General features: G+C 39.1%; 1 protein-coding gene across 1 annotated transcript; it reads right to left on the minus strand.

Annotated features, from left to right (window-relative positions):
• Nucleotides 1-5,766: 5,766 nt before the first annotated feature.
• PPP3CA (protein phosphatase 3 catalytic subunit alpha) lies at nt 5,767-112,858 on the minus strand. The gene is made up of 12 exons (XM_034064638.1): nt 112,658-112,858; nt 62,237-62,361; nt 53,195-53,306; nt 51,744-51,889; nt 49,384-49,523; nt 39,905-39,982; nt 37,990-38,084; nt 29,090-29,215; nt 26,218-26,292; nt 17,580-17,664; nt 13,512-13,609; nt 5,767-7,530 (listed from the first exon to the last, which is right to left on the minus strand). Exons 1-12 carry the CDS (start codon nt 112,764-112,766, stop codon nt 7,337-7,339), a joined length of 1,383 nt encoding a protein of 460 aa, XP_033920529.1. The 5' UTR covers nt 112,767-112,858; the 3' UTR covers nt 5,767-7,336.
• Between the last annotated feature and the right edge of the window lie 31,321 nt (nt 112,859-144,179).

Genomic DNA, 144,179 nt, shown 5'->3' on the forward strand with positions numbered 1-144,179 from the left:
CAGTGGGAAAACAGTGGCTGTGATAAAGCAAAAGGCAAATAGAAGGGACAAGAGGGGAAGAGAGTGGGGAAGAAAGGAACAGGAAGAGAAAAGTGTGTGGAAGGGAGCTTCCTTCAGCAGCAATTCCCCCTATTAATCCTGATCCCTCTCAATAAACCTCATCTCCCATCTCACCAGGGTAGACAGAGAGACAGATTCAGAAGGGAAGGGGTGAACAATTCATGCCACTGCAAGCATTTCTTCCTTAGCACAACTTCTACCTGCTACCTCTGAGGAACCTTTTCACCACCCAGAACTTTCTCTTCCAACACTGACAGTTGTGATCTTCCCTTCTGCTGGCTCCTTTCCACCTTAACTGACATCCATAACTTATTTCTATTTGCCACACGGCACTGTAGCCAAGAGCCCCTCTCTCACACGTTTTGGTCAGTGTTTCCCCCAACGTGTTGTTTATATCTTAGCATCTGATTACGCACAGACTAATGGCCCTGTGGTTGCTTCTTTATTGATATATATAATTATGTACTTCCATATTCTCCAAGTGTACTTTCAAAATACACCAGCCATTCAGAAAGCTGCTAAAGAGCATTGCTGTTTGACAAGTAAGCAAATGTGGTATTTTGTGACTGTAGGAAAGAAACTACTGCATTTTCCTGGAATAAGTGCATTAAACTCTGAATTTGCTTCTGTCTTGATCCCTCTAGTTCTCGTTTCCATGCCCTAAATCTCACTTTTGGCTTTTCTTCCATAGTCCTTTAGCCAATACATCTACTTTAAACCTCTGCCTTACCCTCACTGCATCATTTCCCACTTATTTATACCTTCCTCTGCCTATTTGAGTGTCTGGAAAAGTTTTCTGCTGCTTTTCAACCATGATCAGCAAATACAACTTAGCTGGACTCTTACTGATTTTCACTGTATTCCTAAACTATACTGACCAGGCATCCTCGCATTTAAGCTGAACTGATCCAGTTCTCCCGCATGTGATACAGCATTCAGTCCTGCAATCTGTGCTTCTTCCTCTGCCAGGGCTGTGAGCCTCAGCCCACTCCTTACCATGGGTCTGCTCTCCAAAACTATTATTTCCTATGCTGTTCCCTACTCTCTTTTCATGCATGACTGCCTTCGGATCACAGCCTGAACTCCACTATCATCTTTAAGTGTGCATCTAGTCTAAGGTATTTTTTAGCCTAAATAGCTTCTGTCATTGCCTACCCAAAGCCAAGGTACATCATCCAATTTCTCTGTCTTACCATCTCAGACCTGCAGAGTAAGTGCTCAGGTCTCCCCCAGCACTGCCACTACCACTCCCTCTCTTATAACCCTTAAGAAAGGAATGAAATTAATAAATACGCCAAGGTCTCCCACAGCTCCACTCCTCATTCCTTTTCTTTCTCTGGCATCCTGGTCCATGACTGCAGGACTTCCTCAGTTTTGACCTTTGCCTGAACATCAGCCCTGCAGCCTTGTTTAAGCCCAGCTACGTCAGCCTCACATTCCCATTGGAGTGCACTTGAAAACTGCAGCCCAAGTGCAAAGGCCATTACTGAAACCAATAAACCACCAAGTGACAGACAAACAAATTACCTTCTCCTCAGGCAACCTCCTTGGAAGGTAACTTCTCCCTCTGCAAGGAGACACAAGCTCTCTCATCGATGTGACAGCCTGATGACACGTGCAGATCTTCACTACCATATTGTCTCTATACAAATCACAGACTTCAGGGATTCAGCCACTTGCCTGCCGAGTCCAGGGAGGGATTAATTCCGTCAGTGCAGGACTGGCCAGATTTTGATGACTTCTTTGCCACCTTCTGAAGCACCAAGGACCAGCAGTAGGTGGGTCACACACAGTACGGGACAGGCAGTGAATGGGGTCCTCCCTCTTGCAATTGATACCTACCTGGATAATTTTCTGATTAAAATAATGACCAAATTTGGCAGCAAATATCATCCCAGTTTCCACTGTCCTCTCAGACTGGTGAGGCATTCACTGTCTCTTACCTTCTTGGATCTGTACCTCAGTGCAGCTCAGCTCTGTGACTGCAACATACCTCTGCTGCTTCTGTTTTCTGAGGTACAGCTCCCACCCCTTTGATTTACGAGGCCGGAAGTGTCATTTGTCCTAAATCACTGTCATCAATATATGCTGTAGAAATTTAATGGTACATATATGAAACCAGGGCAGATGATTTAACTCCCCTCCCCCCAGCTACGGACTGCGGAGACCATGTCCAGCTCTGGTCTTCCCAGCACATGGACTTACTGGAGTGAGCTCAGCAAAGGCCCATGAAGGTGATTAAGGGACTGAAGCAGCTGACCTATGAGGAGAGATGGAGAGAGCTGAGACTGCTCAGCCTGGAGAAAAGGTGCATAAATACTTGATTGAGGGAGCAAAAAAGGTGAAGTCAGGCTCTTCTCAGTGAGGCTGAGCGACAGGACAAAAGGCAGCGGCACAGAATGAAATACAGGAGATTTTTAAATGCAAGAAAAATCCTCTTTTACCATAAGAGCTGCCAAGCACTGGCACAGTTTGCCTGGAGAGGTTGTGGAGTCCTCATCCTTCTCCATACTCTCAACTCTTGACTGGACATAGCCTCGAGCAACCGGCTCCAGCTGACCCTGCCTGAGCAGCTGGGCTGTAGGAGCTGATCCAGTGGTGTGTGCTGGCCTCAGTGGGTCTTGATTCTGTAAACCAACAAGCTTCTCTGGCCTAAAGCACTGCAAAGTTAGTCCAAGTCACAGTGTTCAACTGCTCATTTAAAATAAGAGACTATTAAATACCAAGACATTGAAAGAAATGGGCTTGCTTGATTACACCATGGCGGTCTACATCAACTGCCTCAGGGGTGTAACAGCTGAGGTATGAAACAACCACCTCTTTCTTGAGTCTTGCTGCTGTAAGAATAACCTAACTGGATGCCCAGACCCAACCCTCCCACAAACAACTGTGCAAGGCTCCATCCAAAATTGAGGGGCCTCAGTGAACCCCACAGCAACCCCAAGATAGGCACTAGTGGACTCCACAAAGGAGTGGACAGTGATGTGTCTGCCACTGTGCCTGCAGACTGCCCACTGGCTGCAAAATCAGTCCTTTAGCACAGTCTTTGACAAGTTACTTTACCCCAACAAGCATTTGACAGAGATAACAGAGTCAAGGCAGTCCTTCACTTTGCAGTTGTATACCACAGCAGAATACTGCCCAGAGCACAGCGATGTCAGCTTGGTGAAACATGGTGTTGTGTGTAAAACTAAAACTGCCCTCAAGGTATTTAAAAAAGACAAGAAAATACAAAGGCCCATATATAATGCTGACCAGCTCAGCAAGACAAGAAAATAAGATCCCCTACATCTAGCTCCATCAACTCCTCCTTTCTGTGATCCCCATGTAGGTGGCTGCAAGCCCTCGGTGTTTTCACATACAGATGAACACATGTGAACTTGGATATATTTCTCCCTAAAATCACTGAAGAACCAGAAAGTTCATCCTTTTGCATGCCAAAATTGGACATTTTTAGCAGAATCAAATATTCTCCCAAAGGCAACTAGGAATGGGATCTGCAAACTGCCTTCCAAATGGTTGCTTTGGTGCTTGTAGTTTTTTTAACATTTGAAATAGCTGATTCTCACATCCCTCTCTTTGTGAAAATAGTGGGAAGATTCATGGATCTGACTAATCTGAGCCACAGTACTTGAAAAAAGAGAAGGGAAACTGATTTCCAAGGACTAAAATTATAAATCCAGTTTGAACCTAGAAAAAGTCCCCAAATTTTTAGTTTTTGCACTCTGAACTCCACTGTTCCACTAAAAAACAAGGCCGAAGTTAGAGAAGACATAGATCAGGTCTGTGCTAACGAGAAGCAGCTTTTGGTGCCGGTTTTTAGTCCTACTTTCTGACCTCAATTTTGCTGAACACATTCTCAAGAGAAAGCCAAATTCTACCCAAACTCCTCTAGAGGTTCCAGACAATCCTCCCTGGCAATAAAAAAGGGTATTAGGGAAAATGCTGACAATTTTTATCTGTGCCTGTCAGTTGGCAACTGTGGCACAAGCTTGAGCAGGGCTGAACCTACAGCAAATTTGGGGGAAACCTTGGGCAAAATCTGGATGTTTTGTTTTCCAGAAAATACACACTAAGAGCTGATTCGCTTCCTGTGTAATAGCTGCTGGAAAGGAGCATTATGAAACTGTAGAAAATATAATACATGTATCCAATACATTATCTCAGACAGTGGGTATAAAGTGTTTAAAAAATACAGCAAATCCTGATGTAGCCACCAATGATAATTTTGGCATTAAAGTAGCATATTTGGTAAAAAGGAGGAAACCCATAATGGGAAACATATTCCAGTACACGACATGTCACTGAGTGAGGCTACAAAATCCAAAACGCAGCCTTCAGTGGCACCATGGTTTTTCTTTAAATTCATCTACAGCTCCTTCTGCAGCACAAAAAAGGAAGGACAACTGGAAAAGGTGGGATGCCTGGAAACAGAAAACCTTTGGAAAAGTTTTTGGTCCTCCTAGGGACATTTGGGCATAGCCTAAACTATCTCTCAGAGTCAGTCCAGAATCTGAGAATCTCCAGAATCTTTGCTACCAAACAGAGCAGGCCATCTTAGCTGGGACACATGGGACACTGTCATTTTGCATACTCAGGATAGTTTTATTCTTTCAAGATATAAAAAGCCAAAAAATCTCCTTACTGACCAGGCAGACTTTTGTACATTTCCTAATGCATCACTCAGCTTGGCCTACCTCACTTACCCATAAGCTTTTTGGCAATTACAGCAGGCATTTTCAAACCCACCACTGATCTTTACCACAGATCTTTTGGGTTAAGTCTAGCAATTGAGAGGTCTAGGCCACACTGTTGCTACTGAGAGGAAAAGCCTCTTTCTTGCAGATAAATCAGTTTAGGCAACTGCCAGGATGCAATGTAAATGAAACCAGACAGCACACATTGCACTACACAACAGTATTGCTCTATGTTGCACAAAGTGCCTGCTGAGCACTACCTCAGATGTCTCTATAGAAAAACTTACCTGAGACAACCCAGTTGTTCAGCTAGCATGTACATAGGACAGAAATGGCAAGTAAAGTGGTCACTCAAACCTTCACCATCACTTTTTGCAGAGACCATGGTCATTAATCAGATGAACAGCTTCACTGAGCAGCTGAATAGTTAGACTCTGTGTGCCATAGACTCTCCTGTGCTATATTTCTATATAATCAGAAATAAAAATCAAAATCTAATACTGATCTGCCTTCCTAGCCCTGTGTATTACAAATTCTCTTTGTTCTTGCCACTTGCCATATTTTGCCAAAATTAACAAGTGCTAAAGTGGGAAAAAGAAAGCAGGCACTAAGGTTGCTACCTGAAAGAAAGACTAAAGCAGTACCCACAACATTGCACCACTGGCATTGTCCATCAGTTCTGTGCGGGATGACAGACTGCAGAAGGATGCTGAGTACAGTTAGGGAGAAAATGAGCACAAGGCAGAGCTTTGACCTCTGACTATAAGTGAAAACTCAACTTTCTAACCAGAACCTGGGTAAATCTGCAGATGTTCTGTAGCCTAAACCAGTGGGGTAACAAATGAATTTTTTTCTTAGTAAAGAACTGACCTTGGGTTGTGAAATAAGTCATCCTTCTCTTAAACCGGTGGCCTTCTCCTGTCCAAAGCAAAAGAGAGCAACAGGCACACACAAGCGTATGTGCCTGCATACGCTTCTGTGACAGAGCCAGCAAGAAAGGGAAGAGTGCTTAAGTTCATGCACATTTTTATTGAGTAGTAATATAAAATGCTTCTTTCATTGTTACAAGTGCATGCTTTGATTGCCAACATTTCGAAGTCAAATTACAAAGGCAAGGCTGTAGGCTGTAGTGAATTACTTGGGCACTTATACAATTGTTAAAAAATATCAATGGACTGTTTAATTTTGTTTCTTTTTCTTTCTCAGAATGAACCAGTTGAAACCCGTAACTGATATACAAAGGGAAAAAAGTGAAAAAATTACACATTGTGGCACATGACAGAACAGAACAAAATGACTAAACCATTATGACATTAACAGTTATCATGCATTTAGAATCTCACATGTAACTACAAACTTATTTAAAGTTCACAAGGTTTGCTAAACATGCTACCCATCTATATGTGCACTGACAAGCTTATGTTAAAAACTTTAAGAATACTCTCCCCTTAAATTTTTCAAAGCTTTTTTTTTGATTACAAAATTTCAAAGGCATTAAGCATTTTTCTTTTAGAGAATATAAAGTACGCCAGTATACATACATTTCCAGTATAAGTCAGACCACTAAGCGCATTACAGTCCCATACAGGCCTATACAGCCATTTTTTTTTCTTAAAAAACATGCATAGGCAGATTTTTACAGAATATAGATGCTTTTCACTGCACTTAATATGGTGTCTTGTTCACTATACTTAAAAATGCACCACTCATAAATAGTTAAATTCAGCAAGCCACAACCAAGACTTGATTTACCAAAAAAACCCAGAAAACCTCCCAAACCAAACCCCCTAAATATAAACAGCAAAAAAAAGATAAATGTTATCATTATTCCAGTTTTTTTTGTTTGTTTTTAAACAAAGAAAAGGATAATTGCTGCCAAATTAGTAAGATAAGTGTTATATTTAAAGAAGGGCATCGAAGCACACTAAAGAAACCTGAGGTAAGCATAATCTGTACAAAATTAAACTGTCTCTCTCGCTCGCTCTCACTCTCTCTTTCTCGTTTTTTTTGGCATTTTAAACAAATTTCCAACATTCCATTTTTTTTCTTTTTTTCCTCTATATTTTTAAAGACTGCCTAATTTATTTCATAGCCATTGTCTGACAAGAGTAGCAAAACATTATCAATAAATAGTCCTTATTTAGTTTGTACATTTTGTTAAAAATGTTTCGATGTTGTCCATGTTTAGTGCTGCAACTGTAAACGTACAATAGTTAGTAAGAAATTAAACAAAGTTTTCATGTCCAGTAACATAATAAAAGGCCTTTCAGTAACATACCTAGATGCTCCCAATGCAGTAGGAAAACATGTTCATTCCCCTAACTTTGCAATATATACCAGCATGAGCTTTCATTTTTCTACAAGCATTTTAAAGGCATATCCAAAGGAGGTGTTTCTCCCCGACCCCCACCCCCCACCAAATTAAAGTTGACGATCTCTTCATAGATGATTTTTGTAAACTGAATCCAACACCTGGCCCCCAGAGCAAGTAAGCTATTATCAGAGGCAAGAACATCCCACTGCTGATGTGCAGCAACCCCATCGCGCCCTGCAGCTCAACCCCCCCTCCCAGACAGTGGTCACTGGATATTGCTGCTATTACTGCCGTTGCTGTCCGTGCCATTAGTCTCTGTGGAGATTGCCTTGTTGATGGAGTTAAGGTTGGCATCGGATGGCACGTCTCTGCGTGGAGGCATTCGCTCATTAATTCGATCTAAGCCTTTGGCCTCTTCGAAGCTAGTGATCTTATGCTGGGGTGAAAATCCTTTGATAGCTAAATAAAGGATTATTAAAAAGTAAAATTAGCAAAATAAAACTCTCGGTAGCTTTTCCCCCAACTCAGCAATGAGTGCAAAAGTCCTTCTTTGTGAAGGCGGCAGCAAGAAGATCTGACATGACCGACTCTTATCATACTCGGAAAGAGCTGGGGGTTAACCACCACCGTCTCTTGCAACACAACTATTGTTTTTCAACAAGATCAACTTCCAGTATTTGATTGTCCACTGGGGTTCAGCTTAAAATGCTAAGAAGCTGACATGAAACTACAGTTTGCAGTTAGGAACCATGCTTAGGGCACAGCCATGAGCCAGTGAGTTAGCCTTTGTCATCATTACAGCATTAAAGACATTGTGGCTCGCTGTAACTTCCATAATCAGGCATAACTCCCATTTGACTTTCAAAGACCAGGGGGAAAAGCGTTGGTCAGTTACAGATGGTGATGACATGGTGAGACCAGTTTTTGGGGATACACATTAAAGCTATGGGAAATGTTGGGCAACCCTACAACAGGTTGCCTTATATTCTCAACGCAAGGCGAGCTGCTTGTTGATTGCTCGGGTAATTATCCTCCCCAACTTGTCCCTGGACAACTTGAGTTAAACAGCAGTAACGTCATGCAACATGGACCAGGGATATCATCATTTTGGCATATTTGTACAATTTTACTTTGGAAATGCACTGACAAAGGACCAAAGTTCCAACTGAACCTGAGGACTTTTGATCTGCCCTTCAGCAGCAACATCGATGAGGCCACACCAACCTCAGAAAGAGGAATTTATTTGTAGAGAGTGATTTGCATTTCCTTTTTTTTTCCCCTGTCTTTAATTGTAGAGTTGAAGATCTTTAGATTTAAAGCAAAAGAGAAAAAAGCACTGTAGGCAAACAGCGGGTCACAGCTCCATAGATAATTTGTCATCGCCTTCTGTGTGTTTTTCTCTTATATGCACCAAATCAATGCACTGCACTTCCAGAACTGGCACTTTTGCTATGCCTCTATTTTAACATGCCATAGAGCAGAAATGGTGTGTTAGTACCAGGAAACTGCAGACTCCCTCGGGAGAAAATGGTAGGGGAGTTTCAAAGATCAAATTCAATATTCCTTCCCTCCCTTTATCTCCTCTTTACCCCAAAGTACTCCTGCTCTCCTTTCAACATGCAGTCCTGAGTCTGGATAAGCTGATAGCTTCTGTTGAAAAAAAAAAACCCAAAAAAGGAAACAAAGCCCAAACCCTGGGACATCCCTGGTACCAATCTACCACTCCTTACATTTTGAGGGGAGCGAGAAAAGCATTTTCATGCTGATACTTTTGCCAACCATTCCTGCGAAAACTGATAGATCCTGTTTGCCTCAGGATTTAGTTCCTTAGCCAGTTTCACAAACGTTATATTGGAACTTTGTGAAGTGCATGGGTTTTAAAACATGTATTATACTTCAACTCAGAAAACAACATCATCATAATGGTGATTAGTCAAGTGAGCAGTGATGGAACAGTGAAAACAGAACAGGCCCTACAGTGGGTTTTTTCAAGTTTCTTTTTGGGTTTTGTTTTACTTTATCTTCTACCACAAAAATGAAGACATTTAAGAAACACCCAGGCCAATCCCTTAAAGCAATAGTTTAATGGATGGCTGTGTTGAAGCTGAAACACTTGCTGTGCCCTGGAGCTTGTCAATAGCACAGCCCAGTTGGTGTTATTGGGCCCTGAATCAAACTGCAGGACAGCTGGTAAAGGGCAAAAACGTTTTCTCTCCATCTTTAGCTTTTGTCTACATAAACTAGTTATTAAAACTATGGTTACAGTGTCTAACTAGCAAGGATGGCAAAGCAAGAATTAATTGAAGGGCGCATATTGTTGGAATGGGGGCACATTCAATCGACCATATTTCATTCAAGCAGACATGTTATCTTCTGTAATACTGAGGAAGGTGCTCTGCGGTAGTTGCTGGTCAGACAATGAGTATTAGCAGTTTACATTAAGAGTGTACTAAAACACAACACATAGTCACAGAAAATCACAGAAAACAGCCAAACTGTCAACAAGAATGCACACTGCAGATTAGATATTGCCAATAGGAATAGATAATTCCAACATAAATAGCAGCTTACTCACTGCTATTTAGAAAGCAGTTGTATTTTCTCTTACTTGTTTGCTCTGTAATTTTATCCACTGCTTTACAAAACTCAAAAACAAATTCAACTGGCCAAAAGGGCACATCTTACCAACAGACAGCAATCATCAGATTTTTATTTTTATTCACTAAAAAAAATACCCACAGAAAATTTGAGAGGGGCAAGAACAAAATACAACTGAAGAATTTTGTTTTAAAGGGGAATTCTGAAAATTCTTCTTCCAAAATTTCACAGTGCTGGATGAATACTGTGCATCTACATTGCAATACGTGATTACTGAGGTTTTAACCATAGTGATAAAACTGCTTCAGAGTTAGAGGTCTGTCAATTAAACACCATGGTTTTCCATTCTAAACATTCACAAATCTTCTGAGGCAGTTGGTCACTTTGTATTTGTAGCTAAGATGGTGCTGGTGTTAATGGTTGCTCTAATGTTAATAACCAGTGTGTAAACTGCCACTACCAGAGGAAGCAGACATCTTGCAGACAAATGTCTCATGTTGTTTTACTTTTAAAAAGAAACAGAAACATGCTGAACTGTAACAAAAGACCAAATAAAAGTTTTTACTAGTGACCTAAAAGAAAGGAAACAAACAGAACCAAAAAAAGGAAAAAAAAACCCAAGAAAAAAAACATAACAAAAAGAGAGAATATTTATAAAAAGCTGTGTGTTTTCCTAGACCAGAGATTGCTGAGAGTACTTTGAGGCAGAGGCAAAACCTAGCCTCCAGTGTACAGCTTTTGAGCTATGTGTCACAGAGTATTTATGAGCTGCTGCCGAGTTATGTCCCATGAAATCCAAGTCCCCTGATCTCCTGTGGCATTACTCAGTGCTTAGTTCAACGTACAGCAATTCCAACGTGATTGTAACTTTCAGAAAGAAATAAAACCACAACAGCAGCAATGGAAAAAAGAAACCAAAAACCAAAGAACCAAAAAACATTTTCCCCTTTAAAGCAATTACATTTTGGTTAATACCGAGCCACAATTGTTAGCCCAACACCCACACAATCTGTACAAGCTACAGCAAAATGAATACACCCAGCAGAGCCCTTATCTGTTGTGGCACCAACAGAAAGGGGACTGGCCAATTTACCTTCATCAGCCTCAATAGCCTCAACAGTAGCTGAAGAGAAGAAAGGGGTAGCAAAACGAATGAGAAAAATGAGCAGAGGATTTTAACTCTAAGAACAAGTCAGTGAATAGCAAAGGAGCTACAACACTAATGTTACTGTAAGTGCTGGATTTTGGCAAAACAGACAGACAGAGAAATGCTTACATAGAAACAATAATTTGCAGATTGAATTAAGCTATAGTTTGTTTTGAAGCAGAAGTTTCACAAACTAGAGAATTTTAAAGACACATTTGAGAAGTTTTGTTTTGACGCAAAAGAACTACAAAATGAAAATGTTCTCCATATTGCACATCTGACCTGAAAAGGTCATTGTATAATTCTCCCCATTTTAAATAAGAGCAGCTTGATTTGCCCTGTCAAAAGAGAACAAAAAAATGGCACAAAGCTATCACGCAAAATTCGTACCACAATGTCACCTTGAAAAGCATTAGCTGCCAGTACAAAGCACAAGAGCCACATGTACAACTTCTCAGAACCATGTTTTGTCTCTCTCCTGACTAAAAGAAACCTCCCCACAGCATAGGACAGAGTCTGCTCAGACAGCTTTGCCTTTGCTTGCAATCTCACCCAGTCTGCTCCATCTATAAGCATCCTTCTTGTCAACCCCATCTCTGAAAACAGCATTCTCCTAGCATTTTGTTTAGAGCAGTGAACATGGATACAAGATTGAAAGCTGTTGGACCTCTAATATTGCAAAGCCTGGTCAGAGAGAGAAAAGTTTGTAACTGGGGGGTTGCTGCAGTATTATGAATACCATGTCACAACTGTTTTGAAACCATTCATTGTTCTTTAAGACATAATTTCACTTGAATTCCACCCATCAGCTTTAGCATGAATTTGTTTTTACGGTCAGAGATTTAGAAGCTGATACAAAAATCAGCAAATGCAATCCAATATAGCAATGGTACAGCTCAAATATTTAAAAAGAAACTTTGACTTTCAAGAGCTTCTCTGGTTTAGGTAATAGCTCAAGAAGCCAAGTTTTTTGGAATTCCTCTCTTCCTTTTTGTCTTTCTTTCCCCTATGTAAAAGATTTTCCATCCTCCATTAAATCCAAACTTTTTTTTTTGTAGTTATGATGTTAAATACGGATTGAGTTCAATACTAAAAAATGTCTACTATTACCTTGTTGCATGGGGAAATGAGAGGAGCTAACCCGCATGCACCAAGGTAAGCCTATGCCTCTCAAGCTACTTAGCAAGAGAGATGGCAAAAATCAAGAAACGAAACCAAAGCAAACTTAAAAGGAAACATGACAACTAGGATGGGAAATTAAAACGAATAACCAGATCCAAACCAGCACTGACACATTAGAAAAAAAAGTGACGACTGAAATGTATACTCCACAACAGAACATACTACTCATATTTTCTGTTAACACATATGACAACGTGAATGTATGCTTAACAGAAACTATGTAAACTACAGAGTATTTGGTGAATGGGGCACTACATGTTAAGTAATGCAGAAACTTGTGTATAGTAATGTTTTACTGAGCCAGAATACTGCAGTATGAGATTTTCCTTTTAGCCATGGTAACAACTTTAGGCAATTTGCTCAAATCCATTTCTATTCCTAACATTTTGCTAGTGCAGCAATAGTAGCTTACTTGAACCAAATTTTCTGACAAATGTAAAGAAACTATATGGAGAAAAGCCTAGGTAAACACCAGAACCCCATTAAAAAAAGGCATCCTGTGGAATCATATTGCAGCATTTTCAAAGCAGAACGTTACTATGCCCATAACACACAAGTCATCAAAAAGAAAAAAGGGAAAAAAATAGGAAAAGAAGGTTTACCACCATATACCTGAATCTTCTAGGTAAAAGAGACAGTAAAGGGAAAAATACAGAGAAAGAATGCTCCAGGAAAGAAACAGGAAAACAAGAGGCTGAGACTGTGTTAAAGTTATAAAGCATTTCTATTTCTTACATCCACTGCCAAAAGAACCTCAATAAGAAAGAGACATTCTTATGTGCCTGCAATATACTCTACAGCAATACACACAGGAAAAAAAAAAAGAGAGCTTACAGTAGTAAATTAAATACTTTGCAGCTCCTTATTCCAAAAGGAATATTTTATCAAAGGCAGCCTGTCTATAGACTTAGAGCATTCCTGTAACAAGAAGCACTTAGTATAAAACTGAACTGACAATCTGTATTGTGTTTGTGTACAAGGCAAACGTGGTGTTTTGTAAGAGCTTCCCTTTACTTGGCCTTAAATCAGAGTGAAATTGTTCTCATGCTGTCACCTAGAATTGCTAGGAGAGAAAATCTAATTCTAGAGCTATTTTCCATTGGTGATTCTCTATGAGGAGGAACAAATCAGATAAAATATGAGCTTGTCATTATCTAAGCTGAACCTCCAGTACTCTGTGTATCAAAGGCTGCTCTTAAAAAAACCCAAAACCATGCTGTAAAGTGTGGAAACAGCACACTTCACATGCAATACTGATCTACCATTCTGAATAGTTGATTTTAAGGGATTTTCCCCCCCCTCTCTTTGAAAATTAGTGGTATACAGCAAGTGTTGAGAAGTTGCCCTACATGAGCTACCCACAAATGCTCCAGTACAACAAACCACCTGGTTTATTCTGTCCTTTTTTTTCCTGAGAAAACTGCGATTTCTTTTCTTAGGTTCTGCAGCTGAAAACCAACTGCGCTTTGTTTATTTTTTACACATAATGACACACAGAGGCAAACGTGCTTACCGCTTTGCAGTGTTTGCTTTCCTCCAGAGAGCACACCACTGGGCAGCATTCCTGTTGGAGTCAAACCTTTCAGCGTCAGCACACTTTCACTCTCTTCTCTGCAGAAGGAAAAAAAAAAACAACCCAGGAGTAAATAATTGTCTTTCCTTTTTTTAAACACCAGCCATGCTTCACCTGACTTGCAATGATGTGGTTATTTCCAATCTCCTTATCAGGACAGACTGAATCTGGTGATACCACTAGCACTAGTGCAGTTCCCATCACTGCTATGTAAGTGGTTCCCCTTTGCACTGCGCCATACACAGAGTCCCACTACAGTTAACACTATAACCTGCATCTATGAAACAACCTATGACATACATTTGAGTACTTATATATACACACATAAAGCCACAAACTCGATAGGAGGACCAAAGAAGCAGTTATTGCCAACAATGTATTTAAGCATTTTACACTATGTGGTCCAAAATCAACTTCAATTGTTGTTTTGCTTTTGCCTACACCAGCAGGCAGGTGCATTATTTATTAATGAACATCAGCCACTTTAAAGAAAAAAAAAAGGCAGCTAAAAGCTCATTAAAATTAATAAGCACTTACTAGCACTGTTCTTCATAGTTTTGTATGCTAAAAATAATACTGAATTCAGGAAAAATGTTTTAGAAAACCTAAATACATTTTGCCAGTCTTCAAATACATACAGTTTTTAATACAACAGCTCTATCAGACATGGCATTAAATACAGCTTTATGTGAGTACTGTAATGCTGTCTGTGATGACATACTTTCTCAGTAACAAAAGTGACCTCAATTCTTTAAGCGAAACCTATTTTGAAGTGCTTTACTTTGAAATACATAAGGACATTAAGCTGAAGGAAGCAAACACAAAGAAAGAATTTAGTTCCACATTCACTTGGGGATAATGCGGCTTTGTCTATCAAAATTGTCTCAGCAATTCTACTATTTATAATTTTCTTCAGACCTATATGCCCTAAATTACTTGTGTATTTCAAACAACTCTTGTTTACCTACTACATATACTCAAGTTCTATTTTTACTTTAAAAATGATTCTCCTTGTATGCACTTTCCTTTGTGTAATAGTCAAAACCAAACTGTGATGGTTTTCCTTGCAAGTTTCACAAGCAATTAATGCAACCACCACATTTTCAGAATTAATACAGTATTTGCACCACCAAGAATTACACACCGAAGTTTTTGCCTTCTCTTGATTATTTGCCACTGCAAGCAAATGCTTAATCTGCATTTTCAATTCAATCTATTTCTTTGTTAGCTTTTTTCTTAAACTGCAATGGCACTTTTAGCTTCACCTTCATAGGGTAAATTTGTTCACTGTGTTTCTATTACACTGCATATTCCCAAGAAACATCTGTATCACAAATTTTGACACTTTTTTAGCCTTCAGTGCTCCTTATTTTCTACCTTATGTCCTGCCTGTCTAAACATATCCAAAGAAAATTCAGACTTGTGAAACTAAGTTAGAGAAAGGCAATGACAGGGTACCATGAGGTCTTCCACTGAGCTTAAGCCAGTCTTAATATGATGGCTATTCTCAGCAAAACCCATTTAGAACATTTGAAAATTAATACAACACAATTTTTATACCTAATTTTGAGGCTAAAGTGGCTGAAAATATCTGTTTTACATTCAGGTTATATCCTCGAGGAAAGTGACTACTCCACATCAGAAAAGAGATATTCGACTGAGCCCTTTGAAGGTGTTCAGATCAGGTGCTGGTCATTCAGAAACACTTTTCAAGAATTAGTGAAATAAATGTCAGAAACCAACCATGACTGAAATAGCAACTTCAAAGATTTCTGAAATAGGCTGGATTAGATGGCAGTGCCACTGCAGTCTGTGGGGTTACACACAATTATCAAAGTCTCACGTGTTACATGTGGGTTGTATTGGCAAGACACAAAAGATAACCCAGGCTTTTCTATAGGAACCGTATCTGCAAGATTAACCTCATGTCATTTTTGCTCTCTAGAGCCTGGCATCTAGCTGAGGAACATCAACTTTTCCCATCAAAAGAGAAGAGGTGGCTGGGGTGAAATGGCACTCTTCTTCCTGGGAGACTGGTCAGCAAAACTGTGCACTGGAGGTACTTGTTTATTTGCTGGCCAGTCTTCTGACCACAGTAAGGATGCGATGTATTTGCTGGTTAAAGCTAAGGGAAAACAAATATATGTTCATCTTCAGTCCTTGCAGTAGTTTTGAGGTCCACCAGTAACCAAGAACTGTGTAAGTCTTAGCAGTTTCAGTGAGTGAGCCACTGGTTTCTCCTCTACTGGATACAGTCCATTTGGGTCTTCTGGAGATGCTGAGATGCATGTGGTAAGGGTAAAAAATTGTCTCATGAATATCCCTCTCTGAGATGAATTTCACTGCTTTTCAGGAAAGGTCAAGACTGATTTCCATCAGTGCCTTAAAATGTTAATTTTTGTGAAATAATTTAAGAGGGCTCGAAGTTTCAAATGATGCTAAAACCCTAAGTTATGAGGCTTATGCAGATCACTTTCAACAGGGCACATGCAAAAATTACCATGTACTCTTCTTCCACCCCAAAACCATTGAAAAGCTTCTGCCCCATAGCTCCCTTCGAAAAAGTCTTTGATGCATAGGTGATGTCAATCATCTGCCAAACTCAAATATACCAGCTGTGCACTTAACTTCAGGCCCTTCAGTATATTAAAGTCCATGTTACTGCTGAATTAATCCTGTATTTCAAAAGGTGATCCACAATAAAATACAGCAACTCCCGAAGCTGCAGTTCAAGGTTATGGGAAAAAGCCAGCTTTCCAGAAACTTTAGTTTGCTCAACTATGATCAGAGAAAAATAACGGTGCTGTCTTACAAAGGTGGTAGCAGTGTCAGCTCCAGGCTCTTTGCCAGGCTTGGTACAGAGAAGCAGGTGGAAACATTTGATTGCTCCCCCGTCTTGTTTAGAGAAAAGGCAAGATGCCAATTTTCCTTTTTTTTTTTTTATGGGTACCACTTTAAAGGAGCTTGTGCATCACTAGTAATTCACATATAACACTTTGGGAAGCCCAGGAGCAAAGTCCTCCATCTCACTATGCTATTTAAAGCTATGCTGCTGCAATCTGCAGCATGTGGGCGAAATGCTGTGGCCATGCAAAGCCCCACCGACAACCTGCCCACTGCCTGCATGCTAAGGAAGAGTCTCAAATCAAGCAAGTTTGAGAGTTTCAGCTGAAATTAAGAGTGTATTCTTCAAGTAACTATTTTTGTTTCCTTTTTTTTTTAAATACCAATCATATAAGCATACTAATACATATTTTAAAAAATCCCCTGATTTTGCACTAACCATAATAGCCATAAACTGACTACAGCAAAGAACATACAATTTCCTGAGGAAAAAAAAAAACCACCTCTGCTCAAAGGGAGGGAGAACTCTATTTTCTATATTTAGACTTCAGCATAGCACAGTACAGCATGTTTTCTCTTCTGCTTAGAGACATCAAATGGAGAGCTCTAAACATTGGGTAGCAATTAGTTACTCATGCTCATGTGTTTGGGGGAGTGCAGCCTAAGGTAATGATTGCTGTTGTCTGCACAAGGACTTCCTGGGTTTTTAAATGACCCTAATGCTTTTATCTAATCTTCTTTACTCATGGCTGTAGCAGCAACTGTGGGTGACAAAGTGGGACAGTTGGCTTCCTTTTTAATACGACATGATATGAAACATACCCTTTTTCTACATTTAACTCTTGCCTCACAAGAGGTTAAGAGCTAATTAGTAGACCTGGTGAGCAAAAAGTCTTTAAAAAAGAAAGGGTAATTGCAATTTTCTTTGCTGATGTCTTTTGTTTGTCTGTTTTGCATTCAGCAAAAGCCCTGAGGAAGATTATTCAGAGCCATAATAAATAGCAGTACTGTATAAATAAAACAATCTTTAAAAGGTTCCAGTAAAAAGCAGTTGGCTGGTATTTAAAATATCAAGTTTGCTGTTTGATTAACAGTAGAGTGCTTTATATAATCAGTGAAAGATGTTCTTTAACATTAAAAAGCTGAAACAGCACAAACCCTTACCTTAACACTGAGAAAACTCTAGCCATTTTTCCTATTGCTCGTATCTTGTTCCTTATAACCTCCTTTCGAGCAGCAGCTGTTGCTCCTATGGAAAACACATTAAAAACAGCTATAGGCATTTGTAAACAATATAGCAGTGCTTTGAACTCTAAATACAAGAAACATCATATTAAGCCACATTTATATGCGAACCCCAAACCTCCATTTGTTTATCACTTAAGACTGATTGGTTTTGAACAATCTAGCTATTAGTGCCTTTAGAAATGTGATCCTTTTCCTGCTACACATTAAAGTTGCATTTTTTTCAGTCTAATCTAATTTTCCATTTCAAGAACTTTTTCTGGGATCATACTCTTTTGAAAACAATTTTCTTCAAAAACTGAAAATGCCAGAAAGATAACATGAGCAGTGCCAAACCCATGAAAAAGGAGTTAAAAGTTAACAATGGAGATAAAATCTAGTTTGTAATCTTATAATTTTAAGTGAAAACAATCACATTTAATTTTCTTGAAAACCTTTACTGGGTTAAGCTTAAGGGAAATAGGGTCCAGTTAGGGTTTATCCATCCCTAGTTAAAAAGTATTTAAATGGTTATAAAACCTAAAGGCAGAGTCCTGAAGACCAGCATGAAATGGTAGGGATTGTGTTGGTTGGCTGTGCTTAAGAGTTCCATACAGCAAATTCCTGCTTGTCACTGCTATAGCCTGCTCAAAATTAGTTACCTTGAAATTTGTGAATTCACACTGTAATCTGCCTTAAATAAGCAAATAAATAAAAAGGCATGCTGGAATAGAGGCTACAGTTCAGCTAAATTTGCATGTACACTTGTTAGCTGGATATCATCAAAACCTAGAATATTATTTGTGCATCCAAGAGAACCACCTGAATGGGAAAACCAAAGTAATCAGGATGAGGCATTTCTTTTAATAAGGACCTCTCACGTCTCCAAGAAAATGCTATGCTATACTAAGTAAACCATTTAATTACCACAATCATAACTACATATACTATAAAGTTTCCTCCCAAAGGTTTCTGAATAGCAGGTATCCTTGGCTTGTATCAGAGGTTCAAGAGTGCCATCTGAAAACCACTACACATCACAGAAACACTTCCTTCTTCGCTGCTCCAGAATCCAAGGACAAAAATAAAAATGTCTATTTTCAGTTCATAGCAAATTGATCCATAGTCCATCATGGAAGCTAAATTAGGAGAAAGGGACAAAAAATGAGGGAGGTGGTTATGGCAGCAGAGGGGACAGCCCCAGGGAGCCAAGGCAGTGGCAGCGAGAGCCACTTGCAGGTACTGAGCAGAACAAGGCACTGGTAAACATGGGTGATGGGTGCAAGAGGTGAAAAGCTGCAGAAGACACAGCCATGGGACCTTGCTGTGCAGACCTTTCTTTGCTGTATTACGAGCACAAAGCAACTTCAGCCTGGAGGGTTCATAATGAAATATAGGTTCCACTGAACACAATGGCAAAATTGCCATCTGCTTCAGCAGCACCAGTGATTCACTCTTCTGTGCAGTCCCAGCTGCTCTGGGCAGCACTGGTGAGGTTCAACACTGCCATGCAGAAGACTTGCTGAGTTGCTTCTGGAGTTGACTGCAATAATTCTCACAGGTTTAGTTTTATTCACCCATCTCTGCTGATGGCAGTCCATGGCTCTCCTCTCCGCACTATCATATTTCCTATGGCAGACTTCCCAACTACAATTAAGCTTGAGACCATCGCTGGAAATGCAAGCATTGCTTTCATGGTAAATACCAGATGCCTAGGTGGCCTGGCTGATACCTTGGCACTTTGGAAGAGATGAAAAGAAGGCACATTTATCTTTTCTGTGCTTAAATTTAAAAAACTAATAGCTATCCTTTGCAAACAAACCTTTCAAAATCTAAAATAAACTCAATAGACAAATCCTAGAGCTATTAAAAAAAAAAGCTAAGAAACTGTAGGAACAAATATCATAGATAACAACATAAAAGCTCAGGATGAATTTCACTGTAACTTTTCACATTACGGTCAAGATCAAGTTTAACCCCAAACAGTGCAAGGTATTAATGCATTATTTCCAGGCATTTCTAATTGTCCTCCTAGACTGTCTTGAAATTCTGAGCTTGTATCTTGAAATTCAAACTGAAAAAAACTATGCTTAGAATGATGGCTTTCAAATCTCCCACACATAAAGATAAAAATATAACGAAAAGATATAAAAACTATAAACATTAAAAAAAAAGACATTAAGTATTAGGCATAAATGTCTAATTCTAGACAATAAAGAGTAGGAGAAACAGCTGTAATTCAGCTGCAACTGAATTAAATATATTCATAACAGCTTAATGAAAAATTTAAATTAAATAGCAATGATTCAGCTCCGTTCTTCAAGGAACAGAGAGGGTACATTCCTGCCTCAGTTACTACAATCTCAGTGAAGTCCACTCTCAACATACACACAACACACTTTTCAGCCTTTTTTACCCTGAAAACACTTAAAACACGTCTTCTTCTTTTTCCCCCAAGTGTCACTATCTCTAGTTGCTTATTACAAAACCCACACTGTTCCAGATAAGTATATTCAACCTTTTTCAATCACTGCTTAACTTCCAGAAGAGTTGAGAACTGAAAACAGCAAATACAATTTATGACTGAAGTGAAATACAATGCCTTACACTTAAATGTAAAATAAGAATGGAAAAAAAATACTTAATCATACACTACAACAGGCCTAAAGGGAGTATTTTGTTTCTCATCAATACACAAAAAAGATTACTAAAAATACACTTAAATTTTGGTCTCCATTGAATTTCCTAATTTGTAACAGAGCTGTGAAAATCACTTAAAATGTTCTATGTTTACTAGATTAGTAAATTAATGATTTTATTTCTATTTTTTTTAAACATTATTTTCTAAATTGTGCACCTGATATTTACAAGGTTTTATTACCCTGTTAGTACTGACTGAATGACACTAATCCATACAGTATGTGGCTTCCCTAACTATTTATATATAAATCTTAGACTCACATTTCAAGTCTGAATACTCTGAAATTCACTATTACTACAAATTCTTATGAATTACTTCAGCTACTCTTAAGTATATTACTTCACTTAGGTGAAAGAAAATGGGTCATAACCTGAGAACTGGCTATGGGCAAATGGGTCAATTTTAGCCTTTGCAAACATTGCCTGAATATCCTCTTACTCTTCTTTCATAGAATAATAGGATTGTTTAATTTGAAAAGATCTTGAAAAGATCTTTCAATATCTAAACAAACCCTATTTGAATGAAGGAACTTAAAAACTAGTATGAACAGAATGAACACAAACAAGCGTAAGACTGGAGTAGAAAAATTATTTGGGAGGTAGAATAAAAGCTTTGAAACTTCAGTAATATAACAAGTTCTATTGGATATCAGATTTGTAGCATCCAAACATAGATCTTGCAAGATAGATATGTAGGACTTATGTGAAATATAATTTAGACCTTCAGATTAAGAAACAGAGCAATGGGGGGGGGGAAGAGACTATAAAGTCGGAAAATATTCTGAGATATAGGATTGAACAGACAGAAAATAATACTGAGGAATAAAGCCAAATCAAAATCTCTCACTGATATCCTAATACATTATGTATTATCTAATTAAGCATAAGGAAAATTAAAGAAACTTAAGCCTTCCAACTTATTGAATACCTTTCTTCTGTGCACAAATGGGATCTTCTTATGAATTCCAAAGGGGGGGGAAAGAAAAAAATCAGTGATGTTTGTAGAATGAAAACAAAAGATAATACAGAACATTTGACAACATCAATGGAAACGTAATGTTTAAATAAAGTCTGAAAAACAGAAAAGAAACAAATTAGGCAGGGAATATCCAAAAGAAAAGAAACAGATTAAGAATGACGGGGATGGGGGAGAAAGAAAACTTTTCAGCTTAAAGCCTTGTTAGTAGGTTTTGCAGGAAACCAACATGCAGGCAGAAGATCACCAGCAAAGCTTAGCCTTGGTGTTACCACCCCTTGAACACACACTTCCTCCTACATTACTGCAGCTGCTTCGATAAGGCTTAATCACATCTCAAAAACAGTTCCCCAGTTCACATGGGGTGTGCCTGCCTGATGATACCTCTTTTCTTAGAGGAAACAAGCCAATTATTCCAGCTTATTTACATCCGATATCTGAAAGAATAGCTTAGTATGATAAACATGTCTGCTGTTTCTTCCAAACCCTGTGCTAACTACTGCATACATATTTAAATGGTCCAGCAGCATACAATTAACAAATCCAAAGAGCACCACGGGACTGCATTTTAAAATGAGCTGTGTTTGAAAGCAACAAGTGTAGCACTCAGTGCCCAGGGGCAACTACACCAGGACATGTTTTTTGGGGGTCCTGGTTATTTAGTGCATGCTGCTAGGCTAGTGAAGAGGCAGAGCATACCAAAGTGCCATAGTACAGCTCATGAATAATGCTTTGGCATAGAAACAAACATACTTGGCCAAATCAATGAATGTATAAATAAAGTTATTAAAATGCCCCTCTGCAACCAACTCACAGAGATGAGGTATACTTTGCAGCCCAACTTTTCTGGTTTAGAGGGAGAACAAACATAAACCAGTAGCAAAACACTCAATTTCTCTCCTAGTAATAACTCATTGAAAAGATAGAACTCTCTCACCAGGTAGTATCATGAACACCCTTATCAAGGCATTGGTAAGTAACTGAGACCTAAGGAGGACAAGGCCTTTGCTTTTGCTCAATAAGTCCCTGTGTTAGTTAGTGCTCAGCTTGCCTGGTAGTTTATTGCATTGAAGATCTGTGGCAAATTTTGCCTGCCACTTTTAACAGCAGGACCAGGTTTTGATTGGCAAAAGAAGTTTGACTTGGTAATTCTCTTTAGGCTCGTAGTACAGCACTGTACTGGGGAAGCTGTATTCCAATTGCAGAACAATCGCTGCACTATGACAGTATCTTTTCCATGAGAAGGCTGTGAGCTACACCTCTGAAGGCAATACAAAAATTAATGCAGGTAATTTAGGAACATCTTTATGCCAAATCATGATAGTGATGTATACAAAGCAAGCAGTGCATTTGTGTCAAGTTGCCTATTACATTACTGCACCCTTTTAATTAGGTTTGTTTTTTCAATCACATGCATGAGGCTAGAAATGTTGCTAATTAAAATAAAACAGGACTTCAACTATATGCTGGCTAGGTAAAGTATTTGCAGCTCCTGTTGCTAAGTGATACACTTGAAGCACAAACCATTACAGCACATGAGCTAATGTTCACACAAGACATTTTTTGCTGGATCAGATTACATTGCAATCACCATAGCAAACAGGAAAGAGAAAGTACAACAAGAGGAAACTATCAGAGATAAGAAAACTTGACCTATCATAGTCTCTTGTTTTTAAAATCAGTGAATCCAAAAGGCCAATGCAGGCCAGCAGGGATGTAAGGGACAAAGGGCACTACAATTGCTATTTAGGCTTTCTCCCACTAAGCATACACAGTAACTGCCTACCACAAATCCAGCAGATCCCCATGATGTGTCTCCTTAAGCAAAATAACAGATAAAAATAAAAGAAATAAATTAAAAAATAAAAGGGGGAACACATGCTGTTGAGCATCCTGCTTCATGGCTGGATGTAACATGCATGACTCAGAACCAAAAATAACAATGATAATTTAAAAAAAGGGCTCAGAAGAACACCATGCAGTGAGGTCAGACAATACTGATGGGGCTTTGTTTTGAAAGGGGAAGTGAGAGGGGAAGACAGAGGGCAAGAAAGTGTAAGAGAAGATAGCAAATGAATGATCAGTGCAAACCATAGTGATGGATCATTCTCATTACATGTGGGAACCCAGGTCAGGGCATGTTCAAACTGCAAGGAGAGAAAGGAAATCAGCAGCGAGCCCTGGAAACTACTGGCGATATAAAAAACAAGTGACGATTTTAAAGGATCATTCCATCAAATAAAACGCACCCACTGTGCAGATATCAGCCATTTCCTTCTATGGGAATTACTGCAAAAGAAAAATGTCAGGGGGCGAATAGGACTGTACTGCTGCAGTCCTCCAAGGAAGCTGGACGAAAATTACTGAACAACAGTGGAAATGCTGAACCACTGCAAGACTGTCAATATATAGCCCTTACAGAAGTAGTTCTAAGCTGATAATCATTTCAGTCTGTTTCATCAAGAACACAAATGAAATACATTTTGCAGTTCCTCCCTCAAAAGGCAAGGCCCCAAAGGAAAAAAATAATAAGGTAAGATACAGAATTCAAATCTCTCTAAGAGAAAGAGGGTTTTTCCTTTGTTGTACAGATAGTAAACCATAACCCATCAGGAAAACATTAAAGATATCAGCTTCTATTTAAATTTGAATCAACCCTCATATTTACTTTTATGCCCAAATCCAGACTCTTCAATGTGCACAATACCCATGAGCCTACCGCGTCCAGTGGGCTGGAGGTACAAGTGTGTGCCCGTAGCAAGCTGCAGCACCAGCACCACAGATACCATTTTACAGCTCTAAGGGGATTAGCTGGGAAAGCAGACATGAACATATGCCAGCTCTGACTTTAGCTACACATGCTACAGAAGACAACATTCCTAGTATCTTCCCTAACATAATGTTTTACACAGAGAAATCATTCATACAGAAAAAATCCTGAAAGCAGATTTAAGACAATATTAACATTACAGTACCAGGAACAGTTTAATTATTCCTCATCTGGAAACTTTAACGCTGTTAGATATCATTATGCGGCACACACACATGCAAGCCCAGAGGATTTCAGCCGGTCTGCCTGCACTGCTGCAAACTCCATGTCTGGAGGAGTGCCGTGGTAAAACTCCAGGGGAGGCGGGATGTGGAGTCATTCTCCTCGCATTAAAACCACCATAGATGCAGAAACCTCCTGCAGCTGAAGAGGGCTGCTGTCCCCAAAGACCCCTAACGCCTCATCGGTTCTCATTGCATTTTGAATACGTGCCCTGAGTTGCAGCTTAGGCATGAGAACGCTGACACACTAGAGTTTTAGAAAAGGACTACAGGCGTTGGCCTGCCTATGCTCATGCTATGGAAGTTTATAGTACAGCTTTAATAGAAAGTATTAGGCCAATGCTGAATTAATTTAAAATCCTTCCCATAAAGCCTTTGCCTTGGCATTGCATTCAGTGGGATTTCAGCCTGCACTTAAGTGCTTTCTTGAGCCAAGGATTTTAAGCACATGGTTTTGTTGCTACTGTATTTAATTTGACACAGTTTTACTCATTGTATGCCTCCGTACTGTTTCACACGCTGCTTTAATTACACAGTAGCTACTTATTTAAATTTCATGAGGAAAAAAAATGGGCACAATATTCAAACAGGTGTTTTCTTCTCTCCACTGATTACTGGTTTCAATACATTCAGTCTTTGTCCCAAGTCCTGCAAGATAATTGTTCACGTCCACACTCTGTGGCAGATGCAGTACAGGAATTTCCATCTGGCTTTTCAGAGCAAAATCAAAGCGCTACCATCCATACCCTTCCTCCCCATTGCAAAGGAAGCATTTGTCAAAACACGTGATCCACCCTCCATTCCCAAAGATTAAAAATAAAAGACTTGGAGAGAGAAGTTTAATTATTAAACACAACTTTGTTCAATATTTCTTACTAGAAAGCTCTTCATTATCCTCGTTCATTCATTCTACCTGCAAACATCTTGAGAATAGCTGGTAGTGCTAGATTTTCTGGGCTTCCTTTTATTTTTTAATATTTCTTTTATTTTCCCTGATTTTTTTGTTGTTTTGTTTTTGTGTTTTGTTTTAACACTGGAAGCAGCCATAGTAAGAGCATCAGGGATGCATGGAATTTTTTATTTAGTTTTGCTCAGTTGAGAAGGGACATTCTGGAGATCTGCAATTTACTCTTGCACAGCCTAACAGAAACCAGCATCTAGTAAAATAAATTGACTTCAAAGAATCCACAAATTACAAGATATAAAGTATAATTTACAGTCCAACCAACAGGTACAAGGCAACTTATTATCATATAAACTCCAACACAAATGGCAACAGAAAGGGACCATTCTTCTCTCCTTAGCAGAAATCAGGTCAGAATATTCTCTGTGTTTGCATGTTGGGATTTTTTATTATTATTATTATTCTACTGCTTCCTAAAGCCTTTCAGATACACAAGTATTTTAGAAGAGGTGACTAATGAAACATCACAAGTACAAGTCTTCCAAAGCTGTGGTACTGATGTTTTAGAAGGAGCTCTGCAGGAAGCTTATTTCATCCTATGAAGATCATTTCATTGGTATAATTAAACTTTCTATGAGAATCCCTTGGATCTTATGCATGAAATCAACATCTTATCCCTTTGGGGGAACACAATCCAGATTTCACAGCGAGAAAAACAGTTTTTTTAACCCAAAGAGTGAGGCCAAGGAAAGCATTAGAGCAGTTTGGAAGATACATTAATTATTTCCAAAGCATGCAGTGAGCAAATCCATTGGGGTCTAGCATAACAGTTGCTTTCAGCAGCACATAACTTAAATGGGACTCAGAATATTATCCCAGGGTTAGTAAGTAACCTTTTCAAGTAATTTCAGGGCAAACAACCTCAATCAAGGGCAGGAGGCTCTTACCATCAAACCCATCTTCCTCTGTCCCGAGTTCATCATCTGAGCAGATGTTCAGCACATTTACCAGCATCTCTGTCACTAAAATAGAAAATAAATGCAAAATGTTGATATTAAGCTTCCTTGGTGTGTCAGAGAGGAAACTCTACCTGTAGTAGTGTCAATGAAGATTCAGTACAAAACCAGCACCTACTTTTTAAGCAAAATGGCCTTGTTTTATGCATGTAGTAATATAAGCTTGAAGTGTCTTGTGTCATTAAAAAAGGACAGTTTTCCATAACAATTGTTCCAAAGACACCACAACAAACAGACCTTAAAAAAAAGTGTGTTTAAAAACCTCTCTTTCTGCAGTTGTCAATAAACTGGGTAACTTCTGTTTTCTCCTCCTCAATACATCTACACCAAAGGGGCAATGTCCCTTGAAATCAGAGCAAATAGACTAGAGATGACTGTTCAAAGTTCCTTCTAGCTGGAACTATTCTGTATTCAATACAAACATTATTGGTAAATACAGAATATATTCAGCTTGTTTACTTTGTACTTTGCACATGGAAGGGTCAGCCTCAGGCTAACCCCTAACCTGGCCCCAGCTCCTCCTGGAAAGGCAGCAGTGAGATACTAACCAGAGAGCACATAGAGTAAGAGCAGCCAAAAAACCCAGAAAACCCACCGCCCGCAAAAAAATCACAACCAAGGAAATGTAAGAGATCAAAAAAGCCAAAGTTATGAGGTAAAATGTGAAATCATTAGCAGATTGAAAAGAACTCCACTACATCTACATGTAGAAAGCATCATTAAAACGGTTACCAGGCATGTCTAGTCTTGCACTAGCTACACAAGTTGGAACTTTAAATTTTGTAATCAAGTAGTTATTAAGATCCTCTTCTGTGACAACTATGATGGCTTGGAATATTAGAAGGGTGGGGACAAAGCTATATTTTTCCTACATTAGTGCAGGATTTAATACTTTCCTTTGACAGGATTAGTGGATAGACTTTCCACATTAACAACCACCAGTGAAACCAACAGCTTCCTACCTTGGTTGGCTTTTGAAGGAAAAAAAAATCTATAAAAAAAAAAGGAAACAAAAAGCTATGTAGAACATCCTTTACATCCACGAGTTTTGTTTTGTGGAGAATGGGAAAGCACTGATTTCACTTCTTGGGGGCTCTAAAATTCCCAAGCAACTGGTAAGAGCGACCATCGGGAAGACATGAAGGATCAAACATAAACACACACAGACAAAAAGAAAGCCACCCAGGAAAAAAGAAGGAGGAGTGTCCATGGTCTCAGAACCTCAACAAATCTGTCTGTGCACCTTGCAACCTCACCTGAGGAGGCCACTAATGTAAACATCTGAAAAACTGGCTTTACAAAAGGGTCTTACAGGACTTTAGTGTGTATGGAGAACAGGCCCATTCTAAAAATAGCCTGGCTGAGTTTACAGCTGAAGAAAATGCAAGCGTTTTATCTGCTTCACAAGAATCCGCAACACACATCATTATGGATTTTGTAATGTCTCCATTAGTGGAAACAGCTGTCTATTCTTTGTTAAGCCCTATTTCATTGTCTATCAGCTTTGTTCACAGGGACCTCAGGCTTCTCACCAGCGGCTTTCCCCATACATAAGAGTAGCTGAAAACAAAGCCGGTCAATGACTGCAGGTGAGAGTCACAGCTGGCTGTGTTTCCAGTTGCCTATTAAGAGAGAACTGTTATTCCAAGCAGCTTTTAAGAGTTTATTACAGTTTTCTGGCAGTAATAGCTGTTGCAGCAATATACTGTAATGAATGGATCAAAGCAAGCTTCATCTCAGGCCCTGAATAAAATGACTTGGGATTTAAACAGTTTGCATTATGTACTCATTTAATATGTTAGACCAAAGTGTTTTCATGCCTTTTGTGTGCTTGACATTCACAGCATCAAGCTGTCTTCAGGCAACATCAAGAGCATCTTGTTTCAATAAAACACCATTTATGTTCTTTGGAGTCTTCTTGCCAGCAATGAGCCACCATATGCCCTGGGTAGAGAAGGGGCTGAGGAACAGGCTTTCATTCCTCCTGCCATCTCTCCAGAGCAGTTAACCAGACTGGGTCTGGCATATGAAGGCCTACAAGGGTGCTGGGAAGGGCCTCTTCACTAGGGACTGCAGTGATAGGACAAGGTGTAGTGGGTTAAAACTTAAACAAGGGAAGTTTAGATTGGATATAAGGAAGAACTTCTTTACTGTTAGGGTGGTGAGGCACTGGAATGGGTTGCCCAGGAAGTTGTGAATGCTCCATCCCTGGCAGTGTTCAAGGCCAGGGTGGACAGAGCCTTGGGTGACACGGTTTAGTGTGAGGTGTCCCTGCCCATGGCAGGGGGGGTGGAAAAGATGATCTTAAGGTCCTTTCCAACCCTAACTATTCTATGATTCTGTCACCAGCTCTATGTTTGCTGATGAAAAAGCAATCCATCATCACCTTCTCATAAAGGTCTGCTGGGTAAGGATGTAACCCTGAAGTAGTGAAGCCTGTTGTGATGCACCTTGAGCAGGAAGCAATATCCAACAGAATGTCTAAGAGCTTATAAAGGAAGAACTGAAAAGAATTTTATTCAGTGAATGCACCTCTGGCCTGCAATAAAATCTGCTTTTACAGCAGAGACATAGTGGCATCATTGCCTGGAAAGAGTGGAAATTACAAAAACATCTGAGAAATGTGATTAACCATTAGTAATTGCCTGTCCCTCTGAGGCCTGTTTCTTCAAATTTGTCCTTAGAAGCAAGTTATCTGTCTTCAAATTATTCTTGCCATTTCAAATAAAAGAGGCTACATGCACAGTGAGTTAGAAACTTAGAAATTTAGATTCTGCAGTTTCTACAGAGCCAGTTTACGTACCTTTCTCACCCACAAATGGCAAGGACCAAGTAAACACATCCATGAAGTTTGGAAGCCAGTATGGATGAGGGGAGCAGTTGAACTGTCTGATATTCATAACATTGTTCTCGTATTTCAATACTGCAGCTAGGTGGGAGAAAACAGAAACAAGAGAGACATTAGCCACACATGTGTGCCCAGCTACCAGGCCAGTAACACTCACTGTGAGTGCAGCCTGCAGAGCTGCTCACCACCTTTCAACCACTTGACCCAGTGGCAGCAGTTGGCTGCTGGTTATAATAGGATACAGACTTGAAAAGCTGCAAACTATTTTCAGTCTGAAAGTGGTGTCGTCAGCTTTCCTTGGCCCTAAGATGGGCTGGTAAGTGAATTCATAACTCTGAGAAGTGATGAATACAGGCTCTAGCATCTGCCACCAGCAGAGAACAAGGCAGAGCACCCACAACCACTCATTTCACACAGTTATCTGAGCTCCTCACAGCCATACTTTGGAGATAACACAGAAGAGCATTCATCACTCAAAGAGCTTGAATGCTGCTTTTCCAATGAACATTTTCAACATATTTTATCCATAGTATTATACTTGATATGTCCATAGTATTGTACTTGATACATAGTATTATACTAGACGATACTTTCTTCTCCCAGTATTCAAACTCTGGGTACATGACACTGTGCTCCCTACAGTTAAAATGAATACTATTTGTCTTGCACCATTTGAAATGTGTACAATTCTTGTCAACACACATGCACACAAAAGACAGATGACACTGTTAAAGCACTACGCCAAGTTCAGTGTTAACTTGTGATAATGGACTTAAGATTTGTATCAGAAAGGGGATGTATTAACCTATTTTTGCAATATTAACAGAACAAAGTAAATCGAAGTATTACAAAGCATTTCAGTAAGAAACAGAAGAGACCATTGCTGTACCCAAGCCCAGTGCAGTGAAAAGTCGGATGGAAGATGGAAAGGCTGAATGTGGCTTAGGTATAACTGTGAATGCAGTCAGGAGAGAAAGGGACAATACTACTTGGTTTAGGTAAAGTAATGTTGAAAATATGGCAGGTGAAATAAGATGAACTTAAGAATGCCTAGATGTTACCCTTACCCAACCTCATTTTCCAAAGTATAAAATTTGCCCTAACACTATATTCAGCACCAAATCTAGACTTCCATGGACTTTTGAAAATTCTCATAGCAGTAAGTGGTTACTAGGGTGCTGCAGATTACCCAAACCTCAAGCCATTCTTTGAGACCACCTGGAGAACAGACAATGGATACAGGTTCACCAGCTGTTTGTGTCACAGATCTATTAGCTGCCTTTAAAAGAATGTATTGAGGGAGAGCTTTCAATAATATGGTCTTTCAATAAAAATCATCCAGTGCTGGATTTTCATTGTTCACTTTACAGCTAACTGCCTCAGCCTGGGAAACGGTAAAACCAAATCTATCCCTTCCTTCTTTTTTCAGTATTTTCTTTTTTTTTCTTTCTGTCTTCTTGCAAAGACACACAAAATCTTCATACTGCAGTTACTCAATGTGGTAACAGTACCTCTAATCTAATTGGGGCATATTTTAATTTACAGAATCTATTTCTTGAAATGCAATGATTTCTAAGTTTCACAGGCAAAGAATACATGTACTTTTGGTCATGAACAGAGTTATATATGAAACAGAAGAGTTTATATTTCTTTGCTCATAGAGAAAAGAGTAGTTTTGAGATGACCAACAAAAACCAGCAAGACTTATAACACAGTTTCAGTAGCTGGTCATAACTTAACAGCCAGCAATGAAGTTGCATGACAACACGGCATAGCACTGTAGGAAATGCAGCACATTGCAACACTGGCTGAAGGGTGAAGAACAATTTCCCTTGATTATTCATCTCCTTCCATTGACTAAAGTGTGTGTCAGTCAGATGAAAAACTGTTTTGATGCACTAGACTGTTTCTTCCCACAAAAATTTAGTAGGCTGCTAAATGTCTTCCTTTTTGTGGCCGATGACAGAGTCCAGAGTGACCTGGGAGTTTCTGAAGCTTGTTCACTGATAGACACAGAAAACAGCTCACTAACATTTACGTGGACTCTTGCCAGCCAGCCAGCCTCCATTTAAATAAACTGCATTTGACTTTTGCCCATCCTAGTATGACAGTTGGCAGACATTCTTCTGCTCAGTAAAATATAAATGACCTAATATTGCTATTAGCAAAAATGAGAAAACTCGTGTTGATCTTAATATCTCCATCACTTTCTGGCTGAAATTATACATGGCAGATTGAAGTCTATTCTCCTTCTATTAGAGGGACACAATTGCATAATAAAAATAGTTTGTGGCTATGGAGCAAAAACGAGTCAAAACCACACAAAAAGGACTACTTAATGGTTGTGAATATTCATTTAGAAGGACTAAACCTTCAAATTTGCCATCATGGTGAGCTTGAGGTAGTTTCCCTTCCCACTGTTTCTTCAATTTATCCATTAAGCCTATTTCTAAACTCTGTGAAAGTTGAATAAATCATTTTTACAATGAATGTTTAAAGCTGGCCTTAAAAAAGCCTGAATCATAAGCAGAACAGCTGAAAAATGTCAAATTCAAGATAAATGGCTTTAGGTGGGTTTGGGGTTTGTTTGTTTTAAGTAAGAATTTATTTGGAGATTACTATGAAAACCAAAATCTTCATACCATCTTATTAATTTATATACCTGATTATCTTACAAAACCAAGTTCTCATAACAGCATTTTAAAAACTATTGTCCTCTGTAAATGGCCTATACAACTCCCCCACAAATGACTTCAAAAGCTACTTGAAATAACACTATACAATAGAGCAGGGTAATAACAGAGATAGAAGTCTTCTAAAACAAGCCCAGTCTTGAAATAATAAAATAAAATATGGTAGTTATAAGTATCACAAATACTTTTCTGAGTTTTTTATTTAAAAATTTTTCATTTACAAGCAGAATGTACACAATATTTTTATTAGGTGAATGATATTAGCTGAATGAAGATGATATTTAGCTGAATGAAGATGATATTTACATTAAACAAACTGGCTCTTCTTATGATTGTGCAGCTCTCACTACTGCTTAGTAGTTAGAAGAATAAAACTTCACCTAGAAGATATTCTTTGATAACAGCAGAAGCCTCCCTGAGCTTTTCTGGCCCCTTGCTTTCTTTTGGTCATAGCTCTTGTTTTGCTCTGTTGGCTCAGAGAAGGTTTGGAGGTTTCACCTCTGCTTCATTTCTTAATGCACATTAACTTTACACCTAAGTAGCTATAGGAAACCCCAGCCACCCTGAAAGATCAGGAACCTTTTGAAGGTTATATGACTACAGGCCACACAGTCACTAATGGAAGAGACAAAAGAAAGTGGGACAGGTTTCTTTGGTTATGAAACCCAGAAATGAGGAAGCCAATGACTCTCTCCAACATTTGCTTATTATTCCAGGCTGCAACCTCTATATTTTTCTGTCCAAATGTATACTCAGATACTAGCAGACCAAGCCACCAGCCAAATTTTATCATGTATAATCACCAACCAGAACAAGGATCTTATTTTATTATTCTTAACAGCCACACACATTTTAACCTAATTTCGGTTCTTGCTGTTGTAAATGAGTTTTAGAGGACAGTGTTTTGTAAAGTGAAGATGTGCAGATATCCCAAATGACATTATATTTCTTTCCAATGCTAGTAGACTGAGATACTGGACACTGAAATCACATCAGAGTGTAAAAAAAGACTAATGCAGCAAGCAAAGACTGTTTAGCTTTAAGCATTTAACATGGGTACCTGAGGCTGGAAATATGAGTGGTGAAAAATGTGCAGGTAAGGAACCTCCTTCCTCCAGCTAGAAATGAAGATGACTTTTTTAACCTTCAAATACAAACACAAACATGCTGAGACCCCTGGGACACCTCCTTGGTCTCCCTCATTTAAAGATGAGCTGGGATGTCCCCCATCTCCTGTGCCATACCCCTCAGATCCGAGTGGATGTCTCGGACCTCTCTGGCATCTCAAATGGCATCTTAAAAACCTATATGCTGGGAGGTGCATTAAGGCCCTAAGCAATGTGAACATCATTAAGCCACGTGACCAATAGTTCAGAAATGCATATCCTGCTTTGAGATCTGTCTAATCATTTCTCAATATAAATTAATTGATAACTTCCCCACCCCCTGATGGAAAACAGCATGCTAGAAATACTACCCTAGAATGAGCTATATCATTTTAGATAAACAACCTCAAAGTAATTTTAGCAAACAAAATTTTCTTGGGTTTTTTTTTTCCCAGAAAACTTGTCCTGCATTTTGAAAATGAACACAGCAAAAGGTCTCTCAAATTCTTCATACCTAAGAAAGAATTTCAATTTCTGATTTAATGCCAAATTAACGCCAGCATTAACAGCGCAACTGGGAACAGTGCCTTCTCCTCCAGCAGAGTTGCTAAGTAACCACAGCGTTTTCTGCCCAAGACAGGGCAGGGAAAAGGGTTAGTAAAATGCTTTAGGAGTTTAAACATTATCAAAAGAAAAAAATATTTACTAGACAAGGTAATGATCTAAATAATCCCGTACAGGAGCGGGGCCAATTGCAGCTGGGAAAACCTTCCCTTCCAGAATTCCAAAGACTCCTATTTTACAGGTGCAATTGCATCTTCCAAAGAAAGAGAGCAACAGCGTTCAAGATTTTTTCAACAGGCTGCAAAAAAAAAAAAATCACTCCTGGCAAAAACTCCTCTGCGCTGGCAATGATATGGCCTAGATACCCTGACAGCTCCTCTTGAAAATCTTTTGTTTCTGTGACAAGGCCTCGTCACAACAGCAGAGAAAAAGCATTAAAGAAAACTGATAGGGCAAACAGAAGGTTACCCCACTTTTTTTCCTCCCAAAGTACTATTATTTCCTGAAGATCATCCTTGTGTTCCAGGTATATTACTCTGCCTTTTCCAATATAACTTTCCTGTTAGATCCATTTGGATCAGGTACATTTCTTAATATGTACCTACGGTATACCACATGCTGATACTTTATGCACGTTTCACTGATACATTACTTATCTGATACGTTAACAAGCGTACCGATGTACAGCTGGTTTTGATTTTTCTAGTATCCCAAACTCCCCTGCATGCTGCCTTTGATTCTTTCCTTCATCATCTGCTTTTCCTTTCAGCAACACCACATGTACGTGGCAGCATGCTGGAAGAAACACCACATTGTTTTTTTTCCAATAGCTTTGGATTCTCTGGTGGTTATCTCACCCCTATGAAACCTAACCTTTTAAAAGTGTTCAAAAGAGAATAGTCTGTCTTTAGACAGCTAGTTAATATTGTTCACTCAGCCAAAAAGCATGCACTTACTGAACTGACAGCCAGACACTAAAATATGAAGTATAGACAAAGATTTACAAATAAAATTGCCTGCCTATGTAGAACTTCTGTAAAATCTTTCACCTTCATTTTTTAACACCATTACAGCAAGCCCTAAGTAGGGCATCAAGCAACGTTAAATGCTGTAATGAAAGTTTAGACACAGTACAAGGCCAGCAGATCATACAATGCAGTCGTTTTTGGCACACTCTTACTGTGTTGCTCTATGGAATTTCTCCTGGTGATGGGCACCCTTGAACTCAGTAGTAAGCCTGTACTTAACAACCTTCTCAGCTTTTCTTGATCAGTACAGCCTTCCTCTGAGGCCCTGAATTCACAAGTAACTACCACAATCCAAATACCATTTATCTTCTTGCATGAGGAGTTTTGATCCTCTCCGGAAGGGGTAGTCTTAGAAAATGATCAATGCACCAGTATTTCTTGTAATAATCCTGAAGTATCCTTTTCTTTATGCCTCTTAATAATCTAAATGAGAACAGGAAGTTTGGGAAAGCTATGAAGACACTGAACAGAAGCTCAGAAGTTGCCAAAACCCATATGTACAAATTCCTCTGGTTTGCCAATGCTCTCCATTATAATGAATATGAAATGCATTAATAACAATGATGAAGAAAGATAGTCTTGGAAAGGGAAGGGACTCTAGACTCGCCATATCTAGGCAGTTGCCAAGTCTCTGAATCACCCCCTGAAAGTGTATCTCTATCTCCCTGTCTCCATTAACTATACAGAGAACCCCTGACATGAGCCTCCTAATTGAAAAACCTAACTTTGGCACCCGCAGTTGTGCATGTGTGTGGGCTGGCGTTGCAGCACGACCAGCAGCCACATGACAGATAAATTACACATGCAGCCTTCACGAGGCAACGGCCAGTAACCAAAGGATACAGAACACTCCCTTTGGTGCCAAAGTTGGCTAGTGCAAAGCCAAGAGATTCCCATGCTGGGTCGGTACTGTGAGACAGCTCATGCAGAGGATCCACAGCAGCATTATTAACAGTAGATATGCTGAATATGGTCTTGTTTGGGTAGCTTACCTTCAAGCTACTCCTGCCGAACCTCCTTTTGCTCTTTGCATGCTGCCTTCCTACTGCTCTCTGAGGTCATATCTGATACCAGTGGCTGCTCTCCAGCAGGGACTGAATAAGCCCTTGGACAAAGTTGGCAACCAAGCCCACTTCTGAAGTGCTTTGAAGAAGTACAAGAAAGTACTTCTGCTTTAATGGGTATGAGAACTATCAACCTGGGGCAGAAAATGAGTATTGCAGTTTCTTAAAAAAACATATTTCTCTTAAATAACACTTCATACAAAATGATTTAAATTTAAAACTTAAAAATTCATGTCAGTGGTAGCTGGAGCCTCTCAGGAATTTGGTTAGGGTGACGTTATTAGCTAAGTAACAACCGGAAGCATACTAAGAATGCATGCTAGAAAGGAAGGTACTTACTAGGAGGAGGGGAACTCCTTTTCCAAGGACTGACAGTAACCAAACCCCAAAATGATCTGTAAAAATCAGTCAGGTTCTGCACCAGTGCATGATGAGTCAGCTACAGCAACAGTCCTATAACACCTCTGGAGGAAAAAAAACTTCCTTTGCCTCCTGAAAGCAGTCAGTCAGGAGCTCTCTGTTCTTATTTAATTCATCTGCTGCAAATCAAGGAAGCCAAGAAGAAGCCAGGTTTTGGACTGATTGAGGATGACGACATTTATCTTTCATAAAGAAAGAAGCAAGCACCCAACTGCTATCCAGGCGAAGATGCATGAGCAATGCAGCTTGAAAAACTATGCATGATGTACTTTAAATGCAAAGAGCGAGTGCAATCAGTCACATGAAATAATGCATCAAAACTTCCAATGAGAGGAAAAAGAAGCAGTTAACACAATGGAAATCAAAGCTGCTAAACGTCAGCCTCTAAATTTACAACAATCCACGCCTTAAAAAGTGTCACACCAGTACTGATCTTGCACTGCTGCTGACTTGCCTGAGCTCACTCAGAGCAGGTTTCACCACCAATGCACTCAGACTTCAGCTCTGACCACAGATAACCAGCACTTCTCAAGCTGGCTAACAGCCTCTTACCAGAAAAGGCTTTTCCCCTATTGTTCACCCTTTGCTTTCATGTGTACAGAGCTGCCTCTATCCATGAATAAACAAAAGGTGAACGCTTCTGACACCTCACTTGTGCAGACCTGTCATTGGTCTGCTTTCTATCCAAAGCAGCCGGCCCAGAGGCTAAACACACTTTTCCACCAACAGCAACCATAACGCCAAGAAAATTAACATATTTCTTGTTTCATCCTGTGCTTCTTGGGTTGCAAGCAAAGCCCCTGTATTATTCACTTTTACAAACGTAGCTACTGACAGCTCTGCTTGCATGTTTTTTGCAGAATGCTTTTATTAATTTTTACACAAGTTAACATGCATATTGAGAACACCGATGTGTACAGACACCATTATCTAATAGTGAAGTGTTTCCTTCTCTTGCATACAGTTCATGGCGTATCAGCTTTTAGATCATAAGATTTATAATATAAAATGATGCCTGAAGAAGCTTTGTTTTGCAGGTTTAAGAAAAAAATTAAAATGGCTTACTTCCTTTGCAGGTAAGCATCCAAAAATGTCTCTTCTCAAGAACAACTGATTTCTTTGCAATGGAGCTGCTTGCAAGAGCATCATTGAGAAAAAAATTGTTTTGTTTTGCTCACAGAGGAATACAAATAACTTTAGCTTTACTGGGACTACGAGTGAAGCAAACAGTACTGCTCATTGCAAGATACAGCAGGACAGGTTTATTAGAATACTTTATTTTTAGAAACATTATTTTGTTTCCAGTTCGTCAGAGGAGATTTCAGAGAATGCATTCAACTAATAAATTCAGAGAGGCTGCAACCGCTTGTGGTCAGTGGAGACTTCATAGAGTGACCAGTGACCGCTTATTTGTGCTGTAACCTTCTTTTTCTGTTTCGCTAATGATATTTAATTTCCTACATAATAGTTTTCAACTGATTAAAAACCCCAGAACAGAAAGGAACTTGGACAATATATATCCCCTTTCTTTATCCACTGATGATCTGCCAAAGTGTTAGCTGGCTACAGGCTTTGCATATACAAAGTCCACTAATTCTACTGGAAAGGAGCAAAGGGACAAATAATTATAAAGGAACACTGGGCTCTGAACATCTCACCTAGAGCTTTTCTTAATATGCTTCTCTCAGTTAATAGAGCTGTTTGCAGTTTTGCTTCCTGTATAACACTTACTTAATAACTTGCAGTTGAAGTACAGAAATATCCTAAGGCATATTACAATCTATAGTTATATTCAGAGGCATATATCTGCCTGCAATAAATTTAATCAGATTTGCATTATGTAATAAATGGAATGGGCATGAACTACTAAATAGAGAAAGAAAATGAGAATGAACTGATAAAGGAGTGAAAAAGAAAACTGCTGTAATTGAGTAAAGAGAAGTACAGTCTACTGTGTATTAACAGGAATGAAATTCTTACCTTTGTTATTGTATACATCTAGATAGTTTGGTGCTGAAAAAATTGTGATTAGTGAAGGGAAGCCTGTTGTTTGGCTTTTCCTGTACATGCGATACCTGAAAGGAAAGAGAAGATACTAATTATTGCCCAGTGTTTGTATGTACATTTGTCACTGATGAAAATTAGAGCACATTACTGCAGTGGCTTTTAACAAATGCCAAGTCAGAAAACATGCGCATATGATTTTTAAAGTGGAAAAAATATTTCCTGCAAGCTTACTTGTTATATCTATTTGGGATAGGCAAGTATTCACACCATGCTTGAAACCTGTGACTCCGTCTGACACTTAGTAATGGGTTTTGTTACGAGTTCACTCAGTGGTCGTCCCTGGAGCTAGGCAGCCTCTATGTGTGTGCACCCCAGCACATTCCCATACTTTCCCTTTGTGGGCCTGTGGGTGAAGGCAAGCACCCGTACATGCCTTGGAGGTGCACAGTTCTGCCTCAATAAGTGAAGTGCTTGTCCTGCATGACACTCCAGCTCCCTGCCTTCTCTGGGCAGATAAGCGATGGCAAGGCCAGGAGAGATAGAAAGTATGGGAAGGAGAGAAGAAACAGGGAATCCAGTATTTTCAGTGCTGGGTCTAACCTCATCCAGTCTATCAGCCAGTTTACTAACACTTGCATGTCTTCATTACCTAACCTTGCTGCCTTATGAAAAATAAAAGGTTTATTGGACCAACATATAATCAATTCAGCATTGAAGCTGCAGCAACTGGAAGCAAACCAACCAAACTGTATTTGTCTTACTAAGACATAAGTAACACCAAATGCTGCTCTTCAGTCTTGAGCTACAAGAAACAGAGGAATCTGGCAGGCACGTACAACAGTTGCACAGCAACCATTGTATAGTTTCAATGCAATCCTTTCTACAAAATTTTCTTTTTACTCTTTATTGGAAAGCAATACAATAAAAACGAAATTTCATTACCCTTGGGTATTGCATGTCAGTTATTTCTGGCAGAGTAATAGCTTGCTTTTAATTGCATTGACGTTTTTAAGTATGTGACAATTCAAACATTCAGAATAGCTTTTTATATGCATAGCAACTACCAACCTCATTCCTACCATCTTGTTCCTTTATCTTTTATTACTATTCAGGTTGGGTAAGTTTCTACTTCCAAATAAACACGTTAATAATTTCTGCAAGATATGCAAAGCTATTTATTCAGATACCAATCCTTCATTAATATCTCACAAGCACAGTACACGTCAATGAATAGATAATATTTTAATTTTTTACAGCAGCATAAAAAATTCTATCTTTACCCAGGCAATAGTTCCATGAGGGAACCATCAGCACTCCCTGGTGCTCGACCTGGACTGGTTTTGCATACATTAAATTCATCAATGATACTCCTGCATAAAATCTGTTTGGACTAAAGAGTAGCAGAAGTGAATTTTCTTGGTTAAGCATAAAAGCAGTAGGACCATAAGTTTCATGTAGGCATGAAAGACTTCAGAGCTGACACTTCTGGCTTTCATAAGTCAAATCAGTTCCCAGGCGCTGTGGCAATCAGTGTGTTAGAAGTCTCAGGCACATTTGTAAAACTTCTTTTTCTGAGCTGATTTTTTTTCCTTCCCAAGTTTGGCATCAATTTGACAGTCTTGTGGTCATTTCATGTCACTTAAAATCACTGAGGCCAAGTAAATGGGACATATGAGGATTCATTAAGTCCCATAAACCAGTAATAATAACATAAAATATGTTCTAATGCCAGTGTATGTTTTTATAGTATTACTAAAAAGTGAGGGCTGTTGCAACTTAATTTTAAGCTTTCCACTTCATTCTCACTCAGTTGTTCTTTCTTTTCCTGCTCTGTTTGAGAACACTAAACCATTATACATGATTAATGCCCCTCTCCACACATACTTACCCAGCATCCTGGGCTTCATGAGCTCGGAGAATAGATAACAAGTTATTGTGCTGTAGAAATTCACATACAGCAGGGTAACTGTTCAAAGAAAATAATAGCACCTGTTATGGCATTATCAGAAGCACCACATTTAGCTCTAGCTTTCAAAAAACATTTTGTCCAACATGCATCATTCATGAAATCAGTCTCTGCTCTGCAGGCAGATTTCAATAGGGACAATACTAGCAGCAGCACTTTTAATTCCACCCCATACCTGCATGGAGAGGAATACTAGAGAGGTACAATCCATTACATCAAAAAAATCACCCTATGGCCTATCAGAAATAATTTCTTTTATTATACTTTTGATGTACGCAGAAAAACATGATACAATTGTTTCTTGCAACGGAAAACTTCTCACCCACTAATGGCAGTATGCACAGGGTGCTTATGGACACCAGGTAATAAGGTGGTGTGTGGAAAGAGATTGAGAAAGAAAGAAGAAAGGCAACTCAATCTCCAAACCGGAGATTTTTAATCTTCTGAATTTGATTTCCTTGATAAACAAGAGCTATCTTTTCCCTAACCTCAAATGTAAATTTATTACTTTTGAAACCCTGAAAATGTGCTCACTGAATGCATCTTTCCAATATGTGTTCTACTGTATGAAAACAAAATCGCTAGGTGAAAATGATGATAGAGGAATCTCTATCATATTTTTCACTGCACATGGACAGTGTTGCTTTCAAGGCAAATGGAAGAGCCCTTTCTTACAACCTCAGCACTGTGAAAACTATTTTTGCTGTTTAAGACAGTGAACACATATGGAAATCACATACAAGAAAAACAAAACATAACAGTTTTGACAGCAAAAGTGTGAAAAATTAAGTTTTCAAGAAAAGCTATTTAAAATTAAGTGTTACAGAACTTAGAATTACTCCGTTTTGTTGCTTTCAAAAATAAAGTTTTTTTTTCTGTAATGCTGTTTCCTTCTTGCATTTAAACCGCTGATGACTCTCCATGCCTGTATTAAAGGATAAAAACCACAATGACCATCTATCACTTCAGGAAGCAAAACGTCTCTTCTCCTATCATTAGTAATTTAATACAGAACCCAAGAAAGTCAAAACTTCCTGGCTTCCCCTGTCAAAAGCCAACTATAGCAAGAGCAAAAACAGAACAAAGATCATGCATGGAAAAGGATAAAGGTGAAGTGGCACTAGAATGAAAAAAAAACTTCACAGAGTTTGCAAAACATTCCCAGACCCTTAAAAACATCGAAGGGGTAGGAGTCTTTATTCAGACAACATCTAGGGTTACTCCCTTTCTTCCCTCTTTGGGCCAGTACTATACAATTTGCTTTGCCTTATCCTTTGCAGCATAATAGAGGTGCACTTAAAACATTAAACCTGGGGAGAAACAAGTATTACCACTTCCTGTCAGTCTCTGAATTTACTTCCAGTACCAGAGGGTGCCAGCACATCAGCAGCAGGAGAAGCTGGCCAGACACAGGAGTCAGAGCTGCTACTTTTCTGTGCCCCTCTGCCTGCCAGAAGCCTGACGAGCTCCAAGTGCCCGAGCTCTGAGGCCAACATGGTAGAGAGGCAGGCTGGCAAGGGTGGAGAATTGGGCTGCCTTCAGAGCAACATCTGACCTGAGATTGGGACACATTTTCCTGGATTTGAGGCCCAGGATGTGACATGTAGATGTTTAATTCCTTCTTCTCATTGCTGGGCGAGCTGGGGAGCAACAATTAAAAAAAACTGTTGCATAAAAGGAAAAAAAAAATAATCAAAACTGGTGGCAAAGAGTGTCAACCTCACATTGCAGTTCTGAAATGTCACCCAATGGCTGTATAGAAAGCAAAATAGACCCTGCAGTAACATCCCTTCACCATGTTTATTTTCCACTACTGATTCAGCTCTCCCATACTTAAATAACAGAATACCTGGAAAGGCTTAAAAAAGGAAATACAAGGTGTCGGGAAAGACACAAAGGCATCCCTATGATCAGTTCTGTGCTGGTTCTACAGCATGATGGACCTGCAGTGTGCCTGCAAATAACACAAACTTCCAGAGTCTCTGAATCTCCAAGGAGGAAAAAAATAATAATTAAAAAAAAAACAACAAAGAAAAACCCCAAACAAAACCCCCTCAACTAAGTACTGTACAAAAGTCCTGCTGTGCCAGCCATGATTTCATGGACCACCTTCTGAGCCCATTTGCAATCATTTAATAGCCCCATCAGTTTCTAACTTCATGCACTGAAGAGACGAAAATTCATACAAAAAAAAACTTTGCAGAATCTAATGCATCACCTTCCTTCAGTTTATCCAAGAGAAATGCTACTCTTGCTTCCAACTTTCCTGGATATTTTGAAGCTAAAATGTCATTTGCAGCTAGAGGCTACAAACCCAGTAGAACAGTATATTGCTGGTTTTGGACTTGACCCATCTAGCATATATTCTCAGTTGAAGGTTTGATATTTGAAATTGTCTAAAAAGATTGCCATTATAAAGTAATTTCAATTCCCAAATTACGTGGGGTATCGTTTTGGCAACGGCAGTGATCTCAGCTGCTGACAAGCTGCCATTCAAACCACTGGCAAATGAGAACTAATTTGCATACATTTCTTTTCATAATTAATTGTGACTAAATGCAGACTTATGGTACATTTTGTTTAGAAATTTTTACATTAACTTCTGAAAACTGGGGTCTATAATGAAAAATCTGATAGACAGTTGATTGTGTTCATTATCAGCGCAGCTGCTCAAAATGTCTAGCCTATTACATTTCCCCCCATAATATTCTTTTCATCCAGTGTTAAGTACTGCTTTTAAAGAAGATATAATGAAGCAGTAAAAAAAATGCTCCTACATAGACATGATAGGTTCTTCTTTCCACTTCGAAGTACAAAAAGGGGGGGGGGGGGGAGGCTGAGGTTATTCTTTAATTATCTTATTCTTCACAGATCTGTGGAAAATAGACCTCCACTAGCAGAACTGGGCTGATTCTATAGGGCCCACATCTAGAAAGGCAGAGATGTCACATAGTCCTCCATGCAAATACACAAAAAAGAAAAGTCTGGCTGCTATCTTTTCTTCTAAGTGAATAGCATGGTATCTGTAATGAGCAAGCACTCCTATTACCCAGATCACTACTATCCATGAGCAGTTTATCTGGATATTTTGTTTTGAAAAAGGCAAAGCAACTCTCAGACATTCTTCTTCAGCTACTTGTTGAAATGGGGATGGAGAGAAGCAAGGTTTACACTGCATGCAGATGTCACCTATGCTATACAGTTATGACAAGAGAATCATAGAATGGGCAGAGTTGGAAGGGACCTTAAATAACATCTAGTTACAACCTCTGTGACACAGGCGGGAACACCTTCCACTAGACCATATTGCTCAAGGCCCTGTCCAACCTGGCCTTGAACACTGCCAGGGAATGGGCAGCCACAGCTTTTTTGGGCAACCTGTTCCAGTGCCTCATCTCCCTCATAATAAAGAACTTCTTTAATCTACTCCAAATCTACTTTTTTCCAGTTTAAAGCCATTACCCCAATAAATACAGGGCTTTTACTCCCAGTGCTTTCTTCGCAACAGCTTGTTTCTGCCCAACTGAAGTTTCATATTAAATGATATTCCTGAACACAAAAATGCATGCCCCCCAGGTAAACAGCAGGATGTCCTGCAAAATGCCAACAAAACAAAGATTATGGCAAAAGTTATCAGAAACAAGCTTTTACAGAAAAGACTTCTGCTTGGAAATTTGTATTCTAATCTTTCTAATGAAAATTATCGTCTCAAATTCCCTACTGGTTTTTCTGAGCACTACCCTTCCAGAAATGCTTTCCTCCTTGCCCTGCTTTGCAGAGCTCAGACTGTCATTCAGATGCGCCAGAAATAAAGCAGTTGGCCAAGAGAGAAAACAAATAAACAGACACCCTCCCCCCCCCCACGCAACAGGCTTTTCCACAACAACCCAACCTTCTGCCTGTACTTCATGTGTCATGCTGAATCACAGCAGAGCACTGACTCACAGAGAAAACAAAATACCCAACTGCTAAGCTAGAGAGATGTTATTCCCCTTAGAGTATGTGACTGTGATTATTCCCTACTTCAGCATGCTTTTTTTCATTAGAATGCCTCATGCATAGTTTACTTGTGTTGAGGTCTCTTTAGCATGATCACTGATTACTTCTACGCAGTTTTGGAAGAGAAGCAATATTTTTCAAATTTGAACCAAAATGGCAGATATTTTCAAATTGCTCTTCCAATAAAAACTGGAAAAAATGGATGTATTAATCCATTTTTTCCATATCCTTCATCATACTATTAAAACAGAGGCATAAACATTTCTTTTAAAAGTAGACATCTAAATTTAGCCCAGTGGCTTCTCTGAGATTACTACATGCACATATAAAACCAGGCTTTCAGCAAAGCCCACTGGCCTCACTGTTCAGTCTCCAAAGTCAAATGCTTTTGTTGCTGTGCTGTCCTAGGCAGCTCCCAGCACATCTCTTTCCACCTGCTTTTTTTTTCTAGCCCTTAGCTATGCTGTCTGCAGAGATGCACTGAGAAGCAGAGTAGGGAACTGCATGAGATTAGAACAAATAAACACATATCTTCTTTGCAGAGTCATTCTTTTAAAATTGGATCTGTTCCCAGGTCTGATGAAGCACACAAGGAATTCTACCAATAGAACTGGGCATTTAGTGTGAGGGCAGCAAAAGGCTTCTGGCTTGGGAGAAGAAGAATGGAAAAGTGAGCAAAAGAATCTGTTTAAAATGCTGCTACTGAAAACACACAACTCTGCCTCACACCCTGAGGTGAAACATGCTACAGTCTTCGAAAGCTTTTAGCAGACATTTCTCTAATCCCTGCATATTTAGAAACTTGGCGTGCATATAAAGTAAATCACTGAAATGATGTGCTGGCAACCCCAAGTTATCGTTCTACCCCAGAGCACCTGCAAGGCTGAGTCATTTCAATACTGTCAAAGGCTGGGAAATGAAGTTCTTGGAGGAGCCTGCAATGCTGGTCACCCTTGTCACAGCTAACTATTTCTGCCTTTGGTTTTGTGTTACTGTGGAAAAACATAACAATATAGTCAACAGTCAAACAGCTTTAATATGATCACCATTCCTTAAAAACTGATATTAAACTCCCTAATGAAACTCAAGAGGCTGGAGCACCATGCATACAGCAAACTTCTGAGTATCTAATCTATTTCTGAGGTCATTCATTGACTTTGGCCAGGCTCACGCCACTTTTACGCTCTTGTTAAGTTAGCAATTAACCAATGCTCATACACATAAATTATCCCAGAAAGTGAGTATTAAGCTTGCACATGTGCCTACCCCTGATAGGAAACCTTTGATGTACCTTACATAGGATAAGATACTACTAATTAACTCAGTTGTGCAAACAAACTTCCAATGTTCTTTACCAAAGCTTTGACACAAAGGAAGTGAAACAAGCTGGGCATAGATCCAGTCACAATTTTCATGGTAAACACCATGCGTGCTCATAGCAACCTTGTCTGAATGTGATGAAAAAACATTTTAATTCTTCATCTGTCCTGTAAATCTTATGGTAAAGATGACGTTCCCCATCCCAGTATGGATTAGAAAGGATTTTTCCCACATTTCAACATTGCCTAAACCCACTTAGTGGCTGTCTGCCATTAAATTAGTATCATTTCAGAGAGAAAACAAGTCTAGCTGACTTCTTCAAGCTTTCTGATCACTGAAATAAGCCATTCTCAAGGTGATAAGTAGCAGTGTATCCTACCAAGTCAGATACACTTATTACAGAAATGCCCAAGTTACTGTACCAGTAGTTCATGAATTAAGTGTGATGGGTCATTGGCAAGATCAGTACAACCAGCTAAGTGCAAATAAACATTCACTAAAGAAATTTAAGGCAAAAATGGATAATCTGATAAACAAAAAGGAAAACTTCTTTACTGGCTGGATCAGCTGAAAAAATTGGGGGAAAGAGAGCGAGGAATATCACTCAAGAGACAAATTGTTCACACCATTCCCTGACTATAACATTATTTGGGTAAGGATTAAAGAAAAGCTTCACTTGACTCATAACTAAACCCCAATTTACACAACTAGCAATTCATCAATTATTTCTACTTTTTTCATGAAATTGCATCAAACATGCAGTGTTACACTTATGTCCTGTGAATGTTACACGTATGTCCTGTGAAGAAGGTACAACCTAAATTCCAGAAAGGGGAAATGAAATCTCACCGCTATTGCTCTTTGTACATTAAGGTGCAGAGAACTTGACCAAATTTCCAAGAATTATTCAAATTTCACAGTTACTTTTTACTGTGGCATTGTGCTATTGCAAGGATCCATAAATTTTGACAATCCACACTGCAAAATGCTGCTGGGTGCAAAAGGCATGCATTAAGCGTTGACTCTTTAGCACCCTTGAAAATGATGTTCACTATTCTTTACATCTCTTAATGACAGCTCAGACTCGTGGTTTCAAGATGTGACATTTCACAGTGCTAGCCATAACAGCTTCGCAAACTCCTACACAAAAAGAAATTTCTTAAAGAAAAACTTTATCATTTTGAAATTCAACAGGCTGTATGTGAGTGATCACCTGGGAAATGCAGCGAGAAGCTTGTCAGGCTACTGTAAGCCACAGTCTTTATACTTTCGTGTGTGTATTTACACCATACAAATGGCTCAACATTTCACAAAAGAATTTTGGCTGAACTAAGAAGATTTCATGTGCTACTGAGCTAGAAGGTGCTGTTAATGTTGCGTGCACACAGAAAGCCATGTTACTGTTATTTTCCTCATAGCATTTTGTTACAGGAAATAACTTTAAATCAGAGAAAAGTCACTCCAAACTTGCTATTATAATGAACATGCCTGATAAAGTTATTTATTACCGTTATTTCCTGCAATAGATTAAGAGGTCTTTGTCATCTAGAAATAACTTCCCTGGTTCATGTGTGTGCCTGAAATCTTCCTGACCTTCCTTTAAAATCCCCACTGCTATCTTCTATCTTCCCTTTCTGGAAATGACTGAAGAAACTTTAGAAGCTTTACTCACTGAAAAATAAACAAAGTCTGTCCTCTCAACAGACTGCCTTGAAGGACTGTAATTCAGTCCTCATTTACAAGCTGAGCTGGCTGTTTAGGAAAATTTGCTCCTTTTCTCAGGAAATAACTTGGAAGTAAGAAAAGTCAAGCAAAATTAGACATTCCACAGTGATGGATACTTTTTTTTTTTTTGCCAGGGATTATCATAAGGTAAGCAATTAGCCACTTTCCAGAGCAACTAAGCACTTTAAAAGCAACATTTGCCTTTATATAACCTCAGATAAGGTGAACCCAAGCTAGTCATTTGCTCATATCATTTAGCCCTTACATACCCCTCATACATAATCTAACAATTTAGGTATCTTCCAAATACTTCCTCTTTTTCTGAAATATGCAACTTTTCTGAACAAGAGTCAGGGGACAAACTGGATAAATTTTCAAGAGAAAACACACATATTTTAGGGAAATTTTATGGCAATTAAAAAGAAACAGCTTTTTTCCCCACTTTTCTAAGACAGGTTCATGAGGGGAAACTACCACTACTCACTGCCTGCAGTGCCTGGGAGTCCCAGGCATGCTCCAGTGTATGGTGCTGCTGAGAGGAAGAGGAATGATTTTAGCCCTCAGATTCGTAAGTCCATTTCTGCACAGATCAATTGTTTGCAACAGTTTGACACCTTCTTTTGTAATGAGACCAAACACATTTAACGAGCACCCTCCAGACATTATCGATCGGAAGGAGCAGTGCGACTTGCCCACAGAAGGTACATGCCAGCAGCCCATCCCCATGCTGCAGCAATTACAGCTCAAAAAAAGGACAGGAAAACTAATTTCTGAGTCAAACCATCTGTTACCTTCCTGCTAACGGTACCAACAAGGAGGTTGCTTCTAGCAGCTCTGTCTCCGGGTTACTAGTAGAACCCATTGATTTACTTTCTGCATGTTACTGAACAGCTACAGATCAGCTATGTTCAAGGTGAGATTTTATAAGATAACTAAAAGAGTGGATTCCTCACTTCTGCTGAGCTTGTTGGAAAAACCTGGACTTGCACGTCACTAGCACAGGCCAAAACTGAACTGCTACCTTTCAAAGGTTCAACAACCTCTTGACATTCCAATAGCATCTTCATGTTTCTCCTCAACAAAAATTAATTCTTAAATTAAGATTTCCCTGCATACATTGCTTATTTTGCTATTTAATGTCCAGCTTTGTTACTCTGGCATCTTTGTAAGTTGACCTTAAGTACTGTAACAAAACAAGAACAAGCCAAAATCCCCACACTGTCAAGAAGAGGGTACAATATAACCACCACTGCTGGTCATGAGGTAACAGAGGCCTGTCCTATGATGAAGAGACAATAGTAGTGCTTGAGAGGTTCATCCCTAGCTCAAGCACACCCAACAGGGTGTCTTCTGCCTGGTGTACACAGGGCTTGGTCTACAAACCAAGCCACCTAACGCTGGAAATGGAGAAAGGCAGCAGTCAGCACCCAGGCAGAACTGGGAAAAGGTAACCAGTCATTGCTTGGTTTGGTCTACTGGTGCACTGTCAAAGAGAGGACAGAGGGCATCCCCCAGCACAACTTGAAAGCACAGGAGAGAGAGCCTTCCCACTCTTTACACACACTCATGCTTAAAGGACAATCACCACTAAACACAAAAGAAATAGAAGAAAGCTTCCTTTAAATAGTTACAAACTGAGATTTGCTTACATGTCCTTCTATCCTCCCCATTACTATTACTTTTTTTTCAGGAATATTCTCATTTATTTTACTAAAAAAATCAATACAAAGAAACTATTTCAAAGATGAACCACAACTTGATGTCTTTACATTTAAGTCCATATGTGTTTCTGAAAGAACATTACAGGCATTTGTCTGCATTTTGGCTCTTAGCCAGTCCTGTTTAACCAATTATGTTTAAATCCCGAATTTCTTGGGAAGAACCATTCTCAAACATACACAAAAGTTTGCTAAAACAGGGCAAAAAAAAAAGTACCTGCTTGGGCAAAATCACTATTTTTACTTACCATGCAGAACAACTCAGGTAGTGAGTTTTCTATCGTGGGCATTTTTCATTCAAAATTAAGTTAAATTAACTTAAAATTAACTTTCAAACAAAAAGGGGGCAGGTAACTACATTTCTGAAGGGACACATTTCATCCCCTAACTTACAAGAACAGAAATAAGGAAAATGTGCAGGCTTTGGTGAATAAAATCAAGTCATTTTAAGGTTCCCCAGTTACAAGTGAAAGCAAGATACAAAATAAACCAAACACGAACTTACCTGAAAACAAGGCAAGTCCGCAGAAAAAAATGCTCAATTATCTAAGCAGAACTACAAACCTCAAGCAAAACATTTATACTGAAAACCCAGGACAAGTCCATATACAGAAACTCATTCAACGTAGTAATATTCACCTGTAGAAGTACGAGCACCCCCTGACTGTGTTGTGAGTAAAGTGTTCCTGAGTCTTCTCATTTCCAAAGTCCTCCAGCGGGTCTGACCACAGGATGTCACACATAGGTCCATATGCAGGTGGCTCCTTGAATCGATCTAACTAAGAAAAATAGGAGACAAAGAAATACTAACTTCTTTCAACCATGTACCACAGAAACACTGAAGCAAAGTCAGTGTTTTTCATTCTGCGTGTTGGCAAACAAGAACGCAAAGCAATCTAGTTTTCAGCTTCAGGTTGCTCTCAGCTTTAAAGCAGTGGATTTTGAGCAAAAGTGAAATACTCCTTGCTAACACTGACAAAGCGGAACAGATATAACTGAAAATTAAGAAATACAGTGGATTCCCATTCTAAATGATTTTTGAGTGCAGTTGTGTTTTTTTTCTTTTTCTACCCATTTTTGCAAGCATTTCAGTGGACAAGAGAGAAGATGGTATTTCTGTATTTTGTGATTTTTTAAGCATTATGGCACTTGATTTACGCGAGTGAGGCACCTCAAGTTAAAAATACAGTAGTTATTACAAAGCAAGTCCTCATCTTGTTTAAGTTCCCATCTTTATTTAAATACCAAGGCAACATTTCTGCATTACAGCATCTTCCCATGACATTCTTGTTGCTCTTATAACCTTAGCCCTAATTAAGCAGCTAAAAATTCCTCTGTCTGAATATTGTATAAAAAAAACCAAATTATACAGAATCATTCTGCAAATACGACAAAGCAGGGCAAAACAGTGAAATGTTAAAAATCAGTATTCTTCTGCAAAAACTCTTGAATATAAAACCAACCCTTTAACAGAAGGATAAAGTAATAATTTATTAGCATAATGATTTATTAGCACACCTAACATACCTCCCCCTCTCCCCCAAAAAAGATTCAGAGAGAAAGAATTGATTTTAGATGTTTCCAACACTCAGCTAAAAAGTTTTAATAAGAGACCTCCACGATTCTACCTTTGCGCCCTCATAATGAAATATTCATATCATACCTACACTTCTAACTTACTTCAGCCCTCTAACATAATTGGTAACTTTGCTTTTGTAACTATAATTCATTTAAATTAAATAACATTCCATAAATATGCAAACCCAATTCCTGCTGATTGCCAATGATGAATTAACTTGCTAGTGGGGGGGGAAGTGGAGATGTTAATGACCCTAATCTAGAATCTGGGAACTGAACAGCTTTACTCTGTCATTACATTGTTGCAAAGCCAGCTAAATTTTAGGCAGAGAATATTTTTGGTCAATTAGATAGTGAAGCTTTACCTCAGAAATGAAACTTTACATTCGGCAATTTTTAAAAGTGCAGTTAATATCTGAATCTAATTGCCTTTAAACCAGAACATGTAATTACAGGCTCAAACTTACTAAAAAAAAAAAGTATTAATTTCTTAGCAGGCCACAAATTAGCCTCAAAGTATAATTCCTCTTTTAGTAACTTTAAAGCTCAGAAGGATATATCCATGTTTGCAGATTTCAAAATGCAAGCAAGAAGTAAGAAAATCTTTTCTGCTGGAAATACCAAGAGTGAATGGTTTAAATACCTCCTTTTAGAAAGATCAACTGAGATTCTTTTACAAACACCTAAGGAAAACTTAATCCCTGATAAAGTGCAACAACACTGGATTACAGTGAAGAGACCCCTCAACATTGTTCTGTGAACTTTCATGAGATTGGTAAGAAAATCCTCGTAACTCAAGAGTACCACACAAGCATCACCTTATAAAGCCTTGTTTAGACAATGTGTTAGCTACTCAAGTGCAGTACTATTAAAAATGTGGCAGGACCTATTGAGAATGAAGCTCTTGACACTTTTTAAGAGTTATATGTTATTTTTACTGTACTCATTGCAATCATACTATACTTTTTTATTAAATGCTTTAAGTATTGTGAGGTTTTTCTAGAGCTGTATTTTATCTCTTTGCCAAGAAAGTACAGAATGCCTAACAAGGCACAAGGAATAATCAGATGGTGTGCTTACACTGTGCTAGTAGACAGTACTTAAATTCATACTATGTATTCATTAGTTCGTAATTACTTACATACCTAATACTTTTTTTTTTTGTCTTAGAACACAAAGACGGTAAATCCTTTGTTGTACTGGATGCTGGTGATTTCCATACCTCAATAAAATGGGACTAATTGCTGCAATTCCTTTTATGTTTTATTTAAAACGACCTTTAAAAGGCAATAATGTCAACCTGAGTGTCAGAATGACATACCAGCATCTTACACAAATGAACAACATTGAGAAAGGATTCAGGTTTTAGTTGCTGGTAATTAACTGTTCCCCTATTAGACCTGAGCACTATTCAGACTTACTTTTCTGATGTCATCTAAAGTGTTGATCTCCGGAGACAAGCCACCGTGTACACACAGGAACTGTTGGTTCATCAGAGCAGCCAAGGGAAGGCAATCGAAGGCATCCATGCAGGCATCATATACACGCTCTGAATATTTGATTTTACCTTTTAAAGATTAAGATGGTGTCAGAAAGTGCCATCAATATTTAAGAGGAAAAAAGAAATTAGGATGCTGCTTAATAACTCAAAATCTGGTTCTCATTGCTGTCTCTTGCATTGAAGACTGTACCAAAGCTTGCCTCATGCAAAAAATTCTTTAAGATCATTGTTATACACTGCTGGAAAAATTCCTCAGACTCTGAGATGGAACTAATAAAAGTTGTGCCAAGTTTATTGTATTTTTCTAAGAAAAACTAACATAAACAAGCAATAACAAAACACCATTATAGCCTGCCATGAAAACTCTGCAGCAAGCCTTAAAAAGTCTGCTGAATGGTTATCATCATTATCATACAATATACCCTCTATGAAGTAATCAGAACTTTAGCCCAGTTCCTTAGAATTAATTACCTATAGAAATGCCACTATGAAATGAATGAGGTGGTACAATGGAGCTGAAATGTTAATTTACCAATAGGCATATTAAACTCAGTAAACCATGAGGCCTTTGAGCTAATTAACATTTCCTTTACCCTTGATGCTAAAAGGGAATGGAGACTTATTGCAAGAGCTTCAGTTTACAGTGCCTCAGAAAAAAATACAAAGCTTCATTGTGCAGGTGAAGGTCTGCATCTAATGAGCTTTTCATGTGTCACCGAATCCTTTCTTGCAACACAGAAGGGAATTCCTACAAAAAGCACATACCAAAAAGTTAAAGCCTACATACAGGGTAAATGTGAAAACACTACGTTCAGAGGGAAAAAATCAATCAAAAATACAAATTCCTTGCATTCTTCCTCTCCTGCAGATGAGACAGGGTAAGATGTCACCTCTTCCACTAGCAACAGGGAGCTGCTGCAGAGGTGCCAGACCCGGTGTGCTGACAGGTTTTGACTGCCAGGCTGCTGTGTGGAGCAGCAAACTGGCAGCCACTACAAAAAGTAGTGGATTTCACCAAGAGCATCGAGGCCCAGATGGTCCTGCAGTAGCCCCAGGCTGCCTCCTAGGCCAGGCTGGCTGGGAAGCTGAAGTGTCTCCATACCTGCAGTACCAAGTGATGACACACCCCTGGGTCTGTATATGTCATCACCTGCCAGGGGGTGTCTCACCTCTTCCTTTCTCCAGCACTGAGACACCCACCCCAGCCCTGCAGGATGTTCCCTCCCAGGGAACAGCAATTACAACTTCATGACAGTTAACAAGAAAAGTACATTTAAAGTTACTGATGGTAAACAGCATCAAATACACACAAAATAACAAATCAAGCTGTTGAAAAGGGAGTTAAGAGAAGAAATGTTAAGGTAGACTTACATTCTTGCTTAAATGTGAAATACTCTGTTAAATGTCTACATTCATGATTCCCACGAAGTAAAAACAGTGTTTTAGGGTAAAGGATTTTCAAGGCCCACAAGTACAGCACACACTGCAAATTGGAAACAAAGAAAGACATAATTAATAACCTAATTCAACCACTTATGTTCCCCCCCCAACAAGAAAGAAGAGAAAGTCTTTCTCTTTCACTAGAAGAGAAAGTATTCCATGTGAAGCATTTATTTTCAATGGGTTAACTTTATTTTCACCAATTACATGCAAACATTTCTCTGCCCTTCAGCCTGGACTGGCTGAAACCAGGATCAGTACATTCAAATTAAGTTCTTCTGCTTTTGCTAAGTGGTACCTCCCTGTTCAGCTACGCATAGCTTCCAGTGTCCCAGCTATCAAGAAGTTATTGCTGTGCATCTCTAAAATGAAGTGCACACTCTCTACCTGGCAGGTTAAGTAGAAACCCACCATAGAAGCAATTTCACTGTATTTCACATTCACAGCCAGGAAGATCCACATTTCCTGTCTTAAGTTGCCCTAGAACAGTTTAACCCACACTTCAGGAAATATCTTAGCCTCTAGTATTACACAGTTGTAACGTGAATGCGTTCATTTTTCACTTAACATTGTTCTGTGCAAACAGACAAGAAAAAAAACTACAAGACTTTTGTATTAAGTGAAGTTACTACAAAGTTTCTATAAAGCCTTTTATCTTTCAAGAAGATTTCAATTTGAGATGACATTTGTCCTAGACATGTTTTTAAAGATAAAATAGAAGACTCAGAGACGCTAATCTCTGCTCAGACCTTTCAAAACCATCCGATTAAAATAGGTGTTTTGAAAAACATAACTGACATTGAAATGATACCAAAGTATTATGACACTTGCAAATGAGCAAACTTGCAAGCTTCATTTATCCTTTGTGCAACATAACCTGTCTCAGGTACGTGGCTGACAAACTCACAGCTCCAAGGAAGCTCATGGAAATCTTTCATTCCATAAGATGAGTCCACCATCTCCAAAAACGTACTGACCACAATGGCCTCCCAAAACATGAGGCAGAAAACTGAACTATTCTATTCCAACCAGTTCTTTCTTAAATATTCATGAACTGAAGAACTGCTGCACAAGAAACAAAAGATGTCACCCCCCCCCCCTTCATTTGCAACTACTTCCTAACACTTCCCTGTGTTCTTTTGACAAAAATTATTTACTTTAACTTAATAATCAGTAGATTAGAAATGCAGAATGTACTCCTAACCATGGTTTCTGCTTAGAGAAAAATCAGCATTTTTGTCAGTGTAATGCCTCTTACTTTGTACAGTATAAATTCCCTTCTAGAATTCAGAATGTCTTGATAAACAGCATAATTACAATAATCATGTCTCAACATTTTGATTTCTTCTCCCTCTTCTGCTACAACAGTCCTCATCTTTAAAAAAAAAAAGAAAAAAGGATGCAACATCTTTATATTGGTGCTAAACCTTACCCTATCCACATCCACAGATAATTACATAGCAGCAGGGGTTTTATACTACTACTGTTTGTCTTGAATTTATTATATGTAAACATCTGGATGCTCTGCCTGTACACTGCAATTTCTGTTCTGCTACTCATAGATTCCAGAGCCAGGTAAAAAGAGCAGAAAGTACAGGCAGCATCCTTCAGGACTGGCAGAATTAATCCTTCCCCTTGGAAACACATGGAAGACCTCCCAACTCACATGACCTCTTCCACCTCCCAGATGTTACTGCCACTGTAAGAAGTGAGAAGTCAGAACACGAGGCAGATCACACTGACATAATCCAGCATGGAATTATGGTGTTAGGTCACAGGAATTATTTGTTGTGGCTCAAAACTACTGCAAAGGGTTTGCCTGGGGAAAGCTGCTTCTCTGTGCAAGCTCCAGCATACTTGAGTTGAGGATTTAACTTCCATGGGGAAGGAAGCCTGTACTTTTACACATCACCAGCACAATTCTCCAGCTCTTTGATGATGACTTCTTCATTCCTGCAAAAATTCTAAGAACCTTCCACTTCTCTCAAATTCCTGGCTAATGAAAAAAAAAGATGTAAATGTTGTAGGACAAGAAGTTTAAAGTGACATCTCCATCCATGCAAGAAAAATTCCAGCTTTCAAAGTTGTATCTAAGTTATCTTAGAGCTTCTAATCCTGCCAAAGCACCTTATAATTTAGAGAAGCACAGTGATTAGTGCTTAGATGAAATGCTTTATTAAAAAAGAAAAAGCTACATTTCCCTTATAACTAAGTTTTTCATTTTCATAGAGCCTTGGCAAGATTGAAGGGAGCACTAGGCATTACAAATAACATCCAGATTTGGGTAGCAGGGAGAAGAAGGAAAGCCAGAATTTTTATCTTTTTGACATTTGGTACCTGCTTGAGGGTAGATCTCTTCACATTTGCTTATCATAGATTTCTTTTTTCTATGCTTCCTTTGAAGCACTCATTAGAAACAGAGAAGATAACAGAGGATCAATGCAGTCCAGAAAGTTCTGTGGTTTCCTGCCACTATTCAAGTAATGTAAGTCCCCTGTTCACAGTTTGTGTTGTTTTTAGTGGTACCATATCGAAGGCTTATTTTGCTTAGATAATTCCTTTCATTTTCTCCCTTTTCTGTTCAGTTGTCCAGCAATGTGGTATCATAATAGTAAACAAGAACTAATAAGCAGCTGCTTTTTGCAAACTAGATAGCAAATACACGGGTGACAATTTTTTATGGCTTTTGAATTTTTGAGTCATTTACGCACAAAAACCTATGTCCAAACAACATATCATGAGCAAACATTCTGGTTTTATATTTTGTTCCTAGTGCTGCATATCATCATTCTTACTGAAGTAAAAAGATTCATCATCATTTCCCCCTGTTGGAAATCTGAGCTTACAATCTTCAATTATTTGGTAATACTGCTTCCCAATAACAAAATTTTAAAATCTCCTTTTTCCCCTCCAACTTTTTCATCAGGAATACACTACCTATCAGTTCTGCTGTATCTCTCTGTAAAAGGCACAGCAGCAACCTTGCAATCCAGACATCTCTAAAGCATTTCTGGCGTGTCTCATTTCATACTATCAAAAAAGGAAAAAAGGTTACATCTCTTAAATGCCAGCCGTCAAACTGCAGCTCTGCTTACTCACTTGGTGTCTTTCAGCTATTGAAATAACAGATAAGTTTACAACAAAGAGATAATCTGCCTACCTCATAGCCCCTGTAGTCAAGATTTTTTCCTGCTGAGGCTCTGGCAGCCTAAGCATCAGAAAAGAAAAGCTCTGTGCAATTAAGCACTGTGTAAGCCAAAGGCATGTATTTTCAAAATGGACTTTGGATTTAACCCCACTATTACATGCTGAATTTGAGCCTTTGCACAATTTGACATCTCAGCACCTCCTGAAAAGTGAAACGAATAGCCCCAGACCTCTTGTACGCATCTCAACGTACGTGCTCAAAACAAGCAACCTGGAGAAAATCATTACCATTGCCACTAGATTGCACCCAAAGAGACTCACACTAACACAGCACACTCACTTCTGGGTGTTCTTGCAATGATCACGCCAGGAAGCAAGAGGTGTAGCTCGCTCTGTTAGCTGTGTGGCTTTGCATGGGTAACAAAAGACCACCTCTCCCTCCACATGACTGATGGCATTGGGCACTCCCCCAGCAACTGAAATTAAGTGTGAATAAATGCAAGGTAATTCATACTCAAAAGGATAATTTGAGCTAAGGTCTCTACTGATGCTCTGTGAACTGTGGGGCAGCATTTTGGCATAGTTTCTTCACTCTGTAGCTAACACACACCACACCTAAATACAAAAATTGCATTACTTCAACTGCATTAAAATAATTATACCATAGCAATACATAGTAGAGGTACAGCTTTCTAAAATGGAGTAACTATCCCAGTGGAAACCACGTATTTTTATTTTTTACACACATAACTGCATTCACACTGCTGGCACGACTATTTATTAGGGCTTTATTTCAGAGACAAAGATACATTGCATCTGTAACAAAATACAAGAGATGCAAGGTCTTGCTTTGGTATCTGCACAATGCTTCAGTTATTGCAAGACTCTTTTCTAGATAGTCTCTGAGATGATTTGATTAAAAGTAATAACCAAAACATTGCTACTTGCCTTATACTCTTTTCTAAGCATTTAGACTACATCACTCCCATTTCAGCCTTTGGAAGGACCTCAAAATGCCCTAAAAGGAAGGACCAATTCTTCAACCAAGAAGTGGCTAGAAAATTCTTTTTCTTGTATGTCCTTCTAATTTTTATAGTTAGGACTTTCTAAATAGGTACCCAAGTTCTGTACCTCTGTAATAGGTCCTCGTCCTTCCCACTGAACCTTGCATCTTGACCCCAGCTGTCTTCTGTGAAGATGGGTTCCTCAAATGGATGGAAGCGGGGGAGGTGGGGGTGGTGGAGGTGGGGAAGGAGGAACAGTGCAAGCAACCTCCAGGGTACCTTCCCGTGTTCTCTCCCTGCAGCCAAAAGGGGATCTTGGCATGCTGGGGACTCACTCTAGGAAGAGCTGGCACAGGACCAGGCAAGCTGAAAGGATGGCCCTAACACAAACAGATGCTCCAGTCTGGCAATCTATACAAAAATAATATGAATTTGCTGAATTTCTGAATATTCACGGCTCTGAGGAGCACAGCCCAGCAAAAATGTAAGATCTTACAAGATGCAAAATTCTTGCTTCGGAGAAACGTATTTGCTACTGTTGTATAAAAGAAAAGGACCAGGAAATTTAGGATTATTAAGGTATTAGGGTTTTCTTTGCTCTGAGAGAAGTGAAAAAAAATCAATTGACTTCACCAGTGATCTACTACTGTCCAGCCAAAACTATTTTCAATCAAACCATTTATTGGAAAACATTAACCCAGTAAAGCAAAGGAAACCGAAAGGTGTTTATTCTTCTAACAAAGGTCGAGAGAGTGGAGACTTGAGAGACAATAAACATGCAATTTCACCAGCATTAACTTCACCTACAGTTCACTAACATGAACTTACTTAATTATTTTCTTGGGAGAGACCAGTTAACAATTTCTAACAGTTCACTGAGTTCAGGTGCATATGGACAACCAGATGCTTTTTTTAATTGATGCAAGGTCTAATGATTAAATTACAGACTCACGCCAGACACCTCACTTAGTTCTTGCTGGAAATACTACAAAACCAGTGCCTCCTGGAATTTTAGTCTTTGCATTTGGGCAGTGAATACGTATATACATTTTGAATGATAAAACACAGTTCCAGCTTTATTAGTTTTGAATATTGGTTTAATTCTGCATATCTTGACTATCTGCTCTGTAAAAAGTGACCACTAGGTACCTTAATACTCAATCGACATTTAAACCTGTATTTTTTTATGTGAGATTGAGCAGGAAAATTATTCCAAAAGTTCAAATTCATTACACTGAGGGTAGCAAAATACTGGCACAGGTTGCTCAGAGGTGGTGGATGTGCCATTCCTGCAGACATGCAATGCCAGGCTAAATGCGGTCATGATCTAGTTGATGATGTCCCTGCTCATTCCAAGGGGGTTGGGACTAGATGACCCTTGAAGACCCCTTCCAAACCAAACCATTCTATGATTCCATAATATCATCAATCTGTAGAGTTGGTATTTACCCTGTAATTTTCCCAAGGCTGTGATGAAAAGCAGGAGGAAGTATGCATACTTCCCCCTACAACATATGGCATTTATGCCTGCCTTTCAAAAGATTTCTCAGACTCAGGATTAAGTCATTCTTCCTTACAACCCATTCCTGCAGAACCATTTTAATATTCTTTGGATTTAAAAATAGCCCTCTGTTTTGATCATTTGGGTTTCCTTTCTCCATGACAATAAAACTTCTTTGAAAGTGGGAACTGAGGGGTTTCTACTCTGGAGTCAACCCCTTGGAACAGCACACAAGCACAACAGGGAAATGTTATCAGTCATGGAGCCAAGGAAACAAGTGCACCTTATCAGATATTGCAACTTGCAGAAATTTGTTATTCTAAGAGAAGAAATGCTTAGGTTCTGCCAAGAGGTCAAATGGAAAAGAGACTACAGCTACAGGAATAAGATTTGATCTGTGTCAAGAAACCTCGTGTCATTCTACCTAAAATTTTGACATTTATTTGACACGGTGCAATTCCTTTACTGGTTTCTGATCCTGTGACACCTTGCTTAAAACTAATTTTAAAGGCACAAAACACACACACATACACACCTCCTTTCAAGCCATGGTAAAAATGGAGCACACGTGAAGGATTGAGTTCTTGGATCAAAAGCTCCATGGGGCAAGGACTGTAATTTCTGCTGAGTGCCTTGTATAAACACTTTTCTCTTGTTCCCTCTGCATTATCAAATGCCTTCCACCTACCTTACGCAATTTCTTCCTCTGTTCTTAATGATAATAACTTACATTATGTAGTACCTTTCATCCAGAAGATTCCCAAATGCTTTGCTTTGCAGCCCACAGACAAGGATTATCTCGCCCACTACCAGAACTCAGTTAGGTTTAAGCTCAATGGTATCACTTTTACACTAGATATCACACGGCAATCAAAAAGATTTTTTAAAAAAGCTCATATTACTTGTGATTAGCACCTTGGACCAGCTACTTAATTCTTTTGGAAAGACCCCAGAGCTGTAAGTCTCCTGCCTACCCAGCAGAAAGGCAAGCCAGCAGACTGATGGAATAAAGATCGCTGTGTGACTGACATGGTAGAAGTGTGCACTGAGATCACACTAGGACTGTTTACCACCATGACCTCTCCAACACAAAGTATTGGCTAGAGCTGGTGCCTGTTAGATATGCTCAGGGCCTCTTCTCTATAGAAAGCACACCCTTCCATCCACAAAATGCCAAGTTGCATTTGGGACCATTTTCCTTTCCTTGTCATTCCTTATTGTCCTGAGTTCATGCTGAATACATAGCTCTACATCCAAATACGCTTACAAAACAGAAACCTGCCTTTTCTTTCAAAAGTACTCTTTAATCAAGGTGACAGGTGGCAAGAAACAGTTATGTGACCAGAAAAGTACCGAATTCAGAACCTTACATACAAAAAAGAATAACACGAGCAATAGCTCAGATATTTCCTTGGTGCTGGTGCAAGCCAATACTCCTTCCAGTGAAAAAGTAGTGTTCCAGAAGGGAAAAATGAAATTCAAATGTAATTTGCTAAATACATGTGTGCAGGTTGCTAAATGAGGAATTTTAAGGAGTTTGTTCCCCACCCATAAGCTATTTTGCTTTGTGTTATATGGCTTGCTATTGTGTTTAATTAGTTATAACCCCGGAGTAGATTTTGGCAAACTGTCAGACAAGCACTTGAAAGCTTAAGCAATCCACTTGTTCTATTTTCTTACAACAAAAGCATATACAAAAATGCAGACAAAACTCTCCTCTTCTAGATGCAACTTGGCTTGGTCAAAGTCTACAGGAGATGCAAACTAGGTCATTGCAACTGAAAAATGGCAGCTCAAGACTGAGCTGCACAAAGGTTTAAGCCTGTAAAGTCATTCCCCATACTCCCAACCTTTCCTAAGCAATCCAACATTGTAATCCACAGCTCACCCTGGGTCAGCGAATGGAGGAAGCAGGCACACGTGGTTCAAAAAAAGCCACAAGCAAGGTGCTCAGCACCTTGAGGTCACTTCAGTAGGAGACTAAGAAAGAACTTTGCAATTCTTAAGTTTTGAGAGCATTTGCACTTGGAACAGCATATTTCTATCTGGAAAATGTGCCAAAAGATTCTGTTAACATATTATATTAAGTTTTAAAATAAAGTAATGTATCAAAAGTAGTTTTACCAACTTCTTTTTAAGAAAGTTCTCTTCATCCTATAAATACAACATCAGCAAGACAATGCACTGATTCATTTTAAAAACGCATTATAAATAACTTGGCAGCTTGGGATTACATATTTTTATATCAATATGGCAACAGCATATTAAAATGTGGTATGTAGAATAAAACAGCAGTATGTGTATTCTTCTATATTGTCATCATACCTAGTCAGAGACACACAGTCATACATGAAAGGACCTATACTGCTTCTAACAGGTAATGGGTATTCTCCCCTGACTCGGAGGGGGTTCAAGTCTGAACTTTTCAGAGAAAGGAGTCAAGCTGTGGTTCAAAAGGTACTGCAGAGGTTTCTGACTGTTAATGACTAGATCAACTGTGACCTGGGTGAACAAAACCAGATGAGGCTTTATTTGATATAAGTACACCTCATCTGTCAGTTTGTAAAACCATGCAGCAACACAGAAGAAATAGTGCAGATTGCTTTATGAGCACTGGAATAAAGGATTTGTGCTTGGTATTTGACTCGCTTCTAGTCCAAGTGGTCAGGTTGGAGAGGACACTGTTTCTTTTGCAAGCCAACTAAAGATGTTGTCATTTGACCTCCACATTCCACCAACCTGAGACTGTGCATCACTTCTCTGTGGATTCACATGCCGCATTAAAAGCCAGAGACAATGCACTCCTGCATACCATATCTAAATAGAACCCATTCGTTCTGTCCAGCACAGCATGTTATCTGCAGGCTTTTTGTCCCATTTACCCCCTATCTAGTCCTTCAATTTTCATAAAATTTTGCATCCAGAAGACTCAGATCAAACAAACTTAGAAATCAAACTAAGGTATGAGTTGTTCGTTTACTTTTTCTATTATGTCTCTTTTCTGATACTTCATGTCTATTCATACTATTTAGCTTGTGCAAGCTGCAGAGCAGACTGCCTTCTGTATTGGATTTGGATGGCCACTGATTAGCATGAAGGTCCATTCTCTGTTAGTTTTACAGCACAGATACAGTGGGATCAAGCTGGATATCAAGCAATCTTCATGAAAACACCAACAGTGATATTGATGTTGACTTCATTTGCTCACAAGTGGTATCTGTGAAAAGCTTCAGTATTCCTGAACTGGTTAAATTACGTTGCTAAATACACACAATAGGCTGCAAGCAGTTTCATAGCCAAAAACAGAAATAAGAAACTTACTTCAATGCTGAAGTACCCTCTGTCCACGTAGTCCCCCAGGAATAGATACCGCGTGTTGGCAGGAGAACCTCCCACTTCAAACAGTTTCATCAAGTCAAAGAACTGACCATGGATGTCTCCACAAACTAGAAAAGAAGAGCAGCAATGTTCAGACTGACCACACAAAGATCATTTTAGGCACAGACATTCTGAAGTCACTATCTTATAAGAAAAGTGTTATGTCAATTTTGTGCATCATCCTCCAGCTGGTGGCTGCTCAGCAGAAGCTGTTTTTCTATAACGTTTATCCATATATACACATGCAAAAGGCTACCAACTAATTCCACAGCTATCTCCATTCCTACTGCCCAGCAGAGCACACAATGCTGGCAATAGCAGGAAAACAAACCAAAGACATCCTGATAGACAGAACATGTTCAAGCAAGGTTACTCTGTTTTTTTTTGACATTACTCCTCTATTTCTCCAAGTCTTAAACTCAAACAAACCCTAACAGGCTTTCCATACAACACAAAGTGTGACTGTCCTGTGCATGCCACTGGTTAAACTGACGAATTTCTGACTTCTAGTTTCTGTATAGGAAAATAGCCTGTTTGCTTTCCCAAAGCATGCCTTACACAAGAGGACACTTGTTTTTCATGCTTTAACCTCTACCATTTTATTTACCCTCATGTAATTATGGTTTCATTGAATTGCAATGAAGTCAATCTAATCAGCGGCTTTCCCTAGCAAGAGCAACCCCAATAAACATAACTGAGCACAAGAGATGTGCAGCTGGGGATGAGCAGGGATACTGCTTCCTGTGCCTTGGAGTTAAAGAAATTGGCTTAGCTATCTTACAAAATTACAAACTTGCTGTAGTGGGTGATTTTAAGCACCTGCAAAAAGGTAGGTGATGCTTTTGGAGGACTTCATGGAAGCTTAACTAACAGTGCTGTGTCAAAAGTTGCTTTGTTTTGCTTGCTTTTGTTTCCTCCACCGAAGGGAAGAAGATAATTTACTGCCACCACCACCCCAGTTTAGGTCTTTTCTGCCAATAATTCTTTAACAAAGAAAATGGTAACAGTCCTGATTGTTACTGAGGTCATTTCAGAGTGGTTCTCATTTCAATGACTCACAAAAAAAAAAAAAGAAAAAAAGGAAAAAAATGGAAAGACTTTCGATGTTCAAACTGGGAGGGTGATTACAAAGAAACTGAATAAACCAGTTTATTCAGCTTATGAATAAACCAGCATCCGAGGCAGACCATATCTTGCAACAGCAGCACAGCTTCAGTAGACTTAAGATGCTCTCTCTGACATAACAGTATTGTTCCATCACAGATAAAGAAAGCTCACATCTGCCACATGCTATAGAGAAACTGAAGTCACATCTCCACATAGAACAACTGTAACACCAAATCCAACTCTCAGTGCAGTATTTGTACGTTATTGTCTTTCGTCTCAGTCCAGTATCTCATTATATTTTTTACTTGTATCACTTTTCTCTAGATGTATATGCTAACAATAGCATCAATATTGTCATTCCATCCAAAAAACTAAAACTAAAACCCAAAACCAACCCCATTCAAACCAACCACCCACCCCATCCAGGTACAGAGAAAACCACGGATGTGCCAGTCACTGCTTTCCTCAATATTTATATGAAGCTTGTGACACAATGTATGAGTGCTGGCTATCTGAGCATTCTTCTATGATAACAACAGGGTATTTTCCACATAAAATAGCATGCAGTACTGTTAGATTGTATAATTTCTTTTTCCTAGATGATCACCCCCCCAAGTGTTTTAGATGACAACCTTCACGTTGAAAGCCATCAACAGTTATAATTCTGTCTAAGAAAAATATCTGCCATTAATCATGCAGAATAAATACTATTTAAATCCTCAAGTGGTATAACACCACCTCTATTTCCCTACAAAAACTCAACATTTGTACCCCTAAGGAAATCTGTTGATAGCATTTTTATTTGAACACAGTAATCTACCAAACCAACATACAGTGCTTGACTGAACTCCTCTGCATGGACACTGTGGGAAGATTAAAAACACGTGTCGCATATTGATGGCCAAGCAATCTGCTCTCCTAACTTCCAGCAAGAAAGCTTTTCGTTATATAACTGTACGGCTCTACCAATTATCGCCCACCCCCATTTGCTCTAACTGCAAAATCCCAGAGCTGAACAAGACTGAAAGTCTTTTAAATGGATTTATTTTTTTGCCCATCCACTACAGCACAAAGAAACATGACTTGGGGATTTTGTTACACTGACGTGTGAACAGCTAAATACACTGAGGCCATCACAGAGAAACCGGGAAGGTTAGTAGGCTTCCTCCAAACAGATGTATGTCCATGAATATGTCACAAGTCAGAGAAGTGGAGAAGAAACCAGTGAGGAGCAGAGAAACAAAAAGCCCAGAGCTCTGAAATCCCATGACTGGCAAAGTTCAAACTGGACTTGGGAACTGATACTCAGTGGATACTGCAGGCACTTTGCAAACAGCAGGTTATTCTTTCTGTACTTCACAACAGATGCAGAAATATACCCAGAAAAAAAGTAATTAAAAAAACCTTGCCAATTAAATTAGTTCCAAAAGAGAAGCTTAAAACAGTGGGAGGAAGACACTCAAATTAAGAGTTAACATTGAGACTTAATTTATTATGGTCAGATCTCAGAATTCCTACTGAAAGACTAAAGTATTGCATTCAGTTAATTCAATTAGTATTTTGCCTGGAATAGATTAAAGATCTTACACTTTGCAGGTCTATGTGTATAGACCTGAACCATTCTTACAGTATAAAACCTGTATACTTAAATTTTGATAGTGGCCTTGTTTACACATAAATTAAAGGGCAATTTTGCAGGTGTACAGTATTACACTCCATTTACAGTGTAAAAGCAACCACTTCTAAAGCTACAGATCAGCCATCTTTCTTTTTTCAACTCTAAATTCTTAGAATACTCCAAACGGGAAGATTTCCCAGGCAGCCAGATCAATGTTTTATCTTTCATTATGTTTGGGCAGAAGAGATCAAGCATTATGTCTTCAGTCATAAAGGCAGAAATATCCACAAGCCATTCCCTTCACACTCTGTCTTGCAGCTTCGCATCGTGAACAAAGATGCAGCACTGTCCCACCACAAGTGTAATGGATAGGTTTCATGCTGCCTCTACAAAGCTTTTCAAGTTCACTAACTTCCCCCTTCATATTACAGAGAAAAACTTTTAAAGCACACTTCTTGTTATATATTCATGTTTACTCTTGCACAAGCATTACCATTGTATCTGTCATGCCTTTTAATTTTGCCCCAAATGTCCTTTTTTATACTTGTGCAGGCCCTCTTTGGTACTGGAGCATTTGCTGTCAAACAGTGCATTCAAAGAGATAGGAACAATTTTCCACCAAATAACAACAAAACACAACCCAGGACAGTGAAGCAAGAAATTATATTCTTAATGAAGATCTCCAGGATCAGCATACTTATGGATTTAAAGTATGAACACAGGGAACATAAAACACAGTTTGCATGTGTGTGGGATTAACATTAAAAGCAGATGACAAAAATTTTTCAGAAGCAGGAATACCAAGTGGTATATCTTCTATTAGAAATTCATGTATTTTCCTATGTCCCTGGTTTCCCACAAGTGTCATCAAGTCGTGGCATTTACACACTCATCAATTTATGATAAGTAAATAATTTGACAGCATTTGCATTTCCTCACCCCCCTCCAGCCCCCCAAAAGACTGCTTAATTTATACAGTACTTTTCAACTTTCTTTATATCCTTAAATTGCCAGCTCAGCAAAACCAACAGTGTTTCCACTGAGTTACAGTTTCCAGATATGAGTTTAGGCACCAGACTTGTTGCCTGTGAATCTGTCTGAGCTTTTTGATAGCATCTACCTACCTGACCTCTCAGGGCAGCAAGCTCCAGAATTGCAATGACACACTATGTAAAGATGTTTTTTTAAGCTGTTTTAAACTGATCTCCTCCTGAATTCCACTGGTGCAGTCAGGTTTAAGAAACGTTGGTTGGTTGTGGACTCCTTAGAAATTTACCTCTGTTGAGGAAGTTTTCAGAGAAAACATGGGCCTCTCTAAAAGATTTCAGTTCACAGGCCTGCACTTGCAATTACTGAAAAATCATGTTTCTGAGCAGTTTTTCCTGCTTGTTATAATGGGTACTTTAACCAAACTACACCATCTTATGCTTCAGCACCAGAACTTCCCCAATGCAATTGTCTATAAAATACCATTGTGAAAATAGAAATTAGACGTGAGGGAGAAAAGGGATTTTTTATGTGTTTGTTCTTAGAAATTGTCATACCAATACAAATTAAATTACGTTTCTGATGGCTTGACTAAGAGGATGTCCCTCTGATTTATGTCAAAGGAAAAAGCAATACTGAAACAGGAACTATTAAGTCCAAATTGCATTTGCAGTGAAGAAACCCAAAGCCTAGCAGTGGTATTGCCATCTTACAGAATAAGAGTAGTAGAGCAGTGATTTAGACTCAGGGATTGTTGGCGCAAGTACGTCTGAAAATGCTTTTCAGATACCTTCTTTTGGATAACTAACTGCTCTTCACTACATACAAACTCAGTCCAGAGGTTATTCTGTGTTGTTTCCAATTCCAGATGGATAATAAGAACAAAATTTATACCTGTAGTATATTAATATTAATTTTTTTTTTTCTATCTGGAACAGTCACTTTGCTGCACTTACTTTGTCATTTATCATATGTATATATACACACAATTGGTGTAGAACTGTAATCTGATAATAAAATACTATTACTGTTTCAAGTGAATTTGCATCCCATGTATCACAAGATTATATTCCCATCTTCAAATATTATCTGGGATTAGAAACAGATATTCATTCCATCATCAGCTTCAGAAGCAACATCTGCAAGTTCATACACGTGTGACAATTAACAATAATGCAGAAAAGACATCTTTTAAAGAAGATACCAACACCATAGGGAATAGTATCCATCACTTAACAACTTGTTCTTTACATTCACTGAGCTAGGGATGTCTTTGCACTGAGCTCCAAGAAGCTGTGCTTCACTCCAATGAGAGTATGTCCCTATCATTTCTCCAGAGAAGTAGTTTGGAGCAATGAAAGGTGACCAAAGGCTGAATGAAGAAGCCAAGTGAAGAAGGAGTACTTACAACCAACAGTGGACACAAAAAGGCAAAGCAAAACCAACTAGGTGAACTTCTGCAGCTGAAGAGTCAAAGAATGGGCTTCCTTGGCCAACTGATGACTATGAGGGAAAACACATATAAGAGCTCTATGCATGAAATTCTTAGGTGCTTCAAGAAAAACTTCTGCACTGCTCCTGAAGGGCTCAACTATTAACCAGAAGGATCTCAGTTTTCCTGAGATTTATGAACAAAGTCACGTGTAAGTCACATGTCTTTGATTACACAAATCTTTGAGCTTGAATGAGCTTTGCTTCCAAGTGTATGTGTTTCTGAGGAACATTATATTTTGCGTAGCAGTATGAAATGTTCAAAATTCCATAGTTTCATTCCATGTTGTCAGCTGCTTGTTTTGTTGTGGGTTTGTTTTTTTGTTAATTGCTAAAGATTGTGCAATTTTCTCCCTTACTTTCTGGAGAACAAGGAGGAAGGAGAAATACAAAATAAAAGAAGAAACTCCAAAAGTTTTTATTTGTAGCTTCTCACTAAAGTGCTACTGAAGACACAAACTCAGTGGTTAAGTTACATGCATTTTTTTTGTAGTCATGCAGTTTTGTTTCAGTTTAGAAGCGAGAAATTTAAAGAAGTTGCAGACTTTATTACTTATTGAAATTAAAGTCAGAATCATTTAGACAGCTCACAAGGTAACTTATTATCCCTAAGAAAACATCTACTAGACTCAACGTAATGGGCTTTCATATGAACGTTTGTTATACTAAGTGTACTGAACAACACAGTTCTGTATTTCTAAAAGAAGCATGATCTCATTCATATTCATATTTGGTTATCTAACATTATTATAATGGGCTTTCACCTATCTTTTCCCTTCAATCACTGCATGCAAATTTATGAGTTTACACTACCAGAATGAACCAACATTAACAAAAAACTGCAATTGTGTATTTCATAAAGAGGCCTACTTCACCTATGATAAAGCCAGAAACCATTAGACATAAAGGTTCAGCAAAGGAAACCACAAATGGACCATCAACACCACCTTTGACACTGTTGTTTGTTTGCCACTTTCCTCCTTTGTACTGAAAAAAAAACCACAGAAATATCATCTTGGGAAAAGCTGTTTTCTGTGCAACACATGAGGAGTCTATACTGTGTTCTGCTCTGCCAGCACTTAAAATGCTAGTGTCTGTAAAGATCAACCCACACTGACTCCTTGTAATAGGAGCTGGTTTCTCCCACCATCCCCTGAAGGCTAGAACAAATTAATGACACTTGATTTGAAGAGGCAGAGTGAAAAAGAGTGGGTAAAGGAAAACATGACATCAGAAAGGACCTTCAGGACAACAGCCATTAATATTCTCAGGTGAAGGAAGAAGCAAAATAAAACACCCTTAAACCGTGTGGCAGCAAGCCCTGCAAGATGTTAAGGCTATAAAGGTATCTCCAGCATAAAGGTTTTAAAAATAGATCCGCAAAATTACTTTTTTTTGTATCACAAAATTATTTGTAGTGTCTCAAAACAAAAATAAAAGCCATGTACGTACGCCTAGCCAGAAGAGGAACACCTTTGTATATGTAAGAGACAACAGAAGCAACAGTGTCTTAGGAAACAGCCTCTACCAAGTACTATAAAAACTGCACCAGCAGAGAAAAAAATCTTTCCCTCCATGCTCCTAACCTAGCTGAATTTTTCAGTAGACTAAGTGGGGGTCACAGCAGTGAGGTGCCAAATGAAACTTTCAGTTCCAGGTCAAAGCAACATAGCAGAGATGAAGTAGAAATGGGATGCTGATCTAGAGATTGTATTACAGATTTTCTTCCTAGACCAACAGGGAAAGGTGCCCTCATCACATATACCAGAAGATGCTGAACCAGGTCACAGCTAGAGAAATGAAACAGCATGGGGGTAAACCAGCATTCACTCCTGTGCACATCAAATAAAGATTCAGCTCTTCCCCTTCTACCTCTCCAAGCATTCTTCATAGCTTCAAGGTTTCCCAGAGCATCCTTCATAGCTAATGGAAAAGCAAATGCACTGTCATTATCTCCTGTTAATGCACCCTCAGTATCAGGGAGCAATGTTTATTCCACAAATAACTCCATCTTTATTTGTGAGGTAAGTGCTTCACTGCTGCATGGGTCAGGATTTCCAGCTCATATCCTTAGATCAAAGTTATTTATAGCAGTAGGGAAATTCTCTTATCTTCAGTTTTACAAATGTAAAAAACAAAGGCCTTGGGAAGTTCAATAAGGTCACATGTTTGGTCAGTAGGAGGGCAGCAACAGCCAAAGAGGGAACAACACATCCTCATATCACTCCATTCAATTCAGTGCACCAGAGGAAGAGTCCTTTCAAAGAGGAAGGAGAGTTCTGCACAAGAAGCAAGTACAGCCTGGCCTTATACATGATGCTCCATGAAATTCAGGGAAGGTGAAACAAGGCAAAATGGGAAAAGGGCTTTTGAAGGGGAGAAGCTCAAATATGCTCAACTCCATAGAAAAAAGCATAAAATTCAATGCTGTGGTTTATTCTGGATATAGTTTTTATCTGCCTAAGTTGGACTGCAATATTGTCCATCTATAACATACAGGTTATAGGTTCACTATTAGAAGCACCCAGTGTTACATCTTTCTCATTAATCTGATTGAAGAGATTCCCATTAGTTTTTTTGCTATACAATGTTTTTCCAGAGTCGGCAATTTGCCGCTATAAATAGTTTGCAGCTGGTCCTTCACAATTTAATGTGATTTTTGTTGTTGCTGTTAATGATTTAATTTAAGTCTTAGGATCAGGTTTCTTTGTAGTTAGTATTTCTCTGAGGAGCACAAATCTCAATCCCAGTAAAGTTAAAACAAACGCACTAGTATTACATGAATGATAGTTATGTAAAACCCAAAGAAGCCCTTGGTATTTACAAGTGCTTTATGGATAGTATCTTTATTTGTTCTTCTTACTGTAGAATTTTAGAGCAGTATTAACCTAATAGGCTGCATTCCAATTACCTTTCAAGCACGCAACAGTTTACAAGATATTATGGGTAGCTCCATTAGCATGTCAAGTTTCAGTATATGAATATCCTGCATCTAAAAACCTAACCACACAAAAAGGGATGTACACCTTGGCTTGTAATACATATTTTCCATTTTCACCTGTAGATAACACCTGTTGTCACAGTTTCCTCATTCTGTGCCACTGCAGACCTGCTTTATGCTCCCTCCCACCCCCAATCAGTGTTTTACTAAGAAACAGAAGAATCGCTCTGTAACAAAAACCATCCTCCTTCCCGCAACACAACAATTTGTCTTATCAGAGAAAAACAAACATTTTCTTGACTCAAATGCATTTGTTCGTTACCTCTGGATCTAAAGCACACTGCCTGTATTTCCCAGGAACAGATGTTAAAGGAAAACAAAATATTATTTCTAAAAATCCTAATGAGCAGCCAGCAGTATCAACACAGATACCTGCACACACCCTGAGTGGTAGATGCCAGTACAACAGCTGCAAAGAAATTCTGTGAAGTTCAGCATTTGGCCTTTACAGTCTATATTCAGAGCCACGAGTGAAAAGAACCAGCAGTGAAGACCTACTGAGCTTTACCTGCAGCTTTTGCACCCACATTTTAATGGGCTTGAGCTATTATTTAAATCTAACCCTATAGTAGAGTTGTTCACATGCTAGCATACAGATATAAAAAAAGCAAGTAACAGGCAAGTTTCTCAATTGCAACTCAAGCCACATAAGATGACTTTTTAAAATTATAGAATCTAAATTCCATAACCAAAGTTTTATACAAATCTACTTGTCGGTGAAAAACGAAACCGTTGAGGAAAATGTTTTTTAAGAGAAAGCTTTCCATAATAGTTTATGTCCTAGGAGAAGCTCACATGACAGGGGAGCCAGTGCAAGGAGCAATTGACCACATTAATTTCCTCTTACTGAAAATATACACCTAAACATGATATTGAGTAGGTGGTTAAATTCATATGCTGACCCTAAACCAACATGAATCACAGTATGGTTTGGCTTAGAAGGGACCTTAAAAATCATCTTGTTCCAGAGAAAACCTTTGTATAGCCTTGCCATTTGACATATAAGGAGTGTACATAATTTAGAGAGGACTCTGGGTAGCATTAGGGGTGGCACCCAGGCAGATTTGGGCTAGCTCCTGCACCAGGCTCTGTAAGCAATCCAGCCAGTCTCTCCTGATATACAGAGATTTTTTTTTTATCCCCAGTACCTGGCTGAGGAGTTAAAAACCCCCAAAACCAAAGTCAGAAATGGAGGAACAGGGAATAAACGTTTTTTCAGCAGACAACCACTAACTACGTCACATGGAGTAAGCTGGTTTGGGAGGTAACAGAGTACTGCTGTTCAGAAACAGAGGTAAGAAGAAAAGGTCACCGTCAGAAAATAGCTTGCAGAGAGAATATCAGATAAAAAAAAGGGAAAAAAATCTATTACACTGAATTGGCATTTATGGTACTCCAGGTTTGTAGTCTATCAGTAATCTCAAATATGACATCTTTCAGGTTTCTAATACAGAGTTGCCAGATACATTTTTAATAGAGTTACAGACCAAACATTCTAAGGGGAGGTAGAATAATGTTTAACATCTTAGCAATCAGCCAAAGAGGATTTCACTGACATTTGATCAGGTTAAATTTGATACATGAATAAATTGTATGTGAATTCAGTATCTCTGTCCAAGAATCTCTATCACCTTATTTTTTGCACTTCAGGGATAAAGGCCTCCACTGGAATCAGCCTCAGCCAAACGGATCATACAAGAGCAGATCACGCAGTCAGGATACACACGGTTTGAAAATATTCCAGCTACAGTTCCAGATGAGAAAAATAATTTCACAAACTTGGGATTTTAATAAGAATTTACATGTACAGATACCAAATGAACTCCCAAGTCAGCTTTCTGTATTGCAAGAAGAAGACATTTAGTAAGTTTGGAGGATCTAGCTACAGAGTTCATTAATTCTGATGGGAGCTGTATGACTACTTCTTCAACCCAGATCATTGGGTTTCAAAGGAAATGGAACATCAGAATCCTGGACATATATATAATCTAAATATGCAGCTGTTTATGTGACCTTATGAAATTTTAACATATAATGTGTATCCATTTAAATCCAGCATGTATAATGAAAGAAGTATCTGAAAATACAATGTTTCCTCTTAAAGCAACAACATTAATAAGGATGTGTTTTAACAGAAAATACAAGAACCGAGACCAGCAACTGATTTCCTCAAACACAAGATCTTTTCTGAAAGAGCAATTCCAATCCTAAACATAAAAGGAGCAGGTCCCATCAGCAGGGTGTTATGGTACCATACACCAGAAGAGACAATCATCATCTTTAACACAAAACCATGCTGTTTCTGATGGCAGAATAGCCATACCTGTATGGCTGTACCAAAAGACTGCTTGTATGAAATAAACTCAAGCTTTGTATCCGATGTGACTTTAAAGATAAGTTCCTATCTTTGCATGCTACAGTAATGCTCAAACCAGAACATGCTTGGGCTCACCTACTGTTATACAACGTTCATTTTCTTCCTACTTAGTCCTTGACTTCGAAGACCTGAAAATATATAGCTTCACTGAGTAACTACTAGCATTGACTTCAATCAGTTGCTTAAGCCAGATTTGGTCCTGCTGCTCTCAGTTAACACAAGCTAGTCTTCTGTTGTTATAGACCTTCTGTTACAGGGATTTCCAAACTGCTATAAAGCAGATAAGCAAATTACTTCCTAAATTTGCATTTTTGTGAAGTCACACTGACCAAGAAAAAGCTGTTTGATAAGTAAATCAGTATTTCATCTGGGGTGAAGGAAAGTTTCTTGACTATTCTCAAAAAGTGGGAAATATCAATTGAACTCTTTCTCCAGAGTTACTTGCTTGTATTAACACCATAGCTCTTCTCTCAGCACTGGGACAGCATAAACAGTCTAAATCTCAAGTCCTCCTAGTTCAAGGAGAAAGTCCAACCTATCTGTTATTTTTTACAGTAAGTTGACAGAATCACCACAAACATGAAAGACAAGGAAAAAAATAATATATATTTTTTTAATAACTGAAGTCACTTCTGAAACTGTGTCCCTTGTGCTTGCTGCTCCTAGGAGGCTGGCATGTGAACCAGTACCAGACACAAGCACAATACTCCAGCTCTGTAAGACATGATGTATTTAAGGAGCAGAGTACTGCTAATGAATATTTACTTCCAGAGCAAAAAGGCAAATTGCATTTTAGAGGGAGAAGCCCAAGTGGGCTAATATCAGCTGTAGTTCCACGACACACTGGGATATCCAGAGCAGTGATCATTATTTTAGACCACAATGCAGGTACTCTTTTGAATAATACAATGTAACAATACCTTGTCAGATCATACAGCAAAATAATGCTTTAATGGGGCACTAAAAGATTACAATTAACCTGTTTCTATTCCATTCAAGTTGGGTACTGGTGATATATTTTAACACAACACTATGTTCACGCAGTTACTGAAGAAGCTAAGCCCTTCTTTCAGAACTTCCCTCTTTCACTTTCTTGCTCTGCAGAATGACTCATTTTTCAGAAAGAACATTGTCTACTTTTGGCTAAGATCAAATACATTATCAGTTTAATTCATTCCAGAGAAATGTTCTTTCCAGTTACAACTACTACAATACTAACCCAAAATCCAGACACAGTTCAGTTTAGTTTTGTCTTGAAAAATTTAAATCCTTTTCATGATATTAAAACAATTGCATTTCTTTTTTTTTTTTTTTTCCCCATCTCTTCATTTGTTTAGTGAGCACTTCCTGCAGCTTTAAATTCAGCTCAAAGCTGTGGAAAAGAAGGACCACCAAATGTTTCTGGTGAAAAATTACTTGGAAAAAGGAAACACTTGGAGGTGCTCCCAGCGGCAGAGTACTCCTTTGACTTGAAACTTTCTATCTAGAGTGCTATTAATCTGCGGGGTGTTTGTGACTCCTCATTAACACTAGATTTCAGACAGAAATGCCACTTCCTACTACCTCTTAAAGGCTGTGAGGTTCCATCCATGCGGACTGGTGACAAGCTGACCTCGACAGTACATGCTTTTGCTTAATGAAGCTGTGCAATTGCTGGTCAGTCAAGCAGAAACCCAAGGAAGTGCTCAAAACCACAGGCCCTTATCAAGGCAACTATGGGAGATGCTCTGACCATAATCCTTCACTAGAACAATGAAATCCTGCACTAGAAAATACTCTTACACATTATGGGCAAATGCACTAACCCCAGCATTTTTACAGATTTGATTGCAATAAAATGGCTGTCATTTGTAAGGAAAACAGACACACATAAGACTCCTTGCCCTTTTGAGCAACAATTTTTTTTTCCTTTGCATCTGCCCTTGGTTTATAAGCCTTTATGGGTCAATCGATACTTCCATGAGCTTAGAATTTGCATTGTTGCTAATAAAAAAAGAATTTAGTTTTCAAGAGAGTCAAAACTGGTAGTTATCATCTGAGAACTGATACTACCACCATTCCCCTGGCAATAAATCATAACTCAAACCTGAGTTCAAAAGACCTTCAAAAAGTGGGTCCACTCAGCTTTTCTTTATTTACTATTTCATTCATTCCTTTGTTAATGTCTAATTCCCTTTATTTTTTATAATCTGTAGGTAGCCAAACTAAATTGCTCCTTTATAGAACAGCTGACCTGCTATCCTCTACACTGAAGACACATTTACATGATGGAATTTATAGTCTTTCTTTTGTGCATATTTCTGGCTATTCTATTCCTTTCTTGCAAACAAGTGAGAGGTTATTCCCAAGAACATCCTGCCTTGATTTTATGAAACAAAATCTTTTGCCCTAATTATAGATTCCTTTATGAAGCACAGATTGCTGCTGCTACTGCTTCTCCCTTGTGTTGTTTAGTACAGCTGATTGGTCAAATTTAGTTCTCAGCAGTCCAGCAATTCAAAGGAAACAGTTCTCTCATGGATTTGTTACTGTCAAGTGAAAAACATGTGCTAGGGAAAAAAAAATGCACTATTTGCACTTCAGTCATTTTTTAGGCTGCTTGTTATTCTCTCTGGGTTGCAATAGCATGGTTATTTGAATTGATTGCAAGGCAGAAACCTTTCAGATGCACAGAAATAATAAAATCCCAATGTATTCATACCTTTGTTAAAGCTTGCCCATGCTTAACTGAAACTGTAGAAATTGTTTGGCAGTCTCTTTTTTAGCTTCTTTCACCTGGCCAAGTAAGAAAAATAATACCTCTTGGATCATAAAGCTGTATTTATTACACTCAAAAGTCTTCATGTGCTCCAAAAGTTTTATAACCTGTATTTTCATTGAAAATGCTATATTATTTTCTTGTATATGTATATATATATTTCAAATTGAAATATTTACATTACTCAACTTTGTAGAGAAAAGTCATCAAAGACCTTCAACTGACAATGGTCTACCATAAATAGCCTGCTAGAAAGCTGAAAAGCTTGGGACCAGAATTAAAAGGCCAACAAATCAACAGAATATTCTTACAAAAAAGGAAGAGGATACATCATCGTGACTAAAAACATGAGTCAGTACAGATAGGATCTTATCTCCAGAAAACATACAAGTAAGGTAATCAGGTTTCAGAAAATCATCACCCACAAAAGAGAGTTATTGTGGGTCTGCTTTTGGTGTCCAAGAGAAGCAGGGATATCCATGCATCACAGGAAGTAGAGCTCATGAATCTGCTGTGAAAAATCAGAAGTCGAAAAGAATGGGTTTTCAATCTATTTTCCCCCTTTTCATGAAGTCTTGAATAAATACGCAATTTTAAAATACAATCCAAAAATATACATTCTCTTAATTCACACGAATGCATGTAGAGCTAGGAAATATTGGAGTTTGCCACAAAGAAAGTAAACCCCTATATAACAAAAAGCCAGTTAGGCACAAAAATACTGATATGGAGGATAAATATATATTCTCTGGAACAGCACCTTATTGAGACTACAAAGTGAACATACAGACACTTTTCATAATCGCTCATACTTTGTTCAGAATTATTAAAGCACAAAAGGCACGAAAGAAGTAGCCTTGGTTAATTCCAAATACCTGCTCAGCTTTGCTTAAAGGAACTGGACCACATAAAGATCTAAAATGGTGCAGCTGTTTTTACAATTTCTCTTAGAGGACTGAGCATCAGAAACTCAACTGTGAACATCACTGTTCCACAAAGGACTAACAAACCAAGTACCAGCTACAGGGGATTCTAGGATCTGGGAAGGGTCTAGGAGATCCTCCTCTAACGTAAAGAGAGTGAGCTGTCCTCCCAAGCCAAGCAAGGAGCTATTTCCACTCCTGAGTTTCAGTAGGGTAGGACTCAGGACTTAATTTGAGCCCTTCACTGATCTACCCCTACAAACAAACAGCAGCAATAAGGCAATCAAGAAAACAAAGCTGCAACGGACTTGTGCAGTCTAGCAAGGCTTCTGCACTAGGCACAAACTATGCAAAAGTCAAGAAAGGAGTTTTCAAGTTTTTTCCCCTGTAAATTTGTTACAGTGAAGTTCTATCACAGGTATTCACACCTCTGCTAAGCCTAAACTATTTAAATTGCACTTAGTGATTCATCAGTACAATGGATAAATGATAAGGATCAAGTATGATTTGCACTGGATCAATGATCCTTAATATTCACTGTACTCCTTGAGATTGTTTCTTGGCTGGCTTGCTGTATATAACTGAATACAAATAGCTATCTTATAGAAAACGACCTCAAATAAAGAACATAATTTTTGCCATTTAAAGAAATTGGTGGGTAGTTTATACTCAAGCAACCCATTAGCATTCTGCAGTCCCTTCAGACTAAAATCTTTATCCATTTACAAACTGACTCATACAGATCTCATGTACAGACCATTGTCTCTCCACACAAAAAAAAACAACAAAAAACCTCCAGAAATATTTGCAAAGAGGAAAAATAACCCCCCAAAACCAACCACCAAATAAATACTTCTTTCTTGTTTTCTGAGTGCTTTTGGTAGTCACATGTTTACCTTTACAAGGGTATGCAGGACAGGAAAAGGGGGAATGTCTTTAAACTGAAAGAAGGGAGATTGAGACTAGACATTAGGAAGAAATTCTTCACTATGAGGGTGGTGAGGCATTGGCACAGGTTGCCCAGAGAAATTGTGGCTGCTTGTCCCCAGCAGTGTTCGAGGCCAGGCTGGATGGGGCTTTGAGCAACCTGGTCTAGTGGAAGGTGTTCCAATATTTCTGTGAAGTTCCTTTTTAAGTAAAAGGGTTAAGAACCATCACTTTTCAGCTGACTGCAGGACAGCTGTGTTTGTTAAGGCAGCCCTTGAACATGGATGCTCTAATGATCCAGGCTCATTAACTAGAAAGATATAAGTCATTATTACAGCAGGAAACAGACTACAACATTTGAAACTCAATTAGTGACAATGCAAGCATGTGGTAGGCTGCAAAACTCAGCTTTTCTGTTGAATCCAAACTTTAGTAGATGAAACAGACAGCACTGGCCTCTTTTGCTACTTCAGTTTGCTGGGATATCAAGAAATATTTTTCTATTGTAAATCACAACAGTAAAAGAGTTTATTGGATAACTTTAAAAGACTGTTCCTACTTCCTGTAGCCTCATTTCAGTTTTTCACTTATATACAGCATTCTGATATTGATTATTGGCTAACACAGTTTGAGTTGCTAATGAGCATGAAGTCTTTGTTATCATTTGTAAAACACAGAAAGCTATTTCATACAAGAATGCATCTTGGGTTTTAAATTATATTTTAATTCACTAAGCCTCTAGAAACTGAAAATTCACTTTTGGAATTGCTGAAGGATACATTCCTCAAACCATAGAAACAGCATAAATGATGGGAGAAGAAAGAAAAGCACTATGTGCAAGAAGAGCACCTTATGAGCTGGAGAAGGTCACTTTACCTGTCCCCTATACTTCTGTCACAAACAGATTGATCATTTTGCACACAGAATGGCAATTTTCGGCACTTGGAACAAAAATAAAGAAAAAAACAGGATAAACAAGAGAGGCATGTGGTTGTTTCCACTAAAAACCATCAGGAAAATAAAGTGGAAAGTGGCAGCCTCATAACACAAAACCAACATGTATGAGGCTGCAAAACAGCATTAAAGTTTAATCATCTCTCCAAGCCTTTAAATTCTGCTCGTGTCCTCAAATTATTGTACTTCAAGAGCAGATGCATCAGCTCAGGCTAATTTGGTATGAGTCAAGCATCCCGTGTAAGAGTCAGCACGATGGCCTCACCATCAGAAAGGCATCATTCCCACTTTCACTGGCTTTATGCATAGTTAGCATCACAGATTATACTAAACGATGGCACTGCACCACCTGCTGTGGAGCCAGGTCATCCTGCCCCATGCTGCCAGACTGAGCAAGGACCAGAACAGACAGCCAGTAGGTACAGGTACCGCTGAAGAGCAGCTTCATATAAAAAACAAAAATACTTCTTTAGAAAGGTTTTGTGCCATTAGTTTCTCAATGCATTGTAGTCACAGTGCAGAACAGCTGTCAAATCACAGAATCCCAAGGGTTGGGAGGGACCTCGAAAGATCATCTAGTCCAACCCCCCTGCAAGAGCAGGGTAACCTAGAGTACATCACACAGGAACTTGTCCAGGCGGGCCTTGAATATCTTCCAACATAGGAGACTCCACAACCTCCCTGGGAAACCTGTTCCAGTGCTCTGTCACTCTTACAGTAAAGAAGTTCTTCCTGATGTTAACGTGGAACCTCCTATGCTCCAGTTTGCACCCATTGCCCCTTGTCCTATCACTGTTAGGTGGCTACTTTATTATAAAGGTAATATCTGCTGACAGCACTGAAAAATTTGTGTTTAAGGACTGTAAAGGACAGTCTCAATAGGGTGCAGGGGTAGGCATCATGCTATGCTGAGTAGCCACAGTTAATTAGTCACTAAATTAAGCATTTTTTTTAAGCCCACAACACAATATGCTAAATCCTCACACCTCAGAAACTCAAGCCAGTTCTTCCTCTCTCCTCATTTTGGCTTTGTTCCATTTTTCCATTGAAACCTAATTCTGTTTCTCTGCACATCTGGGGGAAACAGTTCCTGCTGTATTAGGTGTACAGACAGCATGTCTGATGCTAATATTACAGGCACGAGAGCACATCTGAGAGTCAGACAAATTATTTGAAAAGGATTTATAGGATTCTCAGTTGAAAAGTAACAATGTAAACCAGAAATCACAAGATGGAAACAAAACCTGTTTGCAAGTTGCCAGGGCATGAACAAGAACTAAGGAAGACAACTGGACTACAACCTATTTTTACAACTAATTTCCAACACGGGTCATTAGATCTTTATGTTTTGCCTTACTTGTTCACCTTAATGGTTCACCTCTGGCAAGGTGAAAGCAAAAGAGAATAAAATGAAGAGAAACAAATCCACTAAATCCAAGCCCACAGTCACTCAAGTCAACTTTCGTTTAGAGAGCAGAAGTCCACAGCTCAAAATAAAATCTGCCACGCAGCATAACAAACTTTAGGACAGCCACATTATTTTACTTGGAATAGTAATGATTACACTGAAGATGACTAAAACTCCCCAAAGGACCTCACACTACAAGAAACAACATCTACAGATGTGAAATGAAAAACCCATAAGGTCAGACTTTATTTTTCATTAAGTAAAACTTTATCATCAGTGGCATCATTCACATAGGATTAAGTATGTTGATTAAGTATTAGCCAGGATGAGCTGTTACAAACTGAAGACAGACCAGGAGACTGTACAACTGAATGGAGAGTTCCTAGGGAGTAACTTCACCTCAAATCGCCTTTGCTTGGCCACTGTGCCTCAGACACCCTAGTCTATGGACGGACATCGAAGCCATATTAGAGATCTACAGCAGCTGACCTGCAGGAGTAGGGAAACTCCCCGACAACCAAGGTGAATTAGCCCACATGAAGCTCCAGGCTCTGCAATCAAGCCAATCTGCTTAGCCAGTGACTTCTTATTTCTTTACAGCGCATCACTGCAACTGCAGGTAGGAAGAAAAAGGTTTGCAGGTGCGAGTTTTCTCTCAACAGGTGAGGGCAGCCATGTTGAGGGAAGCACCTAGCTGGAGAGTTTGGTGAGGGGGAATATTCTGGTTTCATTCCCACCTATACTCTGCCTTTTAAAGAACAAACACGAGTTTAAGCACATGGCCCAAAGCAGACTGCCAGCAAACTGGCAAACACCAAGCAAGCATGTAAGCAATGCCCCTCTCTCTTATGAAATACTACCCCAGTAACACCAGCTTCATGGAAATCTGGGCAGTGTTACTGAATGCTGCCCTTTGCAACTCACGCTGCTCTCACACAAAAATCTCTTATCACACATTCTGTAAGATGCAGAAGAATCCCATTAGCATCTCTATTAAAAGGGCTTGGAAACCAAATCCTGGAGTTAACAAGCATGAAACATCAACCACAAAACACATCTAAAACGCTTTTGGTTTCCCTGGAGGATTTTGGCTTCCCCTCCCCACCCCCCCCTTGCTGTTTCTTGCTTAACAGCAAATGAAATAATAACAAATGGTTCTGATAATTAAATGCCTCCAATGTGTTTCTGGAGGCATTCATTCCTTCGCACTTGCCTACAAGTAAAATAACTGCGTGGTATGCTGCAGCAGAGTTTATTCTTCAGGAGTGCTGCTTATGTACTTTCTCAGGAAAGGAAATTAAGTCACCAGATGCAACAGATACTGACATATCTCCATCGACTGGATCATACCCAAACACAGAGACATTAACACAACATAAATTATTACATAATAAACTGTCCTACATTACAAGAAAAACAAGAGCTGCAAATAAAATATGCTATTCCTCACCTGAAGATATTCTCTAATTATAAATCTCCAGAAGCATAAAGTAATTTCAGCAAATCCTTGTTCACTTCTAAGACATAACCCACTTCTTCATGCAACAAATCACTCCTAGCTGGACTCATAAAGAAGGCTGGGTAGGCTCTGCTGGCTTTCCAAAACAAAAGCTAGAAAAATCAACAAAAGGTCACAAAAGACAGCATGTCTCCAAGCAGATAATTAGTCAGGCCACCATAAGCAACAAGGAAAGTTCAAGTTCCAAAGAAAACGTTTCTTCTTCCCTAATACTAGTGTAAAAGAAGTCGCTGTGACCTTATGCTGCTGAGTGCTGCAAGAGGAGAAAATAATTTAAATCTGTTTTCCTGAACTATTTGACAGAGTCTAGAAGCATGCAATGACTTTTGAAACCTTACAAAACTAATGAAAATGCTTCAGAAATATCACTGTCTATCTCACTACTATAAATTAAAAGTAATTACTGTTACTTGAAAGTAAGCACTTACAATGAAGTTTCTCCTCTATTTTCCATCTTACTGAACTCACCAAATTAGCTAATATAGCTGCAATTTGCTTCATACGTGCTTCTCCGTGAGTTGCAGAAAGCTGACTACCTTTCCAGCTATGACAACTCTGAATCTTTCTAGTTCATGGCAGACATATGGTACTAAACCAAAAAAAAGAGCACAGCACACTTGCAGCAATGAATCTGTCTTCTTCAAGTCAGCTCCCTGTAATTCAGTCCTCCAACGTGTAATAGCAAGGTTTATATCCTCAGCAGGAGGTTATGATAATAGCACTGCATTTCCCATATGGGAAGAGTATGACTGTAAGAGCAAGTGCATCAGCAGATCAAAAAAATACAGTTATTGGTTTGAATAAGATACCAAAGTGTTAAAATATCTTAATGGGGAAAAAAACAAAAACCCACTTCACACAGATGCTGAGAAAGCCACAAGAAATAAATCTTTTTCTTTTTTTTTTCTTCTTAAACTCCCAAATTGATAGCATTGTCTTCTAGCACAAATTGTTGTTATTAGTCACAGAAGCTTCTTTCCCCCTATATATTTATTTATTTAGTCAAGTTTCTCCAGCCAAGAAATCACAGGCATGTAACCTCATAAGCAGGGAGAACAGATGGATGTTCCCAACAGGTTCTCCTGTACCACCAGCTCAGCCTCCTCTTTCCAGCACACTCTATATTCTTAAGTGATGAGATAGAGGTTTGGCTGACAGCACTACTACATGGGCTCAATTTGCAGAGTGCCCACTCCAGCTATCTGGCCTACTCAGCCATGTCACAGGTGCCAAATGCTGGTGACTTACGACGTCCAGGCTGCTCTGCTCTTCTGCTGACAATGCACTAGTACTCCTTCATGGGATAGGTATTGCCAATAGGAATCTTGCCACATGCAGTACAAAGGATGTACTATAAGATTTTCAAAGAGTAATGTTCTGTTTTCCTTCTGCTTCAAATATGGCTTCGTGCTGAACCCTTGCACTCTCTCTCACACCAGGATGCAAAGAGCTGCTTACTTTCCCTAGGGTTTTTTTCCAAAGCATGCAGACAAGAAACAAGTAGGTTCACATGTTCAAGTGGGACATCATAAAAATCTTTTTTACAGGAGCTGTATTCCTCTTAAATTCCTATCAACTCTGCATATCAACTTGAGATACATAAGGCTAATGCAAACTATCAAGGGAAAAAAGTGAACCAAACAAAACAAAACAAAAAACCAAGATCATAAGGGATGGGGTGAATTCAAGCACAGACCCCAGCAACTTCATGTGCTAAACTACATAATCAGCAATTCAGCAAAATAAACCAGGGTTTCAGCTCAGGAGCTATATAATGAGACAAACCTAATGAAGAGCCAGCTGCAAGATGTCTGGGTTGCACTGACAATCAGCCTATGCTGCTGGCTCTGCCTGGGGGGAGAGGCCTGGACAGGCAGCTAGACTTCAGGGGCAGCAGGGGAGCTATAAATTCACACCTAGTTTGTGCGCTCATGTCCTTTTTTTTTTGGCTCTCTATTTAAATCACAGTTCTCAGAATTATAAGCTCAGGCACAGACATGTACCTTGCCTATGCTGTAATTTTAATCGCACTAGTGGGGGGCTCCCTGGTTTGTACTACACAAGTGAAATTGGAATGAGGTAATGAAGCCTAAAGATGACTGTACGGCTAAAGTTATCCCAGATGTCATAAGATAATATCCCTGTCCCTTGTACCAATGCTATACTGCAAAGATTAAGTGTAGCAGCCTGTATCTGGTCTGATACTTACAGCCTCCATGCTGTAAAACCTGACAAAATCCCTTTTGGACTTCTGCTGTAATGGCTCCAATGGCTTAACTAAAATTTATAATAAAATTTCAAACCTCTCAAGTATGCCAGCAGTTGAATACTATTTAATGAAACAGAAAGCTCTCACTCTTTATGTTTTTCTTTCTAATTCTGCTCTATGTCCAGTGAACCCCCATAAATCAGGCAGAAGCACCAACTTCCACCAGCACCTACAACTGAAAGTGGCTATATAAACAGACATGCTTCCTCATCTTCAGGATACTGAAGGAAATTTTCTTTGCTTTCAAGATTTGTGGTTCTTCAACAGGTCCTCTCCTCACCCTATCCTAAAGATATTTTAGAGCTATTGAAAGGATGGGCTTTTGAATTTATTTCTTATCATCTACATATACATCCTTAATTTATTTTCTTTTTTATATTTTGATTTTCTCTTTTGACAGTCAGTTCTTTCAAAACTTCAAAGAAACCAACCAGAATTTTGGGTCATGCACTAAAAAGAAAACCCCACATAGCTACTTCTGTCCTAAGATTGCTTTCTGCAGCCCTCAGCAGAAAATAACCTAAAGACCTTCCAGTGATACCAAACTACAAAAAGAGTTAACTTGTGCACTGAGAACATGTCAGTTGATCTATGCCTATTGTCAGAATTCAGATGCTTTTTCCTGCAGAAGTACCAGTTCAAGTCACAATCACATATACAGATTAAATATTTCAAAATAAAAGATGCCCCCCACCTTTAATCAGACATAAACACTTTATGATGACTTTTTAGAGGCCTGCAATACAGGATTGAAGGGGATCAAATCCCAGAGTCCTCACATCCTGGTAGTTCTGCGTATGAACCCTTTCAAACAAAGCAAACCCAAAACACACAAAAAAAAAAAATAACCAGTTCAAGTTAATTCCCTTTTTTGTCCTTACTAATTCTAGTGGAACCCTTCCAGAACACTTTTACTCTGGAGAAAGTTTTCTTCCCAGCTGACTTCTTATCTTTGTTAATAGGTGACCATCCCTTCTTGTACCAACAGTGACTGTTAAAGAAAACTGGTAATTTTTCCTCTACTTTTTTCCCTTCAACATTTTGTTTTCAGTGTGGCCCCTTCTACCACTGCTGCACCCTTCATCCTTGGTGCACTTTCTGTATACCCACTTCTGTGTAATTTCATCTTGAATACAAACAATCAGAAGTACCTGTGTTCTTCCATACAAGTTTCACCACCAGGGTTTTGAACCACACACTGATGAAAATCTCAGCACTTCTCTGTGTTTATTAGAAATGCCTTTTCAGACAAGATGGAATTTGTCTTTTTAACACTTAACAGCCATTCTGCAATTAACTATCAAAACCAGGACTTTATGCTCCACGGACAAGCAGTTCCACATACAAAACTAAGGATTTTATCCCATTCTACTACTGCGACCTTTAACACATTCCAGTTCTCCCCTCATTTCCGGCCCTTCTTCATTGGACAGTGCTTCCCACAAAGTGTCCTCAGCAAAATTTGTTAGCACATGCCCACTCCCTTATGCCAGGGTAATTAATGAAAATATTATGTACAATTTGTCTCTTGATCAACCTCCAAGCCTTTTGGGAAGAGGCACTTCCTTCAGCAGTGCTCAGGCAACCTCCTCTTAGCATTACAAGGTTGACAGAGTTTTGGTGAGAATCACAAGCCTGGCGACCTCAGTGATGACCAGATCACCTAAGGCTCCCAGCCTACATCCAAGCTCTGATGCAGCCAGTCAGCCCTAGAACAAATTGATCACGAAATTACAAAGAAAGACCTTTATCCTAAGTTATGGTGTCCTGTGGTATTCTCCTGGACTTACTTGTTAACCCCAGTGCCAAATTCCATCTCGGAAAGATGTAACCTAGCAGCCTTTTCTATAGTTGATGCCCTTTCTCAGAGCCATCCTCAACATCTGCACATGCAGAATGGCAGCTGCACTTGCATCTGGAAAGAATGGAACAGACAATCCTGCAAAACAAAATCTATCAGCCACTACACATGTTCACTGCTCTTTCCTGGCTCCTCTCTTCTTTCTGACCAACTTCCTTGCTTCTCCCCTGCTGCCCACTGAAAAGGAAATCATTTCACACTTAGCAGGAATGCTGTAGCCAGCTTTGTAATGGACCAACCACACGGCCAAACTCCTACTTACACACCTTCACTTCATAACTTTGCAATCTGTGACCAACATTGCCCTTAGCGTCCTGTCTTTGATTGAGATGCCAATTGTATCCAAACAACAAAAGAAAAATCAGATCACACAACTGTGTTCACTGAAAGCAAACAATACAATCAAGCGGTCATTGCAAAATTGCTGGGTTATCTTCCCCTCAATACATGCCTTAACAAGGACTTATCAGGATAAAGCCTGTAAGGGGTAGCACTGCATCATTTCTGAAACTCTAGGTAAGAAACCTGTAATTCACATAGCTATTTACAAGCCACAAAGGTAGTTAACCTCCAGTACCTAATGTCAGCATGAAAAAGGCATCTATGCACAGCAAGCTTTAATCATACTATAGGAAACAGAATATGGAACTGCAGATATATAAATTGCTTTTACAGGGCATTACAAGACAGGTTTACCCTCCCCCTATTTCCTCTCAGGTGCTGATGCTTTTGCAGTCACATAACACAACAAAGCCAGATGTGCCCATGCCTATATAGCTGTACTGAGTGACTGGCTGGGCTTAAACCATGACATTTGGGTTTTTTTCCCCTTTCTTCCACACAAGCTGTTTGGACCTGTAGGTCAGGAATGAAGGAGTCAGAATCACACTGCCTGCAGGACTGCCAATACATTTACTATCCAAATACCAAGCCTTAAGTTCCAGCCTTAGAGCCACAAATGTGAATAGAACCAGAAAGAACACCTACACATCATGACACAAACTAAAACCACAAATAAATAATTTCTAGACTGTTAGAGGGTTCAATCACTCTCATAGAGACTGTCATAAACCAGGTTGGCATCAACATCCCAGCTCTGGTAGAAACTTCAAGTTCACAGGACTCAGCTGACACACAGGGGCCACTTGTTCAGAGGTGTAGGAGACAGGGTCTTCTTCCTAACACTGGACTCACTAGCTTTATTTTGTTACATAAATGCAACATCACCAACAAGTGTTATTTAATTAAATATCAATGACAGAGATAATATGAAGGCTTGAACTGGCTTTTCTTGTCCTTTATGACTTTCAAAGCACAAATTCTGTTGCTTCTCAAGAAGCATTCACCTGTGTATCAGGTACATCTGCTACCTCTTTCCATCTTCCATTCTCCTCCTTTCTGCCTCTCTTCATACCCTGAGAAGAGACGTCAAAGTCATATGAAATGACAAGCACACTCTCCTTTGGAACAAACAAACCCAGACCATACAATACCACTTCCTGAATGTCCACACAATCATATTGAAAGCAAAGGCTGAAGTCACTTTAAAACCACATTCAAAAGCAAGAGCAACACTAAGTAAAAGAGGCGACTTCATAATCCTCTTTTTAGAAGAATTAAATATTGCTTGAATTAAAAAATGGGTATCTTCACTCTGGGTTGGTAAATAAAACTTTAATATATAAACACTGTCATTAACCATTTTGATGCGTAAAGTAGTACAGTAACCATTTTGCCCCAAATGCTGTTTAGCTGAAATTCTTACACTGATTGCTTAGCATCAGTTATAACACATAAGCAAAAAAAAAAAAAAAAAACAACCCACCACCACCAAAACCCTACAACAACAGAGGAAACAAGAACTAGTGGGACAGACTGATTGGTGAAGCAAAAACTGCCTTTTACTAGATGACTGCAGAGAGCTTGGCATAATGGTACTGGCAATCTGATTAGCATGGCTCACTACTTCTTTTATTAAATAATAATCTATAATAATAAACCCTCAGATGATAGAGATTAAATAATTCAATATTACAGTAAATTCAGGTGGTACTAAACATATGACCAAATCTGATTCTTTGAAGAGATTCTAGTGTGTGCTAACTGATCATCAGGACTGTCCTCTGAATGTCCAGTGAATTTCACTGCTCCATGTCAGCTGTGTGTATACACATCACACCTGGGATGCTAACGTCTGTCACTTAATCTCATTTCTGCTACCTTGCTGACATAGTGACACATCCAAACACCTAGCAACAACCTTCCTCTGCAGTGGATGTAGATAAAATTAAGCCCACTTATCAGCCCAAGCTCTCCTCTCCTTTTCATGCAGCCAGACAGGAGCCTCACTCCAGTGCAGATGCTAAAGGTCTTCTCAGAAGGAGAAATGGGTCATCTCAGTGCATTCACAAAAAGCCCCAAAGGAAGAAGCATGTGTTTCAGCATTGCCTTTAGCCCCACAGCCAATTGCCTTTTGCCAGTCATCTACAGTCAGATAAACAGGCCACCATCAGCAAAACTCTGGTAAGAGTCCCATGGAACACTGATGGATAGTGGCCAGGGGCCTCAGTTAAACCCTTGAAGAAAACACACTGGTTTTCTCAGATGTTTCACCATAGAACCAAGGGAAAAGTCTGATTCTAAACAATATAACAAAAACTTCAGATTTCTTTTTGGCAATCTCACATATACATGAGAGACAGGAAGCATAAAAGCAAAATACGAAAAACCGCCCCAAGTAGAAGAGAGCATGTGCTTATATATTAATCATACTTTCAACTATTGGCTGCTTGAAAAGGACAACTGCATAGATGAAAGCACTGTTACACACCAGAAATCTTATTGCTTCAAACAGAACTAATTCAGACAGAAAAACACCTCACTCATCTTAAATTTTAGGATGGAACGACAGCCATTAATCATGTGACAAATTGATGTAATGCCTGCCTTCAAGAATCCTCTCCAGCCAGGGATGCTGCAAGACGCATTCCTTTTTGGCTTTCATTCCTAGTTGAGTTTCCATCTGTCGCCATGTTTTCAAACCCTAGCTACTTACTACAGAGATATTAATACACTTTCCTGCTTTCATAGCCTGTTCTCTGAGATGCAAAACCATCCCTCTTAGTAAGGACATTACAAGCCTCCCAGTGGTAAGCAAGATGCAGATATGCTGAAGGACTTAAACGAAGGAGCTAATGCAAGCAAGCCCAAATTTCTTATGTATGGGCCTTTCAAGCTGTGCTCATATGACTGCCAAAGAGATGTGAAGGCCAAAGAAAAGGATGGTTCCATGCTGAGAAGGGAACCACCACTATTTTAACACAAGGTACAATTACATTATCTGCAGGAAATTCTGCAGTTTAAAGAGCACAACAAGAAAGGAGAGGAAAGAAATCCCTCAAATAAATGAGTGACTGCAAAAATGAATGGACACTGCATACGGTAAAGGAGAGAAAGCGAAGAAAACAAGATTGGCAGGGCTTGCTGTAAGGCCAGGAACACAGGTATTCCTTTTACATCTATTCACATGCCGGGTGTTCAGCAAACCACACATTTATGTGTTTATAAAAGGAAAAGGGCCATGGCTTTCAAAAGTGGTCTTCTTTTCTCACTGTACTGTTTAGAAACTCAACAGGTAAAAGCAGGGAATTAGCCTTAAACCCAATTATATATTTAAAACCCATTCTTGCCTGCTGCTATTCAAGTATTTCTCTGTATTCCCAAAGAAATAATCTAGTAAATTATGTTCTGCCCCATGCTGACCTGACTGTTTTTCATCTGTGAATTCCGTGCTGTTCCTGTTCTGCTTTTAAGGCAAGCTCAGGCAGCAGATTGTCCTGCATGGTCTGGCACCATTAGATTGCACTCTGCAATCCTGCATTTCACTCTCCTGGAGAGAGCCATCTGCTCTACAGGTTTTAGATGCTGACCACCTGGGTGGAAGCAACTTCATTAAAAATGAAAAAAATAAAAAAAAAATAAAAAATTGAAAGTACTTTTGCACAGTACTGCTTCAACTTACTTAGAATGGATGTGTGTCACAAAAGTATTCTGTGTTGTTAAAAGCACATTGCATATACAGTTCCTGGTTATTACCGTATCTAGTAATCAAGGAGTTCTTGCTTTTATTCTTTTGTTCCAATCCAGTGTTTTTTTTCACAGTGCCTTAAACTTCTGCACAAATCTGATGGATCCTTTCGCACAAGCACCACTGATTTCTAACTGGAGCAGATACCTAGAAAATCCACATGAATGCTTTAAACTCATTTAAAATTAATAAGGAAAAGGCAACAGTGAAGTTGGAGCAGGTAAACAGAAGAGTTACATCAAAGAGGAGGAATTAAGAAGGGAACTATCTTTTTTTCTAGATGAAAAACATAAACAGCATATAAAAACTATGAGCTGGGAAGTGCCTCGTTAATCCAGCCAACATATATGAACAGGGAGCTTTTAAAAACGTTTTAACATCTGCCTGCTTCTGTCCTTTGTAAATCCGTTTCAGCAGGATGAATCAAAGACCTAGGCAAAGTACTTCCTAAAAGTCTTTGGCTATAGACAGCCCACTGCATACATCATTATACACAAATCCTCAAGGCAGGTGGGAAGGGTATAGGAAAATCAACTCACTCTTCAAATCCAACCATTTGCTTGGGTGTTTTTTTCTGGGAGTTCATTCCAATTTACCACTTGAACCCCAGAAATCTTCTGCTTCCTAGAACACTACCATTATTATTTGTTTTGCTTGTTTAACACTCTGCTCTTCTGAATAGTAAATAAATAAACTACACATTTCACCCATGTCCTGTTCCCATTACACTTTTAAGGAGTACTCCATGTGAAGCAGCTACTGCTGCAGCCTTTCTGACAAACATCAAATTAATAACAACTTCCCAAAGAAACAAAACCTCACCATGCTCTGAGAGAATACAAAAGGCCACCCTACACAATTTTCAAGGTTTTACAAAGCATGGGGTTTTTAAGTGTTCAGCTTGAAGACTGCAGCAATGTGTCTAGCCGCTCTATAAGCAAACATGTCCTGCTGTTCCCAGAAGTGAGCATTTCTTTCAAGTTCATTTCCAAAGCAGCATCTGAACCAGGTAATTCTTTAACTCTTGATCTCTGCTGGTAAGAAAAAGCAGCCCAAGCAAGCAGAACTAATAAAACATATATACAGAGAGAGATGCCTAAGTGCTATAGCAAACACAATAAAAAATAGTGGTTAAATACCACTGAGGGTTCATCGGTTCTGAAGTGACTTTACCAAACACTGTAAAATACCATTTGCAATCTCCTGACTGTGCTTAACCCCAATGTTAAGGAAGGGTAATAGCAACACGCCAAAGAGCAATACCACTAGGCATGTTTAGACTAAGGAAGAAACACACTGACCTCATGTTCTTCTGAGGTCAACTGCACAAATAAAATTGTTTTGCCCTTTAGAAGTAGCTTTCCTTAGAGAACTTCCAATTAGTTTATTAACCAATAAATTATGTTTCCCACTGATTGCTATGTACCCACGCTTTTGCCCTTTCACTGAAACTGTTAGATGAAGGTGCAGTGCCACTGGCACAATGACAACAGTCATCAGCCATCATTGCAGCCCCTACAGCCTCTGGTGCTGAAGGCTGGCAGCTCAACCCAGCTACCACAGGCTTAACTCAGCAGAAATAACTGTTTTCTAATCCTTCTGTAGACAATCCAGTGACAAAAATATCATAACAAGCAAGATGCTCAGTGCTACAGAACTACAGCCACCGGGAATTGTGTTAGGGACCGGTACAAGTGGTCACTTCCATAGTTGATGTTGTTACAAAGCAAAGAAAAGCAGCTGCCTATGAGCTGCTAATGGTGAGAACAGCAAACAGCTGCCAAGAGCAATTGGTCTGCCCAGGCAGTATATAATATGCTAACAAATAAAACAAGGTATGGAAAAGGCACATTAGATTCCAGAAAAAGTTGCTACTAACACAGGTACCAACACAGTGTTAATGCCTTGTTCTCTGTGGTATTTATTGCTGCATACTGTAGCTACCTCATGGAATAAACAATTAAACAACTCATGATAGATTACTCTGACTTACAGAAATACCAAAGTAGGAAGGCTGTACAGAAGCCCTGGGACAAGAAACCTAAAGAATATCTGCTTCAACCTTACTTGCAAAATTAAGAGACACCTAAAAAAAGTGCTTTCCTGAGAAAATATTTGGAAAAACAAAAATGTTAATAAGCAAATAAAAGCACAGCTGAAAGCTGTGAGAAGATTCGTGCTCCGCTCTGTCAGAGTCCACATGGGTACAGAGCCCGTAAGCTGTCCCTGAGATCAGAGCCTCCTGTATAAAAACTCATCTCAGCAAATACTCTGCCTAGTTATGAAATCTTCACTACAGTGACAATCATCACTCAAGATTAACAGCAGTCATTTGTGAAGCAGAGGACCAAGCTTTACATTTCCTTTGAGAACTGCAGCAAATGGTTCTTATTTCAAAAGCCATCCTTAGTAAATGAATTGGAAGTTGATTCTTCCTAAGTCGGGACCAGAAAATACACATGCCCAATTACAGAGCAAAAGAATCATAGAATAGTTAGGGTTGGAAAGGACCTCAAGATCATCTAGTTCCAAGAAGGTCTTTTAATATCCAAATCCAGTGAAAAAAAAAAAAAGGCCATTTAATATCCCTGTAAGTGAAATACTGCACTAGATACTTCAGTAGTGTCACATTTGTTACTGCAGTCTGCCTTAGATGTATTATCTAAAATCACTATGCAGCAGTATTTCAGCATTTGTTGTAGTGTTATTACTAGCATTACCAAATGCAGACAAACTGTATTTCGTACTATGGGATGTGAGAAGCCAAAAAAAGACCTAAAAGTTTCAAGTCCAGCCAAGAGCTAATGTAGTTTATATGTTTAAATTTCAAAGCTGCACACCTCTTAAGTCTGAGAGCTGGAAGAAATTTTATCTCCTTTGTGCACAGAAGTATTTTTAATTAACTTTCTTTTAAAAACACCACAATTACCCCCAACTCAGAGAGATCTAAAGCAGACCTGATCTGCCCTGAGGGAAGAGATATTCTTCCTTGCATAAAAATTGTGCCTTTTTTATTTGGTTTGTGGTTTTTGTTGGTTGGCCTGTTTGGGTTTTTTTTTTAAAGCAATGCTGCATCTTTCTCCAGAATTTATTAACATCTTTTAACAAACATAGATTAACTAATGTATCTTCCCATTTCCTCATAGCCTTTTGTACTGCACCATATATAACTACCTGCCTTTCTTGCAAAAGAAGGAACAAGCTATAGGTGAAGGAAGAAAGCTTCTTCCAGCAGTCAGAAGGGTGTCATATGCCTTGGGGCTTCACAAGGCACATGCCTAAGAGAGGGCACCGTAGCCATCTATCCTCCATCCTGCCTCCAAGACATTCTCCAGACTTCTAAGGAAACTAAGGGCAAATCTGACCTTTGAAGGCTGAGCCAAGGTTATTGTCCTGCTCCCAGCTTTAGACTTTTGAGCTTATTCTGTAGGCAAAAGATCTCACCCTTCTGCACGGGGATCCTGATGTTTTAAATCTCACATATGAACCACAACCCCCAGTACAGAATTGGCATACTGGTATGTCCCGGGTTCAGCAGTAGCAGTCATTTTTCTCCTTCTTGGTAGCTGGTGCAGTGCTGTGTTTTGACTTTCAGGCTGGGAACTGTTGCTGATAGCAAATATGTTTTGAGTTACTGCTCAAATGTTTCGTTTGTCCAAGGACTTTCTGAGTCTCATGCTCTGCCAGGGAGGAGGGGAGGCCGGGAGGAAGGAGAGGCAGGACACCTGACCAAGGCTGGCCGAAGAGGTATTCCATACCATAGCACGTCATGCCCAGGATGTAACCGAGAGTTACCCGGAAGGGCTGGAGCTCTGGGGGATGGAGGAGGTATCGGTGGGTGCTCGGTCAGGCAGGGTGGGGTGAGTTATGGGTGGGTGGCTGGTGAGGTGTTGAATTCTCTTCACTTGTTATTTCCTTTATCATTATTGATAGTAGCAGTGGTGATTTGTGTTATACCTTAGTTATTAAACTGCTCTTATCTCAACCCATGGGGGAGTGACATTCTTTGGATTCTCCTCCCCAACTCTCCGGGAGTTGGGGGAGCAAGGGGGGGGGTGTGAGTTAACGAGCTGCATGGCTGGTTTTAAACTACAACATCGTATCAAAAACCTGCAGCTCTGTTTCAGAAGCCTAAAAAACTTTCAGAGGATGTTCTGCATTTCCACATACCAGCCCTTACAGCATTTAAAGGACAGCCAAGATAAAGCAAAAACCAGCACCAATTTAATGTGTTTCCGAGGAAAGAAAGTGACTGAGAGAGGAAGGTTGCTCCAGATAGAGCAAAGAGAAAAAATGGGAAGAGCCAAAGTGGGATGTATTGAGAAAGCAGAGATGGTACTGAAGGGAGTTATGGATAGCTTTGAAAGCTGATGTGGAAGAGAGATGCAGAGGAAGATGACTGGATGAGAACCTGCAGAGGGCTTTTGACAAGGCAAAGGCGCTGCTGTGCTTGCAATGAAACAACTTAGTACAGCACAAATTGCTTCAAAAACATAATGCGTGATGCTTTTACAAAACAGAAATTTGACTGATTTAGATTTTTCTTGTTTGAGAGTGCCTGTTGTCTAAGAAGAAAACATCTGAGAGAATGTGGGAATGGAAAGTTTAATTTTTCTCCCCCCCACCATACCCTCTGTAAGAGGCTCTGATGAAACAAAATGGGGTTTAAATAGAAATAAAATAAAACCGAAACAAACAACCAAGCAGAAAAAATAAATCCTCCCCAAACCAACAACAACCCCACACTTAAGTAATTCTCAGCCCCAGTATTCATGTTCATCCAAACATGAAATAGACGTAAACAGTTGTAAAGTTGTGTGGCCATCCCAGGAAGGCTGTGAACACCACATCAACCACTTAAGATTCTCAGAAAGGAAAATACAGAGGGATGAAGAGACAACGTCAAAAAAATCAACATATCAGGTCCCCACAGCCTAGATGAAGAATACAGCTAAAAGATTCCCACCAGAACTAAATACAGAGTTGAATAAACATTGGCATTCCTTATACATGAATAGATGGCTTCTTTTAAGGATGGTGTAAAGAGGATACAACCAAGAGCAGACAGAATATCATTTATCACCAAAGGAAAGCAAAAAAAATCTGTATAAACAGGCTTTATGATTGAAAAGGAAAGGGAAAAAAAAACCTAAACCCAAAAAAACCAGCAAATGGATGCTAAAACACCAAAAATCACTTTTTTAACTGACACTCCTTGGAGTACAACAAAATGAAAATTGCAAGGATAGAATTCACAACCTTGGGAAGACTGCAGCAAAATGGAGTACAGGCACTCCTCATCAAGAGTTACATCGAGTATATAATCAGCACATATTTAGTACATAAGTAACAAACACAATTGCAAACCAAGCCATAATTTTGAGCACTGGCATATGCAATGTTGCTACGTCTGAAGAAGAATGATAGCTTATTTACTGTAAACACTTCAAATATCTTTAAAAATCTACGTCAAATGTATGCACTGTCCAACACCTCACCAGGATAGAATGCAGTACGTGTGCACATATACACACAAGTGCATGAAACCCAACTTAAATAAGTGTAAGCCTTGTACCTTGTGTGTTCATACACACCTACTGATTTCAGCTTTTCTTTAAGCCTAGGAGTGAACAGCTGTCCTCCGTTACACTGATTCCACAGAGAAGTATTTAAATGAAAACAAATACAACATTTTCACCTTTTGAACAGATTTCACAAGTATAATTTAGTCCTATCTACCAGGTAGAAAGCATAGCAAAGAACAGCATCATGCTATTCAATATAGCATCATGCTGGACTGAATTTCTTGATGACAGAGCATGACAGCCCATTTGACACAGGATGACTCAAGCACTGCATCTATAATTATTCTGCAATGCTCAGAAAAATTCAGCAGATTTTCCATACAGTAGCTATGTAAAGGACTATAGCAAATTACTTTAAGAAATGCGGCGTTTCTCCTATAATTTAAATATCATACCACAAGAAAATGAAAAAAGCATTACATGCTTTGGCTATGCATATTAAGCATGCCCAGATTATACATTGGACTTGATTTTCCCAGGTACTGGCATTTATCATTTCCTGAGGAAAATATTTCAAAGAAATGACAGGGTGCCTTCAGCTTTCCTAATAAGCAAACGTAATTTCAGCCTAAGGGTTCACAGCAGTCTCAGCTAATCATGCTCCTCACCACTGCAGTTCCCTTTACTCGTGGTCTCAGACATCCTCAAGAAAAATGAACAGCTTCAGCACACTAACCCAGCAAAAAGCCAAGCACTAGCTTTAATCATGTTGGTTTTGCCAGGTTAGATTACCAGGGTGCTGCTAGGCCCAGAGGGAGAAGACAACCAGCAGACAAGCTCACGGCACAGTCCCCAGCCAGCCAAGAGAGAAGCCAACATCCACAGTGGAAGAAAGGGTCACTTACACCAGACTCAGCTATTCAGGAGCCTAAAGGAAAATGGAGGACCTACCTCTCCTCACCTGAGGAAACATCTTCAGCAGAACTAATTTAATTCCTTTCAACCAGCAGTATGTACACTGGTATTACTATAATAATTTGGTGATTGCGTCAGGCCAGAAAGGCTATTTGCAGTTACGTGGCTGGCAAGCTAACAGCAGAGACAGCACAAGAACATGCTCTAAATTCCTTACGTAATAAGCCAAATTTACTATTACAGTCAATTTTACAAAACTGTCTCATTTTAACTTTAAACTCAAAAAAGCAACAGTGTATGTTAAAAAAAAGATACTAAGAGATTGCTCTTCATATATCTGAAAAAGGAAGCAATTAAGACTTGTACTTTCTCCGGTATCATCAAGGACACTGGAAAATTGCAGAGGAAATAAGAAGATTGCCAGGAATTACACTACTTTTGTAGATGAAAGGATAGGGAAGGAGTGGCAGAAGAATGAGCTGTCTTCCATATTGTGTAGTTAATTTCCCAATTGAATTGTCAACGCAATGCTTTTACTTCAGAGTTTACCACGCAATTGCAGAGACACGAACTGCTTCCAAATGCAGCTCAGATTTTCAGTCTAGAACTACATTATCATCTTCATACTTCACAAAATAAGCCATTCTAGAGATGGTAGCTGAGATAGCTCCAAACCCCAATGGATCCAAAGCACAGATCAATCAGTGAGTTTCACCAGCTCTGTTTTTTCTATCCACAAACTGGGTTATGTTAAAATTTCTTGGTTTTCTGTATCTTAAATCAAGATACTCAGTATATCAGCAGTAACCCCCAAAATACTGTACTTGTCCAGCTGCAGAGCCCATGTCCGTATCCTCTTCACGGTTTGATTAGTGTATCAAAGTAATGTATGTAGCAGGTACCATAGAAACCCAGAACAAGCAGTCACTGAAATGCAGACTTTCCACACATGGAACACAGTGATATCAATATACTAATTATATGATTCTTCACAACTATGTTTAAACCATCTTAAACAGCCACAATACTTCAGAAAAGGCCAGAAGAGACAATTTTTTCTGTACTGTAGCATAAGTTTTTCTATATACTTAAACTAAAAGGAGAGCCATCCTTTGTCATAATGTCTATCGGAAGACCTAAAAGTTACTGGAAGTGTATGATGGTAATGGAGATTTAGGAATTTCTCATCTCAGTCTTTCTCACACCACCTTACCCATCCTTTTATCCTCAGGAAGAGGATCAAAGGCTCCTACCTTGGAAAACACATGCTAAGTAGATCACTGATTTCCCTTACATAGTTTATTAAGAATGCAAATATCATCTTAGTCTTAAACTTAACCATAGACCCAAAGATAAGGCTTTTCTTTTTTCATGCGATTTTCACTATGTGTTTTTTTTCCTCATTTCTTATTGATACTTTCAAACCCAAACTGTTTAAATTGGGACATGAAACACATGGTGTTTCAGCAAAAATAATACTTTAAAAATCCTCTCCTTCCACCTAACTGCATCCTAGGGAAAGGTTTTCTTCTCTTTATTTTTGCAAGTCCTATTGCCACAGCAGTGCAGGAAACAATACACAGAACATCTGGTAGATCAAAATAGAAAGGTGTTGGGCAGAAAGTGTCATATATTATTTCTTCCTTAAGCAGTCTTATAAGGTGGGTTTTTTTAAAAATATAGAAATCTAGAAAACTTTACTTTTCAAAGTGTCCAAGGCCATCATACAGTTAAACTAAAGAAATCTCCAGCATCCCAAATCTTGTGAGGCTTCCCTGCCTCCCATTACCCAACCTCTACCAGATGTTTCTCACTGGAGTGAAACTGAGCAACTCAAAGAATCAGCTTTTGAATTCCTATTGGTTAGGACTTCTAAACTATTCTTCCCCCACCTTCTCCCTTCTAATATTTACCTTTACACCAGGCTCTTCGTGCCTGTTTCCTAAAAAACACAGATATCATGTGAGTAATCTCTTCTGGTTGAAAATGTAATTTATTTTAATTGGAACTGAAAACTTGTTTGAGGGGTGGCAGGAGGAAACTGTTCCTATTTCCTGCTATAGTTCTCTCAGCATCTAATTACACCCATAAAGAGAAACAATGGGGAGGCTGTGTGTTATTCAGTTTGATGTGGTTAATTATATGATTCCCTGTATGCATGCAAATACACCAGAGCCTCACAACGGATAGAGCATCCACACAACATATTTATCAGCTATAACAACTGGGCTTTAAGATCATGTAGAATATATACTCTAGGTATAAATGCTTGTTTTACTGAAAAGTTTCTAGTCCACAAGAATGGGAATGCAGTAGAACAGACACCAAATTAAAAAAATCTATACATTAGCTTCTGTGTTTCCCACAAAACTCTGGTCAATATGAGTTAATTTCTTGCAATTAGAAACAGGAGAATCTGGGGAGGTATATTTTTATACCCGTACACCCCAGAATAATAACAGGAGTTAAAACACTCCCAAAAGTTTGAAGAGATTTGAGCCTCAGAATTCCTCAGACTGGAACAAAGGTACCAGTCAGGTTTTTTTTTTGTAAGTCCGTTTCTGTGCCTGGGCACTCCTAAGGACACAGAAATCGTATTTTAAATACTATCTATCATTGAGGCCAAGGTTTCAATTGGGACAATGACACATTGGGTGGATGAATCCTCATTATTACTCACTCTTTCAAATCTTGCATAAGCAATGCTTTGTGAGTCCAGAGGCAGAGGGTAGGGGGCCAAGAAGGGTATAAATGAGGCAGCTGCAGGCACTCAAAACAGCCTCTGAACACCATGCTCTACTCTACATACATCAGTGAGCTTAATGGGGAATAATCATCAGTTGGACACTGCAGAGTAAAATAGCTCTTAATGACAGCTGAAATGTCCACACTGCCTGTCCCAGGAAGCACATGTGAAAGGATGGGGTCTTAAAAAAAAGACAGACAGCTCCATGCTCAGAGAACAACTCTTCCAATGTCAGATTTTTCAAGAATAAAGTCACCAAGGGGAAAAAAATAATAAAAATAAATAGGGAGAAGGAGCTGCATATGGCCTTCCTTCTACGAAGAATCAAAGAAGTGTTTGAGGCTTAGCATGAAACTGTCTGACTGAGCTCAGCTGAGTCACCAGGATTCCTGGAGTGAAACAGACAATGTGGGTAATTGATGAAACAGCAGCAGACATTAAGAGGGATAGTCTTGATACTTAAAGAATTTGATGGCTCCTGTAAGGAGTTAATTTCCCTCTCTACACAGTTGGAACAGTAGGAGGTCTGTTCAGAAACCTGATGTTAAGAGGAAGGAGGAATGTGTGCAAGTTGGAAGGAAGAAGATGGATTAGTTGAGAAAAGAGGTGTTAGAATTTAGCCCTGATCTATCTTTGAAGCTGGGGACAGCCAACCTAAATTATTCCGTAATTTTAAGAAAAGGGCTTAATGTAGGAAGAACATAATAAAAAACTATCTTCATTACTGAATGAAACCCTATGCTGAAAAGAAAGCTTTAGTTTAGAGATGAAGTTACTGATGCTTAGGGAAAGCATGTGATGAAATAAGAACAGAAGAACCTGCAAATGTAAGAGAAGATAGATGTCTTTTGGCAGACTAATGCTTCTGACTTTGTTCAAACTAGGTAAAGTGAGTAATTTAGCTTCAATAGCACAGTGAATAGCACAGTTTTAACCTTTACCCACTGAATTAATGTTAGACCTTAAAAGCTCTTCTCAAAGAAAAAAAGCTTTACAGAAAAGTAGCAAAGATGATATTCATATTCCTGATATTCTTACAGATTAAAAGAAGAAATACAGACTTTGAGGTTTTAGAACATGATCAAACCTTGCTCTGTGTAATTCATGCATGAACTTAGAATTTTTGATTATGCAACTGAAATTCATTTCCTTCTGCCATAAAAACCTGCACCAAGCAGAGGTGGCAGATCATCATTTCATTGCCACTTCAAATCAACACAAACTCAGTTTATTTTTCACTGCCTCCCCTCATGTAAGATAACCTGAAACTTTCCCCAAATGTTAGTTTAGAAAAAGAAAACCAGACTTCAAAATAAAAGGCTGGCTTGCACTGATTGCTTATGTTCTCTCCTACACTTCTGGTAGTTTTCCAGCCTGTGCCTATAGCAACAACTGGAGATCTTTGAGTTCTGGCCTTATCATAATGGCTACTCTTTCTCTCTTGTACATTAAAGAACATACGGCCTTTATGGCAGGTACCTCAAGAAGCAGCCATAAATACCAAACACATACCACCAGATGGCATCTTCAACCAGTTACATTTTAAACAGCTCATGACTTCAGGAGGTAGTGCATTTTATGGTCTTTGTACTCTGAAGCCTCAATCCACTATACTACAAAAAGCAGAAACACTTTTGAACACCTAGGCTATAGACAATAGTGTGAAAGTTATTTAGCATTGCTAAAATCATCAGTTTACTCAGTTTGTTCCCTCAACAATTCAGAGTCCTATAGAAGTATTTTGCACCATGCTTGGTGTCCTCTCCCCACACATCACCATAATGTTTCTTCTTTAATTTTACAATAAAATCTATTGGATTTCCACTGAGGGACTACCAATTTCCATGGGATTTAATTACATTCAGTGCTGGCCCTTTATATTAAGAGATGGTTTTGACCACAGATAACCTCTATGTGTGTCTGGAAATTGAGTTTTTCCACTACAGTGAGCAAGTCTATATCCAGTAGCAGGGACCTTAACAAAAAAACCCCAAAGCAACAACAAGAAAAGAACCAAAACAAAAACCCCCAAACACCAGGAAATTCTGAGAGAATCAGCAGACTACAAACCTATTTTAATCTACTGCAATCACTCATTAAAGTAACAAGTATAGCAGACAAGCCACCCTCAAATCCTTAACTATGATTGCTTTATTGTACTTAGCAACCTAGTCTCACTTTAACACTGGCTTACTATGCTAATCTCACTTCATGTAAAGTATTGGTGAAATGGTTCTCGCCTGTCATAGGATTAATAATTAACTGCAGTTTAGAGACACATTTTATCATTTGTTTAGAATGTGATTTTCTCCTCAAAGGAGTTTTACCCTCTCAACAACAGGTTTTGAGATTATCTGGGGGGAAAAAAAATATAACCTAGTTTTAAGTGTATAGGCTGATCTCAAAGAGTTCTTAGGTCCACTTTTCTTTAATTTTGTGTACCTACAATGAGCCTAGATTTTCCTCTCTTAAAGCCTGTTAAGAGCCAAAGGAAATGAAGTGGAACAAAGAAGCAACATTAGCTTTCATAAATTAATGTTCTAGACAACTCTGACTATTGCCTGTGACAGAAAGCAAGCCAAGCAGAAAGAAAATGGAAGTGTGCTTGCACTACAACTTCATCAAAGGCTTAAGTCACAGGACGGATTTCTATGGCTACCAGGAATGCCCCCAGTGAGCTGTACATGCTGCTCTCAGGCTATATGTATGGAGGACACCGAACACAAAAGAGAACATCTATGAAAGACTAGCTGAAATGTGTAGTGAGTTGTTCTCATATGTTTTTTAAGCCTATAGATTAAAAAAATATTACACTTGAAAGCTTTCTTTGTTAATACAGGTTAATAAAGAATAAATGTGACACAGTTACTGTGACACTTGATTACTTAGGGGGAAAAAAATCTGGTCTGGCTGGGTAAACTGCACTGAAGTCTCACAAACAGTTTGTTTTGATTTCTGAATTCAACATATTTTGATTGAATAAATACTTTAATGGGGTTTTCCACTTTTAAAGGTACAATTTTTTTGCAGAGGAAGACCTGGAGCAAGAAGAGGGAGTGACTATCAAATATCCAACATGGCAACTTTTATAAGTATAATCCAGAAGGATTCTCTGCGGCCCCTTCCCTTGTGCTGAGCACCAAGAGGCTGTTTTCAATTCTTCGCTAGAGGCTCTTAAATTGGAGCTTAATCCATTGCCATTGTGTCCTTGGGTTGCTTGCTTCAAAGATGATGACATAGCTAGATAAAAAAACACCCAACACATCACAGAAAGAAACAACACTGACTTAAACCAAAAAATATCCACAAGGTTCAACACAACTGCTAAACTCAATATACATTATAGAAAGGGAATGACAAAATGGCACATATGGCCCTTGAAAATTCAAGTCTTGCTGAATCTTCATCAGAGGATGAGGAGTATGACCCTCCTCACTTATCAAGAATATTTTCTCAGGAAAGAACCAGCATCCTCAGTGGTATCAATAAAGGAATATCAATTAGACTTAGATGTCCAAACCCAAGAGAAAAGCAGAAGTCAACGCAGTCATTCTGGAGAATTAATAACTTGAAACTCAATATTTAATGATTTGATACCCTAGAAAAGGTAGAGAATAACCTCTGGGTCAGAAGAAAATGTTATGGCCTGACAGAGTAGCAGTACAAATCACGTACACGATTGCCAGAATCCCCTGAGAAACTTCCCAAGAGTTTCTGAAATCAATTGCACATTGTAAAGATGTTAGCACAACTAATCTTCAAAACTGGTGCACTTATTTAGAAAGCATGGATTTTATAGAGTTTAAAGACAATTTAAAAATATGAGGACTTAAATATGCTATATTTTAACTAATTAAAATGTTTTGAACCATAGCAGATTTTTCCATTTAAAAAGGCAGTAACATCAGAGAGGATTATTAGATACACCTGGAAATTATCCTATAAATGTTTTATCTAGATAAAATGCAGAAAACCAAACAGAGAAAGTATCTGTCTTAGCTCCAGTAGTGTTTTTTAGAATAATTAAAATGCTAATGAAAAAGCATCTAAAGGCAGGAAGAAGTAGAAGAACCACCCATCCCAGAATAACATCCTTCTATAAGCATCATAAGCATAAACATCTCTGAGTTATGCTTTTACTAAGTGATGATAGGTAATGTTTACAACATGTCTTAAGAACAAATCTGCTAGTTATCTCTCCTTTGCACTTGCCAGTGGTACACAGTTAGGTTTTGGTGAAAGGTTAGACACACAAACCTACAGCACAAATGAAGGCAAGACACAGCTGGTGTTAGCCTCAAAAGAGCAACCGAACCCTAAACAACAAGGGCCCACATCTGCACAGCAATTCCCAAACCAGATGAACACAGTGGTACCTCCAAGCAGTAGTGATCAGCTGACACAAAATGCTGTTTGTCTCTGTCTTGCTATTAGTCCCCCTCCTTGCACTCCTCCAGTTCCTTTTCTTCTCTCCTATAGCTGTTCCCAGCTTCATCTCTGCTCCGCAGCTGCTCTACAGCTGTTGCAGGTACAGTGTGATTAAGACAGAATCAATCCCCATTCCAGCCTCACACACATATAAATCATGATCCTCTACTATTTCACACAAACAAAGTGGGGAACATCAGTTTGTGCATGACTGCTAGATTTTTGCTTTGCTGGGGGGAAGGCAAACATATGCTGGAATTCCCCTCTGCTCCTCTCTAGGTCTTACTCATTTCAGTAGCTCCTCCATCCAAAATGGGGGAGGAAGGAACGTGGGTGGCTGAGATTTCAGCAGGGATCCCACTGCATTCCCACACCCCTTGCCAGTATAAACTACAACCTAAGATTGAGTTAAATTAACCTGCAGCCAGAATCAAAAAGAAAAATAACTAGGCAAAGTTAAGAGCACATGAAAGGTAAGAACAAAGGTTCTCTTTCTTTCTAATGAGGATTGCACAGTGCAAACACCATGGTTATTTTCAAAGCAGAATCCAGGTGTCAAAGACCCAGAACTACCCAGTTCTAATTCAAATTGTGCCACTGACTACATAATTGCAAAGCAAATAAAAAAACCTGATTTACAAGTTGCAGAAAAATCTTTGAGAAGCTACAATAAACACCACTGCTGTGATGTACTGTCTTCTTGGAGCAGCCCTGAAAAGAATTCTAGCCTGTGACACTGTGCCATCAGTATTTACATGATGAAACAGCACCCATATGCTAAATAAAGGACCATAAGAGCAAAGTAATTAAGACTTAAGTATTTGAAAGCAGTTGTTTTGTATTTTTGCTGGTAATTATTTTTTAATCAATGCAATTTCTGTGCTGACTTGAAGCCCAATACGTATTTGATCCTCCATTTCACTCCATCAACTAAGCTCCATATCTGAAGAGCACCTCGGACTCCATAATTTCACTTTGGCTTATTTGGCTATGATTTTTGCACCAATGCAAGTTAACTATAGATGGATTATTTAAAGGAACAACTAAGGTAGTTGTAAAGAATATGGTCTGTAAATCCACTGTCTTGGCAATAATGATAGTTCTAAGCAACTGCTACTAGAAAACACGGTCCCTGCCAAGATCTCAAATGATAACGTCTGAAGCAGCTCAATTAAGATACAAGATGCAATCACTTTGTTCTACCAGAGATGCAGGCAGGCATACTTCAATGTATATCTGGAACTGACAGAAGCATTTAGGGAAGGAATAGATCAGAAATAAAAAGAATTTTAATACATACAGCCTTGCATCTCCACCTTCTTTCAGAAGCTCCAGTTTAAGTCACAAGAGATTTAATGTATTATGAGTTTTCAATAAAGCATGCACAATAGCTGGAGCAGTGTTAATTAGCAATCTAATTAAAGGATCCAATCAAGTTCACTTTAGCTGTTCAAAAGTATGTTTGTATCATAAATTATTTTTAACAGGAGTTTAACATGCAGGTTTCTCTGTATTTTCATAACATATTCAACAGTGATCTGCAAAGGAAAATAACTGTTGAAACAGCAAACTGTGTTCAAGCATACACTGAGAAAAGAGTAGATATAACGTTTTGAAAATGATGGCAAATATTTCTTCATAAAGTCTAATTCATTTATTAAGTCAGAAAGCACATCTGCCTTATACAGGCATGTAAAAAGAATTGGACTGTAATTTGTTTTCAAAAAGGATGCAAGAGCAAATGGCTCTGTTCCTCCCCTTCCACGGTTTCAACTTCCTCTGTTGAAATATCATATTATTTATGCAAACAAGACCATGAATTGATATTAAGAAAGAAACAAGTCAAACTAACATTGCAGCTGAAGTTAATTTTCCTATGATAAAGGAAAATTTCCTATGATAAAGGAAAAATGCTACAGGTCCATTAGTATAACGCAGAAACTCAAACTGATTTAAATTATACCAGGAATTTGGGACATTTTTTGCATTTTAAGGATAGAACAAACAAAATACCAGCAAGTTTTCAGAATGAAAAGCAATACAATTAAAGCAGCTAAAGAAGTTACAACTGGAAGATACATGTACTTGGCTGAGACACAGAAAAATGTGTTGTGCTGTAACCAGCACCCTCATTCAAAGGGCAGACCCAATCACTCCCTCACTCTTAGCATTACACGCAATATTAAAGATGATTCTTAAGACTAATGAATGCATTACAGCAAAGAAGCGAAAGCAGTAATTCTTCTGCTTAACACCCTCAGAAGCTGCAGGCATCTAGACTTCAAACTAGCTTTTAGACTTGTGAGTCTGAAGACACCAACTGCTCAGGATGAAGTTTTACAGTTTGATCATGTAAATACTTTTTTCATTACACGCAAGTAAATATTGTATTTATAACAGTGTCCTGGAAATTCAATAGTTCCCTCAACAGTAATCATGGTACATTAGGTTTAGAGTGTAAATTAAATTACTTAAGTGTGAAATAGATAAGTTTTAACTAAAAATGCTTTTACTGAAATTTTAATTTCAGACAAATTTTAATGCTGTGCTAATATGGATAGCTCTTACACTACTTGTAGGCCCCCAATAAGCAATCTTGCTTATTTTCCAAGCTGGAATTAGATCTTACACTGCTTCAAAAGTAAAAATCAGAAAGAACTGATCTGATTGCATTAGATTCGTTTACATGTGTGCTACAGTTCAATGCAATTTTAAACATTATCACCTTCTTACATATATACTTCTATTACCTTGCCTTAGCGTTGATCACTTTAGTTAGGAATTCTTGATGTTTACAAAGTTTTAACTTGCACAGCACTAGCAACCTACTAATATAATTTAATCTAACAAATGAGAGAAATCAGGCAAAGGAAAAATGTACATGGAACAATGGGGAATTGTTCAGGCCCAGGAGATCCTACCATCCCATGGAATGACGCAGAGAACATCTGGAAGCCTCAAAGATCATAAAGGCACATGCTGGCAGGAAAGGGCTTTCCCTCTATAGTTTTTCTGGACCTATAAATGCATCAAAGGTTTCCAAAGGTCACCAGAGTTACTACAGCTGCTCCCAGCTCCACAGGCTATCCCCAGATAACTACAACCTCTCCCTTCCCATCAATTTAGAGTTCAAATTCCAAAAAATCTCAGCATGCTCACTACAATACAAACATTACAAACAATTTGAGTTATATTTCCAGTCTGTTGCAGCATTTAACCAAGCCAGTAGAATTTTTACCCAAAGACTCTACAATGAAGTGGAAGTGGGTATATTCCTCTTTAGTATGCACAAGGTTAGTACTTTCATACCTATTCAGAATACATATGCACCCCTACATTACATTATGTGATGCAAAAGGAATAGCAAGGAAGGCTCTGCAAGCAGCAGTGGGTTTCTTCTATCTACCACATACATAAATACAGGGGCTGCAAAATTCAGGACAAGTAAAGGAAAACAATACGGCCAAGGAAGACCTGCAGAGACAGTCACTTTCTGAACTCCAAAATAAGCTTTTACTCTGCCTTCACTCAGTGCTCTCCTATTTTCACATAATGAGCTGCATACACCTTGCATTTCAGAAAGCTTTGAACATAGGATAGCAGTCAGGGCTTTCTCAGTGAAGCACATAAAGGTTTAGAACAAGAGCATATGCTTGTTTTACCTATTTTCCATTTTTAATAAATGAGGGACTGCCAGATGCTGCCCCTGTGCCTGCACATGGCTTGGCTATTGTCACCAGGGCAGAAACTGCTGTCATTGCCACTGCTGATGGTGGCACCCAAACAAACAGAATTGAGAACATCTGCACACAGGCAGCTGCCTTGGGAATACATTACATATAAGTACAGTACATATAAGTTCATACATTACATATAAGTACTATAAGTAAAAACACACAGGTTTATAAAGATGCATATAACTTACTTAGGTTTTTTGTGTTACGCATTTAGTGGAGAAAACTCCTGTTAATAATGATGGGCACAGACTAATCAGAAGTAGCAGAAAATGAGTACACAAAATGAAAGATGTCAAATGTTCCAGGAAGGCACAGAGCACATGTTAATTACTTTTAAAATAGAGATCAATAGGGAAAAGAGACTTACCTTGAAAACACAAACATGTATTTCTAACAAGCTTACTCATTCCTGCAGTCATATGTGCAAGAGGTATCATGCTATTTTCATTCAGTATCTGTAAATCTAACTATATCCTCAGGAAAAATAAACCAAAAGGTACAAGCAAAGACACACAATGATAGATATTAGACAAATACACCACTAAGAGTTCTAGATCTACCCTGTAGTTAAGTATGTCATTTAAGGAGATATAAGCTAAAATCACCAATGTTAAGGTGGGAAGGTCATCTAAACACAACCTGTTCTGCTCAAAACAGAGCCAGCTTCAAAATCAGATCTAGCTTCAAAGCTGGAATTGGCTGTTGCCATCAGCTACTTTGCTGTTGAAATAAAATTCTACAACATGGGTTTTTGTATTTTAATCCCAGCCCCTCCAGATTAATAACACTATTTCACCACTTGTAGGTGGTAATTTTTGCAGATGTTGGAAAACAACAATTTACCATGTTCCAAAAGCACAGGTTTAGTTGCTTTGAAAACAACCAGTGAACCGAGACCCATTCAAGTCATACACCTAATAATTAAAGGGAACACCATGAATGTTAGCAAAAAACCCCTCTGTATTTAGGATGTGTCAGAATTAAGGTTTCCAGTACAACCACTATTGCACACACATTATGCTACAAGTCCTTAATTATACAGTCACTTTCTGTTCTTTTTCATGCAGTGGACAGAATGAACAATACTCATGCAGTGCGCAACTTTCAAGTTGTATTTCCTTCACTTGTGTGAAATGTGCTTTAGTTACAAAACTTCTATGCACCTTACTTTGATGATCAGACTGCTCACATACTTTTAACACTGCTCAGTACAGCAGTATCCCATCACTTCAAAAAACATGAATTATTGTCTTCAAAACATAGGTGAACTACAGGGTCCATTTTACAGAGTAGGAGCCAAAGAAGGCAATATTGCCATCAAAGAACTTCTCATTTTCTAGATAATTTTATAATATACAGAGGTGTATATATATATATATATATATTCACATACAAATAAAGTTAAGCATGCACTGAAGTCAAAGCAACACATGGTTGGCATGCAGTTAGTGCTCCGTATTGAAGAACAGCAGATTTTGGATCTGGAAGTGAGGACCCATAAACACAAGCAGGTTTAGTCATCAGGCAAAGGGTAGTGTACGTCACTTGCACAGAACTGCTCTGTATAGTAATGAACTTATTATATAAGGCCACAACAAAGCTATGCAGGCAATTTGAAATCTGGCATTAACAACTCTTCTTTGGAGCATGACTTCAGTAAATATTGCCATCAGGGAGGTTCAGAGATATACTGCCATAGCCTTCTAGAAAAAAAGCTATTAAAAATGAGCCAATTTCTCCATGTGTAATTATACTGTTATAAACATAAAACAGGATTGGAAATTCTAAGGCTGCCATAGAGACATCCTTCCTCTGAACACTGAACAGCTGTAGTCTAGTGGTAGATCAAAATCATTAAACCCACAAGCTTGAGAGGGAGACCACATGCCTCCAAAAGAAAAGGGCACAGATGAAAACAGGAATAATCCATCTGTGGAAAGTGGTTCCCTGTCTGTCATCTGCCTATTGCCTGGTGAGTGAAGGCTAGCATGGACATTCCCCATGGTGCATCACACAACTGGAAAGTGTCCGGTAGTCCGGAGTGCCTGGCTCATTTAGTCCCTACAATGGAAACCTAGATGACCGCACAACCCTTATGGCAGACCCTCACTATTGCCAGTCGCAAGACAGGTCTGCACTGCTAACTGCTTCTACCAGAGCTGTCACTCTGCAGCCAAACCTACTCCACCATATGCCCCTTCATGTCCCACACTGGGTACCTTGCGCACCTACTCCTCAAACACAGTCAACCTCTTGCTCATCTTCTTACTTTGCCTGTTCAGCGATGCTCTCTCAACCTGACTCTGCCATTTCCTTGTCTCCCAACTTTCTACCTCTATCACAAATTCTTGTCTTCAACTCAAGTAGCCAGACTCAGCCACCTCCTTGTCATTCATTGATCAGCCCTGTTACCACTTTCCATTCCTCCTTCCAGCCTCACCCTCAATACAATCACTTTTGACCCAATTCTCTCCATCCTTCCCAACTCACATTCACAAGTCAAGACAAAGCTGCCTCAGTACCTCCCAGATATAAGAGTTCTGGTAACAGAGGACTTGGAGTCTCTTCTTAGTTCAGGCTGTGCAAGAATTGTTTGCCTTGCTTCTAAGCCAGAACTGTAGCATACTATGCATGCATGTATGTAGGAAATGATTGAATTTGAGCTAAGGTTACAAATTAATTCCGTAGCAATACTTAAAAAGGCTTATAGCCTTGCCAGATTTGAAAACAAAATGTACGAATGCAAAATGACAATTACATTGGTGCTTCCAGATAACCATAGGCACAGAGTAAGTTTTATACATATATGCAAAATAATGGATTCTGCATTCAGTATTAAAGCTCTTTGCATGCCTCCCCCATTATACAAGTCATCTTCTCCCTCAAATTCAGATCTTTTGTGTACCCACTTTATTTCACATGACTGCTTATAAACAGAATGCTGATATTTTTATGTGGATAATTATTCACCCCTTAAAATAAACAAAAAACCCCTTCAAAGTAAGGGATGACTGCACAAGGCTTTAAAAGAAAAAACAAACAACTTTTAATTTTCTTTAATATTTATCAAGTATATCACTGTACAGCAATACTCCACAGTATACTCTTACTTCAATAGTCATGCTCTTCCATCTCTCTTCTCTTTGATAATCACCATCTCATTAACCAGACACAGGGCTATGTTTCTAAAAGACGAGTGCATCTCCCACAAAGGATCCCATATTAATGATTTATGACTGCCACTCCTTAACAGGACTGCTTGCTAAGTCTAGAATCTAAAACTTATTTACTTCTCCACTCTACCAATGGTTTCATTTGTTCTTCCATATGTTTGAGAAAAGCTTTCCTCTACTCCATAGTTACTTCTCAATTGCCTGTACACCTTGCACTTCCACCACATCAGTCAATTGATACTCTCTTTATCCAGCCACCTGCTGTCATGCTACTCACACAAAGAAAATTGTCAGGCCCACAACAACATGCCTCACAAGCTTTCCCAACCTCCCCCTCACAATTTAGTTTTTAGCTTCTTTTGATGATCGCTTTCATAACTCCAGCTTTCATGTTTGTTCATACAGAACATTAGCACTTCTCAGCTACCCCACTAACAAGCATTAGGAGCCCAGCTTTCCTACGCTAGCTTAAAAGAGAGCAGCTACCAGCCACCCGGAAGAATGCTGCATTATCACAATCACTGTGTGAGAATAATTTCAAAAGCAGGAACAAAGCAAGACGTAGGCTCCACTGAAAAAAAGAATCAAAGACCTAAATTATACCAGTGTTATACAATGGGGGTAACCTTCAGGAGATTAATCTCCAAAATGTAATTCCGAGCAATTCTGATGCCTTCAAAAGCATTTAATAAAAAAAAATACTTAAAGAAAAAAATTAAAAAGCGAAAGAGAACATTAAATATGGACTGAAGGAAATCAGCTGGGGCAAGACACCAGACCCACCCTCCTACAGTCTACGTCTTTCAATGGACTAACAAAAAAAGGCACACTCAAAAAAAGAAGAGTGAAAATCCACAAAAAGGTAGACTTTTCTGTGTACTTCACTCAATTATGGGCTATGGACAACGGTATTGCACATTGCACCACTATGGCTTTTTCCATTTCTCCTTAAGTGTCAAAGAAAATGTCTGTAGAACTTGATTCTCAGTCTACTCAGGGGATCCTTTTATTCATTGTCCTTCCTTTATTCATCCATCAGCTGCAACACGATTGACACCTTTTCCATCAGAATTGTATGGCAGCATGACATGCTAATTATTACACAAAAGATGATACCCATTACCTCTCCAGGTCAAGCTACAATCAATCCCTTATTTGGACGTCATTTTTAAAATTACAAGCTTTATCTTGCACATCATTCTACTCCAGACACTATGTTCTTCAGTTTCAGAGTAGGTTTGCTGAAAATGAAGATTTTGCTACTTCTGTGTAGCTTTTGGTGAATGCTACCAATACTGGTAATGAAAACCAGTAACCCTACTTCTGCTGCCCATTAACCCATTTCTTTTACTTTGCCAGGACTCTCCAGAAACAAAAGTGACAAAACGACCTGCTTTTGTATACCAAGTTTTATGGTCTGGTTTCATAATTTAACCTGGCTAAAACTAGTTATCTTTTGCCCCAAAGCTAATCTTTTATGCCAGAGATAGATTTCTTGCCAAAAATGCATTCATGTTCAATAACAACAACAAAACAGGGGAGGAGGCACATTAGAGAAAGCAAATGCATTCATACATTCAGAATGCAAGCAGAGGCAGGGGACAATTAGAAAGGAAATTCAAAGTATAAGGCATTTCCTGAGGATTAATGAGTGGGTGGTATTGTCTGACAGTCAAGGGCAGAATGGGTTCTCTAACCAGCACAATTCATTAATCCTCCAGGCAACTGGAATTCTGCTTTTTTTTTTCTCCTTTTTTCTACACTCGTTATTTTCCTTTGCATTTAATTAAAATTTCCATTTACTTTGACACCACTGCTCCTTCATAGAATGACAGAATGGTTTGGGTTGGAAGGGACCTTAAAAATCACCTAGTTCCAACATCCCTGCTATGGTGGGGTCTCATGAGAGCAGACAAGAGGGGGTGAATCACCTCCCTTGACCTGCTGATCACGCTCCTTTTGATGCGGCCAAGGATACGATTGATTTTCTGGGCTGCGAGCACACACTGAAGCCAGCTCATGTTGTTTCTCATTGACCAACACCCCCAAGTCCTTCTCTGCAGGGCTGCTTTCCATCCAGTCTCTGCCTACTTTGCAGTTGTGTTTGTGATTGCCCTGACCCATATGCAGGACCTTACCCTTGGATTTCTTGAACTTCATGAGGTTCAGAACCCAGTGCTGTCCATATATCTCACCAGTGCTCCTACAGTAAATGGTATCCATAAAATTATGGAATTAATACCTGGTGCAAAAGGCCAGGTAATTTTTCAAGCTTAAGAAAGTCATTTTAACTTTCTCCTAAAGACTAAAAATGTTCTCTGCCTTAGAAACAGAAAGGGCTCAGAAGATGTGATCTTTTCCTCTAATCTACAAGCTGCTTGATGGCCTCCATTATCCTAGTGGCAGCAGACAGAGTGAGATTCAAGTATTGGAGAGAACAAATGCTTTTCAATCTGCATTTCAGCTCTTGAGGACGCCACATACACTATTGCATTACTTAACATATCCCAAACTAGCAACCATCCACTCCATCATTCATAATTCCATACTAACCTGTAACTGGTGCATCTATGTCCAACAAATTCTTTTCCTGGCGAAGAATTGAAGCTCCTTCTGTTATTATTCTCAAAGCAACACTCTCTTCCAGTCTCCCTTCTTTCATAAGGTGTGCCTTTAAGATATCCACACGAGGTTTTCCATCATTATCAAACACTTCCTTAGCTGTGAGCCGATGACTTGGAGGAAATGGGACAGCTGAGTGGAGAAAAAGACAAAAGCATCTGGTCACTTTTTACAGCAAGGCCTCTGTCACCGATCATGACACTTTTCAAAGGACATCTCTGCTTCAGAAAAGTGTTAACATGAACTTTCTACTACCTTTTAGGATTTGCGGTTGAAGTTCTATATGTTACCACAGATGCTATTAAAGTACACTTATTTGTCAGGCTACATTATTCACACATGCAAGAACAACTAATTTGTGCTTATAAAAACAATGAGAGGAAGATTTAGACCATATTTACAGGTAGATAAATTCAAACAAGCTCCCCAGAAAGCATGGGAATATCAGGAAAGGAAGGGAATGGAGCTTAAATTGCTCTAGTACCACTTATAAACCATTGATCTAACCCTCCCTTTCCATTAAGGGCATAAAATACACAAACAAGCTCAATATTGAATTTCTGTGCATGGATATGCATATATACATTCAAAATAAAATGCTAAAATCCAAGACATTCCTCCCTCTAATGACTTGGGGTAAGAAGTTGGGAGATGTCTTCCCTGTGTAAGTGATAGCTACATAAGACACATTTGAAGCCCATCAAAGCGTGCCTGAGTGCCAACCAGACTGCTCCAGCAAAGGCAGGGCAAAGGATGCATCAGACTGAAGCTGGAAATAAATGAGTCAAAAGGCAGGTTGTCCTAGCAACACGGCAGCAACCATGCTGCTGTCACGTAAGGTCTGAGACACACAGCAAACTTGATGCTCTTACTCTGGCTCTCATGGAGCCAGCTGGAGCAAGAAGCCTGTCAGCTGCCAGGATGAAGCTGGAGCCTTATCCCAGCTTAACCCCCTTTCCCTTGCAGTTCAGAATGCCATTAGGCACTGCTTGCTTCAGCGGCCACAGGGTAATTACACTGATCCCTGCCACAGCTGCAGAAGGGTCAGGTTATTTGGGAAATCCGAGCAGAGAGAGGAAGAGGCAGCAAGGCTGGTCACAGCTGACTGCATCTGCAGTGCAACCCCATCCCTGACAAAGGACTTGGTCTGCCACAGAGTCTCTTACAGGCAGCTCTGCCACATCGTGAGACACAAAACCCTAATGCAGTGGATCAATACATCTGTTAGCTTCAATTTCCTCCTCATTTCACAATCAGTGTACTTCAGAAACAACCCACACATTGCAAACATCATTTAAAGCCCAAGTCAAGAACTCTCACTTACACTACCAGAAGTAACAGAGCATATAAAAAACCAATTTAACTTTGTGCAGTTATTTTCCACTGATATTTTAAATACAATCAGATCAGAAAATTCCAACTTTTCCTCTTCCCCCACCCCCAATTCTTTCCCCTTTTGCTGTCCCAGCCCTAGTAGTCCATTCTCTTAAATGGTCTGGTGATGACTGATGGATGTGGGTCTTTGAAATACACTGAACCCCAACTGCTCTCTAGAAGCAATGACACCTACAACCAACAATGAAGTTAAAATACATCTCTGAAAAGCCCTGACACAGATCCATGATGATCTTCTCACTCAAATAACAAGAACTCCTAGACTGCTTTAAATGACTAACTGTTTTAAATGGTACTTCTATGATAAAAGGTGGACTGTTAAAGACTAAAACCAGACTTCCTCCTTGCTGGGATGCAGCCTCACTCCTGAGCTTGGAAGAGGTGATTCTTGCTTATTAGCTAGCTTTCTTGGGCCCCTCTTCCCTCTAGGACTTTACCCCATGGTGCTCTACCATGCACATCCCTGAAAAGGCCAAAGTCTGCTCTCTTAAAGTCCAGGGTAGCGAGCTTACAGTTCACCTTCCTTGCTGCCCTAAGGATCTTGAACTCTGCCATTTCATGATCACTGCAGCCATGGCTGCCCTTGAGCTTCACATTCTCCACCAGCCCCTCCTTGTTGATGAGAATAATGTCCAGCAGAACACCTCTACTTGTTAGCTCCTCTATCACTTGGAGAAGGAAGTTATCAGTGTATTCCAGGATCCTTCTGAATTGCTTATGCCTTACTGTGCTGTCCCTCCAACACATATTCGGGTGGCTGAACCCCCCGTGAGCACCAGGGCTTGTGAACATGAGGTTGCACCTATCAGTCTATAGAGGGCTTTATCCGCTCAGCCCTCCTGGTTGGGTGACCTCTAGCAGACCCCCATCAAAATGTCACCTATTCCTGCCTTCCCTTTAATCCTGACCCGCAAGCTCTTGGTCAGCTCCTCATCCATCCTCAGTGAATGCATGAGCTATAAACAACTCATAATACAACATAAAAAAAAAGAATAAGCCCTGCAAGAAAATGGAAGGTGAACTCTGCAGTTCCCCAAGCTTCCATACTCCTACAAAAACAAAACCCCAGAAGGCTAGCTAGTCCTATTGATCTTCCATTTCCTTCATGCATGAACCTGCATGAAGGAGGGGAAGGCAAAGTTGTTTGTCTCCAATCAGTTTGGGTGGAAGAAGTGTATACCATTAGCTTGCATTCCTTCTGCCTCTGCTCTTCTCCAAGGGCATCACAATGTAAAAGCCTACGAGGCATACTACTACTTTGAGGTAACTACTGTTATGCATGTATGCTGAAAGGAGATTTTAACATTTATAAAGACAAAGCAAAACAGACATGCAATCAAGAAAACAAAGCCCATGAAATGTTACCTGCTGATTAAGGGGAGAAAATGGCATACATTGCAACATTGTATGAGCTCTGCAGGCAAGGTCCTAACAAACATGTACCGGTGGGTAATTAAAGAAGAAGATACTGTTCCAGTAGCAGATGATTCATGATTAATTAGCAAAAACATGAGTGACTGAATAGCCCACAAATTGCATCTTCCATTATGAGAATATTAATTTTGTATGTACACATACACAGAGCTTCCCCAGAAGAACAACGCAAGAAACAGTCATGTTCCTGTGGAAGTCAGTCAACATCGTTCTGTGCTGGTATCACCCACAAAATCCTGTTGTAAATATAACAAACATTTAATTTCTATTGCTTTATATATAGCAATGTTACCATCTGAAAACGCAGGGATGGATCCATCAGATTCTCCATACCTGCTTGCTTTTTCCTGGTTTTCAAAATCTATCCTATTAGTGCTTGCAACAAGCAACTCTTCCACTCCCACTGGTTTTGCCTTAAACAGAAATAAAACCAGGAGCCTTATTAGGCAGCAACTGTGCACACAGCATGCACAACAGGGAAAAGCATGGAGGTGGAAGAGGAGCCACATGGGAGAGGCAGGAGAAGGAAGGAGCGGTGGTCTGAACCAGCAATAAGCTACTCAACACCACACAGACTCGGGGTGTGTTTTCGGAGAAGGAGGTGTGAATCTATTAAGCAAAGGCCACAAAAAAGGGAGAGGCAATAAAATTTGCATATGCATTCCACTTATTGTTTTTAGGAAGTTTAGTGACAAATCCCACTGTAAGACCACCACACAAGAGAAGCAGGGTGCACTTAGCCATACTCTGCAAAACCTAAAATCTGGACTCCTCTCCTCCTCCCTTTACATTTATTTATTTATATTGTTATTTAAAACCAACAAAAAAACACCAAAAACCAAAACCCCAACACCACCTATTCATCATGGGAAATACTATCCTTGCGGTTATATACATCCAGGTGGTTTTGTAATAAAACAGACCACAACAAAAAGGAAATAACCAAAGTTTTTAACTCTTTACCTCAGCCTGACAGTAGCATCCTCCCGAGATCTGAAAACACAAGAATATACTCTTTAACCACTTTCTGGTTGGGCTTTTTTTCTTGTGCTTTCATGTCTCTTGAGCGTGTTCCAGCAAATGGAGAAAAAGATCAACCTGCTATTTTACTGTTCTTGCAGGCTCCTGCAAAACCCATCCTACCATTAACACAGCCATTGTAAAGGTCAGACACATCGTTACTGTTTCTCTCAAATATTAAGCAGCCTCTCTAGAACAAATAAATAAAACATAAAGAGCTGTGCTTAATTAGAGTGGACCATGTGTGCATACATGAATAAAATACAAGCATGCAGCAAAGCAAGCATTATTTTAGAATGGTTTTGGTTGGTTTGTTTATATATTATTCATTTTTAGCTGTACACTGAATTAATACTCGCAGAGGCTGCGCATAACACAAACTGTCTTTCATCAATATTTGAGTTTCTTCCAAATTATCTCCCTCTGTAATGCTTGTCTTGTAATTTCATATAACTTACACTGTATGACTGTATGTAGCTGTTTGCAGCACACCACATTTATAAGAGAAATATATGTTTTCATTTGTAGAGAAAACACACCAGTAACTATCATCATCTCAATAACTCAAAGTATTGCATTTGTCTGATGGCAATTTGACATTCTCCACTTTCAGAAACACTTGCACTGTAGCAGTGGCCAGAGCATAAGTTATTAAATGGGTCAACATTCACACTACACATGCAAAAAAAAGTCAGTTCACTGCAGCTTGATTCTTTTTCCCTACCTACTTACTCATAACCTTAAAACCTGCTACACATAAAATTTTCCTGTCATCTCAGGAACGCCAACAAAACTGTATTTTTGAAAGCCAGGAACATTTTTAATGGTTAACTAACATTTTTTGCAGGCTGACTTAGAAAATCTAACCCCATTTTACAATTCAGTTCAAGTCACGGCGTATTCTTGGCCATTTGTGCTGAATAGTAGCAGCCGCTGTACTAGGACATTTACTATTTAATCAGAGCTCTGTATTTCTGTATTTCATGCCACATCTGACCAGTATATAAAGAAGCAGTCAAAGACAGACTTTTCTGACATAATTCCGAGCATGTTCCTGTAGAGCTGCCTACAGATTTCTGTCTTATCGGGGTTACTATGAACCAAAAGGAACAACGAATTTTGTTTCACTTTTTTCAGGAACACTGCCGATTTCAGGTGACAGACAGGAACAAGAGGATGAGTCACTGCCATCCACAGCTGCAATGGAGAACAAAGCGAAACCTCCCAGGCAGCACAAGGATCACCAAAGTGGCGGGTAAGGCAAAGGGCACTGCCAAAAACACTCAGCCATTAAGGACATTGGGTTCTCACATGACAAACTCCCCTCCACAGATTTCTTCAGGCAGTACATGGATGACTCACCATTCAAGCATATTGGATCACTAGGATCTTTTTTTAACCTACACTTTTTCCTTAGCAGGTATTTTTTTAGGAGTCTCATACAGAAGGGTGAGTTATTTAGAAGACAGAATCTCTTCTCAAAACCAAAATTTGTACTATAGGACTCATAACACATGGGGGTTCATACTGGGATTTTGTCCACTTGAATTTTAGACAGGAAAATATGCCTCTACCTGTTAAAAAAAATCCAACAGTTTATATGACAGGATAAAACTCAAACCAAAATTAATTTTCTTAGCTGAGCTCAAAGCAGAACTCATTTTCTGAATGCTTTGTAACCGAAATGATCAGGTTTCATTTTACATTAGCTACTGTCAGTAGAGTAGGTACACTTGATGCAAGGCCTGCCTGGAATCTATGACTCTGACACGTCACTGGAATTATGTAACCCCCTTTCTAAAAGATCAAGCTATCACCTGCTACTTTAAAGCATGATGTATTTGAGGGCTGCTTTTTACTGTCTCTGCTCACTGGATGGCGAAATAGTCAGAAATTGAAATCTGGGGAAACAAAAATTCTACAATATAAAATCCTGAGGAACCGTGAGGATTCCTACGGAAATTTAGCATTAATTTTTCTCCATGGCCAAGAAGTTCTTGTAGTGTAATCAGAAGAGCTCACAGCTGTATTTGTTTAAAGACATAAGTAAATCAATGTCACTCAAGAACAAGACATGCTGCTTCACATACCTGAGGGTTCCACTGCGCAAGCTAGTCAATACCGCTTAAGAAATAGTCCATGAAAAAGTGCTGTTGCATTAAGTCACCTTAGAGTAACAGCACCTGTAAACTAAATCAGGAGCAAACAAGAGGATCATTCCTTGACAAAGCCTATATATACCAAATTTAGAGAAAAATAGCAAGGAGTTCCTTTGACAGACATCTCATCTGGCAGTGTGGAAAACACGTCACCTAAGAAGGGCCAATAACACCTATAACCAAGAAATCAATAGACTTGGCAGTCAGTTGTGGTAAAAATGGTCAGTATTTACCCAAGATCACTGACCCCTCTTCATGTAGCATGCAGGCGGAGAATCTTTCCCAAAGAATAAATGGGGGCAATAGAACCCACCACAATAGAGGTGCTTCACTGCTGTTGAAACTGTTAACCAGTTCTAGTCCTTGGTGTCATCACCAGCAGGTACTACAGGCTGTCAAGGAAGCTGTTGCACAGGAGACTGAGTCGAACCTTACTAGCATAATTTCTTGATCTATGAAGGCTTGAAATAAAAAAATAACATACAGACACTTGACTAAATATCCCCACCCTGATTACTATTTTTAATATCTTGTGACTTTTCAATTGTAATCAGAAAACACAACAGCAAAGACAGTATTGCCTCAGAGAAGCTCACCTAACTTTGGACAGAAGGTACGCCAGGAAGGTGTTTGTAAAAGGAAGGGATATGTCAACTGTGCAGCATCCCCAACACATTGCCAAGTTGTTTCCAGGTGCTAAGATACTTGATGTGGCCTTCAACTCAGTACACTCCACAGCAAGTGAAATGCCCCACTGTAAGCCGACCCATTTGAGCACACTGCAGTCCTCATGTACTGTAGCTCTCTGCTACCTGAGGGAAGCAAATTCTTCACACAAAACACTTCTGCAGAATTTGAGCCTCAAACTTGCACAGGAAAGATTAAGTCTCACCCCCTGCAGCACCTTTGTCTTTCTGAAAAAAAGCTAACTGTTCTCAGAAGATTAAAGGTCACCAGTTCAGGAATTGCTATGGTCTTCTCATAACACTGCTGCCTTTCCCCAGAATATACAGTATCTAACAATAAGAAAATATAAGAAATACAGAATAAAATAAGTAACACTTTTCTTCTATTCTTCAAATTAACATAACTGATCTTCACATAGACTCACTTCAAATAATACTTGAACAACCATAAGTAGCTATACCACCCTAAATAACCACAAACAGAAAAAAAAAAGGAAGAGTAATAAAACACACAAAGGCCTGGACAAACACACAAGACTCCCTCTGAAGTTTGATTTCTGTCTGGCAAATTGATTCACGTGTACCCACCCCAACCACTCTGAATACTTTTGTAATAAATTAAAGCACTGGTATCAGAAACACACATAAATTTGAATTACTACCACCAGCCAGATCTACCTCCAATATTCAAACACTGTAAAACAATCAGCAATAAAAATGTTTTTTCAGTTTCTCAAAAGCACCTGAAAAAATGATGACATGAAATATTTTACAGAAGAACGCTTACAGGCTCAGACACATCAGAGAACATACCCTGAGAACCTAGGAAGAGGTACAGGTCGGAAAGGGGAAGGAAAGGAGGTACACTTTAAAAGCCTTGGATGAAATAAAAGCCTCATAATTAAAAGGGTCTCTTTGAAATATCAAGTGGTAAAGTATGTGGTTGTTACTAACAGCATTCCCGGAGTATCTTTTGGACAACTACTAGAATAAGCAATCAAATCCTACTGGTCTTACAGACCACAAAGCAACATGCATCCCCATAAAACGCTACAAAAACGGATCCTTTCCCTGTGTTAGAGATCATACACAAGTGTCTTTGACATTTATTTTCCTCTCCTGTTCACAGTTTATGGATTTAAAAAAAAGAATTACAAAATCAAATAGAGAGGAAAAATTCAGTTTAACAGGAAACATTTCCAGTTAGGACCAACACATACAGTTAAAACTGGAAAATGTGATTGTAGCTTCCTGGCCTCATCAGAAAAATTTGTTTTTCTACTTTGTGTGTTACACCCAAGTTTTTCCATAGGCCTCCAACTGCATACTGTTGAGCTTTGTTTTTATTAGCTTTTGGAACAGAGAACAATAATTATCCAGAGTTTAAATTCCTTTATAGGAACAATTCATCTGGAGAAAACAAAGTCAGGGAAAAAACCCTAGAACAATGGAAAATACCAAAGGTCTTCCAAGACTTAGATAAGGAATCAGGCGCACTCCTGCATCTCCCAAAATACTTGAGTAATGGATAATTTCTTTCTACAATAAGATTTCACTATTGTTCCTAGTTAGAAGCAATTAGGAAGTGATTGCATGTGGAATGATTTCAATCTATTGGGAAAAAAATAATCAGTTCTAGGACCTGAATAACCTTCAGGCATCAGTCCACATTTATGGCATCATTTCTTTCCAACTTCCTCATTCAACTTACTTCAGTCAGTTGACACTACCAATTTCAGTCTCCTATGTGGTAATGTAGCCAAAAGGAACATGGCAAACAATTCCTTGACTAGAAACTGAAGTCTTAGTTAAGACTCTCTCACACCTTTTGAGCATAATGGAATACCATTACCAAGTCTGGTCAGAAATCAGCTTAGCTTTAAGATCTAAGTGACAGTGACATGTGAAAAGGCAGAAGAACAAACATCCTTTCCCTTCCAAAGCTGCTCCAACCGAGATGAAATTTAAATACAATGAAGATGTAGTTTCCAAAAATTAACCACTGCACACAGTCTGGCATTAGTGACACAAATTTGTTAAAACTAGTGCTGGAAAGAGAGATGAGAAAGTGCAGGTAAGGAAAACTTTATTTGCAGATATTCTGCTTTCTTACACTGCTTAAATGCTACATATTACAGAAGTAGCCCTGCTTGAATGCCAGACTGCAGAAGTTGCTTCCTGGAATAAGAAACACCACCTCACCTTTTGCTCTGAAGAAGCTATTCACCAGCAGAGGATATGGAAATAAATCCCTGCTAACATTACAAAGTAATCCTTTACAAAAATAAATCTTGAATCTAGCAATGGACACTTTGCCCAAAGAGCCTGCAGCCTACAGGGCAAAAACAAGGGGATAGGAACAGTAACAGCTCCATATTTTACTGCCTATATCTTCCAGGGTCTAAGCTGCCAATGCCAACCAAAGGATATGCAAGTATAATCTTTGAATTGGGTTTTAGTTGTTTGTTTGGGTTTTTTTTGTTGGTTTTTTTTTTGTTTTGTTTTGTTTTTAAAAAGCAAGTCTTGGAGAAAATAAGCAAAAACCCCAAAACCTTATGCAAGCCAACAAATATCAGGATGTGAGGAACATACAAAATATTAATGTCTGAACTATACCATGCAAACTAAATAAAAAAATCCTGCTGACCTGTAAATGTTAACCTGGTTTATTATTCTGCTGGTCACGAGTCATGCAGTAAGTAGCAGATCTACACCTGCACTTCATAAATCAGTCAGACAAGGCCGAAGCTGTATAAATTAGAGTAAAGCCTTACAAATATAAGGATGTGTACAGCCTAAGTGCAGCAGGAGCCAAATTAACCTTAAAAAATAGTTGGAAACAGAAGTTTGTTTGGGATTTCTTTTTGGCTTAGGGTTTATTTTTTCTTGATGCTGTCCGGGTGGTTGGTGGTTGTTTCACCCCCAAACAGGTTCAATTGTTTTAGTACTTTGACAGAAGTTTTAAATCAGCATAAATCTGCAGAAGTGAATCCATACTAACACTGTGTTATGCTGCATGAGGACTGGCAAGCTCCAAAAGTATTTGTGGGAAAAACATCATTTCAGAATTACATTAATACTGAATTCTGCTTGTTTCACCATAACCAATAGACAGGAAACAGGATAGGTATAAAAAAAGAGCACCTCATTATATGAAAATCACTATGTACCAGGTTACACCTATTCCCAATCCAGTAACTGCCCTTTCTTGTGTAGGGGTTAGGTCACATACCTGGAAAAAAACAGCAACATAAGAAGATAGTAGTAATTTTTAGCATTTTTTTTTCTCTGCAATTTAACAGCTAGATACCGACAGTCTTCACAGCATGGTTTTGCTTCGTCTGCATCAGGAGTTAGGAACACACACAGCACATTACACAGAGTCATACTGAAAAAAGAAGAAAACAAAACCAAACCACCACAGCCTTTACTAAATACCCAAAGACAGTTTAAATAACTGGCTTCTGCTGGAACTGAGCTTTAATGAACTCAGCACATGCTCAGCACAATTTGTTTCTTCCCTGATATCAGAGATACTACTTGCCAGTTCAGACCAGACCATTTAATAGGGAAATTCAGCCCTTTGTTTTCATAAAGGACACAAGCAAAAGGCAAAGGGTACGTGAACCCTCCATGAGCCCTGTGACAGTGCCTCTTGCTCTTGATGAAAAGCATGGAAACTCTTCCAGCACATTGTAGGAAACAATTCCCAATGACAACTTGTTCTTCTAACACAGTCAAAGAACTAATTTTCTTGTGATGTTATTACAGTTCATATAGACCAGTGCTAAAGATTATGGACCACATTCACCACCACGCTATGTCACTGTAATGCCATTAAGCAAATGTTCTTTCTAATCCAGCATTAACAGATTACACAGATTTGAAAGAGGGTTCAGCCTGCTCTACCTGACATCTAAATAAAATTTACCAAACCCAGTGACACTGGCGTTAATCTGAAGTAATGTAGCTGTGAATCAGCCCTGATATTTTTGTTCAGTTTTCATGTCTCGCCTCTACCGGCCCTTACACCATGGAGCATCCACATGGAAATTCTGCCTTGGATTCATCTCCAAAGCGTATTTCTTTCCACCATCTAAATGGGACTGCTGCAGAATGTTGTTTTTACTTTAAAAATAACACACAGAATCATGCAATCAACCACGCTGGAAAAGACCTTTAAGAACATCAAGTCCATTACCCCAGAACTGCCAAGGCCACCACCAGACCAGGCCATTAACGGCCTCATCTATAGGGTTTGTGAACACTTCCAGGGACGGTGTTTCCACCACTGCCCTGCGCAGCCTGTTCCAATGCCTGGCCACCATTTCAGTGAAGAAATTGTACCTAATATCCAATCTAAGCCTCCCCTGGTGCAGCTTGAGGCAGTTACCTCTTGTGCTATCACTTGTTACTTGGGAAAAGAGACCAACCATGCAGGATAACAAAAATTAAAAAAATAACTAAAAAGCCAGTTTTTGGTGGTTAAACCATCATGTACTTTAATAGTCTTTTTTTTGTTATTTTTTATAAAGCTGTTGTTCTGGGTTTTATCTGTGTATATGTGAAAGCAATAGAGTTTCAAAGCCCTTAGTATAAGCTTCTACTCCTGTATTTAAAAAGATATTTAATCCAAATCCTCCTTTTATTTATTAAAGATGCTTTTATATTTTTTGTAAACCGTATCTTCCCTCAGATCTCAATTGCTGCGTAACAAATGTGTTGGATAAAAATAAACCTGTCTAAACTTACCATTCTGCTGATACTCTCTGAAACATCCTGTTCTTAAGCAGAACAGGAGTTAAAAAAAGCAGCTTTATGAGGCTACAAAAGAATCAGAGACCCGTGCTTTATTCTCAGGCCTGTTGTGCGCAAGCAATTTAATCTTTGCTTGCCAGTGACTACACCCACAGAGAGACCTCAGCATCGGGGTACTCGGTTCCATCATCCACTTGTGTGTGTTGAGCCTGGTGGCTCTGTGAAGGATGCCACACGGAGACCAGCACAGCACAACAGGACTTCCAGCACCTTTCCCAAGAAAGTCAACGAACAAGAACAGTCACCAGAGAGAAACCAAGAAGAGAGGAAGGACTCTCTTCTAATAATGGCCCTTTCAGTCACACCTTAGGTCCCAAATCTCTTAGTGCAGAACAGGTCACTGTTACTTCAAACCAAGACCAAAAGAGATTTCAATCAGCTAGAGCTCACTTTATTCAGTGGAGAGGCTGAGAGACCTCAGCTCAATACCCTTAGCTCTCCTCTACTCTTGGCAAACATCTCAGCTATAGACCCGGCCAAGATGAGGTTTGGAAGTCCTCTCCCCTAACATGACCAAACACAAACTACTTCCCCAAAGATAATGGATCAGATGGCAGGAAAGAAAATGTGATACTGCAACCTTGTTAAATCTGGGGACCTGGCAGTGTGGAAAACTTGCTTTCTGCTCCAAAGACCACTTCCAAATTTAACATATGGTGGTTGCTGAGCATAAAAAATGGCCAGACAAGAAGACACAGATGCTATATCTCAAAGAAATATAAAACCAGATCCATTCACCAATGGATTGCAAATGATAAAATTAGCCTACACATTTTCACTAGTTCTTCATCTCTCAAGCCATTTGCTCACTGCATGACCAAGAGGTGAGCTTAACTGTAAGGTTCAGCAGAATTTTTATTAAATGACCATAGCAAGAAATAAGAATTTATCTCTCTGAAATATCATTATACTGACATTACAGATCTAACCAATATAGCTGGCCTATTATTCAAAGCAGCATAATTCAAAGCAGGTCCTAGAGAAGCCATAGTCACTACCAAGCATCAAGAAGCCATCCAGAATATACAATCCACGAATGTGCCGCTAGCTTTTTCCTCTCTGAGAGTATGCTGCACTATTCTGTTTTTTTATAGATGAATTACTTGATTTCTGTATATCATCTTGACTCAAGGAAAACAACTCTGACTTAAGTGGAACATGGGGTTTTAGAGCTTTTATTTAAATATCAAGGGGCCAGTTTGGGCTACTTGTAAACGAGAGCATCATCTTTCTAAGGCTGCAGTTACTTCTCACACTGAACAATGGGTTTGCATTAAACATATAATAAAGGCCCACAGATAAAAGACATCACAACTCAAATGAGGAGGCACAAGACCAGAGAATTCACCAGTTCTTGCTTCATGCAGATCACCTCACTGGTGCAAGAGAGGCAGCAGAAAAGTGAGAGAAACTCAGGTAGGAAAGAAAACTTCAGTCTGAACAAGAAGTGGGGAACAAGTTGGGGGGAGGGATGAGGGAGGAGTAGGGAAAAGAGTTTTGGTGCTCAACACCTCCTGAAACAGATCTGCAACCACACAAAGACCTTCTCCTGTTTGTGTCAACTTTTTCACATTTGTATGCATTCATGCAGTTTTAATAAGCCCTTAGGGAACAACAGTCAACAAAATTACCCCTCACGCACTTTTTATTTCTCCTACACAAAATAATCTACAAAACCTCTGGTGCACAACTGGCCATTAAAATCAAATGGGAGTAAAACTACCAGCATAAAAACAGGTAATTCCCTAGGCATACAGAAGTTAGAAACATTTCCATTTTGGAATCATTCCTTCTTTCAAGTCTGCTTTGAAGGCAAACTTTGGATGTAGCACATCTCCAAAACCCCTGGCTCACCATATTGTAAGCCTGATCTGTGATTTCACAATACACATTCAGCAAAACCTCTGAGGTGATGCTGCATGGTAATGCCCTAATGAAACTCTGACTAGGCTGGGTGAAAACATCACAAAAGGAGCAAATTATCTGCCACATCTCTCAGCTGAGCCTCCAGTGGGATCCTGCAGATGCCTGGTACTTACAAAATGATTACTGCAAACCACCTCTATCAAGGCTTGCTCTTGTTCTGCTCTTGGTAAGAGGATGAGCGCCTTTGCAAAGTGGTTTGTTGTTCAGAGAAAGGGCAAAGCTCACCTAGGATTGGTCATATGCGAGAATGATATTGAAAAAGAGTACATAATATCATTAACTGGAACACAAACCTGAAAGGTGCCTGAAGATTTGCATAGGCAGTACCTCATCAGGGCTTCTTTGGATGTGCTGTGACCAAGGCAACAGTTACTCTGGGGAACAGTGTAACAAAAGGCAGCACTACCTTTAAAACACACAGAGGTATCCCAAACCAAGCAATCTGCCCTACACAATTTCAAAATGAAGAGGTTTTGTGGTTCCTTTGGCTTCAGGTTTTTAAGTTTTCTGCGGTTTGATCTGGGTTTGGGTTTTTCTGGGGGTTTTGTTTGTTTGTTTTCAAATACCTTCAGCTTTGCACAATTAAAAATAATTGCAAAAATTTCCATGTTTATTCTTCTTGAAGTGATTTTTAGCTATTCTTACCCTGCACCCTCTGCAGCAAATGCAGAAGTACCTGTAAAGGGAACAGACGTTGCACAAGGATGCAAAACACTTATAATGCTTATCTGTGCACAGTTATTCTAAACAAAGCACTCTTACATGTTTTGTATTTAATAAACAATCTATTGAGAAAATAACACACACCATAGTGGTATCAAGACATATTGCTGACGCTCTTGTCTTATATGCTTAATAATAAAGGAGTGAATTATATTTACAGAAAATGCAACGAATTTATGTGCCCACATGCCTGTGTTGGCATCCAGATGGCCACACAGATTATGGATTTTATATATGAAACCTATACAGAACTAGAAAGAAGTACCAAGGGCTGTGCTTACTTTTATTTCCTTTTCACACAAAACCCCCACATCACACATTGGCGAGTAACTAAAAATGCTTCTCTAGGTTTGCTAACTAGTAACATCCCATTGTGCAGATGTGGACAACTGGTCACTTCTGAGAGTGCTGCCCTAACAAATTAAACTACTTTGCAAACGTCTGGGGAAAGTATATGTATCTTAAGAGTCTCATCATCTCAAACAAGACATTGCAGCTGAATTCAAAGTGTAACGGACTCTAATTCACATGCTCCCCAAAGCCTCAAGGACCATTTCTAGCAAACGCACTAAATAGCTGCAAGGCTTCTAGACTATATACTAGTTCTTGATCAATAGAAATTCAAGCACAAACCCCCAAAAGCACATTACCACCATTTGAACAAGTTTTTGAGGCAGTGGGAAAAAGGAATGCATCTTGGGGCTCTAAGTACCCCAGGCAATTTGGATCCTGCTAAAACAATGTGTATTATACCTGGAGCGCACACTGAAAGAACCTCTTCAGTACCCAGCTACCTTCATTTTTTTCCCCAAATCACTACAGCAACCTTGCTTCTGTTCAGAGTGTCTCTGGCAAAACCATTATCTCCCGTAGCAGTACTGCACTGAGAGGAGAACACAAGAGAGTCTCTCATGTTCTGTGGGCAGCCAGTGGGTAGCTCCGTGTGTGAAGTACTGAAATGTCCTCTTTCATCACCAGAAAACACAGGGGAGAAGGTAAGTCTCACAAAAGCCCTCCCTGTTTCACAAAAAGTGCCTGTTCAAACAAATTAAACCCGAACAGACATTGCAGGTAAGTGCTGAACTGAGGGACAGATGCTTGTCTCCTCTTTACCCTAAAGAGTAATTTCCGATCAGGTATAAAACACATGCCCTGTTATGAAGGTCTCCAAAACACAATCAAGAAGGTACAGAATACCTTTGTTTCCAATTTAATAATCTGTTTGGTGTTTTTTTAAGTAAGTTTTCTGAGCACAGAACCAATAAGAAAGATGATAGCAGCTCCCAGCCCTCGCCTTCTGCTAACTGCTCTTCTGGAATAACACTGGAGAACTGAAACAATATTTAAACTTGCTTCCACATTTTTATAGTCTTTTCATATTTGTAATGCAACAGATACCAAGCAGAGTGGAATGGCTGCTTTTCCTGACTTCACTACAGCTTTCCAGAATGGTCTATAGTATTTCCTTGTAAATACAGCAGAGGTGCACTATAAGATGCTGTGTGCATATCATGAAAAAGATAAAATATTCCAGTATAAAAAGAAAATAGCTTAACAATGAATAAATTTATAAATATAGTCAATAGAGATCAATAACCACCTTTGCAGTAAGAATAACTTTGTTCTTTCTCCTAGAGCACAAATTGACTGGATGCACAAAACTACTTTGTATACTTGTTAAAACCAGCTTCTTGTAGACTGTGCTGTGTATCTCAGAAAAACAAAAATAGGCTCTATTTCAGACCAGTCCACTAATATGGTTTCACTTCAGACATGGAGGAAAGTGTATTCCCTTCATAGTTTTCCAGTAATATCTGTCTGAAGACTGCAGAATCTGCCTCACTCTGCTTCCCACCCCCCCAAACATACTAAATATACGGTTAACCATTTCAATTACCATTAAAGATAGCTGTATTTTTCATGATGTCTATATTGCATAAGACTTAGTTAACAGACTAACTCCTGTCACTCGACATGTGCAAAATCTTAAGGGAAGCTGCAACAGCCTAAGTGATTTGTATCTCATTTGGCTTTGAAAACATGTCATTCTGTATCTTTTGAATACTGAAGTCTAATTTACAGGGGGATTTATTGCAATGCAATAAACTACTGTGGCTGGGAGGAAGGGTGTGAGGCAGAATTATTAGTCTCCAAAATCCATCTAGGCATCTAAGTGTAACTAGTTTTAGCCATTCCACCTACCACCCTTTCACCCATTAGTGGCCACCTAATCTGCTGGAGTCTATCGAAAAAAAGTAGTGGTGGAGTTTGGCTGGGTTTTTTCCTATTTGGAGAAGCATATCCAAGAATTAATCCACCTTTGAAGTTTGAAGTATTGCAATTCAGTTCAATGTATATCCAAGCTCCTCTTCATTTCAGCACAACTTATTTCATAGAATCATGGAATAGTTAGGGTTGGAAAGGACCTTAAGATCATGTAGTTCCAACACCCCTGCCATGGACACCTTCCACTAAACCATGTCACCCATTTCCTTCTATCACAGCCTGCAGAACCAGTAAGGAGGTTTCTGTGAAAGTGAACAAGGCAAAGCACAGTGTACTTCAGCTCAAAGTAGCTCATTTAACCATGCATGCCGCACATCACATGCACAGAGCCTTCCTGCTACTTTGGTACTACAAACTGTGGCAAAACCTTGTCCAACGGTCTTCTTCAAACACAACCATGCATGTTCATTTTCCAACATGCTTCCCTGCCATTCTCATGAAATACTCTGATTATGCTACGGCACCTCCTGACTTGGTACATCAGGTGAAGGGAAACTGCTGTTGGAATAATTTCAGCCCTGCCTGAGACACAACAATTGCTACTCAGTTTTCTTTGCTTGCTAAGAGCTGTGGAAATTCCTTGGCACAGGAGCTCATTGATGTACTCCATCTCAAGTTCCTGACCAGAAATCACAGCCTTCTGAAACCATTTTCCAACTAATTTTATTCAATGCATGAATTAACTAGGGTTTGTGCCATGCAACCACAGACTTCCCTGTGTCTCTTTTTAAGGCATGAAGTGAAACCCCGCAATTATCTACTGTATTACTTCTTATTTAATGCCCCCAGAAGTAAGTAATGCACAGTAACAGCACTATCACACAGACTGTGGAAAGAGAATCTTTCACCTCACAACTGGCAAGCTACTTTTTATTTTGTTTAAACTACAAAATATTAGATGTCATTACAGTCATTATTTGCTTAGAAGATTTTTCCTTCCCCTATCTCTTTCAAACTTTGTAAATCTCCAACTTCTGTGCTCATAAGCCTTGTCTGATCTTTAAGAGACATTTTCCTGAATAACTCTGAAGAACAATAACTCTGTCTTTGACAAAGTCATCACCATTTTGCTGGACAAGGAGGAGACAACTTTATTTTCTAACAAACAGGATGGTGAAAGACAGGGAGGAAGTTTGTTGTGTTGAAGACAAAGTAGGATTTCTAGCATTGTCTTCTCAGGAAAAACACAGAACACCCCACACTGAATCAGTCAGTAAAAAAGAAAAACTGGGGACATGCAAGCAAGGCAGAGTTACCTTTTTTACTCTTCACACTATTAAAATTACTATAATGGCAGATGGTAACCGGTGAGGAACTCACAGAACCAGCACCCTGATCAGCCTTCCAGGAAACTGTTGTCTGTGAAATAAGCAGCAAAACCAATCCCAAACTTTCATTTGCTCCCCTCACCCTTTCCAAGTCACTGCCACAAGTGAACAAAAAAAAAAGCTTGTTAGAAAAATCTAGAACTCAATGGATATCGAATCAATTATTGTCCCCCTCACAGCGGTAACTTGGTTGGATTACCAATCCCATGTTCTCACTGTATGACAGTGAATTACGTACTAACTACTTTTTAAATGCAGATTCAACTGGCTGCTCCATGAGCTCTGGACTGAGGCCCCTAAATGGCTTGCTTTCCAGCATAATTCACATTACAAACAAGATCCATTGACCTTTAAGAAGGAGCAGGGGGAAAAAAAGAGCAAACCAAAGCCTGATTTCACTACAAGTACAACTTTTTGAAGCACAAGTTGAGGCATTTTCAACTATCTTTTATCAAACACTCAGTGAAACAGAGGCGATTAAATTAAGTACGCTTCAACTGAATCATTTTCTGCAGAATCAAGCAGTATCAAATTGCTCAGCAACTTGATAAGCTGTAGAAAATCACAGCCCCCTGTCATGTAAATGAAAGGCAAGTAAAAATATATATTACATTTGTATGACACAAAGCCCTTTCTAAGATTAGTATTATCTTAGCATTAAGAACATAACGATACTAGGGTTTACTAAGTAGGATTTAGCACACAAAAAACAAAATCCTTTGTGCTTAATTTCTTGAACGTGTTTTAACAAAGTCCAAGACTGCCTTTGGGAATTTCCCAAACCAACAAAGAATCCATCCATTATCCAGATGTAGGCAAGTCAGCAAGCTCAAACTCTAATTTCTCAAGTATTATCATTGTTGATCATGTTGCTGTCACAGAATAACTTTCATATTTTCATTTGCTTAAAGATTAGACTAACAATAACCTCAAAGATTGCTGGACTAATTGCACTGTCATCCAAAACGTACTAATGTGGGTCTAAAGGGGTTGTCCCAAACTATCTCCTGCTCCCCTAGATGTAAACAATGGTATAAATTCCATCCTTCCTCATGGTAGTTTATTACACCTAAGTATTTAGCTTATGAGGTTTAGAATTAAAACTTACAAGCTAAATAATCATTAATTTTTAGTAATGTTGATTTTTGACCCTTGCATTGCTGCCATTTTCTACCCGATCAACTGCCACACAAAGTACTTTGGCAAAACCAGCATCATCCATCATCAGGCTCTTTCAGACCCCTGCTTTGATGTTACCTTTTATAGACTTAACCTTACAGAAAGCCTGTCAACCTGAAAAACAAAAGGCTCAGCTGCGTGAGGGCAATTATCACACTTTTAAGGCCTCTGAATCCAAACTCAAACCTGGTTTACAACTATGCCCTGATACATTAAAGAATCACAATACATGGATATCCAGTCTTTTTTCATTACCTGAAGATCTTACAACTGTGTTACTGCCCTAATCATTTAAAGATATTCAAATATTAAAATGATTATTTAATGGTAAATGCAAAAGAATAATTTCTACATTTAAAGCTTTACAACTTAATGGATTCTGATTTAACTCCTTCGGAGGAGGGGGGGAACCTCTACTTACTAAATTCTCAGTCTTACAAAAAAGTTATTTCCTAATTACTTGATTCCTACACTTACACTTCATATGTTGGTAGCATCACTGTCAGAATCTACTCTGCCCACAGTCAGGGGCAGATATGCAGGGAGATCTGTTAATCCAAATCACAAACTCTTAACCAGTAATCATCACTTGAATTGGCAACCTCAGCTGACAGGACAAACAAAACAGCACTGAATTTATGGGTTTAGTATTTCCCCTTCTGCAGGCAGCCAAAATGATCTGACACATTTACGCACATCAACTTTAACAGCAGATGTCAAGCGAGTTGTTTGTCTATTTTTTACCCCCTCTCATGCTTAAAACCTTCCAAATGGAATTCCAGAATGTTTCCTGGCTAGAAGCTATGTATGGAGCTATGCTTTCATGAGGAAAAAATAATTAAAAAGTTTGGGCTAATCTAGCAAAGAAGAAGTGTTGTTCCACACAGAAAATGCAAGGCATGGAATAATGAATGGGTTTTCTGAGGTTCACAGAGTCCCAGAGAATGGAAAGAAAACATTGTGCATCCATCTTTTCCATAACAAGGGACTGTGCTTTATGTTATAATGCCACAACATAGATAAAACATACTATGCCTTCCTCTACAAATTAAGGGCCCTGGCAGAGATCCTGCAAAACAAAACTGATCTAGTTTCCACAGCAGTCCCCCTGTCTTCAAACTTCACCCGGAAATTCTTGGGATGCATGGTAGACTGCATCCAAGTTCATTCTTCCCTAGTAATGAGATGAACACACTGAAATCCCAAATCCAGCAATGCTCACATACAGCAACTTCAAAATTAGTTAATTTTAATTTGTGTTACAGATAGATATTTCAGCACAACAGCAAAAGGCACGCTTCCCAGTGTACCAGGTCTATAAACTGGTAATAATGCATTACTTCTCATTGCATGCAGGAGAGCTCTTGTGTTAAACACTAACAGTTCACTCAGTTGAACTAACTTCATACATTTTCCAGTAAAACACAATACAGAAGCATGCTGAAGATGTATTTATTGTAAAAATATTGACACAGAGAAAAACCTACTATCAAAAAGCAAAATATATACTTGGATATATATACGTTAATGCAGAGAGCTTAAAATCCTTTCCTCAGGAATTTAAACTGAACCAGTTTAAATCAATCACATTACATATTGCATTTTTCCAGCACTAAGAAATGAAGGCAGCCATCCACACCATTTAACTCTACCTGGTTACTTGAGAAATGACATTTCAAACACAGTATTTGAAACACATTGTCCCCATCATTTTCTAGTACTCATAGAATCATCTGGGTTGGAAAAGACCTTTAAGATGAAGTCCAACTGTTAACACAGCAGTGCCAAATCCACCTCTAAACCATGTCCCTAAGTGCCACATCTACACGTCTTTTAAATATCTCCAGGGATGGTGACTCAACCACTTCCCTGGGCAGCCTGTCCCAATGCTTGACAGCCCTTTCAGTGAAAAAAATCTTTCCTAACATCCAATCTAAACTTCCCTTGGCACAATTTGAGGCTATCTCCTCTTGCCCTATTCTTTGTTACTGGGGAGAAGAGACCAACACCCACGTCCCTACAAACTCCTTTCAGGTAGTTGTAGAGAGTAGGAAGGTCTCCTTTTCTCCAGGCTAAATAACCCCAGTTCCCCCAGCTGCTCCCTCGCAAAACTTGTGCTCCAGACCCTTCACCGGCTTTGCTGCCCTTCAGAAGCACATACTGGAAAAACCGTAATGACAAATCACAAGCACAGAATAAACACATCTATGAAGCAAGTACAGAACAAAGGCACGCATGTTTCTCTGAATAATATGCTGTTTGAGTTAATTCAGAATACAAAAAGACAAAATAAAACCACATCCAAAACCAACAAATAACCTCTCCTGCAGCAGCAACAAGCAACACAGTATTTCCAAACAGTTATTTTGGTGTAAATGCCAAGCAACTTTTTAAAGTTAAGTTTATACATAATGCATAGCAAGTCCTTGAAAACAGGAGGCTGTATTGCTTGCCTGTGCCTCTACATTATTGACACTTCTACCATTGCTTGCTCCCATTTTGTGAAACCTTAGGTCCAAGGAAAGGCTTACTCTTTCCCAGAATGGAAAGCAACCCCCAAACACCTGGCAGCTTGCATTAATCCAGCTCCCCAAGTTGTGCCATGGAAGTCATCCTCAGAGACAGCAAGAAAATTCCTAACAATTTTTCCACTCTAATATAACAATATTCCAGTTAGACTACTCTCTTCCTCTTATGAAGAAGTATGAGTAATATCGCATGTCAGTCTGCAGGGTTTTATAGCTGTCATAGTATGGGGACACTTGGGGTTTCCAGAGGTTGTTTTCTTTATTTAGGGTTTGGTTTTCTTTTTTTTTCATGCTAACATATCTAACATCTTACTATGTTTATATAAACGAGCATCATCATCATAAGACAACCAAGCTTTTTGTTAGATTATTAACTCCTAATTTTAAAAACAGAGAAATGGAAATACCTGGAATTCAGGAACATTGAGCCAGATATGGTTTTTTGTACTTGCTTTTAATGGATTTCTTACTTCCACATATCTAATCCACTTTTTGAATTCTTGCAAACTTCCATCATAGCTTTTCATAACATTCAGAACAGCTTGTGGTAGACAGGCCTACAGCTTAATTACACTGCATGCTAGTCTAGAACTGCTCTAAACGTTTAAGATGTAGGCACACCACTGTACAACGATGTCTTATGACTCATTCTTTGTCTTTCCCCTAGTGATATCCGCCTTTCAATTTGCTGAGCAGTACTCAACCATACTGTGTGTCAAGCTCCAGCCTTCCCAGAGCTACCCATGGGAAGATGATCCTGGAGCAACAACCAAGGGACAAGAGCTAGGTCAGGGCCTTGCAAGGTAGAACAGCAATTTTCTCATGTTTCTCATTCCCATCTGCACAGTCACATTTCTCTATATTGAACTTCATTTACAATTCTGAGCCTTAGTTAAGCAGGACTGTGAAGTAACTGCACAATTCTTTAGAGCTGGCCCTTAACTACCCTGAATAAATTAGTACTTCATTACCTCACTGTTCACCTGCTTTTCCAGATCATTTATACAGCCAACACAACAGGGAGCAGAAATCTCATCTTATTTCTCCAATACCTATTACAAGGTTTCCAGCTTTCCACAGCTGATTCTGCCTATTCCAAAATGTTGCAAGTTACCGTTTAATTTGACATTTAGGGCTATGGAACACAGTACTTTTCTGCAAGGGGAAAAACACCCCACTGTCTTACTCATACTCTTCATTTTTGGCAGCCTCTCTCAGAAACACTTTGTCTCATCACAGAGATCATTATCCTGAGATGATGCAGCCTGCATGCAGGAATGAGCTATGTGCCATTATGTCTCTCGCAGTAACAGACCTGATTCCGGTTTCACTCTGTTACAACACATCACACTTCGTCCTTGTTTTATTGTTCTTGACTCCATTAAGAATGGCAGTTTGATCTATTATCAGAGACTTGTCTCAAAGGGAATGCAAAATAAGGAACTCCAACTTCAGAATAAATACTGAGCCATGCTACTTAACAAACTAGAGTAAGATCATTTGAATGTCATTTCAGCACAAGAAAAAGCCAACACCTTCCTTGCCAATACCTTTCCATATTCCCAATACACCCTTTGGCTTTTGCTAACATATCTTCAACACTATTTCATAAAATTTCAAGTCCACCAGCTTTCAAAGCCTCAATACAAGATGAACTAATAATCATAGAATCATAGAATGGTTTGGAGTGGAAAGGATCTTCAGATCATCGAGTTCCAACCCCCCTGTCATCAGCACAGATGCCTCACACTAGACTATGCCACCCAAGGCTCTGTCCTACACACCTTGAACATTGCCAGGGATGGAGCATTCACCACCTCTTTGGGCAACCTGTGCCAGTGCTTCACCACCCTCACAGTAAAGAACTTCCTTATACCCTAACCTGAATTTCCCCTGTTTATTTTAAACCCTCTTGTCCTATCACTACAGCCCCTAACGAAGAGTTCCTCCCCAGCATCTTTATAGGCCCCCTTCAAATACTGGAAGGCTGCTATGAGGTCTCCACGCAGCCTTCTCTTCTCCAGGCTGAATAGCCCCAACTTTCTCAGCCTGTCTTCATATGGGAGGTGCTCCAGCCCCCTGATCACCCTCATGACCCTCTTCCTGCCTGATGAGCTCTAAAGCACAGGGATTTATCTTGAAAGGAGTCAACAAAACACAGACTGGCAGACCTGGTGAGACTTCACATACTTGAGCAAGGTAAGAGCCGGGTGGAAAAGTGGTGAAACAGTTTGGTGCTTACACTTGGTCTTGCTTCTTCACACAGGTAACTTTTCTTTCCTTTCATCCCCTCTCCAACTACAGGACGAGAGGAGCAGTACCACACCTCACTGTGCCCTTTTCGTTTGCCTAATTGCTCTTGCTGTTCAGACTTCTACTCGTGAGCATTTCAGAAGCCTGTATAAAATACTTGGCTACCAAAATGTTTATTTTAATGACTTTTCAACCCATTGAAACATGTTCATCATGGTATCATTAATATCATCATACAATCACACTTCAACAGTCTTTCACTGGTAGCACATCCTCCTAGAATATAAGTCCCGATTTTCAGGACTGGGAGGAGAGGAGAAGAAATTATCCTATAACTGCAAGTACGTGGCACAAAGGACACAAGCAGCACTGAGTATCTGGACCTTAGCTTGTCGGAGGTACAGTGCCTGCACAGTTCCCTCCTTTTTCACTCTGAAAGTACATGGCTTCTGACAGTCATCGAGTGATGCTGCTTTGTTTGCACAAGGACTGTGACAGGCCTAACGACATGAATCTGTCACTTCAGTCCAGCAGCAAGGAGAGGATCAGCTAAGGGAGATGGCAGTGGAGGATGCAAGAAGGTCAAACAGCAGGAAAGACAAAACCAGAAACGGTGGCAGCCTGCGCTCCAGAGTCTCTTGTCACTCCAAATAGGGCGGATGCAGAAAAGCCAGAACTGCATGAATTGATGTGACTAAACAGCACCTAAAGCAGAAACCTGTACTATAGTGATTTTAGTCTCTCTACCATATTCATTAATCTTGCATTATTTCCCATTAATATCTTTATGATGAAATAGGATGAAACATGAAAAAAAAAAAACAACCTACCTCAATCATGCTTTAAAAGCATCATTTGAGGTATTTTTCTAAACAAAGTTCTCTGATGTTAGCTCGGAAATGAAAAATAAATCTCACTTCTGAGCACCCAAAATGCTCTTTCATCACAAAAAAATACTACTTAATATCATTAAGAGTTAAAGATATAGAATCAGTTGTCACTTTAACTCAGAACATAGTTAAAACATTAAATACACACATACACTAACTGAACAATGAAACTAGAACTACTTTGCCCTCACTATATAGTACACAACAGGAAACAATCCTAAAACAAGTAGGAAAAGCAATCCCAACACCCAAAAGAAAAAGTACTAATCTGTTATAGAACACAACGTACTGAAAGTTATTATCTACTCCATCATATTGTGCAGCTACACAAAAGCTGCAGCATAGGCCTGATCCTATCAGAAGCTAACCTGGCAATTTTTCATGGTGTCACAAGTAAATGTTTCATTTTATTGGGATTTAATCAACACAGGGCCATCTACTGCCTAAAGAGATGTTACCAAAAAAGGAGCACTTCCAATAACTCAACAAATAGAAACCAGTAAATTTGGATTAAATCTTACCACATTCTCACTCCCAGGGAACCAAAAACCCTAGATTAGTACCAACAGCCAAACTAGACAGAGCACACACAGCACATTGATCAGTTGGTTATCAATACTTACAATATCTTTTTATGTCTAACAGATGATTAAGAGGAAGAAATCAATTGGTAGGTTTCCCTAGAAACATGATAAACAGCCTTCACTCTTGGAAAAAGAAACAGGTTTTGATTTAAATATACCTACAGCAGAATGGAGTGAGGGGAGTATTCTTAAAAAGTCGGTATTCCTGAAAGAAACCCACAAGCATGTTCATGAAAATTAAAATTAGCTAATGACAGGTTTCAGGTGTGATACTGTTACCTCCAGAATATGAAGGTCAGTCAGCATTTCTCATTTTCTGTTTTAACAGAGCTTTGCAATCAGTTACAGCAAGAACAAAAAAAGATGGATGAGACCATTTCACTGTGCCGTATCCCTTCCTGCCCCAATTTCCTAACATTTTGATTTCAAGGATTATCAAGAGGAAAAAAAGACATGGTCTTGCAAAACCTCTCTCTTCGGCACTATATTCACAAAACTGGAAGATGCAAATGAACACACACACACACATTCAAGAGCTTTGCCACTTGAATGCTTATCCTTCAAATACTTGGTCACTCTCATATCCTTGCTATTCAGTGGTTACCATCACTATCCTTGCTATTCATATTTAATATTGTCATCCCTATACAGTGAACATCTCTTTAAATCAAACAGACAGCTGCAAGAAGCCATGAGAAAATTCATTCCTTTGAGCACTGACATTACTGTCACTGGAAAAAGAAGCAAGAAGGAAGAACAAATTCCAAGCACACCGTTCATAACAATCAATAAAATTAATCCCTGCCTGTGCCCTTCATTTGGTCACAATGAGAAATCAGCACAAGGCTGAGGAACAGCGTGCCCACCTCCCGCTCTGAACGTGGCAGAATGCACTGCCTGAGGGACTGCCATGCGATGGCACTGCTCGTCTGGACAGCACCTTCTCATCTACTTTAAAAAGCTCCTGGAAGTACCAGCCATGAGAACTATACAGCTTTTCATCTGCTTTACAGCAAACAAAGCAGTTGCCAAGATAAAGCCATTGTGCACAAACCAGCAGGGTTACAAACACACAATGGCAAACATGAAAGGTATCAGAAATAGCAATAAACTACTACCTACATCTCTCCTGCCACTGTAAGACTATACTGGAGTCAAAGACACTCAGAACAGTTTGAAGACAAAGGATATAAAGAAAAAGAAGTGAGTAATTTCCAATTCTTTACAGAGGTCTGCTGTGCAAACAGACCTGTCCACCACTTCCTGCACCCCAACATTGGAGGTGATCTGATCTTCTAAGGGACTCTCTTCCCTTCCTATGTACTCCTGTAACACTCCCATATATAAGGGATTGCGACAACCCAGTTCTATCACCAATTCTCGCTAAACATTATCTTTGAAAATTAGCTTCAGATCATGTAACAAAACACAAAACCACAAACATATTTCATCTACACAGCGTTAATGCCAGACATGTTTTATGTCACTTTTCTTCTTCCTTGTCAGATTTCTGGGGTCTGAGATGAAACGCAGGCCATGAGAAAATGAGGTTTAAGCCCAAACCCCAGCTACGCCTGAATCTGCAACCAAGAAGTCTTCCTATCTCTTAAAATCTCATGCTATCCCCCATTAATGGCAGGGATTTACAGAGCAGAAATTAAATGTCAGGTTTTAAAAATTACAGATGCACACTGGTTTCAACCTGCTTTCGTCAATGTAAATCCGCTCAGCTTATTGCTGTCCCCATGATTTTCTTGCAAAAGCAGGTTTCCAGTTTTGATTTATGTCTAACAGTTGAAAGAGTTGTTTATTTCCTCCGTTTGGAAACAAAATATAGGACATTACACATCTATCTATAGGTTAGCATAGGAGGCATCACCATCACAGCACTTGGGAGAAAGCAGCTGAAACTCATCAATGTATCAGGTATTTTCATTTCCAAGTAAAACTCAAAACAGAGGAAGTAATGCTTTGGTCTGAATCAGGAGTTCTTCAAAGAGGGGATGCAGTCACTTTTTCTTCCTCAAATGTTGGACTCCCTTATTTTACTGAAGACCTCTTTACATTCAGTATGCTAAAACCCGGATGGAAAAGAACTCCTCCAGCTCTGCCTGACCCAGTTGTAAAATTATAGCCAGGTCGTATTTAGCCTTCCAGAGATAACCTAACATACTGAACATCAAAGCTAGACTAACGTATCTCTTTACGCTTTTAACCTAAAAGTTAGTTCACTCGAGAGGAGTGGCTCTTGTATGTTCTAAACATTTCTAGTTCTGCCATGAACCTGCTCCATGACTGCAAGCAAATTTCACTGTGTTCCCCTACTCTTTGCATGCCTATTTTGCATTTTGCCCAAACTCCAGGCAAACCAGAACCCAGATCATGAAATCACCTCAGTGATCATCCCAGAACAAACTACATTAAACATCTTTTCACATTCCCTTGAATTTTCCAGATGTAACAAATTCTGAGACACTGCCTAAAGTAGAACATGCTCCCAGGGCTCCAACTGCAAGACCATCCAGGCAAAGCTCATCCCTAACATATGATTACCTTTAGATGTGCATGACTAATCTAGTATCTCTAGACAACCTTTACCAGCATTTTGACAGCATCACTGAGCTCAATCTACAGTACAAATCTTAAATAGGTTGGGTTTGCGCCCCACATGCATGTTACTCTCTACTGCCTGGAAAACGAGATGAAGGTAATTAGCTGAGGTGGACATAGAAGGAAGTTGAATCTAGCCCAAAGTCTCTGTATAGACCTCATAAAATGGCCTCCCCTTTTCAGCTAAGGCCCCTAGCTCTCCTCATCCCACCATTTCAACTATATAGTTACTTAAAAGATTTGAGTCAGCAGAGCAAATCAAATCCAAGCAAAAACTACACCATTCACAGTCCATCTTGTTATATACAATGTGACAGGAGTACATATAAACATCCTAACGTAAAAGCTGGGCTGTCCACCCATTTAGTTTGAATGCTTATGTGACAGCAATCAGAAATTATAAGCTTTTTCACTTACCTATGGCTCTTATTGTGAATTTTGTTTGAAGATAGCAACCACACTACCACACATATTACTGACAGGAGGAGAAACCCCCCCCTCTACACCATCTAAGTTCTGAGGTTTACTCTGATTCAAGTCAACCAACTTCCCAAACCACACTCAGCAAAACATATTTTACTTCTTCCTTTTCAGGAATCCCATCTTTCCCCCCACTATAAGCACACTAGAATATTGCTCAGGGTAACCAGCCCTTTTGGAAATGGATTTTTTAAAGTGACACGACAGACTGATCTGTGAAGAAGGCAAAATTCATGCCTTCATTTTCAACCTATATACTCAAAATGTAGCTTTCCACATGTCTATTACCAGACACAAAAAATAAGTGTAGGACCCTGACAGTATGACAAATATCAGATAGTACATGCTAAATGCAAACTTAATTAGAATGGAATTGAAAAGTTAAGAAACCATAAAAAACATTAATAAAATATTGCCAAAAAGCACAGATAATGGATAAAAAACCCAACTCATTTTTTCTCCCCTCCTTCCCCTAAGTCTTTCCCTGAAGTCTGTTGCTTCAATGGATATATTTTGCTCAGCTGTGCATTTGTTAAACTGAGTGCTGTAAGGTTCTGCTCTTGAGATTAAAAAAACAAGCCAATTTCTTCTTATGGTATAAAAAGCTTTTATAACCAAATAAATTCTTAAAGGACAGAAGCAATTTCAGTCCCCATCTTGCAGTCCTGCGGGTTTTCATGCATGCATCTCCCATTACACAACTGAAAGATCCCTAAGTAAGAGGATGGCGAAGCATCTTTAGAAGCAAAACAGTCAAGCCCACACAGTTAAGCTTCAAATCACTGCCTTAAAAAAACTGATGATGTAATCCCACATTTGAATTACAGCAACAGTAATATTAAAGTTGAGGATTGTACCATCTACAGACTAATGTCTTGAAAACATAAAGCAAAGCCAGCCTTACAAATGAAACTTCTTTAAATTGGGAGATGAGCGACTGGCCAAGCAGCAAGTCTTGTCAATATTTTAATTTAACTTTTAAATTAGTGTTTACGTTTTTTTGTTTTAAAGGTAATAACAGATATTTGGCAACAAAGGAGAGCTTTTACAGACACTGTTATGAAAACAATCAACAATTCCAGCTTTCCTCAGAGCTGACAGGTAAAATTATGTGTATTTCTACCTGGTAAAGTTAGAGTCACCGTGCCCCTCCTGTCCCCAAAAGGAACTCCTGTATTTAATGAGCCCTTTTTCCCCTTTTTAGTGTTTAACTACTACCACCCAGTCAGAGTTCAGAAGCACCACTGCAAGTGACAAGAGGCATCATTTATTCGCACCTGAAAAAAGTGAAATACTTCATCTGCAGGTCACTATCCATTTCATTCAATTATCTCACAGCTAAAGATCAATTATTCATTTGGTTTAATACAACACAAAGTTTTAGAGTAGCTGCCCATTTGCTTGCTCTCAAAAACTCGATCATGAAAGTGTTCTATTGTGTGAATGCTGTATTTAATCTCTTGCTCACTGTTAAACTTAATTGCCAAAAGAAAAATGAACCCAACTCCCTGCTATCAGGGAATATTGTGCTGAAGACTTTTTATGTACTTTCTTTATACTTGTATTCTTACAAATTATGTATGTGAGCAGCAGATGATAAGCTGCAATTTGGAAACACTTCACCATCTGCTATTTGCACATCTAGTCAAATTCAGAGAGTTAATTAAAGATTAAAGACAGGGACCAACACTGTTAAAACAAATAGCCATCATATCTCCTGTTACAGCTGTAAACAAATAACTTTGGTAGCTTGTTCCAGTTCCAATACAATTGTAAATCTGCAGCATCTTAAGGGTGACACAACTTGCATTCACAATATACCTGTACATCTTTTGCTTTAATTGGCAGAAAGATATTAAATCACGTCAGCTTTATTAGAATGCCACAATTGCAGCAGGCTACCCCAGTCCTGTTGAGGAAAAAAGGTGTAATATATCTACCACCCTAATAAAAAAAAATTGTAAGTGGAAGCCTATTGTAGAAGGGGTTATAGAGAATCCTATCTAGAGAAAAAGATTTTTAGTTGGCATGCAACAGCTTTCACCTCCTATTACATACGTATTAAAGCAAGCAATATTTTATTAAGGGTGAATGAAGCGTGAGATGATCTTGACAGTTCCCTTTCATTACTACCTCAATAGCAGGCTACCTGCTGTCTGGTCTACATCTCCTACGCTGACTTCTGCAAGCAACAGCCCCTGTTCAGATACCACCCTCCCTCCTCTGGCTGCCAGGCCCTTCGCTCTGCAGCCTCACTTCAGCTGCCTCCCACATTAACTGCAGCTCTTCTGTCAGAGTTGGGGAGGAGCAGCAAAAATATGCCAAGCTGAAGTGAGTGCCACAAGCCCTCCCCATGGTATTTATTCAGGTGTATGAAGCAAAGGTTTCTGCTTCACTCTGAAAAGCAGTAACCCAAGTTTCCCCTTTCACAACTGCTCTGCTTCCTCTGTTACCTGAGGCTGCAGCTGCGCCGTGCCAAGTCTGAAAGCTGCACCAGGCTGCTGCACAGCAGCTCACTGTGGCTGGCTGCCAATTAGAGCAGCACTGACAGAGCTGAGCTCCCCTAGATGCCGGCTGCCAGCTGCCCCTGCCTGCTGCTCAGGGCTCCTTGGCCAGCCGGGCAGCTATCAATAAAACATCATGACAGGAAGGCTGCAGGTCACGTAGGTACCAAAGTCATTTGAGGATGGGGAGCCAGCTTGGAGGATGCTGTGGGAGAGAGGAGAAGGCTGTGAGCTGAAAAATGGCAAACTCCGACTTCCCCCCACCAACAGAAGCTGGTGATGGGTTGAAAGATAATTGCTGAAGTATAATTATACCAGAACAGATTACTTCTTTAGACTGCCAACAATATATTTATTTTTTTAATTAAATGCCATCAAACAGCAAACTTTTGACTTTCGCCTGCTCTTTTTCCAAGCAGTAAAAATTTTCAGAGCTGGCTGTGAGAGCATCACGGCAGCAAACAATCTGGTTCCCCAGCACTTCATTGAAGCTTATCTCTTATGACGAGTGTGTTACATAAGAAAAAGGACAAATAGGAATTTGTGGAGCCTGATTTGGGTTAAATAATATTTTGTTATATTAATGGAACTTGAACCAGTGGAAATTTTGTGTCATATTCAATGTCTTTCTGAATGCCAACATTAAGCTG

The sequence above is a fragment of the Melopsittacus undulatus genome, chromosome 7 (assembly GCF_012275295.1).
Source record: "Melopsittacus undulatus isolate bMelUnd1 chromosome 7, bMelUnd1.mat.Z, whole genome shotgun sequence".
Classification (NCBI taxonomy): domain Eukaryota; kingdom Metazoa; phylum Chordata; class Aves; order Psittaciformes; family Psittaculidae; genus Melopsittacus; species Melopsittacus undulatus.

Coding starts and splice junctions, on each gene's coding strand:
- PPP3CA (XM_034064638.1), bottom strand. CDS start 112,766: ATGAAAGAAGGGAGACTGGAAGAGAGTGTTGCTTTGAGAATAATAACA. Junction 39,983..49,383: donor GGGTGCTCGTACTTCTACAG/GTGAATATTACT, acceptor TTCTTTGAACAG/TTACCCTGCTGTATGTGAAT. Junction 7,531..13,511: donor AAAGCAAACACTGCAAAGCG/GTAAGCACGTTT, acceptor TCCTTTATTTAG/CTATCAAAGGATTTTCACCC.